The 144,179-nt window shown below is 45.3% G+C and overlaps 2 protein-coding genes, 1 long non-coding RNA gene and 1 pseudogene across 3 annotated transcripts; 1 reads left to right on the top strand and 3 right to left on the bottom strand.

Annotated features, from left to right (window-relative positions):
• The first annotated feature begins 9,251 nt into the window (after nt 1–9,251).
• LOC137631615 (uncharacterized) lies at nt 9,252–10,530 on the top strand (annotated as a pseudogene).
• Nucleotides 10,531–62,769: 52,239 nt separating this feature from the next.
• On the bottom strand, nt 62,770–119,982 carry LOC137637198 (uncharacterized). Its single transcript, XM_068369463.1, has 4 exons — nt 119,845–119,982; nt 119,258–119,420; nt 63,350–63,482; nt 62,770–62,948 (listed from the first exon to the last, which is right to left on the bottom strand). The coding sequence occupies exons 1-4, from the start codon at nt 119,868–119,870 to the stop codon at nt 62,941–62,943; spliced, it is 330 nt and encodes a 109-aa protein (XP_068225564.1). The 5' UTR covers nt 119,871–119,982; the 3' UTR covers nt 62,770–62,940.
• On the bottom strand, nt 73,473–91,932 carry LOC137637191 (uncharacterized). The gene is made up of 3 exons (XM_068369458.1): nt 91,872–91,932; nt 82,789–82,939; nt 73,473–73,634 (listed from the first exon to the last, which is right to left on the bottom strand). Exons 1-3 carry the CDS (start codon nt 91,914–91,916, stop codon nt 73,495–73,497), a joined length of 336 nt encoding a protein of 111 aa, XP_068225559.1. The 5' UTR covers nt 91,917–91,932; the 3' UTR covers nt 73,473–73,494.
• On the bottom strand, nt 95,834–97,397 carry LOC137637183 (uncharacterized). Its single transcript, XR_011043437.1, has 2 exons — nt 97,264–97,397; nt 95,834–96,044 (listed from the first exon to the last, which is right to left on the bottom strand). It is a non-coding gene; the product is annotated as an uncharacterized lncRNA (long non-coding RNA).
• Nucleotides 119,983–144,179: the final 24,197 nt, after the last annotated feature.

Below are 144,179 nucleotides of genomic sequence, written 5' to 3'. Positions count from 1 at the left end.
ATGGAGGAGATGAGGCCCTCCATCGTGGACTTCGTGTAGAGGGCTTTGAAGGCCCGAATGACCCCTTGATCCATTGGTTGTATGAGGGAAGTTGTGTTGGGGTGGGGGCAGGAACTCAACTTGGACCCCGTCATAATGCAGATCCATTGCATGGCCTCCTGAACAGTCCATCAAGAGGAGGACCTTAAAGGGTAGCCCATTCTCCACGAGGTACAGCTTCACCTGTGGGATAAGGCAGTTCACAAACTATTCGATTTTGAGGGCTTTGGTTATCCATGTCTTTTTATTACTCCTCCAATAGATGGACAGCAAGGCTTTGTTTTCGTTTTTCAAAGCCCGAGGATTCATGGACTTGTAAATTAAGCCGGGCTTGAGCGTGAAGCCCGCGGCATTCCTGCACATGAGGAGAGTGACGTGATCTTTGTGGGCCTTGAATCCTGGCTTCTTTACTTCGTCCTTGTAAAGGAACGACTAGGACGGCATCCTCTTCCAGAAGAGGCCAGTCTCATCCATATTGAACACATGCTCCGCGAGATAGCCACCTTTTTTTAATTAATTTTGGGAACTCCTCCTTGACGTAACAAAGAGCTGCCTCTTGGTCTGCCGAGGCGGCCTCCCCTATACAAAGGAATGCTGCGAAGGCCAAACCTCCTCTTGAATTTCTCGAACCAGCCCTTTGCTGGCAACAAAACCACGTTTTTCTCGTGGGGCAGGATCATCTTCTTCTTCGTTATCATCACCTTTGTCGTCTTCGTTTGGTTTTCCTTCAGGAACTAGGCTATCATACAAGGTTTTGGCTTTTTCGCGACATTCCTATATCTGCATTGATAACGCATTCTCCATTTGCACAATCGTCATATTACGAGGAGTCATAACGCGGTTAGTGTCCTTGGAGAACGTTATTGAGGGAGTTTTACATATTTTCATTTCATCTTGTTTTATGTAGTGAACCGTCTATTCTTTCACTCCGTAAATGCGTGCAACAGACATATAGCTTCTGCATGCCTTAAGCATGTCCAGTAATTTCACTTTCACCTTCACCGTCATAATTTTTCCCTTCTTCTTGGGTTCACTAGAGGATGTAGAGGGTAGAGGACGTTTAGGAGCCATTTTCAAGGGTGTCACAAGCACTATTTTACACTAAAAAAAGCACAAGAAAACAGAAAAAAGTTCCACGCGGCAAGACTAAGCAGCACAAGCGAAGCGAGAGAGAACAATGAATGCGGTCTCCCTTTGCGGGGCACACGGCAGGGAGAGATGCTGGGTAAAGTGTCTCGGCGGTTCAGCCAATCAGCTTGCAAGATTCTGGAGCCAGGATGGCCAGCGAATCAGAGTGGTAGATTTTGAGTTGCGAGCCATCTCCGTATTGATACCTGATGTTCTACTGTACTCTCCCTGCCTTCTGCTAGCGCCCGCATAACATTTGCACAATTTCTTATAATTTCGCCTTTCTGTTCAATATTAATGAGGGAGGGATTTCTGGTATATGCCATTGTGCACATCGGTGAAGCTATAGGAGTTCACTGTGAGGTGATGCATAAGTATCATCAAGGGAACCAGGCCCACACTGGAACCGAAATGAGTTTTAGTGGTAGAGAAAGTAGTGATAGCAGCAAGTCCCAGTGAATTTGAGAGACTGGGAGAGGAGGGAAGGATCTTTAGTAGAAAAGAAAAGGAGCAGTTCTAAGCACAGCTGCTTATCCTTGCTCTAGGGGGGGGGATACTAGGGGAGAAAGGAGGGATTGAAAAATGTTGGAGGGAGTCTGAACAAAGGAGCAGACTTTAGCTATAAGCTGGAAGATCAAGGGGACCAGCTTTTCAAGGACCAAGGCTTCTGCTTGGGAGATAAGCGTGGTGGTTGAAGGGGAATGGGGAAACCGTGACCAGGATCCAGATCGGTGACTGGGGTTGAAGCTGTGGCAGGAGCAGGAGCGGTGACTGGATTAGGATTGGTAGGTGGCCGACACGGTGGTCTGGAGCGAGGAGCCCTTTGGGGCTTTGGTGGCTGTGGCTGTTGCTGCTGTGGAAGGAGGGATGATCTGCAGTACTTCTAATCTCCTGAGCTGCTCTGGACATTTCCAGTTCCAGACATGTGGGGATCCAGAACAGTTGGGGCACTTTGGATGGGTTTCTAATGCATTCTTGTGTGCATCAATACAATCTTGAGTGGGGTGCAGGTAGCTGGAGACTCCACACACCGTTGGACTCTTCAGGCAGTGTTGTGGTGGCTGAAACGTTGGCAGTTGAAACATCGTAGTGGCTCAACTTCCAGGTCGACTATGGGGAACTTTCCCCAGAGTCCAAGGTCTAGTGTCTCTGGAATCTTGCCGATGAAGGTGACGATGACTCTCCTGGTGGGTTGCTTGTGGCTGCCCAAACGCCGCTCTACGTGGTGGACGTTGCCGCAATTCGTGATGAAAGATGGCGGCGTCTCGGTGGGGAAGTTACAGGCAGCTGCTTTCCATAACTTCTTAGCTGGATCGAGGTAGGTCAATGAGGCCTACCTCTGGAGGCAGATGGCACTGTTATGGTCTTTTGGGATGATTATTAGGTCACCCTTAAAGTTGGTTCTGGCTTTGATCCTGATGCTTCAATTTGCTGTAGCAATGGTAGTCACAGCTGCGTAGAAGGGTGCCCCTTCCACAGCTGGTAGTTTGAATTAAGGTAGGGGCTTTGGATTCATTACAGTGGGTCTTGGCTCTGGGTCTGGTTCAAAAGTTGGAGTTGGAGTGGAAGGTGTTTTATCAAGGAATAGAACCGTCACTGGATCTTCCTGCCGAAGTCTTTTGATCAGGGTTTAAGCCATTTGTTTCACGGCGAGGTGCACGTTATTCAGTGATGGTTTGGAAGTGGCAGCAGAAGGGTTGGTGTCCATGGCTGATGTATCAGCGCTTTGTGCAGGAGCACTGCTCAGTGGTGTGGCAGCAAAGGAAGGTGTGAAACTAGCAGGTGGGTCTTTAGCTTTCTTTTTGGTTGCTGGTGTTACTACAGGCACAGGGGATTAGGCTTGTATAGGAGTTCTGGTTACAGCAGGAGATGCAGCAGTGGTCTTCGAAGTGTTGCCCTTTGAAGAGGTGGTTCGGGCAGTTGGACGAGGTTTACATGTGATCTTTGAAAGGTCAAAGGATCCGTGCTTTGCAAAGTGGCTGCGTCCATTTTCTAAAGCAAACTTGCAGTCTCTGCAGTTGCATTTGACTTGGTGATTGGAGAAAAATTCATCCTGGACAGTTTTGCTCTTGATTCCTACAACAACAAGACTGAATATGTTGACTCTATGCCATTCATAATCCCTGCAGAATTGCCATCTGCAGTTCTCTGAATACTTCTTGCAGTGTCTGTTATCATTGTATAAGTGAGTCCATGCCCAGACACCTAAATAGAACACAGATATGGCAGGCACAGACGGGAGACTAGTGTCCCCTGTGCTGGGTAAGCTGGGAGGGGTAACGTGGTGTCCAATGTGCATTGCTACGGGCCAACGCAAGAGCCCGTGTCCAGCACAAGGCTGGGAAATCTAACAAGCAAGCAAGCAAGTTCAATGTGCCAGCAGGCACAGACGGGAGACTGGTGTCCCCTGTGCTAGGTAAGCAGGTACTTGCACTGGCAGAGAGTCTGGAGACTGAGCTGAGATTGCCTTGCCTTATGCAAGGCACGGGCTCTTGCTTGTAAGACTCTTCTATGCTTGCTTGTTAGATTGTCCAGCCTTGTGCTACTATGGGTGGAGAGGGGGTTATGCATATATGGTCAGTCTCAAGGGCGTTGTCCTTCAGTTAAGGTATTATAACTATGTCTTGCCTCTGCCATTCATGAGTAACCTTTGAACCCTAAGGACAGGGATAAAGTTGCATGGGCTCATGGTCTTGATTGGCCTCCAGGCTTCAGCCTTATGAGAGAGAGAGAGAGAGAGAGAGAGAGAGAGAGAGAGAGAGAGAGAGAGAGAGAGAGAGAGAGAGAGAGAGAGAGAGAGAGAGAGAGAGAGAATGCTTTTAATTCTCGGTTCTTTATCATCCACAACATTTTTTTCGGTGCGAAGATTTTCCCTGATTGCACATCAACCTTTTAATTAAAAAAAGCCGTATTATATATGTATATTCAAATTGATAAAAAAATATATAAAAAATACTAGCTACTATATGCATTTAAAGTTATATTTAATGGAAAATACAACAACAACAACGTACCAATGAATGTTCTATCTTAGTTTTCTATCTTTTAGTGGAGAACAGGTTAATTCCTTCTCCTTATTATATAATATTATAGTAATTTATCTTAATAAAATTCCCTGCAAATTGCTGCAGTGATTCATGGTAGTAGTCACCTCTAATACAAAGTTTTGATAAATTGCGTCGGATCAAATTGTACTGTTCATACTACAAAGACAATTTATTTGTATTGTTTATACCACAAAGACATTACTTAAATCAAAACTTATTTACTAATCTAAATTTCTCCCTCAGATGTTTTGTCAATAAATAATGTTAATGAAAAGATATTATAGAGTATTTATTAACACCGGCCGAAGTCAACAACAGGAGCTTGTTTTCGGATGAACGTTCCATAATCTTACAACAAAATAAAGCAGATGAATGGACTCAATTTCATCTAACACATGACATGATCAAATCCAGGAACAAATTCCTTCACAATATATTTCTTTTTCTTCTAATTCAGCCATTGTTTTCAATAAGATCTTCTTTTGTCAGTTATGTAACTGTTCCCAATAAAATCCCTTCATTATCATATCTTATTTTTTGGTTGGGGTTTACAGTTCAGACAATTAAATTTTGGAATAAAACATCAATGAAGTATCATTTATCAAGGCATTTTCTGCATGATATTTGCTATGGAAACTACAATAGAAATTTGATATAACTACGTCAAATAATATAGCATAATTTAGCTGACTTCAGCATAATTTTCATCGGAGTCTTTCACAATTTCACAATTAAGATCTGGTAACACTGATAGAATTAGACTCAGTTTGAGAAAAGAAAAGACAGGTAGGGAAAGGAAAGGTTTTTTGGTTCTATGTCTAGCCCTTCCTACAGGAGTCTCTTCGTCTGACTCCTTATTTGATGATTGAAATAAAGGTAAGATTGTTGATAAATGACAATGATTATATAGGTTGATTGGTTAGTTAGCTCGTTAGTGAAGATTGCCTCGTGGCATGACACGGGCTCTTGTCCTGGACAGTCCGTGGGTTAGAACCCCGTGATACCTGATGGTAATTCTCTTATAATATCAATCGCAGAAATATTATAGAGTAGAAAGCTGAGGGAGGGAACTTCCATCAGGACGACATGGCCGCCATCTCACCCTAAGATAGATTTTTCTCAAGTTAAAAATCCCTTTTTGAATAGAGAATTGTACATAGTTCAGTGACCAGCAGTGTTCCAAGTTGCGGAGTGGTGTGGTGTCTCGTACTAAACCAACCGAGTAATTCAAATAAAAACATTTCCAGTTATAGAAAAAAAAAGTTGTTTATTTAAAAACAATTTGTCAGACTAATAAATTTAATAATTCAAGTACTTACTGTTTTCTTAGCTTTATTTGACATAAAGATATTACTTTCAGATTTCAAGTCTGCAGTTTATTGTGATAGGGAGTAAAAAAATATTCACCCATGATCCTAAGATTCTTTATGCACGTTAAAGACAAAAGTATCTTTGAAGAGGAAAGAGTATTTATTACTCCTCCTTATAGTAATGAATGAGACAGAAGCGTAGTATATTTACATTCATTCGTTCCTGTACACCTAGGCTGATATGATTGTCTTTGTGGACTGGAATCTAAAGTCTACACTGAATCACTGGGTTTAGTAGAAGAGAATTTATAGCCATCTCTGCCTGTAAAATCAAAGCTATAGAATTTGTCATTATACTTCAATTTCACGCCACTTGCACCAACAGTATAGTTTTTCCATTTGGTTATCACGTGTATATTATGCGCAGTCAGCCCTCTTTTTACGCGAGATCACACTTTGCAATTTCACCTACACGCGGCAGAGATGACTGCAATACCTATTGAATAATAAACCACATTCGCAATTAAGGATTTTTAAGGAGAGAAGATTTCAAATCCCTCACACTGTACGTACCTCAAGCCATTTACCTCGTTCTCCACCCAGCTCGTTTAGCTGTAGGCCTATTTCTGTTTAAGAAAGTATAAAAATTGAACAATAGGTGAGTTTTAACAATGCTTACAACTTTACATCTTCGTCATTAATGAATATGTAAACATATCTCTTGGCAAAGATGTAAACAATCCTAGTTATCAAAATTAATGTTTTTGCTGTAATATTTTGAAATAATTCTTGTTTTTATTATCACTTGCTTGCTAATGGTAGCACCGAAGCGGCTCAGGAATGTAGTCAGTGATGGGGAAGGTGCCCCATAGGCCTAAGTCGAGGGTAGGAGGTTTGGTCCCATTGACTGTGGCGATTATGTTGTTGACAGGAACTTCATCTTGTCTTGGTCTTTGCGAAGATGTTGAGAGAGGTGGCTATATCTAGTGGCTGGAGATTGGGTATCTGGAGACGACGACTTTGCGCTGCTTCTTGGCAGGATCTAGAAGCTCCAGTGAGCTTTCCTCCAGGAGGAAACTGACACTCTCCTGATTCTTGGGGGTGACAATGAGCTCCCTTTTTTAGTTTGGTCGAGTTGAGAAATTTGATTGGGAGTTGGCAGAAGCGAGGGCAAGAACTGCAGCATAGGAAGGTTTTCCTTCAGTGGGCTGGACCTTGAACTTGGGCAAAGGTGCAGCGACTGGCAGAGAACTGGGGATTGTTGCAGTGGCTTCATCCAACAGCTGGGTGAGACATACTGTGCAGTTACAGTCACTGTGGTGAATCCCTTCAGAGTCGAGCGGGACATTTTCAGTGGGTTCCTCAGTTTTCCGCAGCAGAGGAAAGTGGGCTGGATGTCAGTTGGGCAGGAGCTGGGTTTGGAGTAGGTGCGTTGGGTATTTTTTGGTACGAGCTGGAGGCCGGTGGGTCTGATGAAGCCAGAGTTAGGCTAGAAACAGGTGGGTCTGGAGGTTGCAGGCTGTGGCTGGGAGTAGGTGAGTCTTCCAGGGAAAGCTCAGCCTGCAGTGATTTGACATTGCTGGCACTGACACAGGCTATTGTAGACCCGGTCATCTTCTTGCTTGGAGGTGGGAGGACAGCATCTCCAAACCAGCCCTCATGCATGTGAAAACGTTGTTATTTAGCAGCTTTATCTGGAATATCTGGATTCCTCCTTAGGAAAATTCTGCTCTTGTAGAGAGGCAGGTCCCTTCTCCTACGAGTCACATTCAGGAAGAGTGCATCATGGAATAGAGTGCAATCATCACACCAACAATAGATTTGATAATGGCAGGCTTTCAAGTCCACCTCAATATTCAATTTGATTATGAAATGACTCCATACATAATCTCTTGAATAAGAGTATCTGTGACATGGAATGCACCTTTCCTCGGAATCTGGTGGACAGAAGCCCTGGCAGGGGAGGTCATTGGATTTGTAGATGGTATTACAGATGAATGTCAGGCTGTAAGAGCTCATGGTAGGCAAGGCGAGGGAGCTGCCTGGTGTCCCCTGTGCCAGGTAAGCCGATTCTTGGGCAAGCTGAGGCGTCCTTCCTCTTTGAGGGCTGAGCTACGACTGCTTTCACTTAAGCACACAACTACAGTATATGATTATACTGAGCATATATGTACTTAAGGCAATCCTTCCATACAAACAAAACAACTGTTTGGTTATTATTGTGCCGTAACCAGAGAAAAGGATCCAATGTAGTACTGTCTGCCCAGTCAAAGGACCCAATAACTCTCTAGCGGTGGTATCTCATTGGGTGGCTGCTGCCATGGCCAATCTACTACCTATAAACACATTGAGAAATTCAAATATAGAGTTTTTCAGATCTAAGAAAAAAAAGGAATAATTTAAAACCTGATTGAAAGAATAATAAAATTAATAATTGCTTGAATTAGAGTTTCATAAGCTTTATATGACATAGAGATGTTACTTTCAAACTCAAATCCGCTGTTGTATGTAGGAATAAATAATTAAACCTATATATATGCGTTGTCCAAAAGAGTATTATCTTTGAAAGGTTAAGAGGACTTGATTCTCTTCTTGGTAATATTGATTATAGTTTATATTATATATAGTACAGTTACATTCAATAGTCCCTGCACATTTTGGCTGTATTTCTGATACCTTAATTCCACGCCACTTGTCTGGCATAAAATAAAGTGATAGATGTATCTCATACGTTTCTGTCTAGCAAATAATCTTGTCATTGGAGGTTCTCTTTTTCAACACAAGAACATCCATATCTATACATGGACTTCACCATGTGGCAATGACAACAATCAGACAGATCAAATTGCCATTAATAAAGAGAGAAGGAGGACTCTGAGAAATGTAAGAAACTATAGAGGTGCAGATATTGGTAGTGACCGCCAGCTCCTCCTCATTGCAACACTGAAGTTAAAACTGGAAGCACCCAACAGAAAGGTAGATAGAACACCTAGGTTTGATACAACTAAGCTTTTAGAAGAAGAGCGCAGAGAAACAATTGCAATTAAATGTAGAAATCGATTACATTGGATCCTTTTATCGGGTTATGGTTCATTCTTCCTTTACCGACATACAACCGAATAGTCTGGCCTCTTCTTTACACATTCTCCTCTGTCCTCACACACCTGACAATGCGGAAATTCCCAAACAATTCTTCTTTGCCTAAGGGGTTAAATACAGCACTGTAATTGTCCAGTGGCTACTTTCCTCTAAAGGGTAAGGGTAGAAGAGAGACTTTAGCTATGGTAAAAGCAGCTCTTCTAAAATTACTCCCTTTTAGTTGGTCCTTTATGGTTTGTTTGTAAGATTGTCCAGCTGGTTCTGCAGTGTATTTTACTTTAATATACTACTGTATCACTAAAGCTAAACTGAACTCTTAAGTGTTCACTGTTTTCGTCCGGAGGACTTGACTCACAGCACACATAGCCTATATTTCTGTAATTCTGTACTTTACAATATTTATACAGTACAATTTAACATTGACTAAGCTGTGTGTGTGGAGGACAGAAACTGAAACTACAGTTTGCTGTGTACAATATGTTTTTCGGCCATGCGCTGCCGAGCATGCATCTGCATACGCTGTTGCCAGTCAGTCGGCTCTTGAGTATCTTGTCATAAAGTTCGGTCACCAGGATGTTGTCTCATGGCAAACCCAACATGGCGCAGTGAGTAGGATGAGAACCAAGCTATGCCCCAGATACGTCGACCACCCATGGGCACGCCGAGGCAGGCCTCACCTGCAATGCCAAGGGCCTTGTCACAGGCCGTGATGCAAGCACAGATGTTAATTGCAGACCAGCAACACGCCATCTGTTCCCTTCAGGATGCCCTACCCGGTTCCGGAGCTCGTGCCAGTGAAGTTCCTGTCTCTGCTGCCCCTGAGAAGTGTGATTCGGAAATGTCCTTGGCAGCGTTCAGATCCTGGAGACGTTCGATGACGTGTTGGATTCACCTTGACAAGTTCCCACTGCAGGATGTTGTCCTGCACATTAGGCTCAACTGCGTGCCGGCGTTGCAGCGTGCACTGGACGCTCGGTATTCAGATGCCAAATGGAACGCCCTCGCCCCAGACACGGCTCTGGATGCCACTGGGAATATTGTGTTGCGGTCGTCAAATCAGGCAGTGCAGGGGTCTGAATTCTTTGCCCTCGCACAAGGGAGCGAGGAGTCAGTGAGCGACTATTTTTTCGAGGTGTGCTCAGAAGGCCACCGACTGTGATTTTCAGTGTCCTAAATGCGGGGAGTGCTTGATAAAATACATGCTGTTGCGGAAAATAATGTTAGGCTTCAGTGACCCTGTATTAAAAAGGCACGTTTTTCAGGCATGTGATACATTTAAAAGTGTAGATGCCTTTCAGGCACTGTGCTGCATTTTCGAAGCTGCACGCCAAGACGTTGAAAGTGTCCCGCATGTCGCTATCGGTGAGAGGGAATCTGCTGTCACCTCGAGTGATGACGTCACAGGCAGGGATGACGTAGAGCCAGACGTCGCGGTGTTGTGCGACAACTTCAATGTAAAGTGTTGCGGAAATTGTGGGCGACGCCATCCGTTTGGTCGAGCTTCGTGCCCCGCAAAAAGTATGATGTGCCACGGGGGCCAAAAGGCAGGGCACTTTCAGAAATGCTGTAGGAGTACGAAGAAAGCGCCGCTTGCCTTGAGTCTAGTGATTGTTGCAGACACACACCTCTCACCCCACCCTACAAGCAAGGCTTGTGTTTCCCATAGGAACGGGAATTCAGTATCTACACTCGTCGTAGCAGATACAGGAGCACAGATCTGCGTTGCCAGACCCATGATTCTTTCAAGCCTGCAAATAAATCCCCTGGAGTTTCAGCCGCAAACAGGTCTGAGGGACGTAGCTAATCTCCGAGTGAGATGTCTCGGATCAACGGCATGCTTCATTGATAAACGTGGGCGACGCACGAAGCAGGAGGTTTACTTTGTGCCGACGGCCAAGAACTTCTAAATATTACTGAATGCTTGTAAGGAGCTGGGAATAGTACCGCCTGCCTTCCCTCACCCCTACCATCTCGTTGCATCAGCTCATGTGCTTAACGAAGAAGTCGCACGGCCTAACTCCCCTAAGACAATGAAGCCAGCCACCTTACCTATCTCGCCTGTGGAGGAGAATATACCAAGACTTGAGGAATGGTTATTACGGCATTTCTCATCAACAACCTTTAACACAACAAGGGAACCTTTACCTGCAATGACGGGCAAGGAGCACCACATCCATTTGTTGCCTGATGCCGTGCCTTATGCCTGTCACACGCCCGCAACAATCCCTAAGCATCGGGAAGAGGAGGTCAAGGCCCAACTTGACGAGGACGTTCGGAAGGGTGTGATAGAACCAGGCCCAGTGGGGATGCAACGGAATGGTGTGCGAGGATGGTTGTAGTAGCCAAGAAGACTGGCCAACCTCGCCGCACAGTAGACTTCCAGCGCCTCAACGCCCACTGTCTTCGTGAGACTCATCATACACCGGCACCCTTCGACATGATTTCAAGCATCCCCATTCACACGTACAAGACTACGGCGGACGCCCACTGGGGTTTCCATCAAGTGGAATTGGACGAGGACAGCCGCCCACTCACGACCTTCATCACCCCATGGGGACGATACCGTTATCGTAGAACACCCATGGGTCACTGTTCGGCGTCTGACGCCTACACAAAAAGGTTCGATGATGCCCTGCAAGACATCACCAGAAAGCATAAATGCATTGACGACACTTTGCTATACACTCACAGCATTGATGAGGCATTCTGGCATGTATATGAATTCCTGTCAACGTGTGCCTCTGCAGGTATCACACTCAAACCCGAGAAGTTTAAATTCTGCAAGAGAGAGGTTACTTTCGTCTTTTATCACCTGGGATGGGAGTCATACAAGCTCGCAGATGAACGACTAGACGCCATTCGTAACTTCCATATGCCAGAGAAGCCCTCCATCACGGATATTAGGTCGTGGTTCGGATTCGTGAATCAATTAGCTCCCTTTCTTGCAACGGCGCCCATCATGGAGCCCTTTAGGGGATCTCCTCAGTAAACCCACCGGAAAAAACGTCTACTGGGATAGCCAGCTACGTGACAAACTCCGGCAGGCACAGGAGGTCATCTGTCAATTAGCCAAGGACGGCTTGGCATATTACGACAAGACACGCCCTACGACGATAATGACGGATTGGAGCAAGGAAGGCATCGGTTTCATAGTCCTTCAGCAGTATTGCGTTTGTCAGTCAGCTGACAGCCCCTTTTGTTGCAAGGGCGGCTGATGCCGTGCCCTGTGTGGTAGTCGACACCTCACCCCCTCTGAAGCTAGGTATGCCCCCGTAGATGGAGAAGCCTTGGTGGCAGTTACCTGGTGCTTGCGGAAGGCCAGGTTGTTCCTACTTGGGTGTCTTAATCTCACCATCATCACGGACCACCGTCCACTCGTCAAACTGCTGGGTGACAGAGCCCTCAAGGACGTCATCAACCCAAGATTATTCAACCTGAAAGAGAAGACACTCCAGTTCAAGTTCCACATGAAATACCTGCCCGGAAAAAGGAACACTGCCGCGGATTTTCTTTCAAGGTACCCGACCATGCGAGCATCCCACGAAGCTTCCGACGTGGATTTGGAGGACGACATTCAAGTGGCAGTGGCATGTGCAACCATGGCCGCCTTGGAACCGGACATCATCATGTTGGATGAAGACTGCATCAGGAGCACCGCATCTAACGACCCTGTATATCAGCTCTTGCTTGCCAGGGTTGCAGCGGGTGACTGGCCCTAACAGAAATTGCAAGAACTTGCCTGCCTTCGTCCCTTCTTCAGCGTTCGGGACTGGCTAGCCATCAACCAGGATCTGGTGACATACTCAGTGGACCAAGAATGTGTTCGTTTGGTCATCCCAGAGGATTTACGCTATCAGGTAGCCGCTAACCTACACACTGGACACCAAGGCCTCGACTCTATGCTTAGAAGATCCAGGCAATCGGTCTATTGGCCGGGAATAGAAGGGGACCTTCAGCATCGCCGCGCCTAATGCACTTCATGCGATGAACACGCCCCCTCACTGCCTCCTGGAAAAATGATGCACACGCCCCCTGTGGAATACCCCTTCCAGCAAGTCGTCGCAGATATGTTCCAGATAGAAGGCAGTGTATACGTGGTATATGCAGATAGACTAACAGGTTGGTTAGAAGTAGCTCATTTCCCCAATAGTGCCCGTCTAACAATATCAGCAATCACCTTCGATCATATTTCTCGTGTTGGGGAGCCCCGGAACAAATATCAACTAACGGAGGTATGAACTTGGCCAGCGAGGAGATGGAGGCCTTCTTCAGGAGATGGGGAGTCAAGGTCCGGCTATCGTCGGCCCAGCATCCCCAGTCTCATGGCAGGGCAGAAGCAGCTGTCAAATCGGCAAAGAGGCTACTCTGAGAAAACACGTTAAAGGGTGGAGCCCTTGAGTCGGACAAAACGGCCTTGGCTATACTTCAGTATCTCAACGCTCCTCTCAGGGAAATTAACAAGTCGCCGTCTCAGCTTGCAACAGGTCTCCAGCTGCGCGATGGGGTACCGACGGCCAGGAGACACCTGTTAGTAGACAGACATTGGAGGCAGACGATACGTCGAAGGGAGTTACAAGTGGTAAGGTCGCAGGAGGTGATGTGCATCCCTGGCACTACCAGAAGACTGCCGCCCATCAAACTAGGTACCCGTGTACGCATACAAAACCAAGCTACCAAGCAGTGGGATAGAACGGGCATAGTAACGGAAACAAAGCCCCATCGTCAGTACACCGTCAAGCTCAACGGGAGCGGCAGGCTCTCAAAAAGGAATAGACGACACCTGAGAGCCATCGCTCCGCCCTCTGACACGCCCGTGTCTCAGCACGGGACCTCCGCAAGCCATACCCGACAGAACAGGTAACACTCCCCATACAGGAGCCCAACGTCATTAGTAGGCCGAGAAGGGCCGCCGGTAAACCCAAGTGGCTCAAAGACTTTGCAGAATGGTGTTATTATCCGTTGTATGTAATTGCATCAGGAGTTGATATTTCTTTCCAGAGAATTTATGTATTTTTTTGGGCTCAAGCCATGGCGTCCTGATGGAAGGTTCCTGTTTGGTAGCTTCCTTGGGTATAAGACTACTAAGATATTCCCAGAGAATTTAACCACAGGTTATCACAGAATTCTAACTTCTGGAGCGAGTATCTCAAAGGTTTCCCTTTAAGACATCGTAATACAACAGGGGACACGCATGTCTGAACGTGCCACATAGCTATCTCCACCCCGAACAGAGTTAATGCTTCGGTGTGTAAGGGCTGAGAATAGCTGGGAGCCGTTCCACAGCTAATCTCACTCGTGGCTACTACTGATACTCGAGACGTAAACAAACGGACGCCATTGCTCTAATGACGTCACGCGCGTCTTTATCCTTTGTTTAGTAGCTGCCCTACTTAGACGGATTTTCCCTTGTGTTATCTTTATCGCTTTGCATCTTCGCTATGTCGTTACCTTCAGCCTCGCCTTCTTCTGGAAAGTTGAGTACAAGGTTCCAGTATTGTTTAATTAAGCTCTGGCCGTAAAGTAAATATTATTTTGCGAAATAATTGATGTTTTGTGGCAGAGCTGTGCCTCTACCGGACCCGCCATTTTATGGCGTCGTTGTTGTTTTGCATGTCTTATTTAGTTAGCCACAACAACGCTTCCGGCATTATATACTAATCGAATACATTAGTTTATTTAGTCTTCATAGCTAGGAACTTTTATATCGTGTTTAGACGCTTTTTATCGGTCATCGATTGACCTCATACCAGTCGGCTACTATAGCCCCCAGGCCAGGAGCCTACATACAAGTGTTCATGCATGATTTATTAGTGATCCTAGACTAAGTTATGAAGATAGTGGCATTATTATTTTACAATACTTTTGACAGTGATGCAAATTTTTTCGCCTTCAGGGACCATATAGGGGATAGGCTAGTCAGTGATTCTTTCTAGCCTAACCTAACCTTAGGACCCCTATATGCTTCCTTCATCCCCTGCCTTGGCATTCCCTCTATTTAGCCTTGATCCCTTTTCTGAGTAAAGGGATTAATTGTCTAATAGAGTATATATCGCCTCTCAGTCCTCCCTAAAGGAATGAACCCCCTTTAGGATTGCGTCTGAGAGTGAGGTTAGGCTAGCCTACCTCTATGGCTAGGATAGTCTATGACTTTCCTGCGATAGCGATATGTCTTCTTCCTTGCCTAGTTCAGGACTTTTAGCCCTGTTCTAGGTCGGGTTAGGAAGGTTTCTCTGTTCCATGCTGAAACTGTACTCTTGCACCGTTTTAGCCGATCAGCCTGATCTTAGGTTAGGGAGTGTCCTCCCTTCCCTTAGTGGCCGCTCTGGTACAGAAACCCTTCCTGGGAAGACCTCTCTCTTCTCCCTCCCCACCTATCTCTTGTATAGCCTAGCCTATGCTTAGGTTAGTTTATACTCATCTGTCCCCTGTCCTACAACTCCTCCTTAGGGTGGATGAGTAGGGCTACCCGAGCTTCCCTGTGCAGTCCGCTCTGGTACATATACCTTCATAGTGTCCTATAAGGTTAGTTACTAGTATAGTTCTGCATAGGGGAGTCTCCCCCCCCCCCCCTCTTGGGTGTTCCCTAGCCCTCCCTTGGGCTACCTGCTCCCGGTCCCTAGTGACCCCTGCTTATGGATGTTAGAGCCTGTCTCTATCATGGGTACACCCTCTCAGGGAGGGGGAGGGATGTCTGGAACCCTGACGGTACTTCCTGCATCCCTTCCCCCCTCCCCCTGTCTCTCTATCTATCCGGGTGCCGGTCTCTTGCCGCCTCTACTGTCGGCAATACCTGCCTCCCTCTTGGTGACTTCCCTACCCTTGCCGCTGTGGAGGATTTATTTTTGCTTTATTTTTATTTTGTTTTGCCAAATCCTGTGTGTGTGTGAGAGAGAGAGAGAGAGAGAGAGAGAGAGAGAGAGAGAGAGAGAGAGAGAGAGAGAGAGATATTGTGTTAGCGAGCGAAAGTAGTTAGTGTAACGATCGTTTGTGGTGAGGAAGACTGTTGGTATAAATGAGATTGTTTGTTTACATTTTTAGTAAGGTTACGACAGTGGTGAATGTTTCGGAGCGAATGCTTTTTTATTTGACTGCAGCATAAGGCAGTTGTGTGAGAGCTGGATTACTATTTATATATTTTCGACCAGCGTGGTAGTGTTTTTTGATTTTCAAAGTAAGTACAGTTTTGTTTATCTTTGCTTGTCGTGATTGTGAATGATAGGAACAATTTATTATTTATCTTTGATTATAGTGCGATAGTTCAGTTAGCTAGAAGTGTTCGTAAGTGTTTTTCTTTTTTATTTTGGCAGGCTGCGATTCCTCCTTTGGAGAGACCGGATTTTGAAAGTGGATTTATTGTTGATGACCTGGCCTGTATTAAGATTTTGTTTGTACTGCTCATTTGACTGCTCAACTGTTGACGACCTGGCCTGTGTATTTGGATTGATGATGATGATGATGATACTGGCACCTGTGACTCAAGGTGTTGAGGCCGATATGGCATAGAGAGAGAGACTCCTGTTTACCATATAGTGGTAGTTTGCCGTGAAAAGACAGTTCGGCTTGTGTGTGGCGTCAGTGCTGGTGTCGCAATATTTATAAACATATATTTTGAGTTGGTGTGCGGTTTAGATTTAAGTTTGTTAGGTTTTTTTTGCGTTAATTTGGATGGGGTTTATGGTATATATAGTGTAAAGTTTTTGATGCTGGTGATTCTAGTTTAAAGTGTTAAGTTTTGATGAGTTTAAAGTTTTTTGGGATGGTTTGGTTTGATTTATTATAGTTTGTAAGAAATATATAGTTTTAAGGTTATGTTTTGTTTTGTTTGTCCTTTTGTCCAAGAGTCCAGTTGATAAAGTAAGGGGAAAGTTTGTGTTGTGGAGATAATTGTCTGTTAGAGTGATTCAAGGGTGTGGGGGCTTGTTCTTGCAACATCCCGCCACATTATTTTGGCGCCCGAACAGGGACTGCTGAGGCGGGACTGATAGCTGGACTCTTGGACGAAGGACTGATAGGATAAGATATTAGATATAAGGTTGATGAAAAATGGAAGAGCAGAACAAGTTACTAAAGGAGGAATTGCGGCTGAGTAAGGAGCGTGAGGAGAGGTTGCTAATAGAGAATGAGAGGTTGAACTGGGAGAATGCGGCGATGCAGAAGGAGCTTAGGGAGTTAAAGGGGACAGTAGAGAGAGTGGAAGAATGTGTTGAGATGAGGATGCGAGAGAATGAAGAACGAATGGAGAAACGAATGGAAGATATGATGGGGCAAGTCATGGGGATGATGAAAACTATAATGGGTGACGGTGCAGTCGGAGGAGTGTCCTCAGCTTCGGGTAATGGGTTGGTAGTGAAAGAGAAGGTTAAGGTAGGTGATAATGGGAAAGGAAGTGATAGTGATAGGAGTAATAGTGATGGTGATATTGAAGATAAGGGAATTAGGCATAGTAAGGATGAACAGAAAGGGGAGAGGAAAGATGAAAGGAAAGGTAAAAGTGATGTGAAGAAAGAGAAGAAAAAGTATCAGGCTGATAGCAAGGACGATCGTGAATGGGTGAAAGTGGTAAGTAAGAAAAAGGGTAAGAAAGGAATGGTTAAGGATAGGAATTTAAGTGTGGAAGTGGATTCATTATATTCGAATGAGGAAGAAGGTAACAAGGGAGTAGACAGTGATGATAGCAGTGAGAATGAACGTGATGTGTGTAAGACTGTGTTTATGAGAGAGGTACCTCGGTGTGAAAGGTTCAATGAGCATAGCAGTAGGGATGTAAATGATTTTTTCAAGGAGTATGAGAGGTATTGTCAGGATAAGTATGGTGATAGTAAAAGAGTTTGGGCTAGGGAGTTAGGAGAATATTTGACTGGGTATTTGTTGACGATGTATGGAGTGATAATGAGTGTAGGGGACGTTGATTATGAAAGTGTGAAAACGAGAATAATTGAGCAGGTAAAACGTATGAAAGGGAGTGTGAAGTATAAGCGTAAGAATGATTTTGATGAGGCAAGGATGAATGCAGGAGAAGCTATATCAATGTACGTATGTAGGTTGGAAACTTTAGCTAGGAAGAAGTATGGGGATGAAGGTATAAATGAGAATAAGGAGTTAATGAGGAAGTTTTTGGCAACAGTACCTGAGAATGTGTGTGAATTTATTAATTTGAAACGCAAAGAGAAAATGAGGTGGACGCAAGAGAGATTGACATGGGATGATATACTAGAGATAGTTGAGGATTATGAGTTAGATAGGTGCATGAAAGAAAGTAAATCTGTGAGTGTAAGAACTGGAATGGAAGAAAGTGTAATAGAATTTGGTAGTTATAAGGACGCAATTTTGAGAGGACCAATGAGGGTAGCTGATAATGTAGTAGATAGGAGTGTTAGGGCGAGTAATGTGGGAATACCTGTAAGGACAAATGAAGGGTTTAGGCAAGGGAATCAGGTTTGGAGGGATAGGAGTGCTAGTGCGCCGCAAGATAGGTCAGGTAGTTGTATCCGTGAAGAGAAGTGTTATAGATGTGGGAAAGTAGGACATAAGAAGAATGAATGTAGATGGGCTCTTGGTGCTTGTTTTGGATGTGGTGAGGTAGGGCATAGAATTAGCGAGTGCACGAAAGAGAAAGGGGTAAAATGTTATCGGTGTGGTATGACTGGGCACGTAGCAAGTGGATGTAGGAGTAATCGTATGAATGTGATTTGTGGTAATTGTGGTAAGGATGGTCATTATGCTAGAATGTGCAAGGAGCCGCGGGGTAAGTGTACTGAATGTGGTGCAGATGGGCATGTAGCTAGAGTATGTAGGAAGAAGGGAGTAAGTCAGCCAGGATGTTCGGGAAACTAGAGTGTGAGAGGGTTCAGCTGGGTGAGTCCTCCTGTGTGTGTGGAAGGAATAGGATCAAGGTTTGTGAGAATGGGATGGATAATTGGTTAGAAATGAGCAAGTATGAACCTAGTATGCATGAGAAATTAGGGCTGGAAAATAAACAATTAGTGTTAGTTGAATATAGGAAAAAGAGGCGTTTGAAAGTTTTAAGTGAGGAGAAAGTGCAAGGGAAATTTATAGGAATAGGTAAGAATACGAATAAGTATGACAAGGGTGTAAATGTGCAAGTGAGTGTGGAGGATAAATGTATTAATACAGATGAATCATGGCTGAGTATGAATGATACCTATAGCGTGTGTGGCTTTTCCTTAGGTGATGTAAAAGAAAGGATGACGAATGCGAGAGTGAGAGATAGGAGAATGATTAGTAGTATGAATGAATCTTTTACTAAAGTTGAGAATGTTTTTGATGAAATGGATGAACTGTTTACAGAAATGAGTGTAATTATAGGGCCAGATGAGAACGAGGTAGATATGATTGTACATGATATATTAGATGATAGGGATTTAGATAGGAATAGTGTTAATGTAGCGAATGATTGTGATAAGGAAGAAGTGAATGAGAGAGTATATGGAGGCCCAGTTACTCGGAGTAGAGGTCCCGTTCCCGACTGCGACTGGGTTATGAAAAAAATAATGTAAGTGTTGTGTGAGAAGGATTTGGCAAAGTAAGGGGGGAGGAATGTGGAGGATTTATTTTTGCTTTATTTTTATTTTGTTTTGCCAAATCCTGTGTGTGTGTGAGAGAGAGAGAGAGAGAGAGAGAGAGAGAGAGAGAGAGAGAGAGAGAGAGAGAGAGAGAGAGAGAGAGATATTGTGTTAGCGAGCGAAAGTAGTTAGTGTAACGATCGTTTGTGGTGAGGAAGACTGTTGGTATAAATGAGATTGTTTGTTTACATTTTTAGTAAGGTTACGACAGTGGTGAATGTTTCGGAGCGAATGCTTTTTTATTTGACTGCAGCATAAGGCAGTTGTGTGAGAGCTGGATTACTATTTATATATTTTCGACCAGCGTGGTAGTGTTTTTTGATTTTCAAAGTAAGTACAGTTTTGTTTATCTTTGCTTGTCGTGATTGTGAATGATAGGAACAATTTATTATTTATCTTTGATTATAGTGCGATAGTTCAGTTAGCTAGAAGTGTTCGTAAGTGTTTTTCTTTTTTATTTTGGCAGGCTGCGATTCCTCCTTTGGAGAGACCGGATTTTGAAAGTGGATTTATTGTTGATGACCTGGCCTGTATTAAGATTTTGTTTGTACTGCTCATTTGACTGCTCAACTGTTGACGACCTGGCCTGTGTATTTGGATTGATGATGATGATGATGATACTGGCACCTGTGACTCAAGGTGTTGAGGCCGATATGGCATAGAGAGAGAGACTCCTGTTTACCATATAGTGGTAGTTTGCCGTGAAAAGACAGTTCGGCTTGTGTGTGGCGTCAGTGCTGGTGTCGCAATATTTATAAACATATATTTTGAGTTGGTGTGCGGTTTAGATTTAAGTTTGTTAGGTTTTTTTTGCGTTAATTTGGATGGGGTTTATGGTATATATAGTGTAAAGTTTTTGATGCTGGTGATTCTAGTTTAAAGTGTTAAGTTTTGATGAGTTTAAAGTTTTTTGGGATGGTTTGGTTTGATTTATTATAGTTTGTAAGAAATATATAGTTTTAAGGTTATGTTTTGTTTTGTTTGTCCTTTTGTCCAAGAGTCCAGTTGATAAAGTAAGGGGAAAGTTTGTGTTGTGGAGATAATTGTCTGTTAGAGTGATTCAAGGGTGTGGGGGCTTGTTCTTGCAACATCCCGCCACACCGCCAGCCCCCCGTGTACCGAGGGACTGCCGGCTGCCGCCGGCTACTACCGGCGGCTCTCCTACTCCTATCTAATCGTCCGCTTGCCGGTCGATCACCGGAGTGCCGGCATATACTGCCGGCAACCCGATACTACCTGTACCATCCTTATCCCAGTCACCAACCTGGCATCCTCCGGCTGCCGGAGCCGCCGCTTCCTGCCGGCGTGCCGCCGTTGTGCCGGCGGCCGCCATCCTGGTATCTAACTGACTTTTGAAAATTGTCTGTTCTAATGCCAGAATCTATGCGGGAGCGGGCTTCGGCATGCCGGCGGCTTGCCGGATGCCCCAGAGGCGTCAAGAATACTTGCACCCCCTCACTGTAGCTATCATAAGACTAGGATAGCCCTACATAGCAAATAGATAAGCTGCTTTGCTTTTAAGATCAGTACCTAGTACTGCTCTATTAGTGATCATGCTGTCTCTTTGCATTCTTCTAAATTCCAGCATGCTATGTGCATCTTAGCACGGCTGGTTGCCAGAAGCAGTTACCTTTAATGAGGCCTTCTGGCTCTTAACTGGGAACCGAATGAATTCGATCCCAATCTTGTCCTTGGCTTTCCATGGAGTTCCAAAATAATGGGAATCCTAGGAAACTATATCCAATGATCTCGGTCATTTGGATTATCCCAGGACCAAGCTTATGGTAACCAGCCGGGCGAGATGCATGGAGCGTGTTCTCCTTTACTGTTTTCATTCTCTATGCATCACACCTTCTTTAAGTTAAAATTAATGATTAATATTAACTTAGTTTAAGAGCCATTCTTATGACTCCCTCATACTCATTTTCTCTTTCTTCCACAGGAGGAGCAGATGAAGTGTGACTTCGCCTTCTGCGCTGTGAAACGCCCGCAGTTTTACGGGCATACGGCTTGCAGGACTCACGCCCCTTGTGCAGACAAGAAAGGGGATTTGAAGTTCTGGAATCCACTGGATTGTACGGTCTGCCAGGCCCACCTAGTTGAGGCCTTCCATAACCCTCCCTCAGCGGAGGTTAGAGACATTTCTCGTGAAAAGCTGCGCAAGTGGGTGCGTGGCTTTCAGAAAAATGCTACCGGACCGTACCTGGCCACCGAAGAACTGAGGTCCCTGTTGTTCCCTAAGGCCTCCCCTGACTCAGTGGTTCCGAAAGAAGCAATCCCCACTGTCCAAATTACGGTGGAACCTGATGTGGTCATGGCTCAGTCCATGCATGAGTGTCGTTTAGATTCCGAGGATGATGAACAGATCTCTGACGTCTCGGAAGACACGGAGAAGACGCTTATGGCTCAAGGAGCCGAAGAGGACGAAGACAAGGTGGAATACACCGAGTCGGAGCTTGGAGCTCCTCCCTCATCCATCCCTCCGCCTACTCCTACACCGACGGATGTGTCCATTCCGTCTACCTCCTCGACCCCGGATCCTTCTTCGTCTACCCAAGAACTGATCCGGCTGATTAGAGCTGTCATGGACGACAGACTGAAGGAGAACCAGGAGTCCATCAGGTCAATGATTGGATCCAGAGAACCGAAGAAGATTTCGGTTAAGGATCTCCCAGCTTGCTCTCATGCCAACCCGTGGAGGTATGCAGAGCATATGGTTATTGCGACCGGCAGGATCTTTGTTAGTGACAAGATCGGCACGGTCCCGTTGGAAGATGTGGAGTTCTTCCCAAGCTTCGAGGCCTACCCGGACTGTTACGTCCGGCTTCGTTCCGAACCTGCCTCGAAGGAAGAGACCGAACCTAAAGAAGAGATAGTGTTCGATCTCACAAAGGCCCAGGCTATGCTAGCCTCCGCATTTAAGAGCAGGGGCTTTACCTGCTCTAAGCTTCCTGCCTTGAGCAAGAAGCATCCTACATACGTCGCACCTGACACTGCGGTTCTTCCTTTCTTGGAAAAGGCCTTAGCTGCATGCCTTAAAGCGGCGGAAGAAGGAAAACCCTGCCCTGCACTGGAGGAGTGCAGACCCTTCTCCATCGTGACCCCCCCTGACGCTCGACACTGGAAAGATGTTCAGCATACTTTCGTCGTGGGTAGGCTCGATCCTGACGTCGCCGGACGTCAGTTTAATGAGGACCTCCCTAAGCTCAATGATCACCTCCTTCGCCGGGAACAAGACACGAAGGAGAGGCTTGCGGCATCTCTTTCTCATCAAGTCCAACTGGAAGTGATGGCCTGTGACACAAGAGTACCTGATCACTACATGGTACTAGCCAAATCCCACTTACTTACAGTAATGAAGGACTTGTACCATTTCATAAAGGCTCGTAGAGCCTGTCGTGAATTCGTGTTTGTCGGTGCCACCGTGAAACACGAACCCCGGAGGCTGATTTCCTCCAACATCTGGGGAAAGCACCTGTTTCCTTCTGACCTTGTCAAGGAAATAACTGACAGAGCCGCCACGGAGAATAGGAACCTTCTCCACAAGTGGGGCATGTCCAGAAAAAGGAAACCCTCTCAGGACGATGGACCTCAGCCTAAGAGGAAACCACAAAAGCCAAAACCCCAGCAACGTCAGCAACGACGTCAGTTTCCGGGACCCGCTACCTCCCAAGTGGTTGCCCAACCACAGCAGACCTTTCAATTGGTCCCCCAACCGGTGTTGTCACAGTCACCGGTCTTCACCCCTGCCTTTGAGCAACCATCCACTACCTTTCATGCCAAAGGTAGAGGCTCGTCCAGGGGTGCAAGCAGAGACGCATCTCGTCGTCCCTCCAGAGGTAGAGGAGGAAAGGGAGCTAGCGGCCGAGGCAACAAGTCCTCGGGACACCAGAAGCAATGAAGTGCTTCCGGTGGGAGGAAGACTCCGCCAATTCCAGGATCGTTGGACCTTCGATCCCTGGGCACACAGCATCATCAAGAACGGTCTAGGCTGGAGTTGGATGCAACCACCCCCAATCTTCCAGCGGTTCTTTCAACAATCGACCCCCATTCTGGAAGAATATGTTCTAGACCTCTTGAACAAGAAGGTGATAAGGAAGGTAAAGTCCACCAGGTTCCAAGGGAGACTGTTTTGCGTTCCCAAGAAGGACTCAGACAAGCTCAGAGTCATTCTGGACTTATCCCCCCTCAACAAGTTCATAGAGAACAACAAATTCAAGATGCTGACGCTTCAACAAATAAGGACCCTTCTGCCTCAAGGTTCCTACACGGTCTCTATAGACCTGGCGGATGCCTATTGGCACATTCCAATGAACCATCACGCTTCCTCCTACCTAGGATTTCGACTCCAAAGGAAAAGCTACGCCTTCCGGGCCATGCCATTCGGCCTCAATGTGGCCCCTCGGATCTTCACAAAGCTGGCGGATGCCATAGTACAACAGCTCCGCCTAAGAAACGTCCAGGTGATGGCCTACCTCGACGACTGGCTAGTCTGGGCTCCATCGCCCGAAGAGTGTGCAAAGTCTTGCAACGAAGTTACCCAGTACCTAGAACACCTGGGATTCAAGATCAACGAGAAGAAATCTCGCCTCTCTCCAGCTCAGAAGTTTCAGTGGTTGGGAATCCACTGGAATCTTCAGTCACACCGCCTTTCCATCCCCCAGAAGAAAAGGAAGGAAATAGCAGGGTCTGTCAAGCGACTACTGAAATCCAAACGCATTTCAAGACGACAGCAGGAACGAGTTCTAGGCTCTCTACAATTCGCCTCAGTGACAAACCCAGTGCTTCGCGCACAGCTAAAGGATGCCGCGGGAGTCTGGAGACGCTCGGCATCCATCGCTCGAAGAGACCTCAAGAGACGGCTTCCAAACAGACTTCGACGCCTCCTAAAGCCGTGGTCGGAAGCAAAGGCCCTGAAAAGGTCCATTCCTCTCCAACACCCTCCTCCATCACTCAACATCCACACGGATGCCTCACTGGAAGGCTGGGGAGGTCACTCCCACCTGAAACAAGCTCAAGGGACCTGGTCTCCACTATTCAAGACGTTCCACATAAACATCTTGGAGGCCATGGCGGTCCTTCTTACTCTGAAGAAGTTATCCCCGCCGCCCTCGATCCACATCCGTCTAACCCTAGACAACTCGGTGGTAGTTCGTTGTCTCAATCGCCAAGGCTCAAGATCGCCCCAGATAAATCAGGTGCTTCTCCCAATCTTCCGTCTGGCGGAGAAGAAGAAGTGGCACCTGTCTGCAGTTCACCTACAAGGATTCCGCAATGTGACAGCGGATGCTCTATCTCGGACAAACCCGATAGAGTCGGAATGGTCTCTAGACGCAAGATCATTCTCCTTCATCTCTCATCAAGTCCCAGAACTTCAGATAGATCTCTTTGCAACGAGCGACAACAATCAACTTCCTCTGTACGTAGCCCCGTACGAGGACCCCAAAGCAGAAGCGGTGGACGCCATGTCACTGGACTGGAACAGATGGTCCAAGATATACCTGTTCCCTCCCACCAACCTTCTGTTGAAAGTCCTCTCCAAACTGAGAACCTTCAAAGGGACAGCGGCCCTAGTGGCTCCCAAGTGGCCCCGGAGCAACTGGTACCCCCTGGTCCTGGAGCTGCAGCCCAAGCTGATCCCTCTCCCGGGCCCAGTTCTCTCTCAACAAGTACAGAAGTCGACTGTCTTCGCTTCATCATCGAAAATCAAGGACCTTCATCTCATGATTTTCTCTCCCTTGCCGCAAAGAAGAGGTTTGGGATCTCGAAGAAAAGTCTAGACTTCCTAGAGGAATACAAGACCGAATCCACGAGACGGCAATATGAATCATCCTGGAGGAAATGGGTCTCCTTTGTCAAAGCAAAAAATCCTAAAGAAATCACCATTGATTTCTGTATGTCCTTCTTCATTCACCTTCATGGACAAGGATTAGCAGCCAATACGATTTCAACCTGCAAATCGGCTTTGACTAGACCAATTCTATATGCTTTCCAAATTGATCTGTCCAACGACATCTTTAACAAATTACCAAAAGCATGTGCTCGCCTACGCCCAGCACCCCCTCCGAAACCGATCTCCTGGTCACTAGACAAGGTACTCCATTTCGCCTCTAACTTGGACAATGATTCATGCCCCCTCAAGGATCTGACTCAGAAAGTTATATTTTTATTTGCTCTCGCCTCGGGAGCTCGAGTCAGCGAAATAGTGGCATTATCAAGAGAAGAGGGACACATCCTGTTTGCTGATTCAGGAGAAGTGACCCTCTCCCCTGATCCGACGTTTCTCGCTAAAAACGAATTACCCACCAAAAGATGGGGCCCTTGGAGAATATGCCCCCTGAAGGAGGATGTCTCTCTATGTCCAGTAGAGAGTCTCAAGGTCTATCTTCGCAGAACTTCGAACTTTGGTGGAGGCCAACTCTTCAAAGGAGAAACATCGGGCAGCGACCTGTCACTGAAACAATTAAGAGCGAAAATCACCTACTTCATTCGCAGAGCGGATCCGAACAGTACACCCGCTGGTCATGATCCTAGAAAAGTGGCATCGTCTCTGAACTTCTTTCAGAGCATGGACTTTGAGAGCCTTAAAAACTTTACGGGCTGGAAGTCCTCGCGAGTTTTCTTTAAACATTATGCGAAACAAGTGCACGAAGTCAAACATTTTGTGGTAGCCGCAGGTAGTGTTATGAAACCTGCACCTAACTCTGCGTAGAACAGTGAGTTACTTGGGACTCTAACTCTTCGGGTGCCTATGTTGACCCTCGAGCGATTCATAGTGATGTCTAAAAACACTTAGTGCTTTTATAACTGTTCTTATCCCAGGTGAAATGTCATAGTGTTACACAAGTGCCGCATGCCTTGAGCATGATGTGTTGTTTAAAGACTTGCGTTCCTCGAGAACGAGTACCTACTAATCCTGAAATTCCTTTTCAGATTCAAGAGCAAGCCTTTATTTCTATGTACATTATTATTACTGTAAATGAACTTTACTTTTGCTGTAAATTATTTAATTTCTGCATTGTGAAATAAAATTTCTATTTTATTACTTATGCGTCTCTTTCAGCTCCTACCTACTATGAAATACATACTGTCATAGTTTTATTTATTCCTCCTCTCTTATGGTCATGAAGAATTTAAGATGTCTAATCCTAAATTATATTCACCTTGTCTCAGTAAGGTTCCTACACGAATACTTACTTCTGATAACCAGGAGATGAACTCTATACACAGTGCCCAACCACCACTGGCCTAATTCAGAATGTTCCTATACAAATATCAAACATTCTGCTTCATCTCTAAGTTCTTAAAAGTTCTTCTGTCAGGATGAATAGCCCTTCAATACCACTTTGACGTCGGCATAGCCCATGGGAACTTCCTACCAATGGGGGGCAGGATACTTCGTTCCTATGGTTCTTTACCTAAGATTACTTTGCTGTTTTGTCAATGCCTAGGCACTTAACACTGGGGGAAAATCTACCACGATACATTGATTCTCTGGTACTCTTCCATCAGGACGCCATGGCTTGAGCCCAAAAAACGGATTTTGAGCGAAGCGAAAAATCTATTTTTGGGTGAGATAGCCATGGCGTCCTGATGGACCCTCCCTACTACTTCGTCCAGTTTTGTTCCCACCCTACACAATTGTATCATGGTGATGGGCAGCAACTGGCGTCAGGATAAAGACGCGCGTGACGTCATTAGAGCAATGGCGTCCGTTTGTTTACGTCTCGAGTATCAGTAGTAGCCACGAGTGAGATTAGCTGTGGAACGGCTCCCAGCTATTCTCAGCCCTTACACACCGAAGCATTAACTCTGTTCGGGGTGGAGATAGCTATGTGGCACGTTCAGACATGCGTGTCCCCTGTTGTATTACGATGTCTTAAAGGGAAACCTTTGAGATACTCGCTCCAGAAGTTAGAATTCTGTGATAACCTGTGGTTAAATTCTCTGGGAATATCTTAGTAGTCTTATACCCAAGGAAGCTACCAAACAGGAACCTTCCATCAGGACGCCATGGCTATCTCACCCAAAAATAGATTTTTCGCTTCGCTCAAAATCCGTTATTTTGTTTTCGTGTATGTACCGAAAAGTTAGCTCTAAATTGTTTTTTCTCTCATTTTTCATTGATTTAGTGACATTTCCCCCTTTTATTTTTGCCATGTATAAGTATAATCTTGAAGGGGGGGGATGTACGATATGTTTTCCGGCCATGCGCTGCCGAGCATGCATCTGCATACGCTGTTGCCAGTCAGTCGGCTCTTGAATATCTTGTAATAAAGTTGGGTCACCAGGACGTTGTCTCATTGCAAACTCAACACTTCCAGCTATAGAAAAAAATATTCATTTATTTAAAAACAATTTGACAGAATAATAAAATTAATAATTCAAGTACTTATTGTCTTATTAGCTTTATATAACATAAAAATATTACTTTCAGATTAAAGTCTGCATTTCATTGTAAAGTCTTCATTTCATTGTAAAAAAAAAAAAAAAAAAAATATCTACTTGTCTTAGACGGGCTGCCTAGGCCAGAGCCCGTGTCTAGTCAAAAGGACTAGGCAATCTAAGAAGAAGAAGAATCTACTTGTCATACTGATTTATTTAGGTATTTTTTGAAGATAGGTTATATCTTTGACAGGTAGAGTATTTATTACTCTACCTAATATTACTGAAAGAATTAGTAAAGTTGCCTTAATTTAATTCCGTACACCTACCCTAACGTTCCCAGAGGCCGTGTAAAAGTGTTTTACCCAAATATCTAACAAACTGGCTTGTGAATTTCCATGAAACTACAGCAATGAATGATTCAAACATTGGCCTAATTTTTGGTGGTACAATGAATTGACAGGTGTGCTTAATTACCCCGTTTACTCTTAGGAAAAAAGAGGAACTTCTTCCCTTCCTTCAGAGCATTTTGAAGAAGTGGTACTTAATCACGTAACTGTGACGCAGAGGTTCCCCCAAGTTAGCCCAACCCTCCTTCAGTGTTTACACCTGTGGCTATCCTAGTACCCCCCCCCCCCATTCCTTCTTGCCTTCTTGCCTTCACTCCCATTGTTATTAGGCTATCGAGTAAATCCCTGTTAGGAAAGACTGTGTACTGCACACATAAAATGAGCCGGAAGAGCAATAAAATGTTTTATGGTGGTAGATAATAATTAGATGGTTAACACAAAATTATCAAACATAATAGAAGAGGTTTAAAACAGGGGTGTGGAACCTACTCAGATTCCTACAAATTTTAGATTTGCGACTGAGAAATAAAATAAAATAAAAACATTAGTAGAAATAGAAAACAATTATTTTTCCTTGAGAGAGTTGTATATTTAGAATGATGTTATTGGGGCAAGACTGGAGCAGGATTCAGAAATAATTTCACCGACTTCGACTCCTACCTCAGAGCCCTTTTAGTACATCCAAATAAATCATCGGCAGCAGTTGTAGTAGTAGCTCTGAACTATTTAATATAGATTCGACTTTAGTCATGGCAAATATGTTGCTTTATCCTCGCCATTGCAAAACTACAATTGCGCTGAAACTCTTCACCATTTACAACAGAGAGAAAGAAAGAAACCGCCTGAAAATTAGTATAAATCAGTAAGAAAAGTATGACTTTAATAAGTACATGATATATTGCAATATACTACAAGCCATATATATATATATACTGTATATGATTTCAAAATTTATCAAATGGCCGATGTCAATGCCCTTATATGGAACATCTTTTAGAAGTCTACCTTCTAAGGAATTCAAGCTACTCTCTCTGGTGAAATTGATATGATAAATTATATCAAACAATGCTCTCTGTCATTTTCTTCCTGGCAATTGATGTATCGAGTAACCTGTGCTGTATGGAAGAATGAGTCCTACGGCTTAACCTAAAGAAAACTCTATTTCTATTGCTTTACCAACACTCGCTTGAAGTGCGAAGTGTAGGGTTAGCATGGCTTCTTTCGTCTCCTGTCATAAGTCTCATTCTTGATCTTCAATGTAAGTGAGTGGGTAAGATATAAAAGGTTGGTCTTGTGTTTAGGTAAAGTCTAAAGTCACGAATCACATTACCAGGTATGCTGAACTTTTACTGACAAAGAATTTCGTATTGCTTGGGGTAGGTCATATGACAATTATCTATGGAGTTAAACAGGCCTTTAACAATTCGGGGGATGGGAGGTACAGGGGGAGAAACGTTATAACAACGTCACTGAGGGACGTCATCACTTTTGTGAATGTGTGGGTGGCTAAGACTGGCTTTAGTCTTATTTTCTTAAGTAAAAAAAGTTAATGAAACGTAATTGGCAATGTGCAGTATTTTCCAAAATTAGGCCATTGTATGAAGCGCTCCCTGCTTTGATATCATGGAAATCCATCAGTTATTTTAGGAGTTATTTAAAAAAAAAAAAAAATTATCACACGGCCTCTGGAAACGATAGTAGTGTTTAATTCTCCTATGTAATCTTTTCTACCATTAGCATTCACAAAATCCAGTTTTGTCATCTCTGCTTTCTTTTCTTTTACGTTTCTCTCAATTTCATTTGTTCATTTACTTTTTACTTCTTTTTTGAGTTATATCATCTCGGCTTTCTTCTACTTTTCTTTTAATTTCATTTCCACTTTATATTTTAATTCTTTTTTGAGTTCTTCCATCTCGGCTTTCTTCTACTTTTCTTTTAATTTCATTTCCACTTTGTATTTTAATTCTTTTTTTTTTTTTTGAGTTCTCTCATCTCGGCTTTCTTTAACTTTTCTTTTAATTTCATTTGCTACTTTACTTTTTACTCCTTTTTTGAGTTCTTGCTCAGGTGGACTCAGTCGGAGGAGAGCCGTTAAAATCAGAATTGGAACAAGGTAATGTAAACATGATCACTGTTACTGAAAAAGGAAAACTTAAACCGAAGATAAAACTTACTAATGTACCAGAAGATGATGATGATATTATTCAAAGTCTGAAGCTTAAGAACCAGTGGCTAAATAGACACATTGTAGAAAATGATGATCTGACTATCATAATGCAAGAAAATTCAAGAATGGATAAACATAAACACTATATTATAAAATGTACACCTAAGATACGTAAAGCATTCTATGAAAATGGAGATAAACTTAGTACCACATATAGAATATGTAATGTTTACGACCATTATATGCCCTACCAGTGTTACAAATGCCAGGAATTTGGGCATAGTGCAGCAAATTGCAAGAATAAACAGTCGTGCCCCAAGTGCGCGAGAGAACATAAAGCAGGTCATTGCAATGTTGTTGAAGTTAAATGCATAAATTGTGTGAGAAAGAACTATGATGACACAGAACATAAATCCTATGACAAAGTAAACTGTGAAGTTTATAAGCAAGAAATAATAAGAGCCAGAAACAATACTGACCATGGCTTTGATTAAGAAAATATCATGTAATCTAATAAGTATACAATCCATTGGCAACAAAACTCATATCATTAAGGAAGTCGTAAGTGATCAAGATGTGGATATTTGCTTATTAACTGAAACTTGGTTGAGTGGTAATGTGAGTGACAGATCGAAAATAAATGAAATTACACCTAAATCTTATAACTTTTATCATGAACCAAGAGAAAACAAAAGAGGTGGTGGCATTGGAATCTTAATAAAGAAATCATACAAAGTTACAGTAAGAAATCATCTCATAGTTAATTCATTTGAATATATGAATATTAAAATTTTATCTCGAAATGTAAATCTACAAATAGTTATACTCTATAGACCACCGTGCAAAAGCAAAAGAATGTTTCTAGATGAATTTAATAACTTACTAGATACATTGAATGACAATCGAAATATAGTTATATGTGGTGATTTCAACCTACATCTCGATAACAGAGTAGACCCATATGTCAATGAATTTAGAGAATTGATTGACAACCACGACCTTGAAAACATAGTGTCTGAACCAACAGCTCAGTCTAATCATATACTAGATCTAGTTATAGTAAACAAAAACAACAACATCATACTAAATATGGAGATTGAACCTGACTGCTCTATATCCCCAATGCATAAGTTGATGTCTTTTGAAATAGACGTTAGAAAAAATAATGCAATACAGAAGGAAATCACATACAGAATTAAGACTAACTTTGATCCAAAAGAGTTCATTGAACAAAGCCTAGAGGATATAAAAAGGATAACACCAGTCTGTAACTGTGAAGAGAATCACACACTTGTAGGGGGACAATCCTGTATAAACTGCATTACTGATGGAAGTAAAACTATACTTGAAACTAATTATAATAATAGGTGCCCGGAAATAACAAAAATAATCACAATTAAAGAAAAATCGAACTGGTTTGATAATGAATTACACGAAGAGAAAAAAAAAATAGAAAAATGGAGGATAAATGGAAAAGAAATAATAATAATGAAAACTGGCAACATTACAAAGCAGCTAGAAATCGCTACAATTACCTTATCTTAGTTAAAAAAAAAGGCCTATTATAAAGAAGTGTGCAATGAAAATGACCCAAGGAAAATACATAAGAACCTAAAGAAACTATTAGGTCTAAAGACAGAAATAGTGTTGCCCGATATAACTAATGATCCTAAATGCCTAGCAAATGGTTTTATTAACTATTTTGAGGAAAAAATAAATCAAATCTGCTCCAGTTTTCACAACATCAGCACAACAGAGCAAAGGAATACATCAGCAACAGGTGTAAATAAGCTAAGGGTATTCAAAGAGTTAAGTCAGAGTGATTATATGAGAATAATAAAGAAAGTAAAAAAAACTTACTGCGGAAATGATCCATTTCCAATTAATGATGTAAAAGATGCAGAAAATTTCACTAGACTACAAGAGACCTACCGAAACATGGTAAATATGAGTCTAACACAGGCAGTTTTCCCTGATTGTGAAAAAGTTGCGTGTATCAAGCCTGTGTATAAAGGAAAAGGTGATGCAGACAATTTAAGTTCATATAGGCCAATATCAAATCTGTCATATTTTTCGAAAATTATTGAAACTGCTGTACACGAACAAACATGGAAATATCTGAAAAAATCTAATGTCATACCTGATGATCAATCTGCATACAGAGAAAATTACTCCACAGAAACAACAATATTAGCGATAAAAAATGACATAACAGAAATTATAACAAATGGCAAGTGTTGCATTCTTGTAATGCTTGATCTAAGTGCAGCATTTGATACTGTAGAACATACATATCTGATGGAAGACCTTAAAGCTGTGGGCATCGTAGAACGAGCACACGACTGGTTTGTGAGTTCTCTTGAAAAGCGCAAAGTTAAAGTAGTAATATCAAATGTTGAATCTGAGACAAGAAAACTAACCAAAGGGGTGCCTCAAGGCAGTGTACTAGGTCCTCTCCTGTTTGAAATTTACACGATTGAACTGGCAAATATACTTGAAACTCACAGAGTTAAGTTTAAAATATATGCTGATGATACACAATTCTATTTCCCAATAGAATCAGTCGATGAAGCTAAAAGAAAGATACATGAAATAATGAATGACATTAAGGCTTGGATGTTAACAAAAACGCTCAAGCTCAATGAAGACAAAAGTGAATGTATTATTTTTGGAAATGAAAAAGATATAAAAAGAATCGAATGCTCCCAAAGATTTGAAATAGGTCAATCGATTATTGACCAAAAGAAATCTGTCAGAAATCTTGGAGTAATCATGGATGATAGACTGACAATGAATGAACATATAAATAATATGGTAAGAAATTGTAACTATCATATTAGAAACATAGCATTTATTAGTAAATACTTAGATGAAAAATCTATGGCCATACTCATTTATCACCACATATTTTCAAGAATTGATTACTGCAACTCACTGTTCTATGGCTTACCTAATTATCAGCTGAAGAAAATTCAGAGAGTACAAAACAGAGCCGCCAGATTAATAAAAGGACTACACAATAGGGAAAGAATTACCCCTGCACTAATTAAGTTACACTGGCTACCGGTAAAAGCGAGAATTGAATACAAGCTACTCTTACTAACGTTTAAGATACTGAACCAAAATGAACCAAAATATCTAAAAGAATGCCTGAATAAACTAGAACTAGAAACAAATGTTAACACAAGACACACGAGTGACAAACATAGGCTATCTGAACCAAGAACAAATAGTAAATTTGGTGAAAGGGCTTTTAGCTACTGTGCGCCTAGACACTATAATAAACTGCCAACTGAAATGAAGGACCTAAAGGGAGCAATTGAATTTAAGAAGAAACAAAAGCCATTACTTTTCACAAGATCATATGATTTGGAAGATGCCACAATCAAAGAATTGTATAAGTTATAATGAAAATGTTTCGCTAGATGATTAATATGGACCCGCCCGAGAAGTAGTTCACTCGACTTCAGTGGAGGGTTGGATTTAAACCCAAAACAAGTAAACAAGTAAAATCAAAATGATTGAATTCCAAACAATAAGGCATCCGAAAATATTAACAGGATGCCTTAAAATAAGTATGAAAATATTCGGCAACTTCTAGCATAAAATCTCTTGTGTAATGTGTCCCGATTACCAATGTTAATATCAGCTTAGAATACTTTAGTGTGATTCTATATTTTATCTGCTTTTTACGTATCTTGTTCCCTTTCATTCCAAACTGAAGGCAATGTTTTGCGACCCTCAAAAACAAACAGGAGAACGAATTTGAAAAACATGACAAGGATTACTGCCACTTGGGGATGAATTTAAGCCTACGAGAAAGCTGGACTGCCACCGCAATCATTGTTCAGAAGCAATCTATCACTGAAATGCTTAATTATCCTGCAAGGACACAGTTTTCGTGAATATCCTTTAAGCATTATTAAAATATCTATCTCATAATGGAAACTTATTTATGACACAGCTGGTTCATGGAGAAGTTTCTACCAAAAGCAATAACAAGAACTGCTAAATGCAATAGCAGTGTTTGAGGCAATAGGAGTTGAAAAGTTAATTTGGGAAGATGTTTAAGAACTGGGATCATTTACTTTTTACTTTTAGGGGTTTATTTCTCGCCCTCCATCAGACACTAAGAGTCTGTTCAGGCGGGCCTTGATATGTGAAAAATAATTTCTTTCCAGTTAATATTTAGCTCTGTATCTTTTCAGTTATACGCTAGCATTTGTATTCAGGCTTAATAGTTTTCAGGTCACTATTATAACACTTTCTAAAAAGATAAGTCTTCAGGTTTTTCTTGAAAGCTGCCGCATTTATGCTATTCTTGACATTAAGTGGAAGGTCGTTTAAGATTTGTCTATGGAAATTAACTAATTTACAAATATGCCGGGTGCTATGGAATTACCATTATGTTAAGTGTTTTATTAGTTATAAAAATAAATATAAAAAAACAAGATACTTTACAGGATATAGTTATGTATTAATAAGGTACTTATAGCATAGGTGATAGGTATCACGTGATCTGCTAGAGCTCCAAAAGTTATGGACATCTTGAAAAAGACCAAGTTCAAGACTGATGATAAAAAGTACGGGAAATGTTTAGGAAATCATCCCACTAAGCACTGGGTACACACATTTATTTGGCCCGCTTGGCCCACCAATGAGTGGGAATATTAACTTGTTTCTGAATTACCAAAGGAAACTTTTTGCATACTTAATTACCTTTTAAACATACCTACCTAGAATTATATATAGGGATAATTGAGTTACAAAAAAAAAAAAAAACACAAGTAAAATTCTTGTAACTATTTAAATACTTTAAATTTCCCTTTGGCGATATTTTGATTAACATGAAAAGTACCCCATTCTTGTTGAGTTATACACTTACATAGCACATTCATTCTCCAACTACTCTCTATTTCTCTGTTACTTTCCCTGAACCAACAATACTGTAGTCTTAAATTCTGTCAAAAACCATTTAAATTTGACAAGCCATTCAACTCTTCAATACATTTGTTTTCTAATAATGTTTGAATACTGAAGTAATGTGTAGATGGTAAGATAATGAAAATGTGATCAGCCATGATATTTTGGAGAAAAAAATCGTGTTTTTTAATATTTTCTTTGAGAGAGAGAGAGAGAGAGAGAGAGAGAGAGAGAGAGAGAGAGAGAGAGAGAGAGAGAGAGAGAGAGAGAGAGATGTGGCAACATGGCTTCACAATAATTCCATCATGCAAGCAAGCAAACAAGTAAGCAAGCAAGTAAGCAATCAAACATGTAAGTAAGTAAGCAAGCAAGCAAGCAAGCAAACATGTAAGTAATAAGTAAGCAAGCAAGCAAGTGAGCAAGCAAACAAACAAGCAAGTAAGTAAATAAGTAAGCAAGCAAGCAAACAAACAAACAAGCAACTAAGTAAGTAAGTAAGCAAGCAAATGAGTAAGAAAACAAGTAAGTAAATAAGTAAGCAGGCAAGCAAACAAGCAGGCAAACAAAACAAACAAGCAAGCAAGTAAGTAGGTAAGCAAGCAAGCAAGCTAGTAAGTAAATAAGTAAGGAGGTAGGTAAGCAAGCATGTGAGCTAGTAAGTAAATAAGTAAGGAGGTAGGTAAGCAAGCATGTGAGCTAGTAAGTAAATAAGTAAGGAGGTAGGTAAGCAAGCATGTGAGCTAGTAAGTAAATAAGTAAGCAAGCAAGTTAGTAATCAAACAAACAAGCTATTAAGTAAGTCAGTAAGAAATCAAATAAGACAATTGACGAAATCTGAAGTACATTCTTTCGTTTTATAATCACCAGCATAATGTCCACATATTCTGCTATTTTTAATTCATAATATCAGCTCACCTGACAAAAAAGGACACAATTTGGTAGTAGGCTGACTGATCACAGCAAAAAAAAAAAAAATAGTTGCCATATGCAAAATGATACAGCCGGAGGTAAGGCGAGTGCATTTGCGTATCAAATTTTGAACATTCAATCTCACTTTTCCCTTTACGGAAAAAAATACCTTTTTAACCAAAAGTTTCTTTGTACAGTTCACAGCCAGACAACACTAGTTTGTCTTGCCTGTTTCCAGCAAAAGTGGACTAAAGCGTTTATCCCTAAATTGGCCAAGTAAAAAACAAACACAAGGGTTTTTATACTTTGCTGTTAAACATCAAATGATACGCCACTGTTGATCACAAAAACTAACAAACGAACATATTAAAAGTTGGTAAATATTCCCAGTAAAAAGTAATTTCCTATTTCTTTTAACATCTTAAATGTTCCTTAAAAATGCTTAGCAAGTTATCGTATTGTTGTTGTTTTTGTTTTTGTTGTTGTTGTTATTGTTGTTAAGCTAAAAATATGGACCAAGCACATGAAGATCAAGGCATTAGATAAGCCTCCCCCCCCAAAAAAAAAAAATGATTTAATGGCTGGTAGAAGGAATATCCTTTTAGCAGCATTAAAATATCTATCATTACACTGGAAACTTATTTGTGACACAGCTGGTTCAGAGGGAAATTTATACCAAAATCAATAAAAAGAACTGGTAAACCCAATGGCAGTGTTTGAGGCAATAGTAGTTAAAAAGGTAATTTGGGAAGATGTTTCAGTACTGGGATCGTTTAAGACTAGACCTATGGAAATTTACTAAATTACAAATAGGCCGGGTGCTATGGATTGACCTTCACGTTACATGTTTTATTAGTTACAAAAATGAACTTTGAAAAAAAAAAAAACTAAGATACATTACAGGATATAGTTATGTTGCAATAGGGTACTTATAACATCCGGGATAGGTAGCATGTGATCTGCTAGAGCTGTCAAAGGTATGGACACCTTGAAAAAAGATTGAAACTGCAAAGCTTACGATCTGGAATTATAGAGATTGACAGACTATACGGACCATGGAAACTAAGGAAGTCATAAAGTGTCTATATAAATATTCAATCTGTTATAGAATATTTCAAATTCGAGTCGAGAACTATTACATGAGAAATATTTAACTCAAGAAACAGAATACTTCCTTTTTTCAAATGTTTCGACAATGTGGATTTAACAATAAATATTAGTTATGCAATGTGATATGCAAACTACCTAAGAATATATACGAGAAACTGATTTCGTAGGTCCTTCTCCCAGTACTTAGAAGTAAAATACTGTATTCTACTAGGGTTACTGGATACATTTTAAAGGGTTTTAATAGTAGCGCAATTAGGCATGAATTATTATTCTTATATTACTCTTGCCCATAATGCTCGCCCATGAGAACATATTTTATAAATGGGGCTCATATGGCCAGCCACAAGGCACATGGTGGAGACATTAATTTGGTCCACTTAGTCCACCAATGAGTGGGAATATTAATTTGTTTCTGAATTAACAAAAGAGAACTTTTTATCCACCTAATTACCTTTTAAACATATCTACCTTGAATTATATATATATATATATGCATAATTGCATAATCTGAAATACTAAGAATAGTCAAGTTAAAAAAAAAAAAAACTTTGGCACAATTAAAGTTCTTGTAATATAGGCTATACTTTAAATTTCCGTTTTGCAACCTTTTGATAAAAATGAAAAGTACCCCATTCTGGTTGAGTTATACACACACGTAGCACATTCGTTCTCTAGTCCACAAAGTGTTAAAGGCAACCTTGCTCATCACTAATAACCAGCTTTTATTTCATCAAAATGATATTACCTTCGGAAATTTTCCACGCGAAACTACATCATTTATCAATTTAAAGTTTTTTACATGCAAAACAATATTAACTTATTACCTTTATATCAAACTAAATAAGACTTCCTATTTTCAGATTACAAACTGATTTAAAAACACCGACAACGAAGAGCAAATACGTTGAAAACCACTTTTGCCTGAATGGTTGAAAAACGGACTAGGCCTAGGACCCCCTCACATTGCAGTAATTGTTTAGTCATTAACTAATGAACCTCGTAAACCTATCTACTAGTGATATATATATATATATATATATATATATATATATATATATATATATATATATATATATATATATATATATATATATATATATATATATATATATATAGGCTATATATATATATATATATATATATATATATATATATATATATATATATATATAGCCTATATATATATATATATATATATATATATATATATATATATATATATATATATATATATATATATATATATATATATATATATATATATATATATATAAATGATTGATGATACCTTAATACAAATTAAGTCTTATCAATAAACGATTTCCCAAGAACATTTTCTCATAAATATCAGAATTACACAAATAGTTCCTCGTAACTTCCTACGATTCTGCCAGAACCAGCACATGAAAACTAATAGTAAATATCTACATGTAGATAAATCTAGGATAAATACTATATTAAATATTACCTCAGTTTCAAAATTAAAGCATTTGACAAACACGAAATCTGTGATATGCAAAATACCTTATAATGTACACGATTAACTGACTTTGTAGGGGTCCTCTGTGTGTGACATGGCCAGAAAAAAAAACAGCTCTTTAAGTAAAGTTCATTTATGTGGCCAACTGTATGAGAAGCTCTTTATAGTAGCTGGTTAAAAGTTGAGCAACTCGTGCAAGACTGCCCATGTCAAACATGATTTAACACAAATATAAATTTGAAATCGTTCCATGGTTGTCTGATGTCACAGCTAATGATCAACCATTCTGAGTTGTTTTTCACCACATTGTCAAATGTGAACAATCAATGCAATAAAAATACGTACGCAAAGTTAGATTGAAATTAAAGTTGCTGTGGCATCTTCACTAATTCTATAATGGTTAAGAAACAGAAGCACGAATTCTGTCAGCGATCAGACTAAAGTCTCCCACCATCACCAATCCCCATTTAGTCAGCGTGGTAATGAAAACTGGCTAAACCCTACACATAAATTGACTTGCCTTAGGCCTATGCCCTGCAGTGGACTAGAAACGGCGTCATTTGTTTTTGTTGTTGTATAAGCTATAATTATAAACCAACTAAGTACAAATTTAACAATCCATAGATACTGAGGTACTTAATGAATTGAATGTTCTCATTTGGCAATGTGGTACAAAACTAATCAAAAGTGTTTCTTATAAACATCGCTTCCACAGCTATAGAATTATAGGTAATTCAAAAGTCACTCCTTCGATTCAAGTTGTTTAGTCAACAAAGTATGTCTTTCAGTGTTGACGATTTATGCAATCACCTGGATCACTAATGATAAGGTTTTTTAATCAAAATTATAATGTCACCAGTAATTTCCCCATGAAGGTAATCACTTAGTAACAAAATTAATTCATGCAAAATAAATAAAAACCTTTTACTTTGATACTAAACGAAGACTGTTGGTATTTATCACTAAATAAAGCTTCCCATTTTCAGTTTGAAAAAAATAACTTTAGAAAATTCACTGACAGAGTAGACCCGTCCTCTTAAAGGAAGAACAAATATGCAGAAAACCAGTTCTGTCTGGTTGGACGAAAAACAGTCAAGGAACCCCCCCCCCCCCTTACAGTAAGAGTTTAGTCATTACTAATGAGGTAATAAGGCAATTATACGTCCACTAATGGTTGAGAAAAAAATAGGGTTGCTATCAAAATAGATCGTTTCTATAAAGGTTTTCCCAAGAATATATCCTAAAAATCTAAATAAAAAGCCATGTTTATACTTGTGCTTTTATCACGGCAATTTCCTACTTTAATTTAAACTGAATTTCAATGTATTGGTGGTATAGAGTCCCTTAAAGATAAAAATTAAGCCTTTATTCTACCAAACACCTCTGTGTAGAACTGACTTAACACTGGATAGGTACGGTCCTCGGACACCCCTTTAAGGGTATACTCGGACGCGAACGACCCCGACGCCAAAAAAAATTCTTGAAAAATCAGTTTTTGCAGTAACCTCCTTTTTTCTTTTGCCAAAAAAAACTTCAATGAATGCTTAAAACAACTGTAAAGATAAATACTACTCATCTGCAAAAAAACTATTTATTATAAATATTTTAAAAAATTAAGTAGAAAAAAAAAGACCTGACATAAAAATTCATAAAAAAAAGTTTATACATATATACACAAATCCTTTTAGGAATTGATTCTTGAATGTTTAGGACACATCTTGATGTATTTTGGATGAAGTCAGACCCATGGAGGTGAAGATCTGAAATGAGAAAAAAAGGGTAACTTTTTTGGGCCAAAAAAAATTGTCCAAATTTCATGAATTTTTTTGGGTACCCAAATGAAATAGGAAGTGGCTAATTTTTTTAGGGTATAAACATATGTTATCCTAAAATAGAAATATGTAAAAAAATCTTCATTATTTTGTAAATTACATTTATATCAGGGGCCATATCTAAAGGTAATTTTTTGAGTACTTGGAAATTTCGTAAAAAAATACATATATTTAATATATAATATGATATTTATGCAGGTAAAAATATACCAAAATATCACAAATTCTATAGGGAACAAGAATATATATAGATAGGGCAGCTTACGCTTCGGATATGTCCACAAAATGGCTGCCAACCACACTGACTCAGACTCCCTAATCTGCCACTTGAAATGTAGGAAGGGTATGTCAATTTCAAGGTGTTATTTACTAATCTAATTATTATTGGATATGCATAAAAATTGTATGGTGGGTTGCTGGATAATTGTCGATTATTTTACGCCTATAAAATTAAAATTCTGACCCAAAAAATTTTTTTTGAAGGGAAATAAAATCGAAAAAAAAAATGTAAAACAATATTTTAGCTAAAAAAATTTGATGATATTCAATCAAAAAAAAAGTAAACAAAATTTTCCGACAAATAAACATCTAGAGGAATCATTACTCTGTGATAGTTCCTTAGTACGTAGTAATTTTGAAAGAATTGGGAAAAAACGAAAAAATGGCAATCACCGGAAAATCGAACACATACCTATATATACGCCATATCTGGCTAAAAAAAAGATAGGCATGGGTAGCCAGATCATCTAGAAACACTTTCCAACACTATAAAAATATAAGTTTTGCGACACTACTTGCCAATTCCTTACGGTAACATGACTAAGCAAAAAAAATGCAAAACAAATAAAAAGGGGCACTCGTGGAAAAATGGCCATTCTAATATACGGCATTTCAGAAAAAAAAAATTTCAGCCACGTGCTAGGCAAACCATCAAGGCATATTTTCCGACAAATAAACATATAAATGAAATATTACTCTGTGATAGTTCCTTAGTACGTAGTAATTTTGAAAGAAATGGGAAAAAACGAAAAAATGGCAATCACAGGAAAATCGAACACATACTTATATATACGCCATATCTGGCTAAAAAAAAAATAGGCATGGGTAGCCAGATCATCTAGAAACACTTTCCAACACTATAAAAATATAAGTTTTGCGACACTACTTGCCAATTCCTTACGGTAACATGACTAAGCAAAAAAATGCAAAACAAATAAAAAGGGGCACTCGCGGAAAAATGCCCAACATTCTAATATACGGCATCTCAGATAAAAAAAAAAGACATGCACGTGTTAGCCCAACCATCAAGGCACACTTTCTAACACATAAACATGAAAAAAAAATCAATAATATACGGCAATTCCTTACTACGTAGTAAATTTTTACAAATATTGAAAAAAAACAGAAATTGGCAACCGCAGTTAAATACCCAATATACCAATAACTACGTCGTATCTGACAAAAACAAAATCACGCATGGGTAGCCAGATCATCTAGACACACTTTCCAACATTAAAAAAGCAAAAGTTTTATGACACTATTTCGCAATATCTGACGGAAAAATGACTTGGCAAAAAAATTAAAAAAAATGAAAAAGGGACACTCGCGGTAAAATGCCCGACATTCTAATATACGACATCTCAGATAAAAAAAAAGACATGCACGTGTTAGCCCAACCATCAAGGCACACTTTCTAACACATAAACATGAAAAAAAAATGAATAATATACGGAAATTCCTTACTACGTAGTAATTTTTACAAATATTGAAAAAAACACAGAAATTGGTAACCGCAGTTAAATACCCAATATACCAATAACTACGTCGTATCTGACAAAAACAAAGTCATGCATGGGTAGCCAGATCATCTAGACACACTTTCCAACACTAAACAAGCAAAAGTTTTACGACACTATTTGGCAATATCTTACGGAAAAATGACTTGGCAAAAAAATGAAAAAAAATGAAAAAGGGGCACTCGCGGTAAAATGGTCCTCGTGGTGATGAACGACATTTTAACTAAAAAAAAAAACATGCACATGGTAGCCAAACAATCCACCAAGACTTTCCACAACTGATAACCTATACAAGTTGCACCATTCTACGACAATTTCATAATACGTAATAACTTTGATAATTATGCAAACTACCTCAGAAGGGTAAACTCGGACGCGAACGACCCCGACGCGTCTCAGAAATCGGGGAAGGAGTACAGCTACAGCAATGCACATCTGGACACTACTAGAGCGTGTAGGGGAGACACCTCCTGCAGGTCGATCACCCACAAATTCAGTCACAGGGGTGAGTCACGTGAGAAAAACCTGTTTTTTTTTGACGCTCGGGGTCGCAAACGACCCACCGTACCTATCCAGGGTTAATCTAAACTTACAACTAACATATCTTGAGATACACTTCCGAATATTTAATATTTCAATGGATTTGATGCTTACTGCCTTCCAGTATTTAGTTGAGAGAGAGAGAGAGAGAGAGAGAGAGAGAGAGAGAGAGAGAGAGAGAGAGAACTTATCAAAACCGAAGGATGTCTTCAAATTTACCTCTACGCAAAGATAGCTTTGTTGGAAGACTGAACAAAAAGTTATTTTAATTTTACCGACTATGGAACTCCCTGTGGCTGACACAGGATATCAATGTTATTTTCACTCTCAACTAAGAATATATTTTAAGTTGTTATTAACAATGTTACAGAGACACTGAAATTGAACAATTCTGACGTAAGCAATACTTATGTGAAACTTAAAAGTTTACCCACAAAATATTTGTTAAATAACCGAAACAAAACAGTAAATTGGGGCATGCTTTTACTATTACAAAGCAGCTGAGAGAGAGAGAGAGAGAGAGAGAGAGAGAGAGAGAGAGAGAGAGAGAGAGAGAGAGAGAGAGAGAGCTTAATTGGTGGGCGTGGTTGATACTGCGAGTTATCAAACTAACGTAAAGTGAGACAATGGTTGTTTCATAAAAGCAAAATGATTGTATATATTTGTGTCAAGGATTGTATGCATTTGTATTCAAACGAATGATATATGTATATTCATACAGTATGTATATACCATATTATAACAAAGAATTAATTTTGTGTATTAATAAAATAACGATTCTATGAGAGTGTTGAGTTGTTCACTGAATTATATTTTTGGTCAACTAACGAATATCTTTCCAACACACATCACCTGAAACTCTCGTTTCTTAATTACATTTTTGCAATGCAAATAATTTGCACAAATCACAGTTTTCACTATAGTTTACACCATCATATTCACACCTTTTAAAATGTGAAAAATAATCTCTAATCAAATTTCTTATCAGATTAAATCAAAGTATGTGATTAAAAAGTTCTGTAATTTTTTTAATAAAACATTGAGCAGTTATTAAAATGGTACGACCCTCTATTTTAACCATGGGAACAAAAATTCCTTAAAAATGATAGACATTTGATTTGGATTCTAAAATTTAGGCCTACAGCTACTGGGCTTAGTATTATCTAAATTCCTTCTTATAATAACAACTCCAATTATAGATGGTTACAGATTACTTAACTGGAACTATAACCACACAGCGACTACAGTTATACACCATCTCATTAACTGAAAAGTTAAAGCCACATCTAAAAACAATCTCATTTAATAACCACTCACTGATTAATGGTATTACCAACACACGCTAAAAAGACCATTTTTGAGAAATGTCTTTTTATAAAGTTTCTTCACCAATTAAAGACCCTCAAAGAAATTCGATATTTAACACATGGAAACCTACAACACATATAATATATTCGAATCTCCAGTATTTTGAGTCATTAAAGATACCGCCAGAACATAATAGAATCAATAAAACCTTGTAAAATGTGTCCTTCCTTAACCTAACGAAGCCTTCACTGTTTGCAGGATCACAAGTTCAAAGACGAGAGTCACAAGTCTTGGTTCCTTCTTCCTCTCTCTCTTTGAGAAATGAATCTTCTTCTACAGTCTACACAGAGTCAGGAACATCCCTAGACAATCCCTAAAAGTTCCCCTGACCAGAAGTAGTTTCTCCGGGCATTTTTCAACACAATTAAATTTACAGTCTATTAAATGCTGTACAGTGTACTCCTGTATCTTCTGTAATTATTATCTGTTCTATTTTTATTTCTAATTGTTCCAATTGTGAAACAACATACAGTATATTTTGTTTTATTAATGATTAATTTATGCTGATTTCAGTTTATTCTCTGAAAGATATATTAATAAAGTTCTAATTGCAATGAATGGTATACCATAGGAAAACAATAAAACGTAATTAAGTCATTCACTTTCATTATGTCTCAATGAAGACTGGATGATTATTCATGAGTATTTAGATAATGTTTTACATTTACCAGACGTAAGGTAATTCCCACACTCAATGTCCCCAAAAACCCTCTAAAAATTCCAAAATTTGGGGACAAATTTCCAAAAAGTTGTCCCTCTGTTTAAAGAATTGTTTCAACCAATCAGGGACCTCCAGCATAGTCTGCATTCTATAGCCTTTTCATTGGCTAAAATTAAGGTATATTGCTTAGAATACATCTAAAAAATTCTTCAAATAGATTAATTTAATTACTATAAGAGTTCATAAGATATTCGTATGAATTCAATTTAATATTTAATTGATATACAGTATACAAGTGAAATTTATAAGCAAGTTACCTCTAGAACAGTGGCCTTAAGAAAAAGAAAACGTTACAAGTTGTGATTTAGAGAAAACTATATTTAAGGGTAACTATAATATATTTAACGACCACGAATATTTTTGTTTATGTATATATAACGTCATTTTGACAAATGTCATACGTTAATGCCTTTAAGAATATTATCTTCCATAACTTATATAATTGTGTGATATAAAATGAATAAGATTTACCTTTGAATAATAAAAAATAACACCATACACTGAAAGTAGATAGTATTTTAAGATCTAGGACTTATAGTTTGGCTATAGACTCCATATAAATCTGCATTAGCCTATGTTTGTTTAACTATGTTTACAAATATCTACCTTTTAAATGAAGGGAGATGTTATGTAATTACCCTTCTGATTGAGGGTATACTCACACTACGTTGCTGGCCGACCTGTCCTGGGAGAGCCCTTGCTGTGATACCTTGATCTACGCTAAAGAAAGACCACCTGCTCTCCAACATCCAGCCTCACCTCTTCACCACCTCTCTCTTTTATTTTCTAGTAAATTATACAATGTCATATCAAAAAGGTCACTTAAAACCAGCCATATCTAAAACTAAAACCTTTAGCTACAATTCCATAAAATTTCAAGACTGAAAATCAGCAACGTTTAAAACCAAGACCTTCTTCTCCACACAAGACATCTAAAATAAAGATCCATCAATCATAAAATTGCTGAAGGTAAGTCTTAGAATGTTGAAACCCAGTCTTATACCAATAATCAAATTAAGTCACAAAAACATTTTGATACAAAACTCGCACTGCAGCAATGAGCAAAATCCTATACAGTGACAGCCTTATAAACATCGTAATATTCACAATAATAAAGGGATTTTGACGTAGGAAAAATCTATTTCTGGGCGAAGGACCTGTGCCGCCCAGTGAATAAGCTCCATTTAGCACTTATTCTTAGGTAATTTACTGCTAAATATACCAGAGAAAAAATGTAAAGGAGTGCTAGGTTAACTAGCTCGCTCACCTATTGGTGTCGGTATAAATTTGGGCGTATAATCCAGAGGTCCCGCACTATTTAGATTCATCCACGACAGAAACCCCAATAGAGGAGAGCCGTTCAACCTCACTCGGTACTACTAACAATGCATCCGCTCAGAACCCAACTCCTTAGCACCCAAAGTTTGGGGACTCCAAGGGAGAGGAGCTGGGAGGGTTCACTGGGCGGCACAGGTCCTTCGCCCAGAAATAGATTTTTCCTACGTCAAAATCCCTTTTCTGGGCTCGAACCTGTGCCGCCCAGTGAATCTATACAAGAGAAAATGTCACCAAACTTGCAAAATAAAGGAAAAAACATAAGCGTAAGGGAAATACAGGATGCTTTTAATCAGAGATGAGTACCAAAAAACAATTATAAGGGTATCTTAAATATGAACATAAATCCAATAAGGTAGGTATAATAATGCCGTGAGTGATAATATATACAGATACTCAGGAGTATAAAATTTACAAATATAATAACAGTATTCAGGTGCGAGACCAACGAATACAATAGGGTATAAATGAGGCAGGTAAGAGGGAGAGATAAAGAGTCAAGGCATTAACCTGTGAGTTACTTGGGAGTAACTATGCTCCCTGCGGCTACTGTAGAAAATTTTAGAGCTTCCAAATGTTTAAGGTAGTGTTTCTTGAACACTGACGGTGATTTCCACCCTGTATACCTGGAAAGGTCTGTAAAATTCATGTGGTGAAAGAAGTTCACCGAGGTAGCAACCGCCATGATATCATGTGCAAGAGGAAAAGAGTCAGGGTTAGCTTGTTTAATAAAATACAAGATTTGTTGCCTGATCCCTTTAATAGTAATGGTACCGCCTCGTTCTCTAACGAATAGAGGCCCCGAGGAGTTAGAGGAGGTCCGGGATAAATAAGACCTAAGAGTAGTAACAGGGCACAGAGACGGATCTTGCGTGAGGGGAACAATTTTCCAGGAAGACCATCTGTTTTGAGGGTCTTCGTTCTTAGCCAAAAAGAATTTGTTAGGAGAAAGAAGGACCTCTCCCGAAGGCAGGAAGTCAATATGACCCGGGTCTCTCGACAAGGCTGCCAATTCAGAAATTCTTGCCCCGGAAGCCAAGCTCACCAGGAAAAGTGTTTTCCTGAGAAGGGGAATGTAATCACAAGAACTGTTAATGGTATCAGAAGCCAATTTGAGTACGTCATTAAGGAACCAGGTCACCGGGGTAGGACGAGTAACCGGTTTCAGTCTGGCACAAGCTTTCGGAATTGAAGCTAACAAAGAGTCGGTTAAGTCTATGTTAAAACCCACTAAGAAGATCTTTTTCAGAGCCGATTTAATAGTGGTGATAGTATTGGCTGCCAGACCTGATTCTAATAAAGATCTAAAGAAAGTGACTATAAGGTTCAAGTTCATACAGTTCACGTCTGAGTCTATTAAAAATTTTGCCAACTTTTTAACTGCAGAGTCATACTGGCGGATGGTGGAATCCCGTTTATCCGATTCTAGGAACAAGGTGTTTTGAGGATCAATATTGGCACCATGCATAGCCGCAAACTTCATAAAGTCCATAAAGTTAGGGCGCTCTGAATGTTTGAGAAAGCGTACACAACGCGTGTTTGTACTATCTGAGACAGAACCGGATTGGGTATCGGGTGAGGGTATAGTCTCAACTCTCGCAGGAGAGGATACCAGTTGCTCTTGGGCCAGTTGGGTGCGACCAAGGCTACTTGTCCCTTGAAGGATCTCAGTTTGTCTAGAACTTTCAGCAAAAGATTCACCGGGGGAAAGAGATAAATCTTTTCCCAGGTGTCCCAATTCTGTGACATGGCGTCTGTGGTGTAAGCCTGAGGGTCTAGATTGGGAGCCACATATACTCTCAATTTGTGGTTGGATTCCGTGGCGAAGAGGTCCACTTGGAGACCGGGAACCTGAGAGAGAATCCACCGAAATGTCTTTAGATCGAGTGACCATTCCGATTCTAGAGGGGAGGTCCGGGACAGGGCGTCTGCCACTACATTCCGGACTCCCGCCAGGTGGACAGCTGAAAGATGCCAACGGTTCAAGGCTGCTAGGGAGAATATGGCTATTAGAACATGGTTCAGAGGCCCTGACTTTGACCCGCCTCTGTTGAGGCAGCGGACCACCACTTCGCTGTCGAGGACCAGACGAAGGTGTTGTTTCTTGGGAAGAGCGAGACGTTTCAGGGTTAGAAGAACTGCCATGGCCTCTAGCACATTGATGTGAAATTGGCGGAACAAGGGAGTCCAAAGACCTTGAACTTTCTTGAGCTGAGAATAACCGCCCCAACCTGATAAGGATGCGTCCGTGTGAATGATTAATTTCGGAGGCGGAAATCGAAGGGGAACTGACTTTGACAGACTGTTTGCTCTTGTCCAAGGAAGAAGTCTTTCCCGTAGAATGGGAGGAAGGCGGACTTTCCTGTCCCGGAACTTCCGGTTCGCCCTCGAACGCCAGACACGATTGATATCTTTCAATTTTGCCTTCAGAAGAAGATCCGTCACTGAGGCAAACTGAAGGGACCCCAGAATCCTCTCTTGGAGTCGTCTGGAACTTACTTTGTCTTTGAGAAAGCGTTTGGTGTTCCTTGCAATCTCTAACCTCTTGGGTCTGGGAAGACACAGAGTATGAGATATAAGATCCCATTGCAGGCCGAGCCATTGGAACTTCGATTTTGGAAGAAGACGGGACTTCTTGAAGTTGATCTGGAAGCCTAGAGATTGAAGATAATGGATGACTTTGTGAGTGGCTTTTAGGCAATTTTGGGAGGTGTCTGACCAAATGAGCCAGTCGTCCAGATAGGCTACTACTTGAATCCCTTGATTCCTGAGTTCCTGAACAGCGACTTCTGCTAACTTTGTGAAGATCCTTGGGGCGATGTTGAGCCTGAAGGGCATCACCTTGAAGGAGTAACTTTTGTCCCCTAAGCGAAAGCCTAGGTACGGACGGAAGTGTCTCGCTATCGGGACGTGATAATAGGCGTCTGTAAGATCGATAGAGGTGGTGACGGCCCCACGGGGAAGTAAGGTCCGCACCTGCGAGACGGTAAGCATTCGAAACTTGTCGCATTGAATGGACAAGTTAAGAAGGGATAGGTCTAGAATCACTCTTCTCTTGTCTGAATCCTTCTTCGGGACACTGAACAGCCGACCTTGAAACTTCAGGTGTTTCGTTTCTTGTACGGTGTTCTTTTGTAAAAGATCCTGGACAAATTCGACCAGGTCCGGAGTGGAATGTTGACGAAATCTGTTCGGAGGAGGAGGTCCTTGAATCCAACTCCACCCCAGTCCCTTGGAGATGATACTGAACGCCCAGGGACTGAACCTCCATTTGTTGCGGAAGGCATAGAGCCTCCCCCCTACCTGCTGCACCTCAGTATTGGTTTGAGGAGTTGCCTCCACGTCCGCCTCGGAAGTTCTTTCCTCTGCGAAAAGCTCTTCCCCTGCCTTTGTTCTGGTTAGAACCACGGTGGTAGCCTCTACCTCTACCATAACTCTGGGAAGAGCTATGAGCCTCATACGACTGGTTAAAGGCAGGAGAAGTGGCGGAGGCACCAGAAAGCTGGCTCTTAGGAAGCAGAACGGTGACATAGTCGTCCGAAGGAGCCTGAGAGGTGGAAGGCTGTGCCGGGGCAACAGGAGATGGGGGAAGAGGCAGCCGGAAAATGGGCGAACCAGTCTGCTGTTGCCTGAACTGGGTGGAAGTATATGGACGGAGCTTCTTCCTACCCCGGGCTTGGTAATTTGCAGGGTCAGATTTACATTTAGGAGTCAAACCCCAACGGGCTTTAAGGCTCTGGTTGACTCTAGTGGCCTCCGCCAAGACTTCATCTACAAGGTCCTCAGGGAAGAGGTTTGAACCCCAACAGGAGGACCGGATCAGCTTATTAGGTTCATGCCTAATAGTCGCCTCTGCCAGGACATGTTTGCGACACTTGCGTTTAGCAGTAGCGAAGTCATACAGGTCATAGTATAATGACTGCAACGTAGCCTTGTTGAGAGATTTAAAAATACTCTCAGTATCGTAAGTCAAGGCTATCGACTCCGTGGAAGTGGCCAGGTTCAGAGTACGGCCAACGCGTAGGCGAGAATCATACTCCTGTTTAATGAGGGATTCCGGGAGACGGGGAAGCCGCTCACTAAACATTACCGAAGCACAGTCTGCTGCTAGCTTTCCAGAGGTAAATGTGGTATGGACGTTGTCCCAACACTCAATGCCTGAAGGAAGAAGGAGGGAGATTGGATCCACCTCTCGGATGGGAGGCAAGGGCTTCTCCTCCAGAGCATATTGGAAGGCAAGCTCTGCTACCTTATTGACACATGGAGTCACGGTGTTTTTGTCCATTAGGAACATTGTAAAGGAGCTCTTATAAGGCGTCAACATAGTGTTGGTGCAGCCGATGTCATTCAGGAATCTGGCCCACACAGATTGGGCCTGCTCTTTTGGGAAGATGACTGTCTCCTTGGGGACCTTGTCTAACCGAACCAAAGCTTCCTCGGTAAGCCTGGCATAACCATGAAATGGAAATGCCAGACGAGGAGGAAAGAATTCAAAGTCCTCTAGGGGACGAGTGCCAAGACCCTCCAAAGTTAACATTCCGTCTGAGAACGGGGAATGAAGAGCCATACGCCAAGGGTTGTTTTTGGCAAACTGCGGGAGCTTAGAGGCATCCGGGATGAGAGAGCTTTGGACCCGCTCCGGAGCACCTTGCTCTAATGCCCCAAGTCTCTGACCGATGTTAGAGAACATCGTGTCCATCTTAGACTGTATCTCTGATACAAACTTAGCCTGCATCTCCGACACGATGCGAAGCATGGCTGATTCGGAAAGGCCCGGGCTAGCAGCAGGTGTGGCGGAATGAACTCCCGGGTCGCGAGACTTAGAGGAGGAGCCAGAAGCCTTAGATGACAGGTTTGTATTCTGTTTAGAACTATGAGAAGCCTTATGAGGCTTATGAACTTTAGGTAAGGTTCTAGACTTATTCTTGGGGGGAACCGGGTGTGATCGTTGGGACGAATCACGGTCCCCAGACAAACCATGAAAGGAAGAGCGATCAGAAGAAGAAGAAAGAGAGGGGCTGAGGATAGGAATCTCAGCGCCAGAAACACCTGCCTCACTTACCACCCTACCTGTATCTGGATCATCCAATAACATGGGTTCCACGTCAAGGTTCATGGAGGCAACATTGTCTTCTAGATCTCCGGGGGCGTCCGACGGATCCTGCTCTGGATCAATAAACCCCTCTATGGTGGCATCAATGTGGGCAATGATGGGAGCTGCAACATGCCTAGCCACAGCGGCTGAAGACTTGGCGTTGGGGTAAATCAAGGAACAGTAGTCCTTGGAGAGGACGTACGGCCGCTTGGACTTCACGTTCCGGGCAAAACCACCAACCCACACTTTCAGTGTGGCCCGAGCCGCAGACTTTTGCTCCGGGGATGCCTGAAATAATAGTGGGAATTATAAAAGGGCAGACTCCCAGTGGTCCTTCAAGACCATAGATATCTTACTAAATAGTGTATGTATGCCAAAAAAGGTAAGATAAATAAGAAGGCAACATAGCCAACGGAACTCACCGAGTCAGATCCAAGGGTGGTAACGAGGTCAAAACAGACCACACAGTTATCCGGGTGCCATACCACGACATCCTCCAGCTGCACACCGCAGAGGGCGTGAGACCGACAGACGGTATGGCCGCAGGGCTGATGTAGAACAGCTGCACAGGCTGTCGTCTGACAATGCACCATCTATAAAAAGAATAGTATATGAGAAACCGTAATTCTCTTAAGTAGGGGCGGGTCCGGAGGACCCGGGCCTAACAAAGGTCTAACACAAGATTAGAGCTTAACTGTAATATTCTTAAGTAGGGGCGGGTCCAGAGGACCCGGGCCTAACATAGATCTAATACAAGACTAGAGCTTAACTGTAATATTCTTAAGTAGGGGCGGGTCCGAAGGACCCGGGCCTAACAAAGGTCTAACACAAGATTAGAGCTTAACTGTAATATTCTTAAGTAGGGGCGGGTCCGGAGGACCCGGGCCTAACATAAGCCTAACACAAGATTAGGGCTTAACTGTAATATTCTTAAGTAGGGGCGGGTCCGGAGGACCCGGCCTAAACATAAGTCTAGCTTAAGACTAAAGTATAGCCATCCATTCCGGTCGAGCCGGGAGTATAAAAAAGGATGCAACAACAAAAAATTAAGACACAGGGTGTCTGATTTCCCGGGGCGAGGCTAAGCCCCGGGCCGGGAAATAAAAGTATCCAAAACCAATTCGTATAGGAACTCCGGGGTAGTGATCTGTCATATAATCATCATAGGAACTGTTATAAATTAAATAGGGGGGCGGAACTGTAAATAAGAACCGCCAACGGAACCCAGAGGGTTTCATATAACATAAACCAGTGTGATAAGTGAATATAAAATAGGGTGCACCGGGATCCAACTCTGTTGACCGGTGGCCAACCAGACTAGACAGAGCCGAACCCGCCGGGACACCCGGAGGACAAAGTCCATAAACACTGAACTACCCCCTCTGCAAGGAGGGAAGGCAACGGTCCCCTAAGGGAGAGGGGGAGAGAGCCTAGCCACCCACCTAGCGAGAGGGGGAGCATGGGGGAGGATCACGTGATACGGAGCAGCAGGGCTACCAACTGACGATCCCCAACCAGACAGATCAAACGGAGTAATAGCACAATATTCATTATAATAGTAATAGCGTTGATAATATAAAATAAACACATAAAAATTTTTGGGCAAGGCATGCAACATAATAATTAAATCACAAAAGACACACCTGATGGCTTAAAAATAACATTGCCGCCTAGCACGAAGGTCGGCAGCCATAACGATACGTAAATGATATCGGCCCAAAATTTGAACCACGAGGGTTCTAAACGCTAAATAATGAATATCCATAATAACAAATAAAATTTAATAATAAAAATAATACATATAGTAACACCGCGAGTGAAACTAAAAGCTCTCAAAACAGGAGTACCAACTGTAAATGGAATCAAGCAAGATCGGTATGAACGAAGAGAATACACTCCTATAATTCAAATATTAGACGATCTAGGTTGCTCAAAACACAGCAAAACACAGCTTGGTACTTAACTTAGACGGTGTCTCCAGGGAAACCGACGAAGAAGCCATAATCCAAAGAAAATAAGCGAAAAAACGAGAGCACAACAAAAAAGCGGGTTACACACAAGACGTGCTAAAAGGAGTTGGGTTCTGAGCGGATGCATTGTTAGTAGTACCGAGTGAGGTTGAACGGCTCTCCTCTATTGGGGTTTCTGTCGTGGATGAATCTAAATAGTGCGGGACCTCTGGATTATACGCCCAAATTTATACCGACACCAATAGGTGAGCGAGCTAGTTAACCTAGCACTCCTTTACATTTTTTCTCTGGTATATTTAGCAGTAAATTACCTAAGAATAAGTGCTAAATGGAGCTTATTCACTGGGCGGCACAGGTTCGAGCCCAGAAAAATAGTTTTAAAATACAAATTCTTAGAAAATGATTTGTATTTTTCCTAGCAATATAAACCAGAGTTATTTATAAGTGTTTAATCAGTTGTGGCTTTTCCAAGAACAAAATTTGAAGGACTTGCGAGGTGGATGAGGCAGGAAATATAAATGACTCAGGTTGGTACAGTTAAGGAAAATACAAATTATCTTTTGAACTCTGTCGTTTGTTCCTTTGCAAATACAGACCCTCGTCCTACATAGGGGAAATCTTCCTCAGGGGAGAGGACGTCCTAGTGCTATGGAAGGCATCTGTCCGACCCTTTACCCCAGATTAAAAAGATTATCATGAAAAAAGAGCCAAGGTCATGATGTCAGGCCTCATATATAATTAAGAGATTAGTCCACCATCAAACACTCTTATTATTATCATTATTTGCTTGCTAAGCTACAACCCTAGTTGGAAAAGCAAGATGCTAAAAGCCCTGGGGCTCCAACAAGGAAGATAGCCCTGTGAAGAAAGGAAATAAGGAAACAAATAGAACAGTGTGCCTGAGTGTACTCCCAAGAAAGAGAACAAGAAAGAGTATTCTGTTATAAACAATTTATATGTAGATTTCTCAAATGTATAAAAACATATTAAGTTTGTTCTCCCCTGCATAAGTGGTTTTCTAGACTTATACTCCAAAGGGAGGACAGGTCAGTAGATTGAAAATCCGATCCATTTTTCTTTCACTCCACTGAAGACGTGACCATACGTAAGTCACTCTGTTGAAGTATGAGCTTCTAAATTCATTGTTATCAGCCACCACTGGACCCAATGAGAATGGATCTAGTGATCTGTGGGTGCAGTCCTTCAGGTAGTGTGCGGTGAAGTAAGTTACCTAAACACCCGAAATAACTAGTGATTCCTGCAGAATGTTAGAGTCAAAGCAACATCACGGACATCAAGGTCTTGGGAGGGGCTCCAGCCGACACTTCTCCCAATGAAAAAACTCAGAGCACTTCTCGTTAGTAAAGAGATAGTGTTTCTAGATATGCTCTCTAGGATTTGACTTGTTATTACAAACAAGTTGGGTAAAAACAGGCTTCAAGGAGAAGTCCCCGGAAGGAAGAGGCGTAAAGAAGTCCTCGGAAGGACCATGTGTCCAAAAGAATTCCTCGGAAGGAATAGCCGTCAAGGAGAAGTCCTCGGAAGGAACAGCCGTCCAGGAGAAGTCCTTAAAAGGAATAGGCGTCCAGGAGAAGTCCTCGAAAGGACCCCGTGTCCAAGAGAATTCCTTGGAAGGAACAGGCGTTGAGGAGAATTCCTTGGAAGAAACAGCTGTCGAGGAGAAGTCCTCGGAAGGAACAGCCGTCCAGGAGAAGTCCTTAAAAGGAATAGGCATCCAGGAGAAGTCCTCGGAAGGGTTCCAGAAGAAGTCCTCGGATGGAAAAGGCAAACTGCCCGTATTGGACTGGGTAACAAATTGCCCCGTCACCAGATAGTTCCTTTAACGCGGAAATCGGGAGGGAGATCAAATTGGGAACACTAATAGCAAATTTTCTGGTCTTAACCATCATTTCTTAAAGGATGTAGGTCGACCTCCAAGGAGGAGCTTCAAGAAGAACCTTCAAGGCCAGGTCCAGCTCTCATACATACTTTGAAGCATTTGTATTCATTATATCTGAGAGAGAAAAACACAAATGCAAGCATAAAGATTTGAATAGCAGTTTGAGCAGACAAGTGTGTTAAGCACAAAGAACAGGATTAAACTGTGGCAATAGCTACTTCTGCTTAAAGTGGGTGAGATATTGGCAAGCAAACAATATTGCCAGAATCCCAATAATTCCTTAAAACTCTGGTCATGGAAAAGCAAAAACAGAGTGAACAAGGGTTGTATTCTTGTAATAATAATCAAGCGATCACAACGTAAGCTAATGCTACCTAAAGCTGAAGTTCATAAACATGTTTTTCTGATCTCAGCAAAAACATCTTGATTCAAAAGTAAATAGAACATAAAACATCATCCCACCTAATCTATCACTTCAATGTCCTAACCTCCTGAAGGGTGACTAAATATATCATGAGAAAGAGACCAAGTATCGCAGGCTATTGCTCGAAAAATTAAGATGTCACAAAACTAACTTAAGGTAACTTGATATTTAGAAAAATTCAAACAGATCTATAATTATCAAATTTCAGAGACTAATCAGGCAAATATATTAAATTCAAGACTAAAAGACTACTCTATTTGATATCAGTACCGCTTCGGAAAAATGAATGAAGTTTAAATTTCAGTCTCTCATTAAACAATGAAGTTTTTAAACCTATCGAAAAACATTTCCAAAGCTTTATCCTTTCACCAGCACTTTGACCTGTGGTTTTCTCAGCCTAATCTCACGAAACGGACACAGAAACAGTCTTGGCTTTAGTGAGAACAAACACCTTTTCCTACTACTACAAGAAGAAGAATGTCCTCTATTGATCTACGAGGTCAAACTTCTGCTCACAGCTATGAAAATCCCGACCAAAATTTGACTTCTAAAAAGAACTCAAAAGATTTTGCTCATTTGCTGTAATGGGATTAATACAGAATATTTATAGTTACAAAATCCTACGATGATTATTAACAGGCACAACTCATTTCTAACACTTGAAGTTATCTCGATTAAAATTGGTTAATATTGATACTTCAAAACTTATCTCTCGTACAGTAGTCGACTATCCATCTGGTTCAACTATTCCCTAACGTAAGGCTAGCTAACAACTAGCCTTATCTCATATGGTATTTGACTATCCAACTATCCATTCCCACAACTCAAGGCTGACTACTGAATAGCCTGAACATTTGACTAGCCATTCTGGTTATGCTATCTTATAGCAAATATATCCTGATTTGAATAATGACTTCCATCATAGACTAATCTTCCTAAGAACATAAAATGAATAACTTTGTTTGATATCGTTTGCTATAATGATAATGATACCCCCAACTCTACATTGTTCTCTGAAATGTCTCAGCGAAATCCCTGGAAGAGAAACTCAACATTCAACCTCAGAAAACTTTTATATTATTTTGCTTAAATATTTAATCTTTTGATTTTATGAAATAAGTGCAGTATTTTACACTTTTTCATTTGGTTTATTCTAGAATAATCTTCGTCACATGGACTGGGAGAAAGAATATATAAAGGAATTCTCATTGGCAGAAATGGTAGGAGGTGGTTGGTCGTCCCTATCTAATTCTTCATGTCTCTCACCTCCTCTGGCGATCTACAAAGCCTACGTTACATTGTGGGGGAGTCTACCCCTGCCATCGGACTTACAAGCCCGGGCAAAGCAGCACATACTCAAAGACCTACACACCGCAAGGGGAGTCTATCCCATGCCAGCAGATTTACAAACCCCGGCTAAGCAGCACGTACGGAAAGACCTATACGTTGAAAATCACGTCTTTAACGCATTCCAACACTTGCAGGCCACTACTTATGCCTCGACACACACACACACACACTCTATCTCTCTCTCTCTCTCTCTCTCTCTCTCTCTCTCTCTCTCTCTCTCTCTCTCTTATGACATAGAAATTCCCCAGATCCGTATTTGCTGCTTATTTTCAATTAAGAAATGCTGTGAATAATCTAGGCGAGAAGGGGTCTCCCTGTCTAACTCCTTTCTCAATTGGAATTTTCTCACTACCGTCATGTGGTTTCAGGATTGGTAAACATTCAAATGTGAGTTTAAAATAGAATCTCTGCTTTGTTAAAATGAGTTCTGTCTGCTAATGAATCTAAACATGAAATACAATAAAATACAACATACATCAAATGTACAGAGAATGCCAGCGACCTTTTTGGAAAAGCCAAGTAAAACAATGAGTGAACTTAATCAGAATTGTAGAAGAATATTAACATTTACTTTCTAGAAACGACAAAACGGACGGAATTGAGTGAAACTATTTCTAAGACGCTTTTCTCTAGAAGCTGAATCGGACCTGAACCTTCTTCTGAGTTGGATGTTGTACCTAATTCAACTATAAATCTACTTTTGAATGAACTTCAACATCTTACCAATGCAAAATATTTTGAATTTCAAATATATACTACAGTACTTAACACAAAATAAAACGTTATTCCTTATATATAAAAATCTGTAAGCTCGCTGACATCTCTGTACATTTCTATAAATAATAAATTTCAACAAACAATATTCATAGAATGTAAATATGAAAGAAGAATCAAATAAATTTTACATAAACCTTTCATACATTTCAGACATTCTCTCATTCAGATCTTCCACAATTCCACGAGACATTCTACCTTACGAGTATGTGTATATATTCACAAGCCCTCTAGAATAAACTCAATTGTTAATTAGCAAAGTAGAATTTTCTTCTTACATTTTGCATTATTCAATTCTTTAATTTGGACCTAAAATATACCTATTCTTATTCAAATAAAAAACCCAAGACTTCACAGAAACGAAATTAAGAAAAGGTGTAATTATCGATGCTCTCTTGATTCTTGATAAAATCGTCTATGGATTCGTCTATACCCCCGATAAATCTTCGGTGATGTTGTTAAGTCTTCTCCTGTACTTCGTACTGATATCGATAATCTGAAAAAGAAAATTACTTTAGTCATGTTTTTAAGAATATCTCAAGACATTACAGATAATAGAAGCAATTATACATTACTGAACTTTTGAATAATATCTTCATCATTCATTAAAGCCTAACTGCATCATTCTAAACTCTAGGAAGAATTAATCTTGATACTTATTCACTTTTCTAAAGTTTGCATTGCTTTCAATTTTCGTCTTCATTCACCATCAGGAGATGAACACCGCTGGGCAAATCCTGTCATTTAAATGTGACATTTTCTCACAAACACAACTAATTACTTAGAAAAAATCTATATGTATACATGTGTAACAGAGTATTCCTTTTAATATCAAAGTGTAGACAAAATCTATACGTATACATGTGTAACAGAGTATTCCTTATAATATCAAGGTGTAGACAAAATGTGGAAAGAATAGGCTGTGATAAAAGAGAGGGATCCAATGTAGTAATGTCTGGCCAGTCAAAGGACCCAATAACTCTCTAGCAGTAGTATCCCATAAAGGAAAACATATCAATTTTGTCTCAATCAATTTTAGAATTTGGTAAATACTTGGTCCTCACGTGTCAATTTGCAATCCATATCTTTACAGGAAGGAAAAAAGCTGCCAAAGCAGACTGAGACTCAATTTCAAACTTGCAGAAAATTTCTTAATGAACAGGCTGACATGAGTCTGTCTTCATAGAGTAGATATATAAAGTGATACCTCGGTAGTCGAACAACTCTAAATTTGAACAAATCGGAGTTTGACCCAAAAATTCGAGTAATTTTTGCTGTGGAGTTCGAACAAAAAATCGGAACTCGAACAGGCGAACGCATGGCCGAGTGAGATGAGCGGCCATCTCGGCTACTCTCGCTTGGTCAGGTAGCATCATTTCAAGAGAGAGCGTCAGTCCGACAACACGTGTTGAGAATTTATTGTGATTTAGTGCGTTTTATTGTCTTTTTTTGCCGATAATAATGGGCCCCAAGAAAGTTAGTGATAAGGGGAAGGATAAGAGGAAAACAGTGAGAACAACGATTGAGTTGAAGAAGAAAATTATTGCGAAATACGAGAATGGTGTACAAGTGTCTGATCTAGCCTTACAGTATGGCATGGCGAAGTCGACCATTTCGACCATTTTGAAAAATAAGGAAGTGATAAAGAAAGCTAATGTTGCACAATGAGAGACAGCAATTAGTAAGCAAAGGCCACAAGTAATTGAGGAAATGGAAAAGTTGCTCCTTATATTTATTAAAGAAAAGCAGTTGGCCGGGGAAAGTACAAGTGAAGCTTTCATTTGCGAGAAAGCTCTTCATATTTATGAAGAATTGGTGAAGAAAAGTGCCAGTACTAGTGAAAGTGATTCGTCATTTACTTTTAAAGCAAGCAGGGGCTGGTTTGAGAAATTCCGGAACAGAACTGGTATTCACCGTGTGACTAGGCATGGGGAGGCAGTCAGTTCGGACCAGGCGGCGGCTGAAAAATACGTTGGCGAATTCGACCGATACATTAAGGAACAAAATTTGATCGCGCAGCAAGTCTTCAATTGCGATGAGACCTGGTTATTTTGGAAGAAAATGCCGGCCAATACCTACATTACCAAGGACGAGACGAAGATGCCAGGTCACAAGCCAATGAAAGATAGACTGACGTTGCTGCTGTGCGCCAATGCTAGTGGTGATTGCAAGATTAAACCCTTGTTAGTGTACCATTCGGACAACCCCCGGGTCTTCAAAAGAAACAATATCTTGAAAAGTGCACTATCAGTTATGTGGCGTGCTAACACTAAATCTTGGGTCACAAGACAATTCTTTAGTGAGTGGATCAACGAAGCGTTTGCCCCCCAGGTTAAGGCATACCTGACTGAAAAGAACTTGCCATTGAACTGTCTTCTGGTGATGGACAATGCTCCTGCACACCCTCCAGGTCTAGAGGAAGACTTAAAAGAAGAGTACAGTTTTATCAAGATTAAATTCCTGCCCCCCAATACTACTACCATACTCCAGCACATGGACCAACAGGTCATTTCAAACTTTAAAAAACTGTATACCAAGGCCCTTTTCTGAACGTGTTTTGAGGCGACTAGTGATACACAGTTGACCTTAAAGGAATTCTGGAAGGATCACTTCAGCATCCTCAACTGTGTGAACATGATTGACCAAGCTTGGCGTGGTGTGATCTATAGGACATTGAACTCTGCCTGGCGAAAGCTGTGGCCATCATGTGTAACAGAGAGGGAATTTGAGGGTTTCCAATCAGAGGCGGGTTCAAGCACTGAGGTCAACAGGGAAGACATTGATGAACCTGTTGATAGCCACTCTACTGAGTTGACAGTTGAAGAATTGTTGCACCTGCAACAACAACAGCAGCAGGATTTGATTGGGGAGCTGGAATCCTCAGATGAGGAGGATGTAAGAGAGGAGGTTCCGAGTTCAGTGATAAATGACAAGTGTTCGAAGTGGGGAGAGTTGCAGGCTTTTGTGGAAAAATATCACCCAGAAACAGCAGTAGCAAACCGGGCAGTGAACATCTTTAATGATAATGTTATGTCTCACTTTAGAAGAATAGTGCAGAAGAGAAAGAAGCAGCTGACAATTGACATGTTTTTCATAAAAGAAAAGAGAGATGCTACATCCCAGCCTGATTCCCCTCCAAAGAAGAGAAACAGAAGAGAAAAAACCCCTGAAGGAGATTTGCCCGACCTTTTACTGCAGAGAGAAAAAACCCCTGAAGGAGAACTACCCAGCCACATCATGGAAGGGGACTCTCCTTCCAAGCAGTAACCTCCCCCTTCCATCCTCTCCATATCCATTCCTGTATGCCATCGAACCGCTGCTCAAAGGTATGTACAGTAAATGGTTTAAAATAGTTTTATAGGATTTTCTGACCAATTTCGTAAACATTTAAATAATTATTGTTGTTTAGGTACACATTTTATTGATATTTTAGGCATTTTTGAATGCGTAGAAACATATGAAAATAAATACAGTACACTACCATTATTTCTCATGGAATAAAAGGTTTCGGTACACGAACAAATCGGTGGTCGAACACTGATCCCGAACGGATTATGGTCGAATACCGAGGTATTACTGTATTTAATCATCTAGTTTACTTACTTCCTTATTTGATTGCCTCACTGGGGTATTTTTCCCTGTTGGAGCCCTTATAAGGCTTTTAGAATCTTGCTTTTCTGAGGGTTGTAGCTAAGCTGGTAAAAAATTTGACAGTGAATACCACATCCTTATTTTATCTAAACCTGCCACTCCTGGTCAAGCCTTTTTTCTATAGTTTCCTTGGTCCTTAGACTTGATACTTGTTAATTCCAAACGTATCCAACATCATCGTCTCCTCCTACGCCTATTGACGCAAAGGGCCTCGGTTAGATTTCACCAGTCGTCTCTATCTTGAGCTTTTAAATCACTACTTCTCTATTCATCACCTCCTTCACACTTCATACTCCTAAGCCATGTAGGCCTGGGTCTTCTAACTCTTCGAGTGCCTTATGGAGACCAGTTACAAGTTTGGTGAACTAATCTTGAGAATGAAATTTATGAAATTATGGCAATCGGGGAAGGGACACATAGATAATGGCTCTTCTATCCCTCTCTCAATACAGGTTTCATCAAACCTCAAGGACGTCAACTGATATCTCAATGTAAGAATGTCCATGACTTGTGGGAGAGTCATTCTCCTCAAATGCTAAATCTCTGTTCCTCTTTAAAAGAAAATCTGGTCCTCAAGGGGCTGTCATGGTGTTACGAAATACCTCTGAAACCATTCTTGTATTCCTTCCCCAGTCAATTGTTCAAACAAAGTTGATGTCTCTTCTACGAAAATCTGTACAAACTGGAATTCCTTTTCTTGCAATATATATAATTATTATATAGATATTCATTGGGAGTTAACCAGTTCAGCCATCTCTATTATGTCATTTTCAAAAACTGAATTTCCACATCACCCTTAGACCCTGCTTTGTCTTAGAGACCGTCGTCTGCGCTCGTATTCTATGGAGGTGTTGAGATAATACACCCAAACCATTACCGGATGTCTTCTGTTACATATAGCCATGTGTATTAACTTTCCTTTCAGACATAGATGTCTTACACATTAATTTAAGACATAAATTCAAGACATAAATTAAAAAATTCTTAACCTTTTACATCAACTTTATAAGAATCTATAAAGTCTCAAGTTGATCTGTTTACCTTCACATTTGTGTTTTTTAATCATGATTTACAAACAAAAAAGTCACAAGAAGGACTAGATTAATACAGCTGGTTTACACAAAAACATATCGCACATTTTTGGCTTACCCAGTAAATAACTTCTTTTGTATTTTCCATTTATCTAGAATGAGAAAAAGCAAATTGATTAAAACAGCCGAAGCCAAAAGTGAGCGTTGAGCTGACTCACATGCGAGTGGGTCTTCCCCGGCACCAGTTATAAAGGAATATAGTTTGTATCTATGTTTAAACATCGAAAAAGATGGACAGAACAATGAAGGGTAGGAATTGGGACTGAAGATAAAGCAGACAGTTAAAAAGTGACAGAAAGAGAATCTGTCAAAACCATTTAGCAATGCTTACAGTGTACCCTACAAAGTACACAGATGACACTAAGCAGCTACGAAGAGCAAGGATCGTCACTCACCTTCTCCTTAACATTTTCAAAGCGAGAAAGTAGGCGAGAACATGGAGAGATAGATCAAGAAGGCGTCATCTTGGGGTGTCTCGGTCTATCTTTATCCTCCTGGACGGCTGTATCTTAAGTCCAAACGTCTACGGTTCCACCGAAATCATAACGGTGACGGCGCAGTTGTCAAACACCTGTGGGAGACGAAGGTCAATTAGTTCGAGAAACAAGCGATTAAAAAAATTCTTATTCTGTAATTTCTTTTTAAACTACTAAATTTTATTTTTACAATAATTTACTTACATAAATGTAAACACAGTTTTATTTGTCTTAGATTATAATAATAATAATAATTATGGCTATAAATATAAAAAACATATCTTGTAAAATTTATTCCTTATTCATAAGAGTTGGGTGTTGGGGCCAGGAAAGCCCTTCAGTGCCAAGGTCCCACTGGGAGAAAAAATTGTAAGTAGAGTGATAGTTAAGGTGGAAGAAAGGCAGCAAGAATGGGGGTGAGGTGTAGAGAGAGAGAGAGAGAGAGAGAGAGAGAGAGAGAGAGAGAGAGAGAGAGAGAGAGAGAGATATGCCTCACCATTGCAACATTCAAAAAGGAACATGTCTGCAGTGTAGATGAGGAAACAGGTCTTGTTCCCGCCACCATCACTGACCACGACGCATTTAAGTCTACATTGACCTTTCGTCTTGCGACACCTAATGGTGACCACCTGTAAGAGAAGAGGGAAAGTGAACGAGTGTTGCCATATCAGGATCTGGAAGAGTCTAAGGTTAATCTTAAAGTTATGACCTGAAATACAATGAGTACGTTTTGCTAAACGAAAATCCTGGAATATCTGTTTTGCTTCAATACCTTTCCTGTTGTACACTGAAATTGAGCTAAAATGTTTTATACACACTTTTAAATATAAAATATGACAAATTCGTAGATAATTTGTATTTTTCCTAACTATACAAACCTTAGCTATTTACATGGGGTAATTACTTCGGCGTAGCTGAATGACGAGTCATAAAAGTTTTAACGAGGGTTTACTACCCCGCCGCTAGTTAGCGGGGGGTAGGGAGGGGTAGCTAGCTAAACCCGCCCCCCCCTCACACACACCGGTGAATGCTTCACTTTGCTTAGAGGTAGGAATTATCTCGGAGGACAGGGCTGGCGGGCACATATGTGTAAATAGCTAAGGTTTGTATAGTTAGGAAAAATACAAATTATCTACGAATTTGTCATTTGTTCCGTAACTGAAATACAAACCACGCTATTTACATGGGGTGACTCAACCCTTAGGAAGGGCGGTAAGTCTCCTGCCATACTGGCTTTGGCTTGCCCGGGGACCCCAAATTCGAGTGTGTAAGTACTCAAGAAATAAAGGGTCCCTGCTCCTCACTGGCATGCTGTGAAACTGCTGCGGCCTACATAAGCTAGGTGAGAAGTGACTCGTCCTAGGAAGTTGACCTGGAGTTCTTCAGATGGAAATCTAGGCTAGGACTCTCCCAATACCACCTCGTCAGGGTATGGGCACATGACAGTATTACACTTAATACTAGGAACACAAGGGAGCATGGCTTACCTGCAGAGGTTTGAGGTCAGCTATGCAGAGAACCCAGGATGCTGCTTTCTCCAAGGGAGGAGAGGATGAAGAAAAGAATAAGGGCTAGACAGATCTTTTCATTTACGCAGACTTAAACCGGATAACAATGCCCTCAACCTTCTGCTACTTGTCCATTAAGGAGCCTGAGGTTAGACCAGCTGTTGTGCAGCCACCACAGGGCCGATAGAGAACGTATCGAGCCTCCTGTGTGTCACGTCTTGCAGGTAGTGGGCCGTGAAGGTGGTCTGATGCTTCCACACTCCAGCTTGAAGGACCTGCGTCACTGAATAATTCTTCTTGAAGGCCAGGGACGTAGCTATGCCCCTGACATTATGCGCTCTGGGGCGACGTGATGGAGGAGGGTCAGGATTCAAGGCCAGATGTATCACCTTGCGAATCCAGGCCGAGATGGTATTCCTGGTGACCCTCCTCTTCGTCTTCCCGGTGCTCACGAACAAGGCTCGCACCTGGGGACGAACTGCAGCTGTTCTTTTAAGATACAACCTCAGACTCCTCACTGGGCACAGTAGGAGATGGTCTGGGTCATCTGTTACAGAACGGAGACTCGAAACCTGGAAAGAGTCGAACCTAGGATCCAGCACTCCCGGATTCTGAGTCTTGGCAACAAACTCAGGGACGAAGCTGAACGTTACCTCCCCCCATCCCCTTGAATGGGCGATGTTGTACGAGAGACCATGTAGCTCACTGACTCGCTTGGCCGAGGCCAAAGCTAGCAGGAAAACCATCTTCCAGGTAAGGTGGCGATCAGAAGCCTGGCGTAATGGTTCGTAGGGAGGTCTCTTAAGAGACCTGAGAACTCGAACCACGTTCCATGGAGGAGGTCTCACTTCCGACTGAGGGCAGGTAAGTTCATAACTCCGTATGAGAAGGGAAAGTTCTAGCGAGGAAGAAATGTCCATTCCTTTAAGCCTGAAGGCAAGACTTAAGGCTGAGCGATAGCCTTTCACTGCCGAGACTGGAAGGCGCATTTCCTCCCGCAGATACACGAGGAACTCCGCTATTGCTGGAATAGTGGCATCGAGTGGAGAGATACCCCTTCCACGACACCAACCACAGAAGACTCTCCACTTCGCCTGGTAGACTCCTGCGGATGACTTGCGCAGGTATCCAGACACCCTGTTCGCCACTTGTTGCGAAAATCCTCTCTCTGTGAGGAGATGCTGGATAGTCTCCAGGCGTGAAGTCGTAGCGAACCTACGGCTTTGTGGTAGATGTTGGCGAGTGGTTGTTTGAGTAGCTCGTGACGTGGAGGGAGTTCTCTCGGAAACTCCGTGAGGAGTTGCAGAAGGTCCGGGAACCATTCTGCGTGATGCCATAGCGGAACTATAAGGGTCATTGAAAGATTGACTGATATTCTGATCTTGTTGAGCACCCTCCTCATCAGACAGAACGGGGGAAAGGCGTACACATCGACGTTGTCCCACCGTTGTTGGAAGGCATCCTGCCAGAGCGCCTTGGGGTCCGGGAGTGGGGAGCAGTACATCGGGAGCTTGAAATTCAGCGCTGTAGCAAACAGATCCACCGGTGGGGAACCCCACAAAGTCAGGACTTTGTTGACTACTTGAGGATCCAAAGACTACTCGGTACTCACTATCTGCGTCGCTCTGCTCAGACTGTCGACGAGCACATTCCTTTTGCCTGGAATGAAGCGAGCCGCTAGCGAGATCGAGTGGACTTCGAACCATCTCAGGATCTCTACTGCAAGATGGGATAGCTGTTCCGAAAAGGTACCTCCCTGCTTGTTGATATAAGCCACTACTGTGGTGTTGTCGCTCATCACCACCACGGAGTGGCCCGCCAGGACTTGGTGGAACTTCTGAAGTTCCAGGAATACGGCCTTCATTTCTAGCAGGTTTATGTGAAGGTACTTTTCTGATTCTGACCACAGGACTGAGGTCCTGTGGTTCAGAACGTGGGCCCCCACCCTTTCTTTGATGCGTCCGAAAACAACATCAAATCCGGGGGAAGAACGAGAAGATCCACTCCCTTTCGTAGGTTCTCGTCCGCCACCCACCACCGGAGGTCCGTCCGTTCCGCAGGACCCATAGGGATCAGAGTGTCCGGGGAATCGTGACCTTGATTCCACCGGGACTTGAGTCGCCACTGGAGGGATCTCATTCTGAGGTGACCGTTGGGAACGAGATGGACCAGGGAGGAGAGGTGGCCGAGGAGACGTAGCCACGATTGGGGTGGGAGTTCTTCTCGATTGAGGAAAGGTCTCGCGACCTTCCTCAGCCTTGCTATCCTGTCGTCTGATGGGAAGGCTTTGTGGAGATTGGTGTCTATGACCATGCCTAGATATACCAGTTTCTGAGAGGGCTGCAGAGAGGACTTCTTGAGATTTACCATGATCCCGGCAAACTTTGAGGAGCTTGTCTCGGTGGCGAAGAAGGGTTGCCTCCGAGTCTGCTAGGATCAGCCAGTCATCCAGTAATGAAGGAGACGGATGCTGATCCTGTGAGCCCACGAAGAGATGAGGGTGAACACTCTGGTGAACACCTGAGGGGCTGTGGAGAGACCGAAACACAGCACCTTGAACTGGTAGATCTTGTTGTCTAGGCAAAATCTTAGGTACTTCCTTGGAGACGGATGGACTGGGATCAGGAAGTACGCGTCCTTTAGATCCAGTGTACAAATGAAGTCTTGTGGTCTCACTGCGAGTCTGACCGTGTCTGCCGTCTTCATACTGAACGGAGTCTGCTTGACAAACCCGTCCAGGGTTGAGAGGTCGATGACTGGTCTCTAGCCTCCAGACACCTTTCTCACAAGAAAGAGTCGACTGTAGAAGCCTGGGGACCCGTCTACAACCTCCTGAAGAGCGTCCTTCTTTAACATGGTCTGGACTTCTGCCCAAAGGGCTTGCCCTCTTGCCGATCCCATGGCAAGAGCTCAAAGACACTGGATTCGCTGTCAGGGGAGGTAGAGAGGCTGTGAACGGGACACGATAACCCAGAGTGATCATGGAAATCGTCCAGGCATCTGCCCCGAGTTGCTGCCACCTTGTCGCGCAACTTTGTAGGCATCCCCCCACTGGTGGACATGCAGGGGGACTGCCAACCCTTGCGTTTACGGCCTCGGCTGTTACCTCTATGGTTCTTGCCTCCCTTGGAGGACTTCTTGCTCCTTCTGCTCTTGGCAGGAAAGGGCTTAGACACCTTCGGCTTCGCTGCAGTGGTCTTCTTCATGTCCTTAGCTGGACGGGGCTGTTGAGCCGCTGGAGGTTTGTAGGGCCTCGATGTCGGGGCCCTATGGATGAGGGAATCCTGGGTGGACTTCCTCCACCTCTCAGCGGTAAGCTCCACGTCCTTAGGCTCAAACAAGCTCTTACCGAACACGGAAGAGTGTCTGAGCCTGCTAATCTCCGAACAGGGAACCTTCTGGTGGAACCTCTCAGCCACAGCGTCCCGATGTTTGAGAATCATATTGGCCCACAAGCTAGAGACTTGGTGGGCCAGAAACTCAATGGTCCGTGTGCCCGAGAGTAAGAAAGTCTCCAGTGCCTTCCTGGTGCTTTCTTTGGAGAGGTCCTCAGACCACACCAGGATGCCCAGAGACCCCAGCCACGAAGTTGCCTGCATGGCACACTTAGCGACCTTCTCCTGGCTTAGGATCTCAGTGGCTGAGTAGGACACGTGCCGGTTGGAGAGTCTCTCAAGAGGGACTCCCCCGGTGAGTTCTTCCACAGAGTGATGCATCGGAAGACCAAAACAAGGCTCCTCAAGGATCTCAAAGTACCTCCTCTGATGGACTCGAGGAGGAGGGAGGAGCTTGTTAGCGGCGCTGGATCTGCTGGAGGAGGCAAGCTCAGAGAGCTGGCCTTCGACCTTGTCCCTGGCACTCTTCATCCCCTGAGACCAGGGCAAGGCTGCACTGGCCCTAGAGGGTTTCTGGGTGCCGTAGACGCGGTCCAGGACCGTGTCCTTAACTTCACGAGGAGGAATCTCAGGGTCTGGGATTCCGTTGAGGTTCCTCATGGGGGTCAGGACTTGCCAGAATGTGTGTTCTGACTCTTGGTGCTCTCCTCCTGAAGGACTGGCAGCGAAGTCTCCCGTCCCCAGTGGCTCTTCCTGGGGGGAGACTTGGACATCCTCGGAAGGTCTAGATGACTCCTGCTTGATCCTTGCTGACGATTTAGGGATCGTCTTAGAGTCCTTCGGTTCCCTACTGGGCGAGATGCAGGACTCGAGTAACGATGGGTGCAGGCTCTTTTCCACCCCTGGACGAGAAGACTTCTCAGGGAGAGGCGAAGCTTACCCCATTGGTGCGATGGGGGAATGGTCCGGCTCGTCCGACTCCCCTGAGGATGGGTAATCCTCATTAGCAGGGGAGGGAGAGAAAGTCTGGGGGGGAAAAGGAGCCTTGCGCAAAGATCTGCGAGGAGACAAAATAGGCCTTGGAGGTATTTCCACGGGAGAGACTCCTCTCTTCCTCTTCAGGGGGGAGGTAGCTGCCACTGGATTGCGACCCATGTCAGAGAGGGTGGGCTTCATCGCCTGCACAAAAGGTCTGACTAGGGTACCGAACCAGGGATGCTGGCTGACAGTCGCGCTGTCAGACACTCCCTCTGGAGGGAAGGGGATCGTTCGATCCCTTGGAGGAATCGACAAATGCGGGTTCGCCTGTGAAGTTGAAGAGAAAGAGTCCTTAGACCTGTCCGGGAACCGCCCCTCCTCCGGCGAGTGCGCTGATCTGCGCTTGCAGGGAGGGGAACGAGACGAAGACCTGTCCGCCTGGCGACGCTCGCGCTGGAGGTCGCGTGATGGGCCCCGGTCAGGGTTGCGCCCGAAAGGATCGCGTGACACAGGAATCTCGCGTTCGCGCGCGTGCATCAGCGTGGGGGAGAAAGGGTGGTGGAGCGGGCGCGAGGGCGCGGTGGCACGCAGGCGAGGTCACAGGAGCGTGGGAGCGCATAGGAGCTGGCGAGGGCGTGTGGCGCGCAGCGCCGGTTCAGGATAGCGCGAGGAAGAGATGGCGCGTTGGCGCGTAGGTTGGCGCTGGTCCGACAGGACAGGCATACTCGCCTGTGGGCGCGCAGGCGATCGTGGGCGCGCATCAGGATGTGGACGCACTGGTGTGCGCTGCTGCGGTGGGCGAGCAGGACGCGCGGTTTGATGAGAGCGCACAGGTGTGCACTGGAGGATTGCATGTGGCGCCTTGATGACTGGAACGGGGCGCGCAACTGGAGCGTCGCGCGCGGCTGGAACGCGTGCAGGATGGCGCGGTCTGGAAGGAGAGCCCTGGGGTGCCTGTGAGCACCCGTGCGCTAGCTTAGGTGCCTGTGAGCGCCCATGCGCTAGCTTAGGCGCCTCCTGGGCGGTTGCAACCGGAGCGTCCCGCGCGGCTGGAACGCGTGCAGGATCGCGCGGTCTGGAAGGAGAGCCCTGGGGTGCCAGTGCGCTAGCTTAGTCGCCTCCTGGGCGGCGCGCTGTGATGTAAAAGCGTGCTGGTGCGTTGGCGAGCGTGCGAGCGCTGGAACTGGAACTGCGCGTGGACTCGCAGCGCCCGTCTGGAGCTGCGAGTCCAGAGGAACCTGTGAGCGCCTGTGCGCTAGAGTAGGAACCTCTTGAACTGCGCGCGACGAGGCAGTAACCGGGGAACGCTGGGGCGCGTGTGCGCAGGTGAGCGCTGGCGTGCTGTCACGGGAACTGCTGGAGGGCGAAGGGGCGTAGAAGGATGTGGGAGCGCAGGGAAACCCTGGCACGTAGCAGGAACAGGGGCGCGCACGTGCGCAGGTGAGCGCTGAGGCGCTAAGACAGGAACAGCGGCAGCAGCAGGAGGGCACGCAGGAAGAACCTGGCGCTTGAGGGCGAGAGGCGCAGTTTTGCGCTCAAGGCTCTTCAGCCCCGAGGGGCCCGGTACCTGCGCAATGGCAGGATCAGGTGGCGCGCAACGCGCATCTGCAACATCAAAGGGTGACGGCACAGCAGGTCTGGAGGAAGACTGGTCACTGTGTCCCGAAGGACGACCATCATCCGAAAGGGATCACGAACGATCCCCGAAGAGGTCTAAGGTGGAAGCTGGCAGGGTCGGCGAACGGCGAGTCGTCTCCTCCGCAGAGGATTGTGGCGACGACGAGCCGAAGAGGCGCCTCCTAACTCTCTTGTGAGGGGAAGGAAGGCCTCTACGGTGAAGGGGAGGACCAGCCTTCCGCCTTATACGCTCACGAGGGGCCATGGGATCAGCAGGCTGACCCTCAAGGGGCCTCTGCAGAGGAGTCTCTGTAAGTGAGCTTCCACAAAGGGGGAGAATCACCGGCAGGAGAGACCGTGGGACTTAGATCCTCCCTCGAAAGGTGTTCGGAGGGGGAATCTAAGCCTTAAGCTACCTCAGCAACAGGAACAGGGGTTTGACTTGACCCACGAGATGTCTCCATCACAATAACGTCAACCACAGACAGAGGATCTATCCCTGCTGTAGTTGGCGATTGTTTGACAGCTGCACCATGTTTGATCATGTCAAACAGGGCTTCCTTGGAGGGCGAACCCTGCAGCCCCAAGGAAGCCCAAAGCTGTAATAAATCACGATTAGACATATTCAAATCCTCCTCCGGGGGAAGAGGGGCAGCCGCCTCGTTATGGGAGGCGACTACCTCTCCCGCACCCCGGAATCGGTCAACAGCAATACGGTCTACGCTACCACTCGCCGGCCTCTCGGAAGAGACCGCTCGAGGGGGAGCTTCGGAGGAGGAAAGGGCTACGGAAGAAGTCCTAGAATTTTCTCTCTTCAAAGAAGCCTCTGAAGGAGAAAGATCTCTTTTGGACTTTTTCTTCCCGCGCTGGGCAAACCTCTCCCACTGGAAGGTAGACCAATCCCTACATTCTATACACACGTTACCACTATCACACCACTGGCCACTACAGTGAGGACATAAGGTGTGGGGATTGGTGTCGACCGCCGACATAAAGGTCCCACAAGGGCGGCTGGGAAGTCCAGGGCAAGTACGCATTATCAGTAGAGGCCAACTTCAAACACGCTGAAAAAGAAAAAGCAAAAAAACAGATTAAATATGGCAGTCAAAGCGAGAGAGAGAGCAGACAGGTCTGTTCTCCGCCCGAGCCAAAAGTAAAGTGAAGCAATCACCGGTGTGTGTGAGGGGGGGAGGGGGTAGCTAGCTACCCCTCCCTAACCCCCGCTAACTAGCGGTGGGGTAGTAAACTCTCGTTAAAACTTTTATGGCTCGTCATTCAGCTACGCCGAAGTAATTACCCCATGTAAATAGCGTGGTTTGTATTTCAGTTACGGAACAAATATGATTTATTAATATACTTATTTTTTGTACAGTATTTAAGAATTCTATTATATCTTTAGTATGCAACATTCTAATATTCAACTGTTTCTCAGTAAAATTTAAATTTATATACAGTACTCTTTAACATGTGTTTAGGAATAACTAAAGAAAATATCCAATAAAATTTAACAAATCAAACAAGGTTTTTGCCAGTTTGCAACTGACATGCAAGACCTCTTGGAGATGAAAGCATCGAAAGGAAAGCAAAAGAACTTGCTCTAACAAAGCAGACAGTTAGAACACGTATAGAGGAAATCTCTCTCCTGATGTATCTCGGCAACTGAAAGACCTCGTCCATCTTTCAGTTTCTCGTCTTAAGCTTTGGACGAATCAGCTGAAGTATGTGTTGTAGTCCAGTTATGCATTTTCTTAAGAATTGATGATAATCATATTGTCTTTGATGGGAATGTGGATCGATTCTCATAAGAACACAGAGCACAGCCCGGCATTCGTAAGCATATGAGGTAATGCTCTATGCTCGTAAGAACACAGAACACAGCCCGGTACTCGTAAGCACGTGAGGCAATGCTCTGCTTTCAATCACGAAAAATGACGATAGATCCTAGGAAGCGCAGGAAGACAAGGGGGAAGGATCCGTGACTACCATCTCTCTACTTGGTGCACCCCAGTACCAGAAGAGACAACCAGGAGACTGGTCCTGCTCTCGATGAGATGTACCATACGAAGAGCACCTCTCCCTTCATAGCAGGAGGATGTGTAACCTTACCCTCAAACACTTGAGGTGTTGGGTTCAGAAGGACCGCTCACCTAGAACCAGTGCAAGAGCGGAAACCGACCCAGAATGTACCAGTAAGCGGCAATGACCATCCATTGCTCCTTCCCAAAGAAGAGCGATCATTAAATTCCAAGGAACTGTACCGAAAAGTCTTCCTAGGCGATATTCCTCTTCTCGAAAAGGAAATGTCCGACAAAGAAAAAGGAGGAGGAGAGAGAGAGAGGTTGGTAGAGGAAGAAGAGAGAGAAAGAGAGAAAACTCTAGTTCTCCTTGCCAATGGTTCATGCGCCCTCTTGCAGGAGTAAATTACAACAGCTTCCTCGCCAAATACAAAACACCTACACTGGAGTTTTGTCGCAAGGGAGCACAGGGACTGCTTTACACAGGGGTCACACCCAGTGACACCCTGGCGGTGTCAAGCACACCAGCCAGACGATAACTTCAAAACAGGCAGGTAGGAACGATTGAACATTCAGGCTAAAACGAGTAAGTCCCTCACGAAGGAGCACTACCACAGAGCAAGAGTTGAGTTACGGTTCAAGAACTTGACTGTCTTCCTGATAGGAAGAACGTGAACGAACTCCTCAGGAGGGGAACTGTAAGTCACGCCCTTAGCAAAGGTACGCAACAGATTGAGAACCAAAGGTTTGTATCTTCAAAGGAATTAAAGTCTCTTCGCCAAATGCTTACCTTTCGGTGTGTTTCCACTCTCACAGAGAGAGGGGTAATGCATAGCAAAGAGAGAAAACCCAATACTTATCACAAAAGAAAGTAAGGAAAGGTCCAGCTGTAGGAAGATGAGAGCAGAGACAGTACATACGTACATACTGGTTGCTGTCGAAGAAATGAGTGACGTGATACTTGTTAATGACTCAGAGGCCATTTCAGCCTAGCTGAAGACATCCTCTTCATTAAATGATGAAGAGTTTATATCAGCATAGGAACAGAGATGCTGTTACTAACTATGGCTATTCCTAGCAGAAACTCCATACCAGCTATACTTCATGAATTCTTAATATAAAAAATCTACCCTTCATATAACATTTACTTTTGAAATTACCTTTCATTGGATTAGATATGGATCAAGTTCACACTACTCCCAGAGGAAAATCCTTGCAGCCAAGATGAACGGATAATCCGCCATCATATCCAACCCACTCATCCTCAAAACGAATGGACAGTGACGATATGTAACCGCTGTACAGATCAGGGTCATGACCCTTGTCTTCTGAAAGAGAAACATATGTATGAGTTGACATTATCAAAATAAAAAAACAAAGCGTATCTAAACAATGTTTAGTCTCTTTAATCACAAAATATAAATCCAATACTCTGTCCCAAAACATCTTTGGTCAGGAGGAAGAAAAGAAAAAAAGGGCGAATTGGCCCACAGATTTTAAGGATTAATTCTATGAATATCACAAATCTTTAAAGTAATTCACAAACGTAAAGATCTTCCATCCCCAGAATGATTCCTGATAAACGAGATGCCACTCGACTCTCCCAGTCTCTTTTCCGAGGCTGAGGCAAGAAGGAACACAGTCTTGAGGGTCAGTTCTTGATCTGACTCCCTACTCATGGGTTCATATGGCAACCACTTAGAAGAGCTGAGAGCTCTCTTAATGTCCCACTGTGATGATCAGAGTTCTCATGGAGGGCAAGACTGCTTGAAGATCCTCATGAGCTGAATAACTCCCATGAAGAGAGGTCCAAGGCCTTCATTCTAAAGACCTGCCTCATAGCAGAGACTGAGAGATGCTTCTTTTGGCAAAGATAGAATAGAAAATTAACTATTAATTGCAGAGGCTCTGACCGGAGAAGTATCCCATCTACGATACAAATCGTAGATGGGTAGTTCTCTCCATAAACTCACGAGGAGCATCAGCAAATCAGGAAACCACTCAGTGTGTGGACACTTTGGAACCACTAGGGTCATCTTGATATTCAAGGTCGTTAGGTAAAAAGGCGTAAGCCTCCATGTTATCCCAGGGAAGGTAGAAAGTGTCTTCCATCCCTGACAATGGGTCTGGGACCAGGGATCCAAACGTTGGAAGCTCCTTGCTCAGCCAGGTGGTGAACAAGTCGATCTATCAGAAACCCCAAAGAGCAAGAAACCGTTTTCCTCCAAAGGATAGTAGAGACCAATCCACTCCTACCATATACCCGTGGCAATTTTACCAAGAGTTATAAATTTACACCTTATTTTTATGAAATGGGACCTCTCGGGAGAATTTTTCTGGTGATCGTTCAATGTCTCATTTTCGTGAAGTGAGTTTTAATATGATGGAAGATGTCCCTTTGAAAGAAAACACCACCTGAATATTCTAACTTCAGTGACTTTGAATAATGGTGCCGTTGCAAAGGCTAAGGATCAAAGCTGAAGTAATATATGAACAGTTGGGCCAAGCATAAACTTAATTATTACTTGTAATATATTTTTCCTTGGCGAAATAAGATTGTGTTACTTTGCTTGGAGTAAAGGAGGGTGTGAAGTAAACACAGGGGTCCGAGTAGGTAAGGACATGGCATGTAGGTTAGATTAGGTGGGGAAACTTAGGTTAGATGGTGTCTTTGCGTAAAGGTTTTGCTGATCAAAGGACACTGTCTTTGTAGTACAGCAGCCACATCTTACTAGAAGGAAGAAAATTCCCATTTTCTATGCCTCAGGAATTGGCTTCCAAGTGTCAATAGATGATTGGGAAAAACCTGGTGTAAAATTTTGGTAAAGTTTTACTGTATAACAGGTTCTGATTTCGGACAGAAAATATGACAAAGTCGTAGGTAATTTGTATTTTTCCTAACTATACAAACCTTAGTTATTTAATATGGGTAATTACTTTCGGCGTAGCTGAAATGACGAGCCATTAGAATTTTAACGAGGGTTTACTACCCCACCGCTAGTTAGCGGGGGTAGGGAGGTGTAGCTTGCTACCCCCCTCACACACACACCTGTGCTCAGCTCACTTTGCTTAGAGGTAGGACTTCACGGGGGACAGGGAAGTTTGTTTAAATAGCTAAGGTTAGTATAGTTAGGAAAAATACAAATTACCTACGAATTTGTTATTTGTTCCGTAACTGAAATACAAACCACGCTATTTAATATGGGTGACTCACCCCTTAGGAAGGGTGGTAAGTCCCAGCCAGTACTGGCTTTTGGCTTTGCCCGGGGACTCAGTATCTGAGTCTGAGTGTGTCGGCACTCAACGATAAGGAGTCCCTGCACCTCGCTAGCACCTTGCTCTGCAAGGGCTGCGGCCTACGTAAGCTGTGTGTGAAGGTTTGAAGAGTGACTCGTCCTAGGAAGTTGACCTGAAGTCCTTTAGATGGAAACTTAAGGCTAGGACTCTCCCGATACCATCTCGTCAAGGTATGGGGACATGACAGTATTAGCTTAATACTAAGAACACAAGGGAACATGATTTACCTGCAGTGGTTTGAGGTCAGCTGTGCAGAGAACCCAGGATGCTGCTTTCCCCAAGAGAGGGGAGGATGAAGAAAAGAATAAGAGCCAGACATACCTTTTCTTTCATGCAGACTAAAACCGGGTAACAATGCCCTCAACCCTCAGCTACTTGTCCATTAAGGAGCCTGAAGTTTAAACCAGCTGTTGTGCAGCCACCACAGGGCCGATAGAGAACGTATCGAGCCTCCTGTGGGTCACGTCTTGCAGGTAGTGGGCTGTGAAGGTCGTTTGACACTTCCTCACCCCTGCTTGCAGAACCTGCGTCACTGAGTAGTTTTTCTTGAAGGCCAGGGAGGTAGCTACTCCCCTGACATCATGAGCTCTAGGACGACGTGATGGAGGAGGGTCTGGATTCAGGGACAGATGGATTGCCTTTCAAATCCATGCTGAGATGGTGTTCTTGGTAACCCTCCTCTTCGATCTCCCAGAGCTAACAAACAAAGCCCGCACTTGGGGACAAACTGCAGCTGTTCTCTTCAGGTATAGCCTCAGACTCCTTACTGGGCACAGTAGGAGATGGTCTGGGTCATCTGTTACGGAACAAAGACTCGAAATCCGGAAGGAGTCGAAGCGAGGGTCCGGCACTCCCGGATTCTGAATCTTAGCAATAAACTCAGGGACGAAGCTGAACGTTACCTCCCCCCATCTCCTTGAATGGGCGATGTCATACGAGAGACCATAAGAGTTCGCTAACTCGCTTGGCTGACGCCAAAGCTAGTAGGAACACCGTCTTCCAAGTCAGGTGGCGATCTGAAGCCTGGCGTAATGGTTCATAGGGAGTTCTCTTAAGAGACCTGAGAACTCGAACCACGTTCCATGGAGGAGGTCTCACTTCTGACTGAGGGCAGGTAAGTTCATAACTACATATGAATAGAGAAAGTTCTAGCGAAGAAGAAATGTCCACTCCTTTGAGCCTGAAGGCTAGACTTAAGGCTGAGCGATAGCCTTTCACTGCCGAGACTGAAAGGCGCATTTCTTCTCGCAAGTATACGAAGAACTCCGCTATTGCTGGAATAGTGGCATCAAGTGGAGAGATACCCCATCCATGACACCAACCACAGAAAACTCTCCACTTTGCCTGGTAGACCCCTGCGGATGACTTTCGCAGGTGTCCAGACATCCTTTCCGCAACTTGTTGCGAAAATCCTCTCTCTGCGAGGAGATGCTGGATAGTCTCCAGGCATGAAGCCGAAGCGAAGCTACGGCTTTGTGAAAGATGTTGGTGTGTGGTTGTTTGAGTAGCTCGTGTCGCGGAGGGACTTCTCTCGGAGGCTCCGTAAGGAGTTGCAGAAGGACCGGGAACCATTCCGCGTGATGCCACAGCGAAGCTATGAGAGTCATCGAGAGGTTGACTGATAGTCTGGTCTTGTTGAGTACCCTCCTCATCAGACAGAATGAGGGAAAGGCGTATACGTCGATGTTATCCCACCGTTGTTGGAAAGCATCTTGTCAGAGAGCCTTGGGGTCCGGGACTGGGGAGCAGTACAGCGGCAGCTTGAAGTTCAATGCTGTCGCGAACAGATCCACAGTCGGGGAACCCCACAAAGTCAGGACCTTGTTGGCTACTTGACGATCCAAAGACCACTCGGTACTCACTACCTGAGACGCTCTGCTTAGACTGTCAGCGAGCACGTTCCTTTTGACCGGAATGAAGCAAGCCAAAAGTGGAATCGAGTGGACTTCGGTCCATCTCAGTATCTCTACTACAAGATGGGATAGCTGTTATGAAAATGTACCTCCCTGCTTGTTGATGTAAGCCATTACTGTGGTATTGTCCCTCATCACCACCAAAGAGTGACCCGCCAAGTGCTGTTGGAACTGTTGAAGGCCAGAAAAACGGCCTTCATTTCTAGCAGGTTTATATGGAGGCACTTTTCTGATTCTGACCACAGGCCTGAGGTCCTGTGGTTCAGAACGTGGGCCCCCCACCCTTTCTTTGAGGCGTCCGAAAACAGCATCAAATCTGGGGGAGGACGAGAAGATCCACTCCCTTAAGTAGGTTCTCGTCTGCCACCCTCCACTGAAGGTCCGTCTGTTCCGCGAGACCCATGGGCATCAAGACGTCCGGGGAATCGTGTCCTTGACTCCACCGGGACTTGAGTCGCCATTGCAGGGATCTCATTCTGAGACGACAGTTGGGAACTAGACGGACCAAGGATGAGCGATGGCAGATGGGACGTAACCACGATTGGGCTGGGAGTTCGTCTCGTCTGAGGAAAGGACTTGCGACTTTCCTCAGCCTTGCTATCCTGTCGTCTGATAGGAAGGCTTTGTGGAGATTGGTGTCCAAGATCATGCCTAGATATACCAGTCGCTGAGTAGGAAGCAGAGAAGACTTCTGGAGATTTACCATGATCCCTAGATCTTGGCAAATTCCCAGAAGTTTGTCTCGGTGTCGAAGAAGGGTTGACTCCGAGTCTGTTAAGATCAGCCAGTCGTCCAGATACCGGAGGAGACAGATGCCGGTCTTGTGTGCCCACAAAGATATCAGGGTGAACACTGTTATATCCCAATTGTACTTGGTGGAATACTGAAGAGATAATACCGTTGTCCTTAAACGTTCTTTATTTCCTTTAGCCGAAGCTACAGTAATCCTGTTAATACAATATCTATATACAGACTCTTGATATAAGTAGCCTATTTACATAACCAGAGGTAAATGTTAACTGCTCTTTGGTAAATGATCAACAACCCAATATACTAACATATTTATAAAACTGGTCTATTTTAAACAAGCACTTTGTTACATTACTAATAACAGCCAGTTATACTCTCTTGTTCTATTATAAATAAATATATATGTAAGGTATATCAAACACTCTGGTGAAAACCTGAGGTGCTGTTGAGAGACCGAAACACAGCACCTTGAACTGGTAGATCTTGTTGTCTAGGCTGAATCTTAGGTACTTCCTTGAAGACAGATGGATTGGGATCTGGAAGTACGCGTCCTTCAGATCCAGTGTGCACATGAAGTCTCGCGGTCTCACTGCGAGTCTGACCGTGTCTGCCGTCTCCATGCTGAACGGGGTCTGCTTGAAAAACCTGTTCAGAGCTGAGAGGTCGATGACTGGTTTCCAGCCTCCAGACGCCTTCTTTACAAGAAAGAGTCGACTGTAGAAGCCTGGGGACCCGTCGACGACCTCTTGGAGAGCGCCCTTCTTCAACATGGTCTCGACTTCTGCCCAAAGGGCTTGCCCTCTTGCCGATCCCATGGCAAGAGAGCTCAACGACACTGGATTCGCTGTCAGGGGGGAGATGTTATGAACGGGACGCGATATCCTTGGCTGATCACGGAGATCGTCCAGGAATCGGCCCCGAGTTGCTGCCACCTGTCCGCGCAACTTTGGAGGCATTCCCCCACTCGTGGACATGCGGGGAGACTGAACAATCCTAGCGTTTGCAGCCTCGGCCACTCCCCCTAGGATTTTTGCCTCCCCTGGAGGACTTCTTGCCTTTCCTGTCCTTGATGGGAAAGGGCTGTTTGGACACCGCTGCCTTTGCTGCTACTGCCGGCTTTGTCGTCTTTGCAGGGCGAGGTTGTTGAGGTGCTGGAGGCTTATAGGGCTTTGATGTTAAAGCCCTCTGGAGGAGGGAGTCCTGGTTGGACTTCCTCCACCTCTCAGCCACCTGCTCTACATCTTTCGGCTCAAACAGACTACTCCCCAAAAGGGAGGAATGTCTGAGCTTACTGACCTCGGTGTTGGGGACCTTCGAGTTGAATCTTTCAGACACCGTATCACGGCGTTTCAGGATAGTGTTAGCCCACAAGTTCGAGACTTGGTGGGCCAGAAACTCGATGGTACGAGTGCCTGAAAGAAGGAAGGTCTCCAAGGCCTTCCTAGTACTCTCCATAGACCAGTCTTCGGATCGTATCAGGATGCCAGGAGATCCTAGCCAGATATCCAGCCACGAAGTGGCCTGCATGGCACACTTCGCTACTTTCGCCAGGCAGAGAATCTCCGAGGCCGAGAACGACACTGGCCAGTTGGAGAGACTCTCGAGAGGGACTCCCCTGGAGAGCTCTTCCACCGAGTGGTGGAGGGGAAGAGCTAAACAGGACTCCTCCATGATTTTGAAGTACCTTCTCTGGTGGATACGAGGAGGTGGTAGGAGCTTGTTTCCGGCGCTGGAATGGCTGGAGGAGGCTAGTTCGGAGAGCTGGCTCTCGACCTTATCTCTGGCACTCTTGACCCCCTGGGACCAGGGCAAAGCCGCGCTGGTTTTAGGGGGCTTTTGGGTACCAAAGACTTGGTCCAGAACCGTGTCCTTGCCCTCTCGAGGAGGAATCTCAGGATCCGAGAATCCGTTAAGGTTCCTCATCAGAGTCAAAACTTGCCAGAAGGCATGCTCTGACTCCTGCGGCTCTCCTCCTGATGGACTAGCAGCAAGGTCTCCAGTCCCCAAAGGATCTTCTTGGGGGGACCCGTGGACGTTCTCCGCGGGCTTAGCTGGCTCTGGTCTGATCCTCGAAGAAGATTTCGGAACCGTCTTGGAGTCCTTCGACTCCCTCCTGGGAGGGATGCAGGATTCCAACAAAGATGGTGGGGGGCTCTTCTCCGCCTCCACCCGAGGAGACTTCTCGGCACGAGGTGGGGTTTCTCCCATTGGTGCGATGGGAGAACGCCTCACCTTACGAGAATCCCCTGAGGACGGAAAACCCTCGTCCACGAGGGATGGGGAGAAAGTCTGGGGAGAGGAGGGAGCCTTCCTCAACGACTTCCGAAGAGCCAGTTTCGCCCTTGGAGAAGTAACCACGTCGTCCACTCCTCTCTTCCTCTTCAGGGGGCCGAGATAGCCGCTGATTTGAGGCCTAGTTCAGAGAAAGTAGGCTTGAAAGCCTGCGCAACCGCTCTGATCAAGGGCCCAAACCAGGGCAGCCGACTGACAGCAGCGCTGTCAGAGACACCCTCTGGAGGGAAGGGGATCGTAAGATCCCTAGGAGTGGAAACTACAACTGGGTCTGCCTGAAAGGAAGAAGCTGTAGAAGAAAGAATCCTGGACCTGTCCGGAGATTTTCCTCCCTCCGTTGAGCGCGCTGTCCTGCGCTTACGGGAGGGGGGAACGCGATGAAGATGACCTGACGCGTACTGCCGGATCCTGTGTGGGCACGCGTTGTGGTTCGCGCTGGGCATCGTACTGGGTATCGCGCTTGCGCGATAGGCCATTTCCTAGCTCGGGGGCGATTGCTCGCGTGAGGGCGTGCGGGCGAGCGAGGGTGCAGGCGACCGATGGCGCGCAGGTGAGCGATGGCGCGTAGGCGCATAGGAGAGTTCGCGCGTTGGCGCGTGGACGAACGATGGCGCGCAGGAGGAGCTCGTGGGCGAGCAGGCGACAGGGCGCATAGGTGACGGGGCGCGTGGGCGCATTGGTGCACGTTCCGGAGACCTCGAATGGAGTGCAGCCACAGGATGATGAAGGGCCCGTAAGGGTGAAGCCGTAGGGCGCGTGCGTGCAGGAGGAATATCCCTAGCACGCAGGCGCGCAGAAGGGCGCTCGTCAGGAACCGAAGTTCTGGCAGTGGGCGGGTGGGCGCGCGATGGAGACTGCGGGCGATGGCACGTATGCAAGGGATGGTGAGCAGGCGAGGTCTGATGGCGAGTTGGCGATCGTGGAGGAGAGCGCTGGCGAGTAGGAGAGGAAGAAGATTTCTCCTTGGAGCGCAGAGGTCCGATGGCGAGCAGGAGATCGTGGGTGCGTATTCTCTGGAACTGGAGGGCGAACAGGAGATAGGCGTGCAGGAGCTCGTGGGCGTGCAGGAGAGCCAGCAACCGGTGAGCGCTTGCGCGCAGTAGTGCGCAGGCAAACGTTGGCGCCTTCAGCTACAACAGGAGCAGGGGTTTGAACACTCTTAATGGAAGCATCTGCCACAACAGCCTCGACAATAGACAGAGGGTCAACCTCTGCTACTGCCAGTATCTGTTTGACAGCAGCTCCCAACCTGATCATGTCAAACAGGGCTTCCTTGGAGGGCGAACCCCGAAGCCCCAAGGAAGCCCAAAGCTGCAAAAGATCATTATCAACAGGAGAAATAATTAAATCCTCCCCCGGGGGGGGGAGGAGGAGCTGCCTCGCTATGGGAGGCAACTCCCTCTCCCAAACCCCGAGATCGGTCAACAACAGTACGGCCTACGCTACCACTCGACGGCCTCTCACGAGAGGCCGACCGAGTGGGAGCTTCGGAGGAGGTTTGGGCTACGGAAGAAGAGTCCTTCGGACTTTCCTTTTTCAAAGAAACCTTTGAAGGAGAAATATCCCGTTTGGACTTCTTCTTCCGGCGCCGAGAAAACCTCTCCCACTGGGAGGTAGGCCACTCCCTACATTCCGTACAAACATTATCACTTTCACACCGCTGACCCCTACGATAAGGGCATAAGGTGTGAGGATCCGTCTCGGTGGAAGACATGAAGGTCCCACAAGGGCGGTCAGGTAACCTAGGGCACTTCCGCATTGTAGAGGCCAACTTCACAACACTCTGAGAAAAAGAAAGAAAAGCAATGATTAATGGCTGTCAAAGAGGCGAGGGTGAAAGCGGACACGTCCGATCACCACCCGAGCCAAAGTAAAAGTGGAGTTACAACACTGGTGTGTGAGGGGGGAGGGTAGCTAACTACCCTCCCTACCCCCCGCTAACTAGCGGTGGAGTAATAATCCCTCGTTAAATTTTTATGGCTCGTCCTTTCAGCTACGCGAAAGTAATTACCCACTTTAAATAGCTAAGGTTTGTATTTCAGTTACGGAACCAAGTAAAATTTCATACTACAAATGTCTTCTTGCTTACTGCATTAAATAATAAATTGTTTGACTAGAGTATTTCATTATGAACTTGGATACAATATCTGAGATATACAATTCCAGTTGGATTTGTGTTAGTATCTCTGAATATCTATAAGTATTCGTAAGTCAAATACCTTCTACTTACTTTCACAAAAGTGTCTTTGTCCAACACTTTCTTCCTCTTCCTCGGAGGAGACACGACGAGTTTTTTGAAGACGCTGTTGTCGGTTTCTGAAACCACCAAGGCCCCTGCCGAAGACGGTCGTGAATCTAGCTGGCTCATTGTGGGATCTGTTCTGAAACGACGCGACGTTCATTAACTTACATGGCAACTTGTTAATGATTATCATTTTAATCATGTTTATTCGAGTTTATTGCTGTTTATAACCTAAATTTAAAACAATTTGCTATCTATTACTATTTTACCTAACCTGGCTACTTATTTTTCAATTATCTTTATCCTTATTCTCATTATCACTACTATTAATGCTGTTGTTGATCACAAATAAGATATTTTCTTAGAAATCCCTCTGAAAACATTCATCGTGATGATAACCACTGGATTCTACCAAATATACCAAATATACTTTATAACTGGTTATCTTATGTGGGATGCATTTCTGACCATTATCGCTGGTGCAAACCACTCATTTGTGCTCTACCAACTCCCTATATCACAGATTTACAGATTTTTTTAATAATTTGTATTCTCATTACTATACAAAACTGATCCATTTAATAGGAGTATGATTTAAGTGCAGCTGTAACTCTGCTATCAAAATCATTACGAGGTGTAGGTGGTTACTGGTGGTGGGTGGAAGGGAAGCCGTATCCAGCCCCCAACACAGCACACTGAGTAGCCGCAGGTTCCACTGAAAAAAATATCCAAAAATAACAAATTCGTAGATAATTTGTATTTTTCCTAACTATACAAACCTTACATGGGGTGATTACTTCGACGCAGCTGATGACGAGCCATAAAGTTTTAACGAGGGTTTCCTACCCCACCGCTAGTTAGCGGGGGGGGGGGGGGGTGTAGGGAGGGGTAGCTAGCTACCCCTCCCCCTCACACACACTAGAAAATACTCCACTTTACTTAGAGGTAGGACTTATCTTGGGGGACAGGGCTGGCGGGCACATAACTGTAAATAGCTAAGGTTTGTATAGTTAGGAAAAATACAAATTTTCTACGAATTTATCATTTGTTCCGTAACTGAAATACAAACCACGCTATTTACATGGGGTGACTTAACCCTTAGGAAGGGTAGTAAGTCCTGGCCATACTGACTTTGGCTTGCCCGGGGATTCCATATTCGAGCGATCAAGTACTCGGACAATAGGGAATCCCTGCTCCTCGCTGGCGGTTGTTAAACAGCCGCGGCCTAAGGAAGGTGTGTGCGAAGGTGAATAGTGACTTGTCCCAGGCAGTTGCCCTGGAGTCCCTCAGAAGGAAATCCAGGCTAGGACTCTCCCAATACCACCTCGTCAGGGTATGGGGACATGACAGCATTACACCTAATACTAGGAACACAAGGAAGCATGGTCTGCCTGCAGTGGTTTGAGGTCAGCTGTGCAGAGAACCCAGGATGCTGCTTTCTCCATGGGAGGAGAGGATGAAGAAAAGAATAAGGGCCAGACAGATCTTTTCATTCAGGCAGACTAATACCAGGTAACAATGCCCTCAACCTTCTGCTACTTGTCCATCAAGGAGCCTGAGGTTTAGACCAGCTGTTGTGAAGCCACCACAGGGCCGATAGAAACGTATCGAGCCTCCTGTGGGTCATGTCTTGCAGGTAAGGGGCTGAGAAGAAGGTCTGAGGCTTCAACATCCCCGCTCGCAGGACCTGCGTCACTGAAAGATGCTCTATGAAGGGCAGGGACATAACTAAGCCCATGACATCATGGGCTCTAGGGCGATGCGACGGAGAAGGGTCAGAATTCAAGGCAGGGTGTAACACCCTGCGAATCTAGGCCGAGATGGTACTTTTGGAGACCCTTCTCCTCGTTACCTGGGATCCATGAACGAGACTTGGACCTGGAGACGAACTGCAGCTGTTCTCTGAAGACACCAGCTCAGACTCCCTACCGGCAAGGTAGGAGATGGACTGAGTCATCTGCTACAGGACAGAGACTCGAGCCCTGGAAGGAGACGAAGCGGGTCCGGCACTCCCGGATTCTGAGTCTCGGCAACAAACCTCCGGGACGAATCTGAAGTTGTCTCCCCCTAACTCCCTGAATCGGTGAAGTCGTAAGAGAGACCATGTGACTCGCTTGGCTGAAGATAGGCTAGCAGGAACACTGTCTACCCAGAAATGTGGTGGTCTGGGGACTACGTAGTGGTTCGTCAGGGGGTCTCTTTCGAAACTCGAGGACTCGAACCACGTTCCAAGGAGGAGGTCTCACCTTCGACTGAGGGTAAGAGAGGACAAGGCCTCGCATGCGAAGGAAGAGTTCCAGCGGGGGGAGAAATGTTTGTCCCTAGAGCCAGGAGGCAAGACTTACGGCTGAGGGATAGCCTTTCACAGTCGAAACTGAAAAAGGCACATTTATCCCACAATCCCACTAGGGGCTCCGCCATTGCTGGAAGCGGCATCGTGTGGAGGGATGCCCTCTCCCCGACACCGGCCACAGAAACTCGCCCTATCGCCTGGGAGACTACTGCGGAAGACTTGCGCAGGTGTCCAGGCCTCCTTTCGCCACTTGTTGCGAAAGTCCTCTCTCTTTGAGGAGAAGCTGGATAGCCTCCCGGCGGGAAGAGGAGCAAGCTACGGGGGCAACACATCGATGGTGTCCCACCGTTGCTGGAAGGCCTCCTACTAGAGGGCCTTGGGATCTGTAACCGGGGAGCAGTACAGCGGGAGACTGCAGCTCAGTGCTGTAGCGAACCGGTCCACCGAGGGAGCCCCACCGAGGCAGGACATGTAGGCTACTTGAGGATCCAAAGACCACTCGGAATGTGGTGTACGTGACACACTGCTCAGACTGTCGGCGAGCCCATTCCTTTGTCTGGAATCAAGCGAGCTGCCAAGGAGACCGAGGGGGACTCGGACCATCCCGGTATCTCTTACCGCAGGATGGGATGGTTGTACTGAAAAGTACCTCCTTGTCTGGGCCAGAAAACCCTCACTGTGGTGTTGTTGATCCTTATAACCACAGAGTAGTCCGCCAGGCTAGGTGGAGCTACTGAAGAGCCAGAAACACAGTTTCCGTCTCTAGTAGGACTAGAGAAGGTTCTTCCTGGTTCTGACCCCCCGGCCTGAGGACCCGTGGATCAGAACGTAGGACCCCCCCCATTCTTTGACGCGTCCGAAAACAGCATCAAGTTAGGGGGAAGGACGAGAAGGACCACTCCCTCTTGTAGGACCTCGTCAGCTTCCCATCCCTATGGGTTCGTCTGTACCGGTTGTCCCCTAGGGGTCTCGGCGTCTGGGGAGTCGTGTCCCCGACTCCCACCCGCCCCGAGTCGCCACTGGAGAGAACTCAACCTGGGGAGACTGTGGAAACCAGACGGGCCAGGGAGGAGAGACGTAACAACCTTGGGTTGGAGGGTCTTCTCGTGTGAGGAGAAGGCCTCGAGACCTTCCTCTGCCTTGGTACCCTGACGTCTGAAGGGAAGGCTACGGGAGATAGGAGCCTAAGACCAGGCTCGGTATACCAGACTCTGAGAGGGCTGCGGGGAGGACTCCTCGAGGACCACCATGATCTTTAGAACTTGGTAAAGTCCGAGGACCTTGTCCCGATGACGAAGAAGGGAAGCCTTCGAGTCTGGCAGGATCGGCCAGCCACCCAGGAAACGGAGTGGCCGGATGTCGATGCTGGGAGCCCGTGAAGAGATCCGAGAGGAAGTATCGGAGAACTGTTGAGGTGCCGTGGAGAGGACGAAGCACAGCCCTTGAACTGGTATACCTGCCTTCCAGGCAGACTCCAAAGGACTTCCTTGAAGATGGGTGAACCAGAACCGGGAGTACGAGTCCTACCGGACCAGAATACCCATAAAGACTTGTGGTCTCACCGAAAAGCTGACCGCATCTGCTGTCGCTATGCTGAACGGAGACTGTTTGACAACCCTGTACAGAGTCGAGAGGGGAAGGAGACGATTACGGAGGCCTCGAAATCCGTTGGCCGTCTCTTGGAGGGGGCGCCTCTCCGACATGGACTGGACTTCCGCCCGGAGGGCCCGTCCCCTCACCGATCCCCACCCCGGGAGGAGGGAGGGGCTCGAAACCAACCGGGACTATTGAAGGAGACAAGCTCGGAGAGCTGGCCCTCAGGCTAGTCTCTGGCGCTTTCCATTCCCTGAGACCAGGGCAAGCCGCACTGGCGTAAGGGAGTCCTTGGGTGAGTAGAACTCGGTCGAGGACCGAATCCTTCCCTTACCGAAGAGGAATCTCTGAATCTGGGATCCCCTTGAGGTTTCTCCTGAGGGCCAGAACCTGCAAGAACGCAAGTTCCGACCCCTGGAGCTCCTCCTCCTGATGGACTGGCAGCAAGGTCTCCCATCCCCGGAGGCTCTTCCTGGGGAGACTCGTAGACATGCCCCAAGGGTCCAACTGGATCCTGTCGGATCCTAGCCGAAGACAGGGCCTTAGGATCTCTCCTAGGAGGGAAACAGGACCCCAGCGATGGATGTAAGGCTTCGCCCCCTCTGCACGATAGGACCCTCAGGAAGAGGCGGGGATTCTCCCTATGGAGTGAAGGGGGAGAGGACCGGGTCTTCCGACCCTCCTGGGGACGGGCAAAGCTCATCCGCAGGGGAGGGGAGATGGAGTCTGAGGAGGGCTCATCGCCTGAGTAAGGACTCGCGAAGGGACAGGATAGTCCTAGGGGAAGATACCATGCCAGGGATTCCTCTCACCCCCTTCAGGGGGAGAGGAAGCTGCTACTGATTAGTGACCCCAGTCAGAAGGCACAGGCTCATCGCCTGCTTGAGTGCTCTGACAATGACATCCCACCAGGGATGCCGACCAATCCTTGCGCTGACAGGGAGTCCCTCTGGAGGGAAGAGGATCGTTCGATCCTCTGGGGGAGATGACACATGAGGGTTCGCCCGTAGGGAATCTGCAGTGAAGGGAGAAGAGACCTTTGACCTGTCCGGAAACCTCCCATGCCCCCCTCCAGAGAGGGCGCTGCTCTGCGCTTCGGGGGAGGGAAACGCGGAGGTGGCCTGACCGCCATAAGCCCTGATGTAAACAGGGCGCGGTCGTGTCGGAGAACGGTGCGCCGATCACACTGAAGATCGCGCGAAAAGTACAGATTTGGGTAGCGCGTGAATAAAGCATGCGTAGCAGAATAACCGCGCCCGCATGCCCGCGTGAGCGTGGGCGTATCAGCGACCGCGTGAACGATCCCCGCGTCTCCGCGCGTATGAAGATCGCTGGCGCTTGCGCGTGAAAGATCGTGGGCGAGGGAAACCATCCCACGCGCGAACGATCTCGGCGAAAAAAGATCGCCGGTGCTAGCGCCGTCGGCGATTGCTTGTGGGAAACCATCCCACGCGCGGAAGAATAACGCTGACGATCTTCGGTGCTTACGCGAGTACGAAGATCGTCGGCGCTAGCGCGAGAGAAAAACCGTAGGAGACAGTGAGCGGGGACCCATAGTGCCCGCGTGCGAATGATCTCCAACTATGTAAGACGATCGTTGGCGATTTGCGCGAGCCCGGACGATCTTTGACGCTCACGCGTAAGCGAAGATTGTCGGCGCTTGCGCGCGAGTTGGCGATCACGAGTGGGAACCTCGGTGCCCGCGCGCCGACGATCTACGACGATAGCGAGCGGGAAACCACGCGCGGAAGATCCGTGCGATGATTGCATGAGCCTCAATGGTCGCGCGCGGGAAACCATCCCGCGAACGGAAAGATCTTCGGCGCTCACGCGCCTAGCGCCGAATCCGAAGATCGGCGGCGAACGGCCGTCGACGATCGCGTGCGGAGAACCACGCGCGGATGGCCTCGTTGCCATGCGTGGTGAAAACATCCCCCGCACAAAACGATCATCGGAGCTTAAGCGTACTAAGAAGATCGTCGGTTTCAAGAGCCCGTGTCATGCTATAGGCATGGCAATCTACCCATCACCATCAACCGATCGTCGGCGCTTCCGCTTAGCGCCAGGTCCAAAGCTCGCCGGCTAACGGCCGTCGATGATCGCGAGCGGAGAACCGCTCGCGGATGGCCTCGTTGCCGTGCGCGGGAAACCATCCCACGCACAGACCGATCCTCGGCGCTTACGCACACTAAGAAGATTGTCAGCGCTTGCGCGCCTAGCGCTGGATCCGAAGATCGCCGGCTAACGACCGTTGCCGGGTTGACGATCGCGAGCGGAAGGGCCTTGAAGGTCGTGCGCGGGAAACCATCCCGCGCGAGGGCGATCATCAACGCTTACGCGTTAGCGCGAACCAAAGATCGTCGGCTAATGACCGTCGAGAGATCGAGCGCGGGAAACCATCCCTTGCGCGGGCGATCATCAACGCTTACGCGTTAGCGCGAACAGAAGATCGTCGGCTAAATCGTCGACGATCGCGAGATCGCGGGAGGGAAATAATCCCGCACGCGGGTGGTCTTCAGCGCTTATGCGTGAAGACCGTAGGCTCCTGCACAACAGAAGATCGTCGGAAATGGTTGAAGGATCGCTAACTCGTAGATCAGGAACTGGGATGTGTCCCTAAAAGGGAGAGCATCCCCTGAAGAGGACCAGGAGGTCTACTTCAGTGCCGCCGATCAACTGAGGGACTGCTAAAAACTCCGAGGAGTGGTCTCTGAGAGGTACCTTTCCCGCGAACGGGAGAGGTGGCCTTCGTAGAAGAGACTTAGAGACACCGAAGGCTGAACTGCTGGTGAGCGCCAGTGCGCTATCTCAGGAACCCCAACGATGTGCGCAAATGCACAGGGAACATTGGTAGCAGCCTAACTGAATACTAGAACAGGGTGTCTCTAAGGCAGTCTCAGGAACAGCAGGAACAGCAGACGAGCGCTAGCGAGTAAGGGAATGTTGGCGCGCAGGTGATACCTGGCACTTAGGGACTTACTCAGGGTATAAGAAAGTCTCTTCTGCCCCGAAGGGAGGAGCCCATTAGATAACGGGGGCGTGGGCGCCCAAGGCGCGTCTGCAGTCAGGAACGGATACAGCAGGCAACAGGAACACTGAGGGACAAGAGACCAAGGGTCTAACGTAGCCTGAGTAGCGTGGCCCCGAGGGGATAGTTGCAAGACCCCAAAGGGTCAATGCAACTAAAAACCGAAGTTTCTCCGTCACTAAACACTGAAGTGTAGAAGTGACTAAAGTTACGAGAGCCCGAGGGAACTGCGTAACTAAGATCCGAGACCCCGAAGGGTCAGGGAAAAAGAGAAAGCGAAGTTTCCCTGACACTAACACCGAAGTGCTAGTGACTGAACAGCAAGCTGTTGACGACAGGAACAATCCTCTGAAGAGGAGTCTCTATGAGTGGTCTCTCTCGCGAACGAGAGAGGTGAGCACTTCGTAGAAGAGACTGGTGAAGGAGCCCCGAAAGGCCGTGAGATCAGCAGACAAAAACAGGAACAATCCTCCGAAGAGGAGTCTCTGTGAGTGTCCTCTCACGCGAACGGGAGGGACACTTCGTAGAAGAGACAAAAGGAGCGATCCTCCGAGGAGGAGCCCTTAGTGCGGCCTCCCTCACGAACGAGAGAGGGCTGGACTGATCCTGCAGCTGCTCAGCCCCTTGAGCGTAGCTACAGAAGCGACCGCTCAGCCCCGAGAGCATAGTCGCTAGTACCATGGTCTAGCCTTTCCACCGCTCAGCCCCTTGAGCAAGTCACAAGGGCGGACGCTCAGCCCCAAGAGCATAACCACCAAGGAACAGGGAAAAGTAAATGGGAAGTTAACTAACTATCCTGGAGGCGAACCTCCTTATCGTTCTAGGATGCAATGAAGAGCTGGCATAAATCACGGGGGAACTTCTAAGAGAAGGGAACGCCCCTGACGAATGCCTTAAGAGACGGCGGCGAAGCCGACTCCCCAGGATAAACAGGACAGCTCTGCTTCGAAGGCACACACAACAGGCACGAAGAAACAGCATCGTAAACTGGAAAATAAAACAGAATAATTATTTAACAGAAATTCCCCCGGGTGAAACTCCAAAGAGAAACCCCGAGGGAAAAAACATAAGAACGAAAGACGATATGCGCCCCCTCCCCCAGCCGCCATGGCCAGGTGAGGGGGGGGGGGGGACGAAAGTTAACAAAACAGAATTATAACATGATAATTATGCAACTGACTTTGAATGTTCCAAGGATCACCGACCCCCGAAGGGACATGAGCCCTGAGCTGAAAAGTAAAAACACAATTATATTCGCAAAAATAATTGAGACAAATAAGACGAAATAGCGACTCGGTTCTGAGAAGCTATCGTAGGCGTAGTACGCAGTAAGAGGTGAACGACCTCAAGAGAAGGGCCGGACTCCACGAAAGGCAACCATGGTGGCCTAGGAGTGTAAGGCCGTGATCACAAAAAGATCGTGGTGGCCTGAAAGGCCTGCGAAACTCTAGTAGATGTACACAACACCGAAAGCAAAGGAAACTTACTATTTTCTATACAGAAAAATATATATAAACATCAGTAATGTTTAAATATATTAAGTATAAGAAAAGGTAAGTTAAAAGACAAAACAATAATGGCCATCAAGTGAGGATAGGAGCGGAGACCTCCGATCTCTATCCGAGCCAAGAGTAAAGTGGATTATTCTCCGGTGTGTGTGAGGGGGAGGGGTAACTAGCTAACCCCCCCTCCCCCCGCTAACTAGCAGTGGGGTAGGAAACCCTCGTTAAAACTTTATGGCTCGTCATCGGCTGCGCCGAAGTAATCACCCCATGTAAATAGCGTGGTTTGTATTTCAGTTACAGAACAAATAAGTACTTCCAAATAGAAATATTTCATACACTAGCATACACAATCTACGCTCCAACTTTTCTCGAACCGTATAGACCCATTTTCATACCAACTGTTCAGCCTCTGACAGGCAAAATATTACTGGTAATATTAATGGTTTCAAATCTCAAATATAAAATGTTTTCCTAGTCTAGGTGTTAATCATAACAAATAAAAGTTTTTAAAATGGTACAGTATTTTCAATGGACACGACACACAAATTATAGATAAGCTACAAACACATTTACAAAACTGCGCTTTATAGCCTCAGAATACTGTTTGAGATTTCTCTATATAGAGAAAAGGAATTAGAAAATTGAAATATACCTCAGTTGTGTAGAGACTCCTCTTTGAAGTGAGACTTCCCTTCATGCCTTTCAATTCTAATTCCAAACTATGTGGATGGAGAAGATCGTCTCTTCATTTCTAAATACTGCTAAAAAGTGGAGCTGAAAAAATATATTAGGTTAAGCAAATGATTGTTTAGGTCTATAAGTTCAAATCTGAATATTACTTTCTTATCAACTTATTTAAAATGAGAAATAGTAACAAAATAAGAATTTCTAAAAATAATTGTTTTTTTTTCTAACTATACAAATTCTAGTCCTTTAAAAGGAGTATGCTTTCAGCTTTTCTGTCACTGCAAAATGGGACATTGCTCCTGACCAGAGATCCAGCCAAGAGCAGGTCTGATTGACAGATGTGGCAGCAACTTCCATCTTCTGGATTTTGGATGCAGAGAAAGCAGAAGGTAGAGTGGCCAACTTGTCGCTTGGTACAGTGGGTACCAGATTGGCAACATTGGGGTCAACAGGCAGAGGAAGCGGGTGAGCCTCAGAATCGACATGAAACTTCCTCTGGCAAGAAAGTGCCTGAGGTGATAATTTCAAGGAACTGTTCAATTTAAGGGACTCCACGGGTGCCGAGACTTGATTACTGAACGGGTCTAGCATGTCACGGGTCTGGTTTGATACTGAAACATCGAAGTGGTGTCTCGCACTTTGCAACTGTGGAAAGATCGCATCAATGGCGCAACATCTACTTGTGACTAGTGTGTGAGGAGGTTCTCCCAAACCATCCAAGTAGTGAATAAGACTCATTATCTTTAAGAAATGGGCGGCTTCAGACCCAGATGTCGCAGCCGCGAGGGGAGCTACGTCAGCAGAGCTGGGGCCTGCACGTGCAACCGAGTCCTGAGTCATCAATTGTAATTGGGGCATGGTCCTCCTGATATGGTTCCTGTTTAGGCACATAGGAAGGTTCTGTTTTAGGAACAGAGCCAGAAGATTTAACCCTTGAGTACAAGTCCTTACTTTTGCAAATATCATTACGCAATTGATAAGAGGGGACACAGAAAGACTGGGACGAATCATATTTGCTCCTCTGGTACAGGTTTCTACCCTTATACACATGAGAGGGAGCAGTAGAGAACTTTACTTCAGAGCTCGACCTATGAGATGAATAGGATCTCTCAGAAGAAGGCCAATTAGGACACGTCCTACGTGGACCGAGTCTGCGACATTTTTCAGTTGGTATTATTCTGAGTGGATGGGGGTACCATCCAAGGAAAAGAGAGTACGGGTCCCAGTGCCCTTTTCCTCTCCTGTTTCTAGAATAAAGAAATACCTGGAAAAGAAATTTTTGGCTGTTCCATGGTCCGGGTAATATCTGAAGTAGTATGAACAATGGGAAAGGCATTAGCTTGCGTATGTTGTGGTTAAATAATAGGTTCGCCATTGACATGATGTTTCGAGGATGGATAAGTTGGATCCAACTAAGGTAAATGAGTTCTAGAGGTAGAGGCTACCTGATAGTCAACCTAGCCCAGGTTGACATAGATGTATAATCGTGTGTAACGTCAGCACGTCTACGTGCTTGGACAGGCATGGCACTATAAGGTCGTACATCTCTAGGATGTGGAATGACATGAAAGTCATTGCGCAGACATATTAGCCAGTGTGCGATGCGATACAGTGATAAGTGTTGTTGAAGCGAATGGCGTAGACCCATTAGTAGAGACAGTGAAGACTTTAGTCTTCCGCAATGCAATGACTGCTTGGAAAGAGATGACGAGATTCAGCCCTGACAATTCAGCCAAACCAATTAAGTCTGTGATGTGGACACTCCAGAGGAAGTCTGTACAGCATCGGATTAAGTGATAGGGGAAGTCTGGAATGAGCCTAGAGAATACTTAAGAGAGCGAGGACGAGGACCCCTGGGCATATAAGGCAATCCAGACTCTTTTGAACAAGTGGGTGAATGATAAGGATCATCCAACAAGGCCTCCTCAGTACATGGGGACACGGCAGTCTCTACTCAAGAGTGTGGCGTTCTCGGTTGAGAATAAGGGGAGTCTTTCGACAATTTTAAGGATGATACCCCAAGAAGCAAAGTCATCCTGCTGGAACTCTGTCATAAAGTGCTCACCAATAAGCACACTACTGTAGTGGGAGGTGAGGGAGATCTACGTAAATCATCGTAATCAGGCACTAAGGACACTGGGATTGGATAATGCGCAGTAAGTGCAGGGGCTGTTGCCAGGGGATCAGTCTCATGCAGCGACTCACGATCACTAGGCCCATGTGGCGATAATACATTAACAAAGTTACTATCATCAATATGTAAGGTAATCAAATCTCAACTGGTATCCAGTTACCAGAGTCCCTGAGGGATCCAAACAAGGAGGAATGGGGTGGGAAATATAGTGTCACAGAAATGAACTTATGTTTCTTGCTATCTATGAAAGAAGAGGAAGGGGAACGATGCCTTTTAGCTTGTTTCTTATAATGGGAAGGATATTTCTCCCACTGGGAGGACGGCCATTCCCTACAATAATCACACAGAGATTTTATGAAACACCACTCACAACAGTTCGGGCAATGGGGATGTGGATCTACCTCGACCTGACACATGAAAGTGCCACAAGGACAACTGTCACAGCCGGGAAAAGTATACATATTACACTAGCAACACTAGACATTAAGGCACAAAAAGGACTACAAGGGTAATTTAGTGTGGAGTGAGTCGTGATCTTAGAGTTACAAGAGATGACGGCCTCTTCGCAGCACGACCAGGAGAGAAAGAAAGCTTGCCTCGCAGCAGCAAGTAACACTGCCCAGCAGTGGATTTGTCTAATAGCCTATCATCATATATATACTGTACAACCTGGTAAATAAACTCAAATCAATTAATACATATCAAAATGAAAACAATGATGAAAAACCAGAGCTCAAAATGAGTAAAGTACAATACAGACAAATTATACATTAAAGAGGTTATCATTGTGTCAGGCAACATTGCACATCATACAGATGATCATTAGAAAACCAAAGGCTTTATGAGCCACCAAATATTCAAAGAAGTTAGGAAACAAACAAAATATTAGAAAATTTCTTTGCTTATACCTTGTCTAAGTCCCATACACACTAATTACCAAGACATACAGTATAATTGTAATGTGTGGTTGATTTCTGTTGATCCATTTGAGATCTCCAGTGTTGTTCCATCACACGTAATGTTTCCTACATCTCAACGGGATCATGCGGTCCCCCATCCAAGGAACATATCTCCTTTTCCAGCTCCTTGTCGTTCGATAAACCGCCATCAGAATCATAACGCCCAATATTTGACTTCTTTTCAAAGGACTGCAAGAAAAAAAAACATAATGAAATTTTTTATATATCAAAGCTCCTAATACTGGGTAAGACATAATAATTAATTTACTTTCAGTTAAAAAAAAGAGTCATAAAATCATTATCGAAAAAAGGTTTATCATCGGTAAAAATGGATCGATAAGGTAGCAAGCATTGTCTTTTACCTAACTTTCAACCATTATTTATCGAATTTAAAATGCAAGCAAATTATATAACTAAGACAGAAAATAGTCCAGTGGCAGAACATGAGACTACAGACATAAAAATTGAAAAAATACAATTTGGAAAAATCTAATGATACTGAATATAGCCTTGATATGTGATATTTACCACACCTCTTTCTTTACTCTGATTTATCATATACTTAACCAGACCACCATTTATACTGAGACAATGAAAACTAGTAAGGAACATGAGACATGACGACCTCACGATTATGAGTATACAGACGGTCATCGACTTGCAAAAACATTCAGAGATACAAACACGAATCCAACTGAAAATAATAAAGATAAGATAAAGAAAAGGGATTTTGACGAAGGAAAAATCTATTTCTGGGGAGATACTGTACCTATGACGCCCGTGTGAAAACCACTATTCACAGGCTGTCTTCCATTTAGCTAATTCCAGGCTGTCTTCCATTTAGCTAATTCCTTCGTCAAAAGGGATGGGCCGATACAGAGGCACCAGCTACGCTGCCTGAGCCACACCACCGACGCCCGACGCGAGCGCCATCTGAACAACATCCTTCTTTTGGAACTCTTAAGCGTCGTCTCGTTTGTTTTGTGCTCTCGCTTTATTTTGCGTTTTGAGGGTTTATTCATCATGGCCGATGCTCTCCATCCTCCTACACCAATGTTAAGTACCATAGATTATTGTGACAGTCATCTTAGTACCGGGCTTGGTAAAGAAATACTGTAATAAAACAACAACATATCATTTAATACAATAAGCAAAACGACATTTGTAATAACCTGATATTTACTTCATATGAAACCTGATTATCTGTTGACTTTTGTAGCTAGAAATTATGGCCATTGAATTCAGGTTAAGCTCACCTTAGGCAATCTAAGAATATTGGACTTACAAACCATTCTACTGACAAACAGCTTCTTGAAACCTATTTAGTTTGTAAGTTAAGGATCTTCCGTACAGTATCTCATCCTGTGAGATGGAGGAGAGTTCCTTGAGCCCCAGGGGCATTGCTTCACATCTTTTACTTGTCCCCAAATCCCCCTGGCCTATCACATAAGCAGCTCTCCTAGGAGGAGGACACTCTAAAATCAAACCATCCTTCCCTAGTTTTGGGTAGCGCCATAGCCTCTGTACTATGGCCTTCCACTGCCTTGGATTAAAGTTCTCTTGCTTGATGGTACATTAGGCTACGCTGTTCAATCTCATTTCTCTTCCTCTTTTTTTCTTTCAAGTTTTTATAGTGTAGATATGAAAGATCAAATTTAAAGTTATTGTTCTAAAATATTTCATTTTGATTGTTTATTATTCCTCTTGTAGCTTGTTTATTTCCTTGTTTCCTTTCCTCAGTGGGATATTTTTCCCTCTTGGAGCTCTTGGGCTTATAGCATTTTGCTTTTCCAAGTAGGATTGTAGATTAGCTTTTAATAATAATAATAATAATAATAATAATAATAATAATAATAATAATAATAATAATAACAATAATAATAGCTAACCAATTTCTTTACCTTCATTCAAGGTAAGCATCATTGCAGACTGAACATTCGTTAAGCCATTCTATAATGAACAAAATAGCTTCTTCCAAATAGAAATATCTCGCACACCAGCATGAATATCTTGCACTTCGACTTCCACGAAACCTAAAGACCCACTTTCAGACGAACTGTTCAGCCTCAGACAAGATATTACTGGTGAAGTTATTGGTTTCACATCTCAAACATAAAATGTTTTCCTAATTTGGTTGCTAAATATAACAAAACAAAAGGTTTTAAAATCGTACAGTATTTTCAATGGACTCGACACTGTTTAGCTCCAGAATAGGGTTTAAGATTTCTTTTAATATAAAAAAGGAATTAGAAAATTAAATATACCTCAGTTGTGAAGGGACTCCTCTTTGAAGTGGGACTTCCTTCATGCCTTAAAACTTGCTAGTCCTTACTAAGGTCGGTTTGTGGATGGACAGGACCCTGTCTTCTTTATTTTGATTTATTCCAGAAAAGTCCAGTGGCCTGAAAAAAAATATATAGGTAAGTAAATGATTCTGTTTGGGTCTTTAAAGTTTAAATCTGAATACTTTTATCAACTGATTTAGAATAGCAACATAAAATCAAAACTGTTCAAAATGACTGTACTTTTCCCAACTACTGTATAGGCCACAAACTTTTGTTCTTTGATAGGGCACTCATTCTTAGGGGACAGGAAGCTACTATAACCATACTGGTTGTTTGAAAATTCCAGGATGTCTATACACTAGGACCTGAGAGAAGTGAGGATGCGTTGGTTCCTACAACCTCCCAACACTTGAAAACAGATTCTCACCGGTTGGGTTAGGTTTCTTTCCACTGACAGACAGTCGAGGATGGACCTATATCCTAGGAAGGATGTGTCACAATGTATGGCTAATTAGGCATAAGGTATCCTACATTCCATCCATCCTCCACCTTGTAAAAAGGATGGGGAGATACTTCTATCAATGACTTGTACAGAACCGCTGCTCGACATGGAAACTCATCCGCATCAATGTCTGTAGTGTCCAAGTTAGATAAATGTCTAAGTACTGTTTTCTCTATAACAAACTTGTGTTCCTCATTATCCTTAACTTTTTTTTGACATTCTGTGGATTGGCGGGATTTGTAGATGCTGTTGTTGTCCGTTGAGAGCGGTCAAGAGGATAATAAACATGTTCTACACATGTTAAGTTTCAATAATGAATCGTGATTTATCCCGCTGAGATAGCACAACGTCCGATCCCGTAAATAACGGAACGATTGCTGCACTTTAGGAGATGGGAAGGAAAAAGGACAAAGGACCACACATTCCACCTCTAACCCTAGACTTAAGCCGAGACCATTATCTTAGACTAAATAAGATTTATTCTTGTCTATTACAGAGCTAAGTAAGCTAGCTAGCACAGGTCAAAATGAAAAGGAGTCTAAAAACTTGTTGGTATACTCCCATGTAAAGGTTGTCTGATGCTTCCAGACTCTGGCTTCTAACATTGGCACCACCGGCAGGTTCTTCCTTATGGATAGGCACTTCCTATCTAACTGTATGCCAAACAGGTCGATCCACAGAAATCCCTCCAACCAGAGGAGTCTCCATTATGCCGGGATGTATGGCCCATTCTAACCTTACAGCCTTCCTCTGGGGCCTAAGTATATCTGCTGGCTCATTCCTCTTGCCCAGAATGTGATTGGCTGACAACTCCCCGGCATAGAATGCCGTCCTGAAAAGCATCTGCTTATCCAGCTTGTAGAGCTAGACGTAAGCCAATGTGGTGGCGTTGTCGCAAAATCCAACTCACTGGATGCCTCCTCAATGTTCCTGGAAGGCTTGCAGCGCTATATGGTTGCTAGATCCTAGACATCAAAGAGTACATACTTCTTCTTCTGACCACAACGCTCAGCCGTTCAGGCGTGAGTCCCTCCCCTCTTTTGACGCATCTGATCACAGTTGCATGAAAGGAGGTGGAGTCAAGTGGGACTCCCCTATGAGGATTCCTTGCTAGCCAACAGATAACATCGACCCAAACCTCTCGTCTTGCCAGCACAAGGAGGAATGGAAGTTCCTGGAGACTAACCAGTGATTCTTCAAACAGTATATGAAGAGATCTCTGGCGTAGACACTCGCTTGAGGCACAAACTCTTCGGCTGAGGAAAGGTGGCTGAGAAGATTCTGCTTATGCTGCAGTAGTTTTGTATGACAGAACAGATGCACTACCCACTTAGGCTTGCTGATACGATTGTCTAACTAATCAAATTTTGCTGTTACCCGCATGCCCCAATGTTTCGACCTTTGCTTCGGTAAGAAACTGAACTTTTCCACAATTATCACAATCCCCAGACCATGACAAAAGCGGTAAGTCGAGCTCGATCCTGTCACTACAGTACTGCCAAACAGAGGAGGCCTGGATCACTCACTCAAGGGATACATCTGAAGTTATATGTATCCCTTGTAGCGGCTCCATATTACTGTACTACCCAGGTCAGGGGTGGGGAACCTTTTTGTGCATGAAGGCCATATTACAATTCATCATCCCTCATAAAGGCCGTATTAAATTTTTTTCAAGTTATTTTATCGCTTAAATAATTCATTAGTAATCTAATAAAAAAGATAGGTTTATAGAAAATGAAAGTCTAATATTTTCAAATATCTTTATTTAAGTATATACTTTTTGTACAAGTAATATGAAAGTGAATAATATCGAAAACAGAATTTTCCAATATTTCATTCATGTAAGAAGTTTTCAAAGTAATAAGTAAATGAATAATATCGAAAGCATGACATTTCAAATGATTTCAATCGAGAAAGTAAAATTTTTCAAATATTCAATAAAAAGTTAGCAAGCATGTACAGTTTTATACATATTAATGACTTCATTGGGTTTGCTTCTTTTGAGAAAGCATTTTGATATCAGACTCTAGCATACTGGTTTTAAGTCTCAGTTGGTCCTCCAAATGCTCGTCTGTCAACTGAGTTCTCAGTGAATTCTTGATTTGCGCCAATTACGAAAATGTGGATTCACAACAGTATGTTGAAGAAAAACAGGAAATCAACCGTCGTGCATGTTCATGTAGACGCGGATATTCAATCGCGTTTTTCCAAATTTCGACAGGATTTTCTCTCTTGTCAAACAGAGACTTCAGGGTATTATCCTCAGACATTTCAATAAGTTCCATTTGTAACTCTTCAGGAGCCTCTGATACATCAACTAAGTGAGGTTGAAAAGCAAGTTTCAGTGTGATGCTATTCTTTTCAAAATCATTGAATCTTTTATTGTATTCTTCTATTAATGTGTCTAAAACAGACACATATTCTTTAAAATGTCCATAAATATCCCCAGTTTCACTCATTACTTTCGTAAGCTGGGGAAAGAGTTCTTCCGAGAGTTTTGATTGAGCCAAAAGGGACTTGAAATGCAAGTTTCTTTCTAAAGGCCTGAATATTTCGCCACATATAATATGTACATTTATTTTTGCCTTGCAGTGAAATGTTTAACTCAATTTGTTTTGACAAAGCCTATGTATATATATCAAAAGGCCATAGAAGGCCACACCTGGTGGTCCAGAAGGCCGCAGGTTCCCCATCCCTGACCCAGGTGAATATCTGAATGAACTCCTGAGAAGCAGGACCCAGTCCTGAGCCCAGAGACCTGAACTGGTAAATGAAACCGAAGCAGGAGAAAGGAAGCACAGTACTAATAATGGACTGATGCACGGGTACTAAAAGTACAGTAGACATCCTTCAGATCCAATGAAATGAAGAAGTCTTTCGATGATGAAATTCTTTGAGTGTGATCCACTCCAACATCCCTCCTACTTCTGTCCACAAAGCCAGGGTTCTAGGGGATGTTGGAAGAACAGATGAGTACTCTATCAGCAAAAGAGAAAAGGTGAAATGCATAAGGCTGAAGAAGGTGGTAGTAAGTAACCATCCTGAAGGACTCCCCTCTATGCTTCTGCTAGATTGTCTACGATGCCTGACATCTTTAAATCAATCAATCAATTATGGCACGACAAGCGATTTCTGATGTAAAAAAAGAGGGGGTTGAACACTGCAAAACATAACCCTTTTCTTCCCTTCTTCCCCCGCTCACTGCCTGAAGGAAACAGGTAGGGTACCTTGAAGAACTGCATGCCCCAGTTCCTTCTGGGATCTTGTGGTCTGTCCTGCCAGATACTTCTGAGACAACATGTCTGGAAATAGGGTGACCCAGGCAGTCCCAGGGATGGTACGATGCCCTTGAAGGACGCCTAAGTACTGCCTAATGATGGAGGCCAACCCCCAGGAAGACAGATTCTTGGTAAACTCCATCCAACCGTCGCACCCTTGAAAGTGAGCACGGACATCAGTCAAACATACTGATCCGGAGTGTCTCCCTCTAATGGTATCGATCCAAGGTCCGATGCCTTAAGGGCAGACAAAATCTGAGTACCATCTTATCAATTCTTGAAGAGGGTATAACAGGATACTTGTTGAATCATCCACCCCATCCTTGAATACGATTCTTCTGTCCCAAGGACAGACCTGACCACGTAATCATGTACTGAAGGCGGCCGGGGAAGGTCGGCAATAGATGGGAAAAGATTCCTGCAACTAATGTGGCAGAAATGGGAGGAGTACTCTGACTCTTCCTCTGCTAGAAGGAGCGGAGGGATGGACCCGTGCTAACATGGGGGAAGATCCTTCTAAACCCGACTCTAAAATTTCCAGTGTGCGCCCACGAACAGGAAAAGCTTCAAAGGGTGTAATCTTCTCAACTAGCTCTACCAAACTATTGTGCGTTGAAGGATGAGCAGGATCCCATTGGACGTCCCTGCAAAAAGAATGCCGAAGCTCCTTTAACCTGGGGCAACAAGTGTCCGAGTTCGTAACTCCTGGCCAGCCCCTTGGTCACTGGAGAGCAGGGGAATCCAATTCAAAATTCCAGGAGGCCACGGAGAAGTAACATGACACAGGATCCCAGGCCCAGCAAACAAAGCATTACTCTCGTACTGTATGCATCTTTTACTTCCAGTGTGATCATAAAGTCCCCTGGTCTGACAGCCTATCTGACTACCTCTGTGGTTTGTCTGAAGGACAAACTTGTTCAAGGCCGAGAGGTCTACGACAGGCCTCCAGCCTCCAGATGCCTTCTCTACAAGAGAGAGTTGACTGAAGAAGCCTGGGGACCCGTCAAAAACCTCTTGGAGAGCACCCTTCTAAACATGGTCTGGACTTCTGCCTGAAGAGTGACATCCTTCGTTGATCCCTTCTTAAAGGACAACGACCACACTAAATGATGAATATGGGGAGGAGGAGAGCTGATGAATGGGACGGAGTAACCCGCTGGAGAACTTTTGACTGTTCATGGTTCGGGCCCATGGCACTCCCATCTGTGACAACTGTGCCACAGAAATCCTCCTACTGGTGGTATTGTAGGAGAAATGACCCATAGTGGGGGCGCTGTCCATGTCTTGCAGCTCTCCCTATCCTTCCATGTGCCTTCCTGTCATGAAAGGGTTGTCTGGCATGAGAAGTCTTCTAAGTGGTGGACTGCCAAGAATATTACTTAGACATTTCATATGCCTGCCTGCAAAGTGGTGACATTTTCAGCACAGCTGGTGACAAAGGGGGAGGATGGAATGTTACGGCTCTGTGGAGAAGGGAGTCCTGACTCACCTTCTTCAACACACTCTGTTACCACATCAATATTCTTGGTATTAAACAGTGAAGAGTAGATCAATGAGTTGTGAAGCCAAAGAGCTTTCCTCTTTAGCACCTGCCACTGGAACTTGGAGATGACAGCATCTCATCTCTTTAGGATTCAGTTGGTCCACTGGTTTGCTGAGTTATAGCCCAAGTACTCAACCGCTATGGTCCCCGAAAGCAGAACATTCTTAAACACTATCCGCTTCTCTGGATCGACAGGTCTTCGTTATTGGCCAGGTAACCCAAGTTCTGGACCAGTAGTCCACCCGTGTAGAGGTCTGCAATGTGGCCTTTGCAAACTCTCCAAGTTAGCTGCGTCAGCAGCTGAAAACATCACTGACTGAGCTGCCAACTTCTCCAGTGTCATGCTTTAGACTAAGCCGACACTGCCGGATCTAATGGCAGAGGCAAAGGCTCATAGTTCCGGATTTTAAAATACTTCCTCTACCTGTGCGAAGACAACCTCTCGTTGACCCAGAAGGGACGGCAGGCTCGTAAGGGTGAGGTCCACAAGGAACCTCAGGCTGAGTGAACTCAGCCGTGAGCCGCCACGGCTCCCGGCTAAAATTATTAGGGGTGCTGCTCCAGAAAATTTGAAGCTTTTGTTTTAATATTGTGTAGAAGTAAACAAATAGGTTTAAGAAAATCTATTAAGAAACTATATCCTAAATTGTTATTGATTAAGCTTGATTTAATCATTTAAATATGAAAGCCCTTCTTGTTTTAATTTGTGCAAAAAGATCAGTAATTTTTTCCTTGATTTCTGGATGACAACTGAGATAAGTTTTCTCCATTGAAAGCACCACAAGTGAATTATGATATTTTGATTATAAAATAAATTTTTGAATATACTTACCCGGTGAATATATAATAGCTGACGTCTCCGGCGGCTCGACAGAAAAACACAAAAACTCGCGAGCGATCGCTATGAAGGTTGCGGGTGTGCCCACCAGCGCCAACTATCTGCCAGATACCGCATATACATGTAAACAGCTCCAGTTCTTCTCATCCCGCTGGGTCTCTATCGGGGAGGAAGGGGGGGCCTTTAATTTATATATTCACCGGGTAAGTATATTCAAAAATTTATTTTATAATCAAAATATCATTTTTAAATATTAAACTTAGCCGGTGAATATATAATAGCTGATTCACACCCATGGTGGTGGGTAGAGACCAGTATTAATACAGTTTACAGCGTATATGCTTAGAGTTTTTGACAGTTATATCATAACAAAACCCAAATATATATAGGTACCTGGTAAGGAAGTTGACTTTGACGATTACTCTGCCTTGTTAGTCTGTCTTCCTCACGAAGCCCAGCCATCCTCTTAGGATGCTGAAAGACTCCCAGGAGCTGAAGTATCAAGGGCGGCAACCCATACAACAGGACCTCATCAAACCCCTAATCTGGGCGCTCTCAAGAAATGACATTTGACCACCCGCCAAATCAACCACGATGCGAAAGGCTTCTTAGCCTTCCGTACAACCCAAAAACAAGATTAAAAACATTTCAAGAGACAGATTAAAAGGATATTGGAATTAAGGGAATGTAGTGGTAGAACCCTCACCCACTACTGCACTCGCTGCAACGAATGGACCCAGTGTGTAGCAGTCCTCATAAAGAGTCTGGACATCTTTTAAGTAAAATGACGTGAATACCGACTTGCTTCTCCAAAAGGTCGCGTCCATAATACTTCGCAGAGATCTATTTTGCTTAAAGGCCACGGAAGTTGCTATAGCTCTTACTTCGTGCGTCTTAACTTTAAGCAAGCATCGGTCTGTTTCATTCAAGTGAGAATGAGCCTCTCGGATTAAAAATCTGATAAAATATGACAAAGCATTCTTTGACATAGGTAATGATGGCTTCTTAACTGAGCACCATAAGGCCTCAGATCCACCTCGTAAGGACTTAGTACGAGCTAAGTAGAACTTAAGAGCTCTAACTGGACACAGTACTCTTTCAAGTTCGTTGCCTACGATCTCTGACAGGCAAGGTATATCAAATGACTTAGGCCAAAGACGAGAAGGCAGTTCATTTTTGGCCAGGAAACCAAGTTGAAGTGAACATGTGGCTTTATCTGTGGAAAAGCCGATGTTCTTACTGAAGGCATGAATTTCACTGACCCTTTTAGCCGAAGCCAAGCACACTAGGAAAAGCGTCTTGAGGGTGAGATCCTTCAGGGAGGCTGAATGTAATGGCTCAAACCTGTCTGACATCAGGAACCTTAGGACCACGTCTAAGTTCCATCCAGGAGTTGCCATACGACGTTCCTTAGAGGTCTCGAAAGACTTAAGGAGATCTTGGAGATCTTTATTGTTGGAAAGATCTAAGCCTCTATGTCTAAAGACCGAAGCCAACATGCTCCTGTAGCCCTTAATAGTGGATGCTGAGAGGGAGCGAACATTTCTCAGATGTAATAGAAAATCTGCGATTTAGGCTACAGAGGTACTGGAAGAGGACACAGATGCTGACTTGCACCAGTCTCGAAAGACTTCCCACTTCGACTGGTGTACTTTGATGGTAGAAGCTCTCCTAGCTCTCGCAATCGCACTGGCTGCCTCCTTCGAAAAGCCTCGAGCTCTTGAGAGTCTTTCGATAGTCTGAAGGCAGTCAGACGAAGCGCGGGGAGGCTTTGATGAACATCCTTTACGTGGGGCTGACGTAAGAGATCTACCCTTAGAGGAAGACTTCTTGGAATGTCTACCAGCCATTGAAGTACCTCGGTGAACCACTCTCTCGCGGGCCAGAGGGGAGCAACCAACGTCAACCTTGTCCCTTCGTGAGAGGCGAACTTCTGCAGTACCTTGTTGACTATCTTGAATGGTGGGAATGCATACAAGTCCAGGTGAGACCAGTCCAGTAGAAACGCGTCTATGTGGATCGCCTCTGGATCTGGGACTGGTAAGCAATAGATTGGGAGCCTTTTGGTCAACGAGGTGGCAAATAGGTCTATGGTGGGTTGACCCCAAGTCGCCCAAAGACTCTTGCACACGTCCTTGTGGAGGGTCCATTCCGTGGGTATCACCTGACCCCTCCGACTGAGACAGTCTGCCAAGACGTTCAAGTCCCCCTGGATGAATCTTGTCAACAGGGAGATGCCTCAATTTTTTTACCATATGAGGAGGTCCCTTGCGATCACGTACAGCGTGTGGGAGTGAGTGCCTCCTTGCTTGGATATGTACGCCAAAGCTGTGGTGTTGTCTGAATTGACCTCTACCACTTTGTTTCGAAGAATGCTCTCGAAATTCATCAAGGCCAAGTGGACTGCTAATAGCTCCTTGCCGTTGATGTGCATGCTCTTCTGAACTGAGGTCCACAGACCCGAGCATTCCCGACCGTCCAGGGTCGCACCCCAACCCAAATCCGACGCGTCTGAGAACAACACGTGGTTTGGGTTCTTGACTGCTAGGGGCAGGCCCTCTCTCAGACTGATATTGCTGTCCCACCAGTTCAGGCATGCTTTTACTGGTTCGGAGACCGGGATTGATACCGTCTCTAAAGTCTTGCCCTTGTTCCAGTGAGAGGCTAGATGGAACTGGAGAGGCCGAAGGTGCAGTCTCCCTAGCGAGACAAACTGCTCCAGGGATGAGAGAGTCCCTACGAGACTCATCCAACTCCTTACTGAACAACGTTCTCTTTTCAGCATTAGTTGGACTTTGAGCAGGGCTTGTTCTATTCGGGTGGCAGACGGAAAAGCCCGAAAAACTAGACTGCGAATCTCCATCCCCAAATATAGAATAGTCTGGGATGGGATCAGTTGGGACTTTTCTAAGTTGACCAAAAGTCCTAACTCCTTGGCCAGACCCAACGTCCAATGTAGATCCTGCAGACAGCGATGACTGGACGATGCTCTGAGAAGCCAGTCGTCCAAGTACAGGGAGGCTCGGATTCCCGATAGATGAAGGAATTTTGCCACATTCCTCATGAGCCTCGTAAACACGAGAGGAGCAGGACTGAGGCCGAAGCACAGTGCTCGAAACTGGTACACCACATTCCTGTAAACAAACCTCAGAAACGGTTGGTAATCCGTGTGTAGAGGAATGTGGAAGTACGCATCTCGCAGGTCGAGAGAGGCCATCCAGTCTCCCTCTCTGACCGCTGCTAAGACGGACATCATGGTCTCCATCGTAAATTTTGTTTTCGTAACAAAAACGTTGAGCGCACTGACGTCTAGCACTGGCCTCCAACCTCCTGTATGCTTTGGGACTAGGAAGAGACGGTTGTAAAACCCCGGTGATTGAAGGTCCGAGACTTTCACCACCGCTCCCTTCTCTAGCAACAGACACACTTCTTGATGTAGGGCTTGTCTCTTTGACTCCTCTCGATACCTGGGAGAGAGGTCTATGGGAGTTGTTACTAGAGGAGGGTTGCGTACAAACGGTATTTTGTACCCCTCTTTGAGCAACAGAACAGACTTTTGGTCTGCACCCCTCTTCTCCCAGGCCTGCCAGAAGCTGTTCAATCTGGCCCCTACCGCTGTCTGAGGCCGTGGGCAGTCAGACTCTGCCACGGGAGGACTTGGCTCCTCTCTTCTTACCTCTCTTTCCCTCGGCACGAGAGCCTCCCCTGCTGGGAGCTCTGCCACGAAAGGGCGGGATAAATCTAGACGCAGGAGTCTCGATTCTGGATCTCACAACAAAAGATGCAGAAGGAGCTCCCTTGCGAGCAGAGGATGCCATCAGGTCATGTGTGTCCTTCTGCACAAGCGAAGCAGCTATGTCCTTAATCAGCTGTTGTGGAAACAAGGCAGCCGATAAGGGAGCAAAGAGCAGTTCCGATCTCTGACAGGGAGTAACTCCTGCTGATAGGAAAGAGCAAAGGGTTTCTCTCTTCTTCAAGACTCCCGACGTAAAGGTGGAGGCGAGCTCATTGGAGCCATCGCGGATGGCTTTGTCCATACAGGACATGATAAGTAAGGATACATCTTGGTCAGCAGACGAGATCTTCCTACTTAATGCTCCTAAAGACCAATCAAGAAAGTTAAAAACTTCAAAGGCCCTGTATACGCCTTTAAGTAGATGGTCAAGGTCCGAGGAGGACCAACAAATCTTCGAGTGTCTCATGGCCAGGCGACGGGGAGAGTCTACGAGGCTTGAGAAGTCACCCTGGGCAGAGGCAGGGACTCCCAAGCCGAGAACTTCTCCCGTGTCATACCAGACGCTCGATCTAGAAGCAAGCTTAAAAGGTGGGAAGGCAAAGGCCGTCTTCCCCAAACTCCTCCTGGTATCCAACCAGTCGCCTAGAAGACGTAAAGCCCTCTTAGAAGAGCGAGAAAGCACTAGCTTAGTAAAGGCAGGCTTGGTAGCAGCTAAGCCTAGAGCAAACTCAGACGGAGGCGAACGAGGAGCAACAGCAACAAAATGATCTGGAAAAAGATCCTTGAAAATCATCATTATCTTCCTAAAATCCATCGAGGGTTGAACAGCCTTAGGTTCTTCTACATCTGACAAAACGTCCAAAGGATTATCATTAGGATGAGGGTCAGCAACGTCCTCATCTGAAGGAACCTCGTCCGACAACTGATGAGTCTCAAGCAAGGGAGAGACCTGCCTTGGTGGCAATGCTTGACAAGCAGAGTCCACACGCACAGGAGCATCAGTAGCAGTCCAGGACGCTACGTCATGTAACTGCTTAACGGACTGACTAGCAACAACAACAGGAGCGGGAGGACGTTCGACGTCAACTCGAGCCTGCCTTGACTGCCTAGATTGAGCAGGTAAAACAACTCTTGACTGCGGTGCTTGATGCTCAACGTCAAAACAAGTCAACTTAGCTGGTTGGCGAACGTCCTGAACGTCAACACGAGCATGCGGCAGCGGCTGAAAGTCAACACGGGACTGCATCAAGTGAGGCTCTACGTCACGTGACTGACGTGACTTTGTAACGTCAACGTCAACAGGACGAGCAAAGGCTTGTTTGGGCGGCTGACGGCCAGTATCTCGATCAGCTAAACGGCGAGGATCATCGTGAACCTGCTCAGCAGTATACTCCTCCATAAGAGAGGCCAGCTTATTCTGCATATCTTGCAGTACAACCCATTTAGGATCAACGGGAGTGGGTGCGGTTCGAGACGAGGGTAACGTCTGTGACTGCAAAACATTGCCTACACTAAGACTCTCGGAGCCTGTGTTACGCTTCTGTTTAGGCGGCGAGCAGTCTTCCGATGACTGCACAGGGTCAGAGCTGTCCCAATGGCTACAACCAGGACGCTGGACCTGTCCTGAAGGGACTGACTTCCGCTTTAAGGGTCTCGAAACCTTGCTCCACGGTTTCTTACACAAGAAGCCTTTGGATGACGAGGAGAAAATCGCCTCGCTCGTCTTATGGTAGGGGCGGTCTTGACGAGACACGCCCGAAACCATAGAGGGAACGTCTGTTCGTTGGTTAAAGCCTCTCGTACCCATAAGTCCTACGAAATTACTTCTCCCTGGTGCATGGGAGCTTGCAAGAGGTCTCGGACTAGGAGAACGACAGGCACGAACAGACGAACCCTCGGTCGCAACACTGATAACACTTTGCGCACTAATCACTTTATCCCCACGATTTTCTAATGTGGCACTCTGACACTTTAACTCTTTTACATCCGCCATGAGTTGATTACGGTCCGTAGCTAAAGATTCAACTCTCTCGCCCAAAGCTTGAATGGCACGTAACATATCCCGCATTGATGGTTCATGAGTGCTAGTAGAAGGTTCAGGCACAACTACTACTGGGGAAGGATTAGGTTCAGGGGCATAGGAGGAGGAAAATTCTAATGATCTAGAGGAACTTCTCCTCACCCTATCTCTCTCTAGCTTACGAGAATACTTATCAAACTCTAGCCAGTCGAATTCCGAAAGTACCACGCACTCATCACACCGATCTCCTAATTGACAGGTTTTACCCCGACAATTAGAACACACAGTATGTGGGTCGAGAGAGGCCTTTGGAAGACGTTTGTTACAATCCCTAGCATTACATTTACGAAATTTAGGAATTGGAGAAGGGTCAGCCATTTTGAAAAGTCAAAGAAAGTCCAAAAAACAATCCAAAGTCATCAATAATTAAATCTATCCAAAAAAGAGTTCAAGAGTTTAAATTGAAGATAAAAACACCTGCACTGCGAAAGCTCAAAACCAAAAAGAAGTACTTCACCAAGACTGACGAAAAACTCCAGGTTAACAGCGAGTAATGGAATCAACTTGTCGACAAGACCGACAGAGAAGAACTGGAGCTGTTTACATGTATATGCGGTATCTGGCCGATAGTTGGCGCTGGTGGGCACACCCGCAACCTTCATAGCGATCGCTCGCGAGTTTTTGTGTTTTTCTGTCGAGCCGCCGGAGACGTCAGCTATTATATATTCACCGGCTAAGTTTAATATTTAAAAAAGCCTTTCCAAATTCATAATGCTTCTTAGAAAAGTTTTTATCACTTTTAGTGTTGAAAAGCAGCGTTCTGCCTCTGATGTAGTCATGGGAATTGTCAAGAGCACCGAAACAAATTAATAAAATAGAATAGCTGGAAGAATGATAATATAACTCTAGCCCAACACAGAGTAAAAAGGAAAAGAAAACAAATAACGACTTTCGCTCTCAGCCTCACGTGCTCCTTCCTGTGCAAATGGTCACAACAGCCAAACATCTTGTTGCTGAAACTGTGAAGTCCACAGTTTGATACATACAAAGATTTTTTTATTATTTTTATAAACTGAATGGTGATTATTAACATTAAATTTAAGGATTATATATTGTATAAGTATAAAGAAAGAAATAAAGAAAAATCATTATATTGAATCTTATCAATAATATCAAGTGAAAACAGGGGGTGCTGAAGTTCCACAGTGCCTATACACGAGCCGCCACTGGTGCTGGGTAAACGCAGCATGCTGAGCCAACTTAGAACGCACGCTCACCCTGGGGGCATGTGTCCTAAGCTGAAGCTCAGGCAAGAACCAATCTCCAGAACCTCAAATGGGTGAGGAATCTTGGAGGATGTTTCCTCTAGCGGCATAAGACTGACTGGAAGGGACTCCCCTCCAGGGGCCCAGGGAGTGCCGAGGATAACTCCTGCGGAGGCAGATGTGTTCTTCCACTGTACCTCTAACGTTAAGACCTCCAAGAGCCGTTCATTAGTGGGGGAACTTGAAAGCCCCAAGGAAGGTCAAAGATGATGCAGAGTGTCAAAAGAGCTAGACTCCCTTCGAGGGGATGCCGCTACCATTTCGATAGGGGAAACAACAGTGTCTTCCTGACAAGAAGGTTGTCACGAGGTTAAATGACAATCGCTCTTGTCCAATCGTCATCTGGAGGAACTTGAACAGGAAGCGGAAGGTGGGAGAGTCATAGCCGCAAGAAAAAGAAGTCAAGATTTCTTTGACTTTGAGATGAACCGTAAGGTGAAGAACCCCTTTCAGATTTCTTCTTGCTATGTCTATTGTACTGCTCCCACTGGAAACATGACCACTCCCAACAATCGCACAAAGAGCAAAGCCGGTGCGGATCCGTCTCCTTGACCGACATAAAGGTACGGCAAGAGTGGCCTGTCGTGCCGGGACAAACACGCAAGATTGCAGATTATTATTATTATTATTACTATTACTTGCTAAGCTAAAACCCTTGTTGGAAAAGCAGGATGCTATAAGCCCAGGGGCTCCAACAGGGAAAACAGCCAAGTGAGGAAATGAAACAAGGATAAATATGATAAATTCAGAGATAATTTGTATTTTTCCTAACCATACAAACCTTAGCTATTTACATAGGGAATTACTTTCGGCGTAGCTGAAATGACGAGCCATTAGATTTTTAACGAGGGTTAACTACCCCCGCGCTAGTTAGCAGGGGGTAGGGAAGGGGTAGCTTGCTACCCCTCCCCCCCCCCACACACTGGTGAGTTGTCTCACTTCACTTAGAGGTAGGACTTGACTTGGGGGACAGGGCTGGCTGGCAAATATGAGTAAATAGCTAAGGTTTGTATGGTTAGGAAAAATACAAATTATCTCCGAATTTGTCATTTGTTCCGTAACCGAAATACAAACCACGCTATTTACATAGGGTGGCTTACCCCTTAGGAAGGGCGGAAAGTCCCCAGCCTTACTGGCTTTGGCTTTACCTGGGGACCCGAAATCCGAGTGAGCAGCACTCGAGAATGGGGGTCCCTGCACCTCGCACGTTCATTGCTTGCGACGAATGTGCGGCCTACATAAGCTTGTGTGTGGAGGAAGTTGTGACTCGTCCTAGGAAGTTGACCTGGAATTCTTTAGATGGAAATCTAGGCTAGGACGTTCCCAATACCACCTCGTCAGGGTATGGGGGACGCAAACAGTATTACAGCTAGTACTAGGAGCACAAGGGAGCATGGTTTACCTGCAGAGGTTGAGGTCACCTATGCAGAGACCAGGATGCTGCTTTCCCCAAGAGAAGGGAGAATGAAGAAAGAAGTAAGGGCCAGACATACTCTTTCAATCACGCAGACTAAAACCGGGTAACAATGCCCCCAACCTTCTGCTACCAGCTGTTGTGCAGCCACCACAGGGCCAACAGAGAAGGTATCGAGGCTCCTGTGAGTCACGTCCTGCAGGTAGTGAGCTGTGAAGGTCGTTTGACGCTTCCAGACCCCAGCTTGTAAGACCTGCGTCACAGAGAAATTTCTCTTGAAGGCCAGGGACGTAGAGATGCCCCTGATATCGTGCGCTCTAGGGCGACGTGACGGAGGAGGGTCAGGATTCAAGGCGTGCTGAATAACCTTACGAATCCAGGCCGAGATGGTGTTCTTGGTGACCCTCCTCTTCATGCTTCCTGTGCTCACGAATAACGCTTGCACATGAGGACGGACTGCAGCTGTTCTTTTCAAGTAGCACCTCAGATTCCTCACTGGGCAAAGTAACAGATGGTCTGGGTCACTTGTTACAGAACGAAGACTCGTTACCCCGAAGGAGTCGAACCTAGGGTCCGACACCCCAGGGTTCTGAGTCTTGGCAACAAACTCAGGGACAAACCTGAACGTTACCTCCCCCCATCCCCTTGAATGGGCGACGTCGTAAGAAAGACCATGAAGTTCACTGACTCGCTTGGCCGAGGCCAAAGCGAGTAGGAAAGCCGTCTTCCAAGACAGGTGGCGTTCAGAGGCCTGGCGTAATGGTTCAAACGGAGCTCTCTTCAGAGCCCTGGGGACCTGAACCACATTCCAAGGAGGAGGTCTTACTTCTGACTGAGGGCAGGTAAGCTCATAGCTGCATATGAGTAGGGAAAGTTCTAACGAAGAGGAAATGTCCACTCCTTTCAGCCTAAATGCCAGGCTTAAGGCTGAGCGATAGCCTTTCACCGCCGGAACCGAAAGGCGCATTTCCTCCCGTGAATACACGAGGAACTCCGCTATTGCTGGAATAGTGGCATCAAGTGGAGAGATACCCCTTCCATGACACCAACCACAGAAGACTTTCCACTTCGCCTGGTAGACTCTGATAGAGGACATGCGCAGGTGGCGAGACATCCTGTCTGCAACCTGTTGCGAAAATCCTCTCTCCGTGAGGAGACGCTAGATAGTCTCCAGGCATGAAGCCAAAGCGACGCTACGGCTTTGTGGAAGATATTGCAGTGTGGTTGTCTGAGTAGCTCGTGTCGTGGGGGGAGTTCCCTCGGAAGCTCCGTCAGGAGCTGCAGAAGGTCCGGGAAACATTCCGCGTGATGCCATAGCGGAGCTACTAGAGTCATGGAGAGATTGACCGATAGTCTGGTCTTGTTGAGCACCCTTCTCATCAGACAGAATGGTGGGAAGGCGTAAACGTCGATGTTGTCCCACCTCTGCAGAAAAGCATCTTGCCAGAGCCTTGGGGTCCGGGACTGGAGAGCAGTACAGGGGCAGCTTGAAATTCAAGGCTGTCGCGAACAGATCTACTGTCGGGGAACCCCACAAAGTCAGGACTTTGTTGGCTATCTGAGGATCCAAAGACCACTCGGTACTCACTATCTGCGTCGCTCTGCTCAGAATGTCGGCGAGCACATTCCTCTTGCCAGGAATGAAGCGAGCCGAAAGTGTTATCGAGTGGATTTCGGACCATCTCAGAATCTCTACTGCAAGATGGGATAGCTGTTGAGAAAAGGTACCTCCCTGCTTGTTGATGTAAGCCACTACCGTGGTGTTGTCGCTCATCACCACTACGGAGTGGCCCGCCAGGGTCCGTTGGAACTGTTGAAGGGCCAGGAAAACGGCCTTCATTTCTAGCAGGTTGATGTGGAGGTACTTTTCTGATTCTGACCAGAGGCCTGAGATCCTTTGGTTCAGAATGTGGGCCCCCCACCCTTCTTTTGACGCGTCCGAAAACAGAGTCAAATCCGGGGGGAGGACGAGAAGATCCACTCCCTTTCGAAGGTTCACGTCGTTCAGCCACCACCGAAGGTCCGTCAGTTCCGTGGATCCTATAGGAACCAGAAAGTCCGGAGAATCAGAGCCTTGATTCCACCGGGACTTTAACCGCCATTGCAGGGATCTTATCCTGAGGCGGCCGTTCGGGACTAGACGTGCCAAGGAGGATAGGTGGCCTAGTAGACGTAACCAGGATTGGGCTGAAAGCTCTTCCCGCCTCAGGAAAGGTTCTGCGACCCTCCTCAGCCTTGCTATCCTGTTGTCTGATGGAAAGGCTTTGTGGAGATCGGTGTCTAATATCATGTCTAGATATACCAGTCGTTGCGTTGGAAGCAGAGAGGACTTCTCGAGATTTACCATGATCCCCAGATCTTGGCAAACCTCCAAAAGCCTGTCCCGGTGTCGAAGAAGGGTCGACTCCGAGTCTGCTAGGATCAGCCAGTCGTCCAGATAACGGAGGAGACGTATGCCGTTCCTGTGCGCCCAAGACTAAATCAGTGTGAACACTCTGGTGAACACCTGAGGTGCTGTGGAGAGACCGAAACACAGCACCTTGAACTGGTAGGTCTTGCTGTCTAGGCTGAATCTCAAGTACTTCCTGGAAGACGGATGGATTGGGATCTGGAAGTACGCGTCCTTCAGATCCAGTGTGCACATGAAGTCTTGCGGTCTCACTGCAAGTCTGACCGTGTCCGCTGTCTCCATGCTGAACGAAGTTTGTTTGTTTGACAAACTTGTTCAGGGCTGAGAGATCGATGACAGGTCTCCAGCCTCCAGACGCCTTCTTTACAAGAAAGAGTCAACTGAAGAAGCCTGGGGAGCCGTCGTCGACCTCCTGGAGAGCATCCTTCTTGAGCATGGTCTCGACTTCTGCCCAAAGGGCTAACCCCTTTGCCGATCCCGTGGCATAGGAGTTCAGCGACACTGGATTCGCTGTCAGGGGAGGTGGAGATGTCGTGAATGGGACGCGATGACCTTGGCCGATCACAGAGACCGTCCAAAAATCGGCCCCAAGTTGCTGCCACCTGTGCACGCAACTTTTTAGGCATCCCCCCACAGGTGGACACGCGGGGGGTTTGCCGATCCTAGCGCTTGCGGCCACGGCCGCTGCCCCTAGGATTCTTTCCTCCCCTAGAGGACTTGACGTGCCTTCTGTCCTTGGTTTGAAAGGGCTGCAGCTTAGACACCCCTTTCTTAGCTGCCGGAGCCTGCTTCGGTGTCTTGCGAGGCTGCTGTTCCTGTTGAGGCGCTGGAGGCTTGTAGGGCCGAGATGTAAGGGCCCTCTGGAGGAGAGAATCCTGATTCGATCTCCTCAACCTCTCAGCTGTTTGTTCTATCTCCTTGGGCTCAAGCAGATCTCTCCCAGTAATGGAGGAGTGCCTGAGCCTGCAGACATCCACGGCGGGAACCTTCGGATGGAACCTCTCGGTCACTGCGTCGCGACGCTTGAGGATCGAGTTAGCCCACAGGTTAGTAACCTGGTGAGCGAGGAACTCGATTGAACGCGTGCCCGAGAGGAGGAAGGTCTCCAAGGCCTTCTTATTGCTCTCCTTGGACAGATCCTCAGAGCGCAATAGGATGCCCAGAGATCCCAGCCAAACGTTCAGCCATGAAGTTGCCTGCATGGCACGCTTCGTGACCTTCTCTAGGCTCAGGATCTCCGACGCCGAGAAAGTCACCTGCCGAGCGGAGAGCTTCTCGAGAGGAGTTCCCCTGGTCAGCTCTTCCACAGAATGGTGAAGTGGAAGAGCCATACTGGACTCCCCCATGATCTCAAAGTACCTCCTCTGATGTACTCGAGGAGGCGGGAGGAGTTTGTGCCCGGCAGAAGAACGACCGGAGGAGGCGAGCTCGGAGAGCTGGGCTTCGACCCTGTCCCTGGCCCCTTTCACCCCTTTGGACCAAGGCAAAGCTGCGCTGAACTTAGGGGGTTTCTGGGTGCCGTAGACTTGGTCTAGTACCGTGTCCTTGCCCTCAGGAGGGGCAGTCTCTGGGTCCTTAAACTTGTTGAGTTGCCTCATCAAGCTTAGGACCTGCCAGAAAGCGTGTTCTGACTTGAACTGGTCTCCTCCTTGCGGACTGGCAGCTAAGTCTCCGGTCCCCAAAGGCTCATCTTGGGGAGACACGTGGACGTCCTCCCGGGCTCTGGTTGGCTCTGGACGGATCCTGGATGACGATTTAGGAATCGTCTTGGAGTCCTTGGGCTCCCTCCCAGGAGGAATACAGGACTCCAGCAAAGAGGTCTGGAAGGGAGCTTCCTCGCGAGAAGTTTCTCTCCTAAGAGGAGGGGTTCCTCCCATTGGTGCCGTGGGGGACAACCCTGCCTCGCTGGACTCTCCTGAGGACGGAAAACCTCGTCCACGGGAGAAGGAGCCTTCCTGACCGACCTCTTGGGAGCCAACTTCTCCCGAGGAGAAGTCACCATGAAGTCCACTCCTCTCCTTCTCTTCAGCGGGGATGAATCTGCCGTTGGTTTAAGTCCCAAATCAACGAGGGCAGGCTTCACAGCCTGAACCACTGCGTTCATTATGTGACGGAACCAAAGCTGACGGGTAACTGACGCCGTGTCAGTTATCCCTGCTGGAGGGAAGGGGATCTTCTGACCCTTCGGAGTGGACGCCACGGGGCCTGCCTGAAAAGAAGAAGAAAAAGAATGTTGCATGGACCTCTCCGTAGATTCTTCCTGGTCCTGATCCTGGTAGGTAATCCTACGCTTGCGCGGTGGCGATCCAGAGGCCGATCTGGAAGTCCGCGTCCCTTTCAGTTGGCCGCGTTGATGATCCCTGCGAGAATGGGGATCGCGGCGGCGCTCGCGCGAAAAAGCATTCAAGGGATCGCGCGCGGGCGATTTCCGAAGCACGGGCGGATTGCCGCGTGTAGAAGAATGCACGTGGGCGAGATGGCGCGTGGGAGCGCAGGCGAATGGACGCGTTGGCGCGCACATGAAGGTGCGCGCGGTCGCGTAGGTGAAGGGGTGCGCTGAAAACTAGGCGACCGCTGGCAGCGCATAGGAGAATGACTATGTTCGGGCGAGAAAAGTCGCGAGCGACTTGGCGAGAGTTTGCCAGGCGGAGAGCGCTGGCGCGTTGGCGAGCGATGTCGCGTGTACTCCGGAGAACGACGGCGCGTACCACGAACAGGCAAACGACTGCGCACAGGCGATTTATCGCGCGGGCGAGTCGGAGACCTGGGGCGTTCAGTCTTAAGAGGGCGTTGGCGCATAGGCGACTGATCGCGTGGGCGCGCAGGTGATTGTTGACGCGTAGTAAGGTTACTGCGCACATCTGAAGAGATGGAGGGAGACGAACGCGCAGCCGAACGCTCGCGAACAGGAGCTCTAGATGAGCGCTCTGGAGAGCGTGTGCGCTGTTGCGCCGGAGCAGAAGGCCTTGCCTAAGTCCAGATCTGGCGATTGTGGACGCGGTGGTGATCGTTGGCGCACTGGGCGCGCATCAGGAACAGGCTGAGTAGTAGCGCGGCTGCGCACAGGAGAACGTAGGTGCGCCTTGCGCACATCAGGAACATGAGGGCGCTGTTTCACAGGAGACCTGCGAGAAGGAGAGCGCTGGCGAGCAGGTGATCGCTGCCGAGCAGGAGAGCGCTGGCGAGTTAAGTCCGAAGACTGTAACTCTGGAGAGCGCTTGTGCGCTACTGCACGCGAACGCACAGGTGGGCGCGCAGGGGAACCCTGACGCGCAAGGGACTTACCCACACCGTGAGTAGAGTCCCTTTTCCCCGAAGGGATCGGTGCCTGTTGGATAACAGGGTGAGAAGGCGCCCAAAGCGCATCTGCAGCCAGGAACGGAGAAGGCAGGTCGGAAGATCTGACAGGCGTAGGAGATCGCGAACGATCTGCGGAGAGGTCAAGGGACGCTACTGCGACGGTCTGCTTCTGACGGGGGGGGGGGGCTCCTCCTCAGGGGAAGGATCAGGAGAGGACGAACCAAAGAGGCGCCTCCTAACTTCCTTATAGGGAGAAGGAAGTCCTCTGCTGCGGAGAGGCCGACGGGCCTTACGGCGAATACGACCTCGAAGAAGGGCGTCCAAGTCATCAGTCCTCCGAAGAGGAGTCTCTGTCAGCGCGCTCCCCCTAGGGGGAGACCCGCCCGCAGGAGAGACCGTGGGACTCCCCTCCCCCCTCGAAGGATGTTCGGAGGGGGGCGGAGAGCCTTCAGCAACGTCCGCAACAGGCGCAGCATCAAGGGTTTGACCAGACCCGTCGGAAGGCTCTGCCAAGACAGTGTCGACAATATCCGAAGGGAATATCTCCGGTATTACCGGCGACTGTTTGACCGCAGCCCCCAACTGGATCAGGTCAAACAGGGCTTCCTTGGAGGGCGAGCCCTTAAGCCCCAAGGAAGCCCAAAGCTGGAACAAATCATCATTAGACACAGTTTGGTCATATTCATTAAAATCCAAAATATCCTCCCCCGGAGGAGAAGAGGGAGCTGCCACGCTAAGGGAGGCAACGCCCTCTCCCGCACCCCGAGGTCGGGAAACACCACTAGGGCCTGTGCTACCACTCGGCACTCTCTCACGAGAGACCGATCGAGTGGGAGCTTCGGAGGAGGTTCGGGCGGCGGAAGAGGAGTCCTTAGAGCCTTCCTTCTTCAAGGTTGCCCCTGAAGGAGAACGGTCTTTCTTGGACTTTTTCTTACGCCGACGGCCGAACTTCTCCCACTGGAAGGCAGACCACTCCCTACACTCACTGCAAGTATTCTCCCTCTCACACCGTTGACCTCGGCACTGCGGGCAAAGGGTGTGAGGATCGGTGTCCTCCGCTGATATGAAGGTCCCTCAAGGGCGGCCAGCGAGTCCAGGGCACTTGCGCATAGCGATGATAACGGTCGAGGCCAACTTCCAAAACACACAGAATCTAGAAAAAGCAAAAAACAAATTAAGGCTGTCAACAATGAGGACGAAGACAGAAACGTCTGTACATCGTCCGAGCCAAAAGTGAAGTGAGACAACTCACCAGTGTGTGGGGGGGGGGGAGGGGTAGCAAGCTACCCCTTCCCTACCCCTGCTAACTAGCGTGGGGGTAGTTAACCCTCGTTAAAAATCTAATTTCTCGTCATTTCAGCTACGCCGAAAGTAATACCCTATGTAAATAGCGTGGTTTGTATTTCGGTTACGGAACAATGGAAAATAAAGAAAATGAAAAATTTCAAAACAATATGACAGCAACGGTATATTATTTCCAAGCCAAATCCAAACCAACTCAGAGGAGTCTTTCTGTAATTATGGACGATTTCTCGCAAACGTTGAACCGATGACAAAGATATACTTCGTAAGAAAGTTTCCTTCAAAGTAAATATAAAATGACTCACCCTCTGCACAGTAACTTTCTCTAAAGGCGTAGCCAACGTATGAACCTTGCCGACGGCTTTTTCCAACTCTGGCAAACTGATACGTTTTAAAATGTCCCCCGTCTTTACTTGGGCGGCGCCTTCCCTGGTCGAGAAGCGGACGCTTCGAGGTGCTGCCCCCATTCTGGATATGAGATAAATAGAAAATGGAACAAGCATAAATGAGACTTGTATATTTTGACATTGAAATAAAGCTTTAATATCTAACTCCAACACATATGAATGCGCTCAACTGACAAACTACATAAGGTATAAGAAGCTGTTTTTAAGTCAATTTTTTAAACATTTTCAGTTGTAAAAGACAACAAATAGATGCGTTTCATATTGCAAATGTCATCTTGCATTGAATTATATAATGATGTTTTATGAAAGTGTTTCATTATGAACTATGGATAGGATTTCAGTTGGATTTGTGGTGGTATCTCTGAAGGTTGAACACCAACTCAGTTTTCAAATCCACAAGCTACCAATATTCGTATTTCCCGTCAAGTAACAGCCCCACGATGGTAACACGTCCTTTCAAAAACGCAAAAGAAACTGACAATCACCTCTTCTTCTTACTCAACTTCCCCATGTCATGAATGAGGTTGCTGTGCGCTCTCTCTCGTCCTCGTTCTCCTGTTCGTCGTCGCTCCTGGCCAGGTCCTCCTCGGGCAAATCCGCCAGGCCAGTGATGAAGAGACTGGCATCCTCTTCCTCCTTTTTCCTGCCAAGAAAATGGTAAAATTATAAGCTGTCAGGGCTATGGAGGCCATTCAACATAAGAAAAGAGTGGAGGGAAACCGGGGAGTCAAATCTAACATGTTAAGCAATGAGAAGGAAAAGAGGTAACTATTATCATTATTATTATTATTAGTTGAACTACAACACTAGATAGAAAAGCAGGATGCTATAAGCCCTATAAAGGCTCCAACAGGTAAAATTAGCCCCATGAGGAAAGGAAATAAGGAAATAGATAAATTACAAGAGAAATAATGAACCATTAAAATACCTTTAAGAACAGTAACAACATTCAAATAGAACTTTCATAAACTATAAAATGTTATTTTCATTAGTAAAATAAATTTTTGAATATACTTACCCGGTGATCATATAAGCTGTCAGCTCTGCTGCCCGACAGAAAAACCTAAGGACAAAATACGCCAGCAATCGCTATACAGGTAGGGGGTGTTCATCAACAGCGCCATCTGTCGAGCAGGTACTCAAGTACTCCAAGTAAACACAGAACCAATTTTCTCCTCGGTCCACTGGGTCTCTATTGGGGAGGAAGGGAGGGTCCTTTAATATATGATCACCGGGTAAGTATATTCAAAAATTTATTTTACTAATGAAAATAAAATTTTTCAATATTAAACTTAGCCGGTGATCATATAAGCTGATTCACACCCAGGGGGGTGGGTAGAGACCAGCATTATATGTTTACATTTAAGAGCTAAGTATTTTGTATTTCATTTTAGCAGTTATTCAAAATAACAAACATAAAATCAATAAGTACCTGGTAAGGAAGTCGACTTGAACAATTACTCTGCCTTTTTAAGTACGTCTTCCTTACTGAGCCTCGCGATCCTCATAGGATGCTGAGCGACTCCTAGGAGCTGAAGTATGAAGGGTTGCAACCCATACTAAAGGACCTCATCAAAACCTCTAATCTAGGCGCTTCTCAAGAAAAGAATTTGACCACCCGCCAAATCAACCAGGATGCGAAAGGCTTCTTAGCCTTCCGGACAACCCAAAAAACAACAATAAAAAACATTTCAAGAGAAAGATTAAAAAGGTTATGGGATTAGGGGAATGTAGTGGTTGAGCCCTCACCCACTACTGCACTCGCTGCTACGAATGGTCCCAGGGTGTAGCAGTTCTCGTAAAGAGACTGGACATCTTTAAGGTAAAATGATGCGAACACTGACTTGCTTCTCCAATAGGTTGCATCCATTACACTCTGCAGAGATCTGTTTTGTTTGAAGGCTACTGAAGTTGCGACAGCTCTAACTTCATGTGTCCTTACCTTCAGCAAAGCATGGTCCTCCTCATTCAGATGGGAATGAGCTTCTCGAATCAAAAGTCTGATATAATAAGAAACTGCATTCTTCGACATAGGTAAAAAAGGTTTCTTAATAGCGCACCATAAAGCTTCTGACTGTCCTCGTAATGGTTTGGTACGTCTTAAATAGTACTTAAGAGCTCTTACAGGGCATAGGACTCTTTCTTGTTCATTTCCAACCAAATTAGAAAGGCTTGGAATATCGAACGATTTGGGCCAAGGACGAGAAGGAAGTTCGTTTTTGGCTAAAAAACCAAGCTGTAAGGAACATGTAGCCGTTTCAGATGAAAATCCAATGTTCCTGCTGAAGGCGTGTATCTCACTGACTCTTTTAGCTGTTGCTAAGCAGACGAGGAAAAGGGTCTTCAAAGTGAGATCTTTAAAGGAGGCTGATTGAAGTGGTTCGAACCTTTCTGACATAAGGAATCTTAGTACCACGTCTAAGTTCCAACCTGGTGTGGCCAAACGACGCTCCTTCGAGGTCTCAAAAGACTTAAGGAGGTCCTGTAGATCTTTGTTGTTGGAAAGATCTAAGCCTCTGTGACGGAAGACTGCTGCCAACATGCTTCTGTAACCCTTGATCGTGGGAGCTGAAAGAGATCTTTCCTTCCTTAGGTATAAAAGGAAGTCAGCTATCTGAGTTACAAAGGTACTGGTTGAGGATACTGATACCGACTTGCACCAGCTTCGGAAGACTTCCCACTTCGACTGGTAGACTTTAAGAGTGGATGTCCTCCTTGCTCTAGCAATCGCTCTGGCTGCCTCCTTCGAAAAGCCTCTAGCTCTCGAGAGTCTTTCGATAGTCTGAAGGCAGTCAGACGAAGAGCGTGGAGGCTTGGGTGTACCTTCTTTACGTGCGGCTGACGCAGAAGGTCCACTCTTAGAGGAAGTGTTCTGGGAACGTCTACTAGCCATTGCAGTACCTCGGTGAACCATTCTCTCGCGGGCCAGAGGGGAGCAACCAACGTCAACCTTGTCCCTTCGTGAGAGGCGAACTTCTGCAGTACTCTGTTGACAATCTTGAACGGGGGGAATGCATAAAGGTCTAGATGGGACCAATCCAGAAGAAAGGCATCTATGTGAACTGCTGCTGGGTCCGGAATCGGCGATCAATAAATTGGGAGCCTCTTGGTCATCGAGGTTGCAAACAGATCTATGGTAGGCTGACCCCACAAGGCCCATAGTCTCTTGCATACATTCTTGTGAAGGGTCCACTCTGTTGGGATGATTTGACCCTTCCGGTTGAGGCGGTCTGCCATGACATTCATGTTGCCTTGAATGAACCTCGTAACTAGAGATAGGTTTAGATCTCTTGACCAGGTGAGGAGGTCCCTTGCGATCTCGTACAACGTCATCGAATGAGTCCCTCCTTGCTTGGAGATGTACGCCAAGGCTGTGGTGTTGTCGGAGTTCACCTCCACCACCTTGCCTAGAAGGAGGGACTTGAAGCTTCTCAAGGCCAGATGAACTGCCAGTAGCTCCTTGCAGTTGATATGCAACGTTCTTTGATCCGCATTCCACGTGCCCGAGCATTCCCGACCGTCTAATGTCGCACCCCAGCCCGTGTCCGATGCGTCCGAGAAGAGAATGTGGTTGGGGGTCTGAACAGCCAGTGGCAGACCCTCCCTGAGGAGAATGTTGTCCTTCCACCAAGTCAGTGAAGACTTCATCTTCTCGGAAATAGGGATCGAGACCGCTTCTAGCGTTTTTCCTTTCTCCAGTGAACAGCTAGGTGAAAATGAAGGGGTCGGAGGTGGAGTCTCCCTAACGCAATGAACTGGTCCAGTGATGAAAGCGTCCCTATCAGACTCATCCACTGTCTGACTGAACATCGGTCCTTCTTTAGCATGTTCTGGATGCATTCTTGGGCTTGACTGATTCTGGGGGCCGACGGAAAAGCCCGAAAAGCTTGACTCTGAATCTCCATTCCTAGGTACACTATAGTTTGGGATGGGACGAGTTGTGACTTTTCCATATTGACCAGGAGACCCAATTCCTTGGTCAGATCCAGAGTCCACTTTAGATTCTCCAGACAGCGACGACTTGACGAAGCTCTTAGAAGCCAGTCGTCCAAATAGAGGGAGGCTCTGATGTCTGCTAAATGTAGGAATTTGGCAATATTCCTCATCAGTTTCGTAAAAACAAGAGGTGCCGTGCTTAGGCCAAAGCACAGGACTTGAAATTGGTATACAACCTTCCCGAAAACGAACCTTAGAAAAGGTTGGGAATCTGGGTGGATGGGGACGTGAAAGTAAGCGTCCTTTAGGTCTAACGAGACCATCCAGTCTTCCTTCCTGACCGATGCTAGAACCGACTTTGTCGTCTCCATGGCGAACGTCTGCTTTGTGACAAAGACATTCAGAGCACTGACGTCTAGCACCGGCCTCCACCCTCCTGTCTTCTTCACGACTAAGAAGAGACGGTTGTAGAAGCCCGGGGATTGATGGTCCCGGACTTTGACTACCGCTCCCTTTTGTAGTAAGAGAGACACCTCTTGCTGCAAAGCTAGTCTCTTGTCCTCCTCTCTGTACCTGGGAGAGAGGTCGATGGGAGTTGTTGCTAGAGGGGGCTTGCGCAAGAATGGAATCTTGTACCCCTCTCTGAGTAACTTCACAGATTGTGCGTCTGCGCCCTTGTTCTCCCAGGCCTGCCAGTAGTTCTTGAGCCTGGCTCCCACTGCTGTCTGAAGAAGGTGGCAGTCAGACTCTGCCTCTAAAGGACTTGGAACCCTTCTTCTTGCTCCCACGTTGACCTTCGGCACGAGCACCTCCTCTGCTGGAGGCTCTGCCACGAAAGGGCGGAATGAACCTTGACGCTGGAGTGTCCATCCTGGGTCTAGGCACGGAGGGCAAAGGGGTGGCTTTGCATGCGGATGACGCAACCAGGTCATGAGTGTCTTTCTGAATCAAGGAGGCGGCAATCTCCTTGATCAACTCCTCAGGGAAGAGGCACTTCGAGAGAGGAGCAAACATAAGTTCCGACTTTTGACATGGGGTGACTCCAGCTGACAAGAAGGAGCAAAGGTGTTCCCGTTTCTTGAGGACCCCAGACACGAAAGAAGCCGCAAGCTCACTAGAACCGTCCCGTATGGCTTTGTCCATGCAGGACATTATGAGCATGGAAGTTTCCTTGTCAGAAGGGGAGGTCTGCCTGCTCAACGCTCCCAAACACCAGTCCAAAAAGTTAAAGACTTCGAATGCTCGAAATACTCCTTTCATCAGATGGTCCAAATCCGAAGGAGTCCAACAAATCTTGGAGCGTCTCATGGCCAGACTGCGGGGAGAGTCTACCAGACTTGAGAAGTCACCCTGGGCAGAGGCAGGAACTCCCAAGCCGAGAACTTCTCCCGTGGCATACCAGACGCTAGATCTGGAAGCAAGCTTGGCAGGGGGAAACATGAAGGCTGTCTTCCCAAGTTGCTTTTTGGACTGCAACCAATCTCCCAGCACTCTTAAAGCTCTCTTGGACGAGCGGGTGAGGACGAGCTTCGTAAAGGCAGGTGCGGATAACTGCATGCCTAAAGCGAACTCAGAGGGAGGAGAGCGTGGTGCTGCAGACACAAACTGATCAGGATATAAATCCTTGAACAGCGCAAGCACTTTCCTAAAGTCTAAGGAGGGAGGCGTGGTCTTGGGTTCGTCGATGTCCGTGTGCTGGTCGTCAAGATGTGCAGCGTCGTCATCATCAGAGAGTCCATCGTCTGAATGTTGAGGAGGAAGCGGCAAAGGAGTAGGCATAAGCTGGGCGGCTGAGTCCGGCAGCACGGGTGCATGCGTGGCTGCACTGGACCCAACGTCATGGAACTGTTGGTCAGTCTGTGAGCTGGCAACAACCATAGCTGTGTGGGGACGCAAAGCGTCTACTCCTGACTGCGGTCGAGTAGCGGAAACCCCAGTGGGTTGCGGAGGTTGACGCACAGCGTCAAAACACGGCAACTTAACTCCACCCTCCTGTTGTTGTGGTAACACGCGAACGTCAACGGAGGGTTCCGTGCGTCGGTGAACGTCTACATGTGTCTGGCAGGGTCGACTGCGCATGGGTGGTGGAACTCTCACAGCTGGAGTGCGGGAGCAGGTAGCCTCAGCGTCTACTGGACGCACAACCGTGGTTGGTTGTAGGCTAACGGGTGCAGCGTCAACCTTCTCCGCATGATACTCCTGCATGAAAGAAGCTAACTGTGTCTGCATAGACTGTAGCAAAGACCACTTAGGGTCTACAGCAGCAGGTGCGGCAACAGACGGTGTTACTGCCTGTTGCGGTACCACTTTGCCTCTCTTAGGAGGTGTGCAGTCGTCGGAAGACTGCAGCGAGTCCGAACTGACCCAGTGGCTACACCTGGGCCGTTGGACTTGCGCGGAAGGGACCTTGCGTTTAAGAGGCCGTGAGACCTTGGTCCATCGTTTCTGGCGTGAAACCTCTTCCGCAGACGAGGAATGAACGGGCTCACTCGTCTTCTTGTGGGTGGGGCGATCTAGGAAAGATACGTCCGAAACCACGGAGGGAACGTCTGTCCGCTGATTAAAGCCTGTCGAACCCTTTGGTCGTACGACATTGCTTCTCCCCTGGGCTTGGGAGCTTGCAAGAGGTCCCGGACTGGGAGGACGACAGGCACGAACAGACGCACCCTCATGCGCAACACTAACACTTTTCACTGCACTAACACTCACTTCACTTCCCACTGCACTCTTACCCTTCAACTCCCTGACGTCAGCCATGAGTTGGTTGCGGTCACTCGCCAATGACTCGACTCTCTCACCCAGAGCCTGGATGGCACGCATCATATCTGCCATCGAAGGTTGATGAGTGCTAGAAGGGGGATCGGGAGTAACCACTACAGGGGAAGGAATAGGTTGTGGGGCATGGGGAGAGGAAAAATCAACTGAGCGAGACGAACTCCTCCTGACTCTATCTCTCTCTAGCCTACGTGAATATTTCAGGAATTCTTGAAAATCGAATTCCGAAAGCCCAACGCATTCCTCACATCGATCTTCCAAATGACAAGTTTTACCCCGACAATTGGAACAAATGGTGTGCGGGTCGATAGAGGCCTTCGGAAGACGCCTTGAACAGTCCCTAGCGCTACACTTCCTGTACTTGGGGACTTGAGAAGGGTCAGACATCTTGAATTAGTCAAAAGGGGGAATTCAAAATCTATCCAAGTCGTCAACAAATAATCCAAAATTCAATAAAAGAATGCAAGGAAGTATTGAAGACAACCTCTGCACAGCGAAAGCTAATAACCAGAAATGAATACTTCACCAAATAACGTGAAAATCAATCCAGAAAGCAACAGCGTATTTAGTAGGTCTTGCCGGTGGCACGACAGAGAGAAAATTGGTTCTGTGTTGACATGGAGTACTTGAGTACCTGCGCGACAGATGGCGCCGTTGATGTACACCCCCACCTGTGTAGCGATCGCTGGCGTATTTTGTCCTTAGGTTTTTCTGTCGGGCAGCAGAGCTGACAGCTATATGATCACCGGCTAAGTTTAATATTGAAAATATATATATATATATATATATATATATATATATATATATATATATATATATATATATATATATATATATATATATATATCCTCTTTGAGTTCTATTATGTGAAAATTTATGCTAACAAAAAATGTAAATAAAACTTGTCTGACATAATTATAAAACTAGATACGGCTTCTCAATGTGGTTTAAAGATTCGCAGTCTTTTATATCTGCATGTACAGTATATATCTAAAAGAATACTCCAAACTGTTAACTTCTTAAATAAAGCTATACACCACAGTCTACATATATGTATCTAACAGCAATACTTTACAAATTTAAAAGTAATTTGTAGTTTTCCTAACTACACAGACCTTTGTCTACTGTTGTTTTTGTGAAGCTGATTTTGGACGTTTATACTTTTAGCGTTTATACTTTGAGGTGATTATAATTGTTAGCAGTTGGAAGGTAGGAGACACACACCCACCAGAGGGAGCAACTCTGACCTTAAGCTAGGACTTGCGGGGCAGTTGAGGCTGGCAATTCAACTTGAAGGGTCCAGGTGTGTATAGTTAGGAAAATACAAATGACTTTTAAATTATGTGATTTGTTCCTACACGAATACAGACCATCGTCTTTTAATGGGAGACTTGTCCTCATGAGGGAGGAAGTCCCTATAACCAAATTGTTTACTAACCCTGGAAATATCATGGCTTTTTGGTCTTGTGCTGGAGGAGAGGAAAAGTGATGACTTCTGTCAACCTGCTAATGACCTGAGTATGAAGATACCGCAGGTGTTGTGTTAGGTTGAGTTAATACCAGGAGAATGATAGGTGGTCATGGAAGAACATATATCCGTAAGGGCAGGTTGTTTGAATAAAGGGCATTTATGAGAAATGGGTTTGCATATAACCTGTACATCCTTCCAAACTGGGGAAGATACTTCAATACAAACTTTGCTGTAAAATAAAGTCAGGGCCAGCACATAACAGCTGCACCCTAAGGAAGGGGAAGAGGGAAGAGGAAAAAGGCCCAAGATTCTTCTCTTCTCGCCTCTCATTCTATTCTTACGTCGCGACCCGTATCTTACACGAGATGCTTCTTGTCCCACGAGGGAGCTAGGTTACCTTACACAGCCTGATGAGTAGCTACTGCCAGTTCAAGAGTACAGGACTTGAGGGCAGTGAAGGTTACCTGGGATCTCCAGACTCCTGCCTTCGAAACTTGTGCTACCGACAGAATCTTCCTGAATACTAAGGTGGATTCAATACCCATGACTTGTGCTCTGGGTGGTCCTCACATTCACTTGCTGGGTTACAAAGAAAAAGTGTTCTTGGATATCTTCACTTTCACCCTTCCGGCAAGAAGGAAGAGTCTCTGGTGACTCGGTCCAAAGCTCCGAGTTCTCTTAAGGTAGGGTCGTAGAGCAATCACAGAACAAAAAGAAGTGTCACCTCAATCCCTGTTAGTCTCTTCTTGTAGAGAAGAGATGGAGGACTCGGACCAGATGTTGTGAATGGTTGGGCTCTGGCTCTTGGTCCCGAAACCCACGACAAAGGTGAGGGAGACCGTCTTCCATCCTTCTGAATGACTAGCGACATACGAGATGCCATGCAGCTCGTCTGCCCTCTTTGCCGAGGCTAAGCCAAGTAGGAAAACAGTCTTGAGGGTCAGATTCCTATTCGATGCCTTTCTCCAACCACTTCTACCACGAGTGTGAGCTCTTGTACCAGGCACCAATGCACCTTCCGGGCTGGGTTGGGTCTCTTCCACGTGGAGGGATTGGTTGAAGTCTTGTGTGACTTCAGCCAAACAGCCGTCATGATTTTCATTGCCTACAACTTCTTTTTCTTCAAGGCAGCAGACATGACATCCGAAGGCTTAACAGACAGGAAGATAAGAGATACAGGAGTGCTGGGGAGGAAAAGAAAAGCATGGCCGTTTCTTTTCCGACTTACTAGACTTTGCAGATGTTGAGGATTTCAGATCCGATGACAACACTACTGCAGCTGGAGAAGACACGGATTCCTCCCCAGCAACAGAAACTAACCGATTGTAACCCTGTCATACAGCTCGTCTGCAAGTGGAACAGCCGAAGAGGAGGGAGCAGCAAGGGATGATTTCAAAGTCTTGGCACCAGCCAGAACCTCCAGAAGCTTCTTCGCTTATGTGATGTCATAGATACCCAAGGAGGACAACAACCTCGGCAGGTCCAGGTCCTCAAATGCGTCATCATTAGGCAGCACAACAACAGGTGTACTTTGGGAGAGATACAAAAGAGCATTGTCTTTGCCATGGAAAGGTGATACTTCTGCTCCCTTTGAAGCATGACCTAAGCCTAAGTTGGAGTCTCCAACCTCAATTTGAATTCCTGCAGAGGACCTCCTAGGTCTGAGGAAATCAGGAGATACGGCAGGTTTTGTGCTTTCAGAAGAGAAAAAGGAGAAACAGTATTGAGTTTCTTCGGCATCAGCTTAGGAGTTGCCAAATCCAAAGACGGATAATCCCTCTTGGAGTTTTTTCCTTCTTCTTTCTGAACTCCCTCCATTGCAGAGGAGGCCAGGACCTACACTCATCACAAGGGGCCTTCTTGTTAAAATGACTAAATTAATGAGGATCCACAAAAGGCTTATTCTCTATCCCTATGCAAGGATTCCTAAGGCACACTGGCATGTCTATTCACAGAGTCTCCATTAACAAAGCAAACAGAATCTGATAAGATGAAAAAGATCACAACAACCGAGTTCAGAGGCAGCAGAAAAATACTGATCTGCGGCCAAAGACAAAATGGGGCTCCTCCTGGTGCGGGTGGATGGGGCCTATCCTCCACCTGCCAACCACTACAATACCCTGGTTAAAATGATATTTTGATTAAAAATTAAATTTTTTAATATACTTACCCGGTGAATATATAATAGCTGACGTCTCGGACGGCTCGACAGAAACACAAAAACTCGCGAGCGATCGCCATGAAGGTTGCGGGTGTGCCCACCAGCGCCGCCTATCGGCCAGATACCGTATATACATGTAAACAGCTCCAGTTCTTCTCATTCCGCTGGGTCTCTATCGGGGAGGAAGGGAGGGCCTTTAATTTATATATTCACCGGGTAAGTATATTCAAAAATTTATTTTATAATCAAAACATCATTCTTAAATATTAAACTTAGCCGGTGAATATATAATAGCTGATTCACACCCATGGTGGTGGGTAGAGACCACTATTAATACAATAAAGGCATATATGCTTAGAGTTTTTGACAGTTATATCATAACAAAACCCAAATAAATATAGGTACCTGGTAAGGAAGCTGACTCTGACGATTACTCTGCCTTGTTAGTCCGCTTTCCTCACGAAGCCCAGCCATCCTCTTAGGATGCTGAAAGACTCCCAGGAGCTGTTATATCCAGGGCGACAACCCATACAACAGGACCTCATCAAAACCCTTAATCTGGGCGCTCTCAAGAAACGACATTTGACCACCCGCCAAATCAAAAAGGATGCGAAAGGCTTCTTAGCCTTCCGTACAACCCAAAACAAGATTAAAAACATTTCAAGAGAAGATTAAAAGGATATTGGAATTAAGGGAATGTAGTGGTAGAACCCTCGCCCACTACTGCACTCGCTGCAACGAATGGACCCAGTGTGTAGCAGTCCTCATAAAGAGTCTGGACGTCTTTTAAGTAAAATGAAGCGAACACCGACTTGCTCCTCCAAAAGGTCGCGTCCATAATACTTCGCAGAGATCTGTTTTGCTTAAAGGCCACGGAAGTTGCTATCGCTCTTACTTCGTGCGTCTTGACCTTAAGCAAGCAACGATCTTTTTCACTCAAGTGAGAATGAGCCTCTCAGATTAAAAATCTAATAAAATACGATAAAGTATTCTTAGACATAGGCAATGAGGGCTTCTTAACTGAGCACCACAAGGCCTCAGATCCACCTCGTAAGGATTTGGTACGAGCTAAATAAAACTTAAGAGCTCTAACTGGACACAGTACTCTTTCAAGCTCGTTGCCTACGATCTCTGAAAGGCAAGGTATATCAAACGACTTAGGCCAAGGACGAGAAGGCAGTTCATTTTTGGCCAAGAAACCAAGCTGAAGCGAACATGTGGCTTTATCTGTAGAAAAACCGATGTTTTTACTGAAGGCATGGATCTCACTGACCCTTTTAGCCGAAGCCAAGCACACTAAGAAAAGCGTCTTGAGGGTGAGATCCTTCAGGGAGGCTGAATGTAATGGCTCAAACCTGTCGGACATTAGGAACCTTAGGACCACGTCTAAGTTCCATCCAGGAGTTGCCATACGACGCTCCTTAGAGGTCTCGAAGGACTTAAGGAGATCTTGGAGATCTTTATTATTGGACAGATCTAAGCCTCTATGTCTGAACACAGAAGCCAACATGCTCCTGTAGCCCTTAATAGTGGGAGCCGATAGGGAGCGAACATTTCTCAGATGTAGGAGAAAGTCTGCAATTTGGGCTACAGAGGTACTTGAAGAGGAAATGGATGATGACTTGCACCAGTCTCTAAAGACTTCCCACTTCGACTGGTAGACCTTGATGGTAGAAGCTCTCCTAGCTCTCGCAATCGCTCTGGCTGCCTCCTTCGAAAAACCTCGAGCTCTTGAGAATCTTTCGATAGTCTGAAGGCAGTCAGACGAAGCGCGGGGAGGCTTTGATGAAGACTCCTTACGTGGGGCTGCCGTAAGAGATCCATCCTTAAAGGAAGACTCCTTGGAACGTCTACCAGCCATTGAAGTACCTCTGTGAACCACTCTCTCGCGGGCCAGAGGGGAGCAACCAACGTCAACCTTGTCCCTTCGTGAGAGGCGAACTTCTGCAGTACCTTGTTGATGATCTTGAACGGCGGGAATGCGTAGGCGTCCAGGTGAGACCAGTCCAATAGAAACGCATCTATGTGGGCCGCCTCTGGATCTGGGACTGGAGAGCAATAGGTCGGGAGCCTTTTGGTCAACGAGGTGGCAAAGAGGTCTATGGTGGGTTGACCCCAAGTTACCCAAAGACTCTTGCACACGTCCTTGTGGAGGGTCCATTCTGTGGGGATCACCTGACCTCTCCGACTGAGACAGTCTGCCAAGACGTTCAAGTCCCCCTGGATGAATCTTGTCAACAGGGAGATGCCTCGATTTTTTGACCAGATGAGGAGGTCCCTTGCGATGACGAACAGTGTGTGGGAGTGAGTGCCTCCTTGCTTGGAGATGTACGCCAAGGCTGTGGTGTTGTCCGAATTGACTTCTACCACTTGTTTCGAAGAATGCTCTCGAAACTCGTCAAGGCCAAGTGAACCGCTAACAGCTCCTTGCAGTTGATGTGCATGCTCTTCTGATCCGACGTCCAAAGACCCGAACATTCCAGACCGTCCAGAGTCGCTCCCCAACCCAAATCCGACGCGTCTGAGAACAACACGTGGTTTGGGTTCTTGACCGCCAGGGACAGACCCTCTCACAGACTTATGTTGCTGTCCCACCAGTTCAGGCACGTTTTTACTGGCTCGGAGACCGGGATTGACACAGCTTCCAAAGTCTTGCTCTTGTTTCAGTGTGAGTCTAGATGGAACTGGAGAGGGCGAAGGTGAAGTCTCCCTAGTGAGACAAATTGTTCCAGGGATGACAGAGTCCCTAAGAGGCTCATCCAACTTCTCACTGAGCAACGGTCTTTTTTCAGCATGAGGCGGACTTTGAGCAGGGCTTGCTCTATCCTGGTGGCAGACGGAAAAGCCCGAAAAACTAGACTGCGAATCTCCATCCCCAAATAGAGAATCGTCTGGGAGGGATTCAGTTGAGACTTTGCTAAGTTCACCAACAGTCCCAACTCCTTTGCCAGACCCAACGTCCATTGAAGGTCCTACAGACAGCGATGACGGGACGATGCTCTGAGAAGCCAGTCGTCCAAGTACAGGGAGGCTCGAATTCCCGATAAATGAAGGAATTTTGCCACATTCCTCATGAGCCTCGTAAACATGAGAGGAGCAGGGCTGAGGCAGAAGCACAGTGCTCGGAACTGGTACACCACATTCCTGTAAACAAACCTCAGATAAGGTTGAGAATCTGGGTGTATAGGAATGTGGAAGTACGCATCCTGCAGGTCGAGAGAGACCATCCAGTCTCCCTCTCTGACCGCTGCTAGGACAGACTTCGTGGTCTCCATCGTAAATTTTGTTTTTATAACAAAAACGTTGAGCACACTGACGTCCAGCACAGGGCTCCAACCTCCCGAATGCTTTGGGACTAGGAAGAGACTGTTGTAAAATCCCGGTGATTGAAGGTCCGAGACTTTCACCACCGCTCCCTTCTCTAGCAACAGAGAAACCTGCTGATGTAGAGCTTGTCTCCTTGACTCCTCTCGATACCTGGGAGAGAGGTCTAAAGGAACTGTTACTAGAGGAGGTCTGCGTACAAAAGGTATTTTGTACCCCTCCTTGAGCAACAACACAGACTCTTGGTCTGCACCCCTCTTCTCCCAGGCCTGCCAGAAGCTGTTCAGTCTGGCCCCTACCGCTGTCTGAGGACGTGGGCAGTCAGACTCTGCCACGGGAGGACTTGGATCCTCTCCTCTTGCCTCTTTTACCGTCGGCACGAGCGCCTCCCCTGCTGGGGGCTCTGCCACGAAAGGGCGGGATAAACCTAGTCGCTGGGGTATCGATCTTGGGTCTCAAGACATAAGACGATGAAGGAGCACCCTTGCGAGCAAAAGTCGCCATCAGGTCGTGTGTATCCTTCTGCACCAGCGAAGCCGCAATGTCCTTGATCAGCTGTTGAGGAAACAAGGCAGCTGATAAGGGGGCAAAGAGAAGCTCCGACCTTTGACAGGGAGTAACTCCTGCCGAAAGGAACGAGCAAAGAGTCTCCCTCTTCTTCAGGACTCCAGCCATAAAGGTAGCGGCGAGCTCATTGGAACCATCACGGATGGCTTTGTCCATGCAAGACATAATAAGCACGGAAACATCCTGGTCGGCCGACGAGATCTTCCTGCTTAATGCTCCAGAGACCAATCTAAAAAGTTAAAAACTTCGAAGGCCCTGTAAACCCCTTTAAGGAGATGGTCAAGGTCCGAGGAGGACCAACAAACTTTAGAGCGTCTCATGGCCAGGCGACGGGGAGAGTCTACGTGGCTTGAGAAGTCTCCCTGGGCAGAGGCAGGGACTCCCAATCCGAGAACTTCTCCTGTGTCATACCAGACGCTCGCTCTAGAAGCTAGTTTAAAAGGAGGGAAAGCAAAGGCCGTCTTCCCCAAACTCCTCCTGATAACCAACCAGTCGCCTAGCAAACGTAAAGCCCTCTTAGAAGAGCGAGAGAGCACTAGCTTAGTAAAAAAAGGCTTCGAAGTAGCTAGGCCTAGCGCAAACTCTGACGGAGGCGAACGAGGAGCAGAAGTTACAAAATGGTCTGGGAAAAGATCCTTAAAAATCATCATGATTTTCTTAAAGTCCATAGAGGGTTGAGCAGCCTTAGGCTCTTCTCCGTCTGATAAAACACCCAAAGGAATATCAGGTGGCGGAGGATCAGCAACATCCTCATCTGAAGGAACCTCGTCCGACAATTGACGAGTCTCAAGAAAAGGAGAGACCTGCCACGGTGGCAATGCTTGACAGGCAAAGTCCACACGCAAAGGAGCAGCAGTAGCAGTCAAGGAAGCGACGTCATGTCGCTGCTGAAAGGACTGACCAGCAACAACAACATGAGTTGATGGACGCTCGACGTCAAGTCGAGACTGCCTTGACTGCCTAGACTGAGCAGTCAAAACAACCCTTGACTGCGGTGCTTGACGCTCAACGTCAAAACAAGGCAACTGAGCTGGTTGGCGAACGTCCTGAACGTCAACACGAGACTGCGGCAGTGGCTGAACGTCAACACGAGGCTGCGGCAGCGACTGAAAGTCAACACGGGACTGCAGCGAGTGAGGATCCAAGTCACGTGACTGACGTGACAAACTACCGACATCACGTTTCATAACGTCAAAAGGACGAGTAAAAGCTCGTTTGGGCGGCTGACGGCCAGAGTCTCGATCAGCGTAACGGCGAGGATCATCGTGAACCTGCTCAACGGTATACTCCTCCATAAGGGAGGCAAGCTTAGTCTGCATATCCTGCAGGACAACCCATTTAGGATCAACGGGAGTCGGGACGGGCCGAGACGATGGTAACGACTGTGTCGGCAAAACATTGCCTTTACCGAGACTCTCGGAGCCCGTGTTACGCTTACGTTTAATCGGCGAACAGTCTTCCGACGACTGCAAAGGGTCAGAGCTGTCCCAATGGCTACAGCCAGGACGCTGGACCTGTCCTGAAGGGACTGACTTCCGCTTCAAGGGTCTAGAAACCTTGCGCCAAGGTTTCTTTTGCGAGAAGCCTTCGGATGACGAGGAGAAAACAGCCTCGCTCGTCTTATGGTAGGGGCGATCTTGACGAGACACGCCCGATACCACAGAGGGAACGTCTGTACATTGGTTAAAGCCTCTCGTCCCCTTAAGTCCTACGACATTACTTCTCCCTGGTGCAGGGGAGCCTGAAAGAGGTCTCGGACTAGGAGAACGACAAGCACGAACAGACGAACCCTCGGTCGCAACACTAAAAACACTTTGCGCACTTATCACTTTATCCCCACGATTTTCTGATTTGGCACTCTGACACTTTAATAAATTCACATCCGACATGAGTTGATTACGGTCCGATGCTAAGGACTCAACTCTCTCGCCCAAAGCTTGAATGGCAAGCAACATATCCCACATGGATGGTTCATGAGTGCTAGTAGAGGGTTCAGGAACAACTACTACAGGGGAAGGATTAGGTTCAGGGGCATGGGAGGAGGAAAATTCCAACGACCTAGAGGAGCTTCTCCTCACCCTATCTCTCTCAAGCTTACGAGAATATTTATCAAACTCTAGCCAGTCGAATTCCGACAAGACCACGCACTCATCACACTGATCTCCTAATTGGCAGGTTTTACCCCGGCAATTAGAACACACGGTATGTGGATCGAGAGAGGCCTTGGGAAGACGTTTGTTATAATCCCTAGCATTACATTTGCGAAATTTAGGTCCAGGGATAGGAGAAGGGTCAGCGATATTGAACAGTCAAAGAAAATCCAAAACAAATCCAAAGTCATCAACAATAAACACTATCCAAAAAAGGGTTCAAGAGTTTTAATTGAAGAGAAAAACACCTGTCACTGCGAAAGCTCAAAACAACCAAAAAGAAGTACTTCACCAAAAATGACGAAAACTCCAGGTCAACAGCGAGCGGAATCAACTTGTCGACAAGACCGACAGAGAAGAACTGGAGCTGTTTACATGTATATGCGGTATCTGGCCGATAATCGGCGCTGGTGGGCACACTCGCAACCTTCATGGCGATCGCTCGCGAGTTTTTGTGTTTCTGTCGAGCCGTCCGAGACGTCAGCTATTATATATTCACCTGCTAAGTTTAATATTTAAAAATTTTATACAACTCTTGCTTCCAGCTTTGATGAAATCATGCTTCTGTTAAAGGATCATGGCTTGTATTTATGTAGGAACAAATATATTCTATTACTATAGTATTGAATTATCGAGAACTTTTGCCAATTCAATTTAGATTCATGAAACCAAATCCACTTGACACACATTTCTGATACAGTAAACTTGATGGATGAGAGAGCAGGATTTATAACACAATATCACAAATAACAAACAATTCTTAGCAAATATTCAACCTAAAAAAATTCTACAAGAAGAATAAAACTATCAAGATAGAGAATGCATCCTTACAGTCTCCTGTGCATTGAATGTTAACGAGTTCTGAACCAAAGAATCTTCTGTATATTTCCAGAAGAGAGAGTTGGGGGCATGAGCAGACACCGAGTAAGTCCTGCTCGACGGTGGGCTCTGAGCATGAACGCGAGCCAGAAGACAGACGTACTTGTTGCTCGTCGTGCAGAAAGAGAGAAGGAGAGCTCTGGTGTGTGTGTGCGCAGTGATTAACTCCACCAACGTTTATTGCGATGACTCCGACTGTCATGTTACTTCTTATCTGGGAATTAAGAGAAAAAAAAACGATCTCACTTATAGAGTATGTGGCATAATACGGGTATTGCAGCAAGGAGATAATCATCATGTAAAACTTTTAATTCATTCAAAATATCAGCAAATAAAATCTACCTTTGTAGACTATTTAGTTATTGGAATATGACAAATTCGTAGATAATTTGTATTTTTCCTAACTATACAAACCTTAGCTATTTAAAAGGGGTATTACTTTCGGCGTAGCTGAAATGACGAGCCATTAATTCAAAACGAGGGTTAACTACCCATACTGCTAGGTAGCGGGGGTTGGGGAGGGTAGCTTGGTACCCCCACCCCCCCACCCCCCCCCCCCCCCCACCCCCGTGATTGAGCTCACTTCACGTTTGGCTCGGATGGTGAACGGACATTGCCGCTCTTCATCCTTGCCGTATATTGGCAGCCATTAATGACGTTTTGCTTTTTCTTTTCTCTAGTGCGTGTTTGTGAAGTTGACTTCTGCTACCATGTGCACCAAACCCTGGACTCTCCGGCCGCCCTAGTGGAACGTTTATGTCGGCGGTGGAGAAAGATCCTCACACCCCTTGTCCTAAATGAAGAGGTCAACGGTGTGATAGGGTAAATATGATACTTTAATTATAAAATAAATTTTTGAATATACTTACCCGGTGAATATATAATAGCTGCAACTCTGTTGCTCGACAGACACATACAGTAAAAAACTCGCCATCGATCGCTATACAGGTTGCGGGTGTGCCCACCAGCGCCAACTGTCGGCCAGATACCACTCTCGATGTAAACAAAGACTCAATTTCTTCTCATCCCACTGCGTCTCTATTGGGGAGGAAAGGAGGGTCGTTTAATTTATATATTCACCGGGTAAGTATATTCAAAAATTTATTTTATAATTAAAATATCATTTTTGAATATTTAACTTAGCCGGTGAATATATAATAGCTGATTCACACCCAAGGAGGTGGGTAGAGACCAGAGTTAAATATGTTTACATCGTATAAGCTAAGAGTTTTTTATTTCATTTTGGCAGTTATCAATATAACAAAACCAAAATAAATAGGTACCTGGTGAAGTCGACTTAGACGATTACTCTGCCCTGTAAGTACGTCTTCCTTACTGAGCCCAGCGATCCTCTTAGGATGCTGACAGACCCCCAGGAGCTGAAGTATCAAGGGCTGCAACCCATACAACAGGACCTCATCAAACCCCTAATCTGGGCGCTCTCAAGAAATGACTTTGACCACCCGCCAAATCAACCAGGATGCGAAAGGCTTCTTAGCCTTCCGGACAACCCATAAAAACATTAAAACATTTCAAGAGACAGATTAAAAGGATAAGGAATTAGGGAATTGTAGTGGTTGAGCCCTCACCCACTACTGCACTCGCTGCTACGAATGGTCCCAGTGTGTAGCAGTTCTCGTAAAGAGACTGGACATCTTTCAAGTAAAATGACGCGAACACTGACTTGCTTCTCCAATAGGTTGCGTCCATGATACTTTGCAGAGATCTATTTTGCTTAAAGGCCACGGAAGTTGCTACAGCTCTAACCTCGTGCGTCTTAACCTTAAGCAAAGATCGGTCTTCCTCACTCAAGTGTGAATGAGCTTCTCGTATTAACAATCTGATAAAACATGACAAAGCATTCTTTGACATAGGCAAGGATGGTTTCTTAACCGAACACCATAACGCTTCAGATTGGCCTCGTAAAGGTTTAGTACGAGCTAAGTAGAACTTAAGAGCTCTAACAGGGCGTAAGACTCTTTCTAGTTCATTGCCTACGATCTCCGATAATCTAGAAATATCGAAAGATTTAGGCCAAGGACGAGAAGGTAGCTCATTTTTGGCTAGGAAACCAAGTTGCAGAGAACAAGTAGCTTTTTCTGACAAAAACCTGATGTTTTTGCTGAAGGCATGAAGCTCACTGACTCTTTTAGCCGAGGCTAAGCATACCAGGAAAAGTCTTAAGAGTGAGATCTTTCAGAGAGGCTGACTGCAAAGGCTCAAACCTGTCTGACATGAGGAATCTTAGGACCACGTCTAAATTCCACCCAGGAGTAGCCAAACGACGCTCCTTAGAGGTCTCGAAAGACTTAAGGAGGTCTTGCAGATCTTTATTGTTGGAAAGATCTAAGCCTCTATGCCGGAAGACCGAGGCCAACATGCTTCTGTAGCCCTTGATAGTAGGAGCTGAAAGGGATCGTACTTTTCTCAGGAATAAGAGAAAATCAGCTATTTGGGCTACAGAGGTACTGGTCGAGGATACAGAAACTGACTTGCACCAGTCTCAGAAGACTTCCCACTTCGATTGGTAGACTCTAATGGTAGACGCTCTCCTTGCTCTAGCAATCGCACTGGCTGCCTCCTTCGAAAAGCCTCTAGTTCTCGAGAGTCTTTCGATAGTCTGAAGGCAGTCAGACGAAGAGCGTGGAGGCTTTGGTGTACCTTCTTTACGTGTGGTTGACGTAGAAGGTCTACTCTTAGAGGAAGACTTCTGGGAACGTCTACTAGCCATCGAAGTACCTCGGTGAACCATTCTCACGCGGGCCAGAGGGGAGCAACTAACGTCAACCTTGTCCCTTCGTGAGAGGCGAATTTCTGCAGTACCTTGTTGACAATCTTGAATGGTGGGAATGCGTAAAGATCTAGATGTGACCAATCTAGGAGGAAGGCATCTATATGTATTGCTGCTGGGTCCGGGACTGGAGAGCAATAGATTGGAAGCCTCTTGGTCAGCGAGGTTGCAAAGAGATCTATGGTGGGTTGACCCCAAGTCGCCCAAAGTCTCTTGCACACATCCTTTTGGAGGGTCCATTCGATTGGAATTACTTGACCTTTCCGACTGAGACAATCTGCTAGGACTTTCAAGTCGCCCTGGATGAACCTCGTTACTAGGGAGATGCCTCGATCTTTTGATCAGATGAGCAGGTCCCTTGCGATCTCGTACAAAGTCAGTGAGTGGGTACCTCCCTGTTTGGAAATGTACGCCAAGGCCGTGGTGTTGTCCGAGTTTACCTCCACCACCTTGCCTCGAAGGAGATTCTCGAAGCTTATCAAGGCCAGATGAACCGCCAAAAGCTCCTTGCTGTTGATATGCATGCTCCTCTGACTCGAGTTCCACAGACCTGAGCATTCCCGACCGTCCAGCGTCGCGCCCCAGCCCAAGTCCGATGCGTCCGAGAAGAGAACGTGGTTGGGTATCTGAATTGCCAGGGGAAGACCCTCTCGTAGGCTGATATTGTCCTTCCACCAAGTCAGACAAGACTTTATCTTTTCGGAAATCGGGATCGAGATCGCCTCTAGCGTCTTGTCCTTTTTCCAGTGAAAAGCCAGATGGAATTGAAGAGGACGGAGGTGTAGCCTTCCTAGCGAGACAAATTGCTCCAGGGATGACAGCGTCCCTACCAGACTCATCCACAGCCTGACTGAGTAGCGTTCTTTCTTCAGCATCTTCTGGATGGAGAGCAGGGCTTGATCTATGCTGGGGGCCGACAGAAAAGCCCGAAAAACTTGACTGTGAATCTCCATCACTAAATACAGAATAGTTTGGGATGGGACCAGCTGTGACTTTTCCAAATTGACTATGAGTCCCAATTCCTTGGCCAGATCTAGAGTCCAATTGAGATCCTTCAGACAGCGATGACTGGAAGAGGCTCTGAGAAGCCAGTCGTCCAAGTACAGGGAGGCTCTGATCTCCGATAGCTCGAAACTGGTACCCCACATTCCTGTAAACAAACCTCAGAAACGGTTGGGAATCCGGGTGTATAGGAATGTGGAAGTATGCCTCCTGAAGGTCGAGAGAGACCATCCAGTCGCCTTCCATAAATGCTGTCAAGACAGCCTGGTAGACTTCATCACGAAGTTTGTCTTGACAATGAACACATTGAGCGCACTTGCCTCTTACGTACTCCTGCAGTGAACATGGCTGCCAAATCATGGAGCCATCCCTGAGGGACTTGTCCCTGCAGAGAACGTGGCTGTCAGATCATTGGAGCCATCCCTGAAAGCCTTGTTTATGCATGACATAATTGTACAGCAAAACTTCAAAGGCTCGAAAACAGCTGTGAAGTTGACCTGTAAAATCTTGGAGCGTCTCCTGGCTAGGCGCCAGGGAGAGTCTACGAGATTTGAGAAGTCTATCTGGGCAGAGGCAGGAACTCCCAAGCCGAGAACTTCTCTCGTGTCATATCAGACTCTCGCTCTATAAGCCAGTTTAAAAGAAGGGAAAGCAAAGGCTGTATCCCCCAAATTCCTCCTGGTGATAAACCAGTCGCCTAGCAAACGTAAAGCTCTCTAGGAGAGCGAGAGAGCACTAGCTTAGAAAACAACGGCTTCGAAGTAGCTAGGCCTAGTGTAAGCTCTGACGTTTAGGCGAACGAGGAGCAGCAGTTACAAAAAGATCCGGACAAAGATCCTTAAAAATCAGCATGATTTATTTAAAGTCCATAGAGGGCTAAGCAGCTTTAGGCTCCTCTCCGTCTGACAGAGTCCTCAAGGGAATATCAGTAGGAGGGGGAACAGCAACTTCCTCATCTAAAGGAACCTTTTCCGATAATAGCTGAGTCTCAAGCAAGGCAGAGACCTACCGTGGTGGCAATGCTTTACAAGCAGAGTCCACACGCACTGGTGCATTAGTAGCGGACCAGGACGCAACGTCATGTAACTGCTTGACAGTCTGTGAACTGTCAACAACAACAGGTGCGAGAGACCAGGACGCAACGTCATGTAACTGCTTGACAGTCTGTGAACTGTCAACAACAACAGGTGCGTGAGGACGCACAGCGTCCACTCGAGACTGCTTTGACCGCCTAGATTGAGCAGTCAAAACAACTCTAGAATGCGGAGGTTGACGCACAGCGTCAAAACAAGTCAACTCCAATTGTTAGCGAACGTCCTGAACGTCAACAGGAGCATCAGCAAGTGGCCTAACGTCCAAATGTGGCTGAAAATCCACACGAGACCGCATCGAGTGTGGTTCTAAACAACCTGACTGACGTGACTAAGCTACGCCAACGTCACCAGGACGCACAAAGGAACGTTAGGTTGGCTGAAAGCCAGGATCTCCATGAGATAAACGGCTAGGCTCAACGGACTAATCGGCAGAATAGTCTTCCATAAGGGAGGCAAGCTTATTCTGCTTGTCTTGCCGTACAACCCATTTAGGATCAACGGAAATGGTTGCGGTAAGAGACGAGGGTAACGTCTGTGACCGCAAAACCTTGCCAACAAAAAGACTCTCGGAGTCTGTGTTACACTTTTGTTAGGCGGCGAGCAGTTTTCCGATGACTGCATAGGGTCAGAGCTGTCCTAATGGCTACAACCAGGACGCTGGACCTGTCCTGAAAGGACTGACTTTCGCTTAAGGGCCTCGAAACCTTGTTTCAGGTTTCTTATGCGAAAAGCCTTCGGATGACGAGGAGAAAATTGTCTCTCTCGCCTTATGGTCGGGGAGATCTTGGTAAGATACACCCGATACCATAGAGGGAACGTCTGTTCACTGATCAAGGCCTCTCGAACCCATAAGTCGTACGCCATTACTTCTCCCCTGGGCTTGGGAGCTTGCAAGAGGTCCCGGACTAGGTGAACGACAGGCACGAACAGACGAACCCTCGGTTACGCAACACTGTAACACTTTGCGCAATATCACTTTATCACTACGATTATCTGTTTTGCACTTATTTCACTGAAATCAAAACTTTAACTGATTTCTACCTGAAGCACGCAATTCTACCCTCATCAAAAGGTAGTAAATGCGAAATCAGTCGTATAATGCAAGCACATTAATACCAGCAAAAAACAGTAAACGTCTTTTAAGATAAAAAAATCAGTGGCAGGGGAAGAGACTAAACACTAGTTCATTCAAAACTACGTTTTCAATCTCTCACCGTACATTGCCTCGGGACGAGAATAAAACTAAAAACGTTTTATCCTTTCTCCCCGTACAGAGACTAGGGACGAGAGTAACTCGAGAACAACGTTACCCGCTTGAACGGAACATTTTCTCTCCTCTCTCTCTCCCTCCGTCTCTATCTCTCTCTCTCTCTCTCTCTCTCTTGATTTCGCACCTAAGAGAAGAGCCCAATTACGTTTCGTCAAAAAAAACATGTTATTTGACCAAAGGAAAAAACTGAAAGGTTTTTCAATTAAAAAGTTCCTTTAAAATAGAATTTAAAACATTTAAGCTTTGAAAGAAGAATGAACAAAACGTCAGAATCGATTTACTCTTTCTGCAAAGTGAAACCGTGATACTCTCTCTCTCTATCGTAACGATAGAGCGCTAACTGCGTAGCATAAATAAACTAAACGTTAGTTCATCTTTGAAAACAGTACGAAGACTATTCAAAGAAAATCTTTCATAAAATATTTATTAAAAATATTCATTTAAAAAGTTTTATATCATTAGCTCTTTAAAAGCTATTTACGATTGAAAGGGCTCAACGTTGTTTAACTTCGGTTTCCAAGTTAGGACCGCCTACTCTCAGGAAAGGTCGCATATAAACAAATCATTAAAATTTATTTTTTTCTTTTGTTTATTATAAATGGAGTTAATCGAAGAGGCCTAATAAAGGCGGTGAGATATAAAATATATAGAGGAAAATCTATAATTAATTTATAACGTGATAAGATGATTGCTAAAAGCCTAAACACACTTCCGTCTAAGAGAAGGGTCGGCCATTTAAAAGTCAAAGAAAGTCCATACTCTCTGTCATCAAAAATTAAATCTATCCAAAAAACGAGTTCAAGATTTAAGATGAAGATAAAACACCTGCACTGCGAAAGCTCAAACCAAAATGAAGTACTTCACCAAATATGTTGAGAAAACTCCAGGTTCTACAGCGAGTAAAAGTACGTCTTGTCGACACGTCGACAGAGAAGAAATTGAGTCTTTGTTTACATCGAGAGTGGTATCTGGCCAACAGTTGGCGCTGGTGGGCACACCCGCAACCTGTATAGCGATCGCTGGCGAGTATTTTACTGTATGTGTCTGTCGAGCAACAGAGTTGCAGCTATTATATATTCACCGGCTAAGTTAAATATTTAAAAAAGTGTAATGAGTGTAGGTAGGGGTCTTCCTCCCAGTGGGAGAGGTTTGGGCGATGGCGGATGAAGAAGTCTAGGGTGGAAAACCCAAGGCTTCTTCTTCCGTCTCCCGACCCTCCTCAAAGCTCCTACTCGTTCGGCCTCTTACGAGAGACCGTCAAGTAGTAGTGTAGACCAAGTTAATGTCGGCCAACCCCAGTTCATAGTGTTCCTTCCCCTAGCAAAGCGGCCCCACCTTTTCCCCCGGGTGAGGCCTTGTCACTAACCCCTTTGTTGCAGATTTGGTCTTCCTTGGGGCTT

The sequence above is a fragment of the Palaemon carinicauda genome, chromosome 3, assembly GCF_036898095.1.
Source record: "Palaemon carinicauda isolate YSFRI2023 chromosome 3, ASM3689809v2, whole genome shotgun sequence".
Lineage (NCBI taxonomy): Eukaryota > Metazoa > Arthropoda > Malacostraca > Decapoda > Palaemonidae > Palaemon > Palaemon carinicauda.
The sequence above is the reverse complement of the archived record's forward strand: the minus strand, read 5'-3'. Positions and strand labels throughout refer to the sequence as shown.

Bases quoted from the DNA above. Each gene is read 5' to 3' on its own strand.
- LOC137637198 (XM_068369463.1), bottom strand. From the start codon at position 119,870: ATGGGGAAGTTGAGTAAGAAGAAGAG. The intron at 119,421-119,844 runs GTGATTGTCAGT...TCTCATATCCAG, and splicing joins AAGTTGAGTAAGAAGAAGAG to AATGGGGGCAGCACCTCGAA. The intron at 63,483-119,257 runs GTGAGTCATTTT...CTTCTCTTACAG, and splicing joins AGAAAGTTACTGTGCAGAGG to GTGGTCACCATTAGGTGTCG.
- LOC137637191 (XM_068369458.1), bottom strand. From the start codon at position 91,916: ATGAAGGGAAGTCTCACTTCAAAGAGGAGTCTCTACACAACTGAG. The intron at 82,940-91,871 runs GTATATTTCAAT...GCGTCGTTTCAG, and splicing joins GGAGTCTCTACACAACTGAG to AACAGATCCCACAATGAGCC. The intron at 73,635-82,788 runs GTAAGTAGAAGG...TTTCTCTTTCAG, and splicing joins ACAAAGACACTTTTGTGAAA to AAGACAAGGGTCATGACCCT.